Consider the following 143,339-nt stretch of genomic DNA (forward strand, 5'->3'; position numbering starts at 1 on the left):
CTTGGAAGTCGTCTAGTCCAATCCCCTGCTTAGGCAGGAAACCCTATGGCACTTCAGATAAATGATTATACAATATCTTCTTTAAAACCTCCAGTGTTGGAGCATTCACAACTTCTGGAGGCAAGTTGTTCCACTGATTAATTGTTCTAACTATCCTGAAATTTCTCCTTAGTTCTAAGTTGCTTCTCTCCTTGATTAGTTTCCACCCATTGCTTTTTGTCCTGCCTTCAGGTGCTTTGGAAAATAGCTTGACTCCCTCTTCTTTGTGGCAGCCCCTGAAACATTGGAACACTGCTATCTTGTCACTCCTAGTCCTTCTTTTAATTAAACTAGACATACCCATCCTACAACCATTCTTCACATTTTAGTCTCCAGTCCCTAATCCTCTTTGTTGCTCTTCTCTGCACTCTTTCTAGAGTTTCCACATCTTTTCTACATCGTGGCGACCAAAACTGAATGCAGTATATTCCAAATGTAGCCTTACCAAGGCATTATAAAATGGTATTAACACTTCACGTGATCTTGATTCAATGCCTCTGTTTATGTAGCCTAGAACTGTGTTGGCTTTTTTGGCAGCTGCTGCACACGGCTGGCTCATATTTAAATGGTTGTCCACTAGGACTCCAAGATCCCTCTCACAGTTAATACCATTGAGCAAGGTACTGCATATACTGTACCACATTCTATTGTAGGTAGAAACATGGCTATTATAAATCAGCCTGTCAGTCTTTTATCCTATTCCCAAAGACCTACCTTGATGAAAGCATAGCCAGCCCCGTTATCTGTGATAGTAAGTCCCAGAGCATCCTCTGTTTTGGTGACCTCCACCTCCTTCGTATCACCGCGGATGTGAGCGAAAATGAAGTCCTCCAAACCAATCTGGCCGCCCAGCAGTTTCTGCATATCTACCTTGTGGGTGTTCAACGTGCAGAACAAGATCTGGAGGGAGGTGCAAATGCATTTATATTTTATATATACTGTATAGGGAAAAGGTCTCTGTGGAAGAAGTCAAAAGGTCGGGAAATCTGAGGGAAAAGCGTTTTGGAGCCCTCTCCTTGCCTGTCGCTTTTAGTGTCAGGCCTGGAAGCCATCTTTTACATTGGGGCTTCCGGCCTGCCACATTTTCTACTGTGGGAAAATGGGAGGAGGGATTATATGGAGTATGGGAGATATATAGTGAAAATAACGTTCTTTCCTCAGAGAGTCAAGGACACCTTGCCCTGTACCTGGGAGGGCTATGACTAAGAGGCATCTCCAATTGGGCCAGTGTTTGATTGGACTATGTGACAGACATGAGGGTGCTGGGCAGGGGCTTGGACTTTCATTTGGGTGGGGAAAACCTGGAAACTTTCAGATTCTTGTTTTCCCAGATGTGCCAATATGACATCTCTAGTAAAATAGAACTTTGAGGAAACCCAAGCCTCGGAGTCTTCTTTCATTAGGGGTGTTACTTGGAATCCTGACATTTAGAAGCAGAAGTGATAAGATTAAAAACAGGGAGGAAAATATGGAGTTTATACAGGCAACTTCACACTGGATTGGAAAAGACTCCCCTTTGCATAGTGAATCTATATTTGAGATTATTCTTCCCTAGCAATGCTTGTTTCCTGTTCCTCCTATCTCCCATCCTCTCCTGCCATAGACTGTAAGCTTTGTGGGAACTGAGCTTTCCAGCTCAAATTACTCCCTAACTCCTTAGTCTTCTTTTATCCTTAGCTGAAGTTTTCATAGCCCCAAACGTTGCTAGCCCAGCTTTTAGTCTGCTTCCAGACACAGGAAGAGCTCTTCAGTTGCCCCTTCGTGCCTTCTCATTCCCAAAGCCTCTTTAGTGCTGGAACCTGATGAATTAATCCTTTGTGTTTTCCCTTCCTGTTCTGTTATCCTCATGGTCTTTTTCCCTTGGGTCACTTGTTGTTTCTTATGTGTGATGCTGGAGGTATTTTTCAGAATACCTACACAAAAATACCTCTCTCTTCTGGCAAGATGCTGAATATTTTATCTTGTTACCGTATATTCTTAATGGGACGCTTGCTGCATCAGCACAAAGTTTTGTGCTCCTTCCTCCCCCTTTCCTTCCTCCCTTCCTCCCTCCCTCCCCTTTCCTCCCTTCCTCCTCCTCTTCCTTCCTTTCCCCTTCCTTCTTCCTCTCCTTCCTTCCTCCCCCTTCCTTTCTTCCTCCTCCCCCTTCCTTCCTTCCTTCCTCCCTTTTCTTCCTTCCTCCCCTCCTTCCTCCCCCTTTCCTTCCTTCCTCCCCCTTCCTTCGTTCCTTCTTCGCCCTCTTTCCCCCTTCCTTCCTCTTCCCATTTTCTTCCCTCCCTCCCTCCCAGTAACAGAGTAATGTAGAGTACAGTACAGCCATACTGAACATCTAACTACCCATCATGGGCATTGGAGCCTGGCCTCCTTGCCTAATGCTTTGGTGCCAAAGATGAGGCCACCCACTTGGCTGAAAGGCTGAGAGCCCGGCTCTGGCTCTTAAATACATCCAACACACTGAACAGCCCCATCCTTACCTCTGTTGAGGAGATGTCGAAGACCTCTGCAATTTTGGCATAGAGCTCCTTAACATTGGTGAACCCCTCAATCTTGGCAGTGGGGCTCCCGTGGGCCAGCTGGGTGTGGAAGATGAGCCGAGGCCGTACCCGTGGTGGCGGCTGGGGTGGTCTTGGAACTGCGCCATTCTGGCCCGGAGCACCTCTTCCCCCTTCTGCAGAGGGCTGAGAGCCTCCAGTCTCCTGGGCCACACCGTTTTCCATGGGGGACCCCTTCTGCTGCTCTGTGTTGTCTTTCTTGCCCTTCTTTCCAGACTTCCGCAGCATTGAGATGCCAGGTGTTTGAACAAAGGGGACAATGGCCTCGATTAAATTATTGATGTTGCAGGTGGAACAGCAAGGCTGTAAGGCGATCCCAGCTCTGGTCTGCTACCGGGAAACCCAATCTCCCACCTTCCAGTAGACCAGACCAGTTTGGTGAGCTGCACCTGTTCCCGATGATGCCACTGCCCAACCACAGGAGACACACAAGCAGGAAACTGCAGGAGAAAATAATGCCCGATCTGACAACCTGAAGCACACGAACTTGCAAAACTATTTCTGTCTCTGGGCGTTTGCAGATGCTATCAGTTTCTCTAGGGAATACAGATGTTTTGCTGGTATACCTGGAGCATATGAGGTTCGGTTGCTCACTTCTTTTACTTATGGAAAAACAATTTGTCTGGATGGGAGCGAACAAGCTTGCACTCAATCCCGACAAGACTGAGTGGCTATTGATGCTCCCTCCCAAGGATGGTCCAGCTATTCCGTCTCTTAGCCTGGGGGGGTGAAATTATACGCCCCTCAGAGAGGGTTCGCAATTTGGGAGTCCTCCTGGATCCGCCAGCTGACGCTAGAACATCACTTGTCGGCTGTGACCAGGGGGGCCTTTGCCCAGGTTCGCCTGGTGCACCAGTTGCGACCCTATCTGGACCGGAAGGCCCTTCGGATGGTCACTCATGCCCTCGTCACCTCAAGACTGGATTACTGTAATGCGCTCTACATGGGGCTGCCCTTAAAGAGTGCTCGAAGACTGCAGTTGGTCCAGAATGCAGCCGCACGAGCGATAATGGGTGTTCCTAGATACACCCATGTTACACCTATCCTCCGCGAGCTGCACTGGTTCCCCATTGGTCTCCGGACACGCTTCAAGGTGCTGGTCATTACTTTTAAAGCCCTACATGGTTTAGGACCTGGTTACCCAAGAGACCGCCTCCTGCCATTTACCTTAGATCTAGACTCCTTTCAGTCGGGCTTCAGGCCTGGCTATAGCACGGAAACTGCTTTGGTCGCGCTGATCGATGATCTCTGGCGGGCCAGGGATAGGGGTCATCCCTCTATCCTTGTGCTCCTTGACCTCTCAGCGGCCTTCGATACCATCGACCATGGTATCCTTCTGCGACGGTTGCGAGAGGTGGGAGTGGGAGGCACCGTCCTTCGGTGGTTCTCCTCCTACCTCTCGGACAGGTCGCAGTCGGTGTTGGTTGGAGGGCAGAGATCGACCCCAAGGCCCCTCAACTATGGGGTGCTACAGGGTTCGGTCCTGTCCCCCCTCCTATTTAACATCTACATGAAGCCGCTGGGTAAGATCATACGCTGGCACGGGGTTAAGTACCACCATATGCAGACGATACGCAGTTGTATCTGTCTGCCCCGTGCCAACTCAGCGAAGCGGTAGAAGTGATGTGCCAGTGCCTGGAGGCTGTTAGGGTCTGGATGGGAGTAAACAAGTTGGCACTCAATCCAGACAAGACCGAGTGGCTTCTGATGTTCCCTCCCAAAGATTGGCCAACTATTCCATCTCTCAGGCTGGGGGGTGAAATTATACGCCCCTCAGAGAGGGTTCGCAATTTGGGAGTCCTCCTGGATCCGCAGCTGACGCTAGAACATCACTTATCGGCTGTGACCAGGGGGGCCTTTGCCCAGGTTCGCCTGGTGCACCAGTTGCGACCCTATCTGGACTGGGAGGTCCTTCAGATGGTCACTCACGCCCTCGTCACCTCAAGACTGGATTACTGTAATGCGCTCTACATGGGGCTGCCCTTAAAGAGTGCTCAAAGACTTCAGTTAGTCCAGAACGCAGCCGCGCAAGCGATTGTGGGTGCACCCAGGTACACCCACGTCACACCTATCCTCCGTGAGCTGCACTGGCTACCCATTAGTCTCTGAATCCACTTCAAGGTGCTGGTCGTTACCTATAAAGCCCTACATGGCATCGGACCTGGGTACCTGAGAGACCGCCTCCTGCCGATTACCTCCCATAGACCGATCAGATCTCACAGGTTAGGTCTCCTCCGGATTCCATCCGCCAGCCAATGTCGGCTGGCGACTCCCCGGGGGAGAGCCTTCTCTGTTGCAGCTCCAGCCCTCTGGAATGATCTGCGGGCAGGTGAGCCATCGCCCCAGCTCAGCTCCACCGCACATGTGTGGTGCCACCCGCCAGCCAACAGGTTTTCAGGTTTCTGCCACGCATACATGGGTGGAGGGGCGCATGTGGGCATCATGCGCACATGTGCAAGAGGAAGTATGTGCACATGTGTGGGGGGAGGGAGGGTTGTGCATATATGCACGGGGATAGTGCATGGGGTGGGGGTTTCATGCACATTGCATTATGGGTGCATGCATGATTTCATCATGCCACAATAAAAAGGTTAGCCATCACTGCTATAGTGATGCCAAACAACCAGACCCAAAGACAGTCCCCTCTCCCTGCTATCATTCCGCTAAACTAATTACCACCACACTGTCTATGCCCTGGGATGTCAAACCACCTAGTAGGGCTTTATTACCTATTATCCTTCTCATTTTTCCTATTACCTATTTCCTTAGCTTCCCATGACTATAGCTTTGTTGCTTGTATCTTATGATTTGTGTTGCTTTGTTGTTTTGCTAGCACCAAATTTGAAAATATTCTGAGGAAATCAACAAAGCCCCCATATTTTCTTGAAGTGGTGAGCTGGTTACTGGGCAGAAATCTAAGTAGATAATTCAAATTCACTCCATGTAGTTTCTTCGGGTAGAATCGAGGAAAGACCCTCATGGGCATGATGAGGGCATAAAGGGTTGTTGTTTTGTGTTGTACTGATTTACTGATTCATTGTCAACCTCAGGCCACTAGGACCAAGATAAACTGATCCGGGACTTTTAAGACTTCAGGAAGTCAGGTCACAGTTCCCTTCTACAGTTGTTGTGGTGGGCAACAACTTTGTTCTTTGGGAACTAATAGTCCGATGTCATGCTATTTTATCTCCTTATTTAAAATACGAAGCGTGAGTGGATGGATTTAACAAAAGCAACTCATTTGATAAAAATGGAAAGGAGCTGTCAGCTGACAGCTATGACTGTCACTGAGTGTTGCATCTTATGATTTATGATGGTTGCATTTTATGATTATAATCATGATTTATCACGTTGCTTGTATGTAGGATGAAAGCTTATGCACCGGAGATAAATTCCTTCTGTGTCCAAATCACACTTGGGCAATAAAGATTTTTTTCTGTGTAAAAAGAAAAGGCTTGGCGAATGGGTGCAAAGAAGAGAATATAAGAGAAGTGAAGTTCCTGAGAGACTAAGAGAAAATGGTTGAAAGGAGGAAAGAAGGAAAAGGATTTACTAGTAGAATAGAATGAAATGTGGTAAATATAACCAATGGTATATAGCTAATATGATGTGAGGGAAATAGATTAATACTATTAATTGTAGATAATTAACTAAGTGAAATGTTTACTATATAAAATTGGATTTGAGGATATATGATAAGAGAGTAAAAAAAGAATAATAGATTGAAATGATATGTTAAACTTGATTAACTTGGGGAGGCAATAAAGGTATTGTTTATATATTAAGAAGAAATTAAAATTAAGCTGGAAAACATGGAAAGAAAATAAGATGACTGAAATGTGAAATGAAAATATGATGTAAAATGGCATGATTTGATATACGGCTGGCATGCTTATTTGATATATGACAAGAAGGTGGATAAGACTTTCAAAAGTCATATAATAAGGAATGCTTTATTGCGTGTCTGGAAAAAATATCAACGTAAATTAAATGATAAGATACCTATGTGAGCAATTCCCAGACATGCAATAGAGAACATAAATATAGCACAAAAACAGGATGTAACCACATACAGACAGCTTCTTACTATAGAAAGAGGTGTATTGCAGCTAGAACCCTTGAATGTACTAAAAGAGGAAAAGGTAATCCAAACATGGTTTCAATATGGACAGTTACAGGCCAGATGGAAAAAAGATCAGAAAATTGGTATTACGCAAGACGTAGACAATCTACTAAAACAAATTAGGGATCAAGGTCAAATGCATATAAAAAGGTTATACAATGTATTAATAGAAATGGATTCTGAAACAGAATTAGTTAAAGACTGTATGATAAAGTGAGCACAAAATTTTGAAGAACCAATAATGCTGGACACATGGGAAAAGATATGGATAAGAAATGTAAAATTCACGCGAGCCCGAAACCTGAGAACTTCTACAAGATGTTTTACAGATGGCACTTAGATCCTAAAAAATTGGCTTGCATGTATCCAAATTTACAACCTAAATGCTGGAGATGTGATTGTGTTGATGCTACATATTACCATATATGGTGGACTTGCAAAAAGGTTAAAGCATTTTGGATAAAAATATGGTGGATTATGCAAAATATTTTTAAAAAGAGGATAAAGTTTACCCCTCACTTATTTTTGTTAGGCATAACTACTGATTGTACTGTTATCGAGACTAATTTGATTTTGAACCTAACAATGGCAGAAATAGCAATAGCAGTTAGACTTATATACCGCTTCATAGGGCTTTCAGCCCTCTCTAAGCAGTTTACAGAGTCATCATATCGCCCCCACAGTCTGGGTCCTCAGTTCACCCACCTCGGAAGGATGGAAGGCTGAGTCAATCTTGAGCCGGTGAGATTAGAACCGCTGAACTGCAAATAACAGTCAGCTGAAGTGGCCTGCAGTACTGCACCCTAACCACTGCGCCACCTCGGCAAGACTGTTGGTGGCGCAATACTGGAAGAAGGAAGATTTGCCTACTATTCAAGAATGGACATTAAAAGTAACAAACTTAGCAGAGATGGCTAAAATATCAGCATATCTTAAGGATCACTCAGACGAGAAATATAAACTGGAGTGGAGAAGATGGATTGATTATATTCAAAATAAATATGGGACTAAGAAACACCAGATAGCCTATGATTGAAGAAGCAAGGAATGACATAATTTGTTTAGAGTTAGCTTAACAAAAGAGGAGTTAAAGTACAAGTGAAGGATGATGCTAAAGTTTTTTTTAGTTTACTTTAGAGTATGATTGTTAAAGATTTATACCCTGTATTTGCTCTGGGAAGTCGGGAGGGGGGAGGTTGGGGGGGAGACGGGTTCGGGTGGGGGAGGGAAGGTAAATATTTGTAAAAGCTTTTTAAATTTTCAATTAAAAAAAAGAAAATATGATGTAAAATGAACTATGCATAACAGAAGATGTAAAGGGGGAAAACCCGGACAACACTTCGTTTATAAAAGAAGTTAAATATGTAATTAAAAAATAAAAAACCTTGTTTAAAAAAAATTTCTGTGTACATACAAACAAGGTAATAATCAGGTACATACAAACATACGCACAACATGCACATACAAGCAACAAGTATACATACAAACAACTAGGTAATAGAACCATTAAGACACCAATAGGAGAAGGGAGTAGAAAAGATGAGAAGGATAATAACAACACAGCCTCGCGAGTCCTTGATGAACACTGGCTATTTTGAAGAGCCTTTGAAGAGCTCTCATTGGCCCCGGCCTCAATTCTCAACCAACCCACGCGTTTGGAAGTCATGACGTATTTCATCGCAAGCGGGCGGGGCGGGGGAAAAGAATAAAGAATCTGGCCTATCCCGAGAGAGAGGGGAAGCCTCTCTTCTCCAATCAGCGCCTGGAGAGCCAAGCTGCTTTAGCATAGTGGTACAGCTGGGCGGGGGAAGGGGAGGAGGCGGAGGCGGCGCTTCTGCTGGTGAAAGGGACGAGAAAGAGGAAAAAAAAAAAGCAGGAGGACCAGGAAAGTTTTGGGAGTCAATATTGTGAATGGTTGCGATAAGAGGGAGCGGGGAGATCAGCCATAGCAAAGGGGAGGCGGGCGGGGGTGGGATGTGGGGCTACGCAAGGTGGGAGATTCAGGAAGAATCTATGAACTTATTTGGGGAGATCCTGGGAGGGAAAGAGGGGGGGCGGTCTAGCTTCCTCTTTTCCCATCCTCCTCGCTCTCCATTTACCCAAGAGCGTTGATGTTTGTTATAATTTAATGGTGTCTTCCCTCCACCTATTGTGATTTTCCCAGGTTCTGTGTCTAGATTAGAGCAGCTTCACCCAGCACGCTTTTCAAAAGTCCCGGATTGCAAAACCCATAAAGCTCCGGCCAGCATGGCCGTTTGGAGCTCTTCTAACAATCCTTAAGAATCCCAATGTTTTCAGGAAGTCTTCCCCACAAAAAGCCCAAGGGCAACAACTGCCCCATTAGCGATTGTACAATGCCTTTTAAAATGGAGATTCTCTTTTACCCGTGTCACCTAATGGATCCGGTGCGGGCTTTCTCCCCTACTGCTGTCCAAAAAATTTAGTTATAGTGTTGTTTCTGAAGTTGTGTATTTCAGCAGTCAGCCTTTGCCTTTTGAACAATGCATCCCAGAAAATTCTGCATAACAGGGGGCACCAACCTTTCGGGCTTCAGGGACCACTAAATTCATAATTTTAAATCCTGGGGACCACTAATATGAATTTAAAAAAAAAAGATAAATAGCATTTAGTGCAATATAAAAAAATGCAAATAATTTTTTTGCCGACCACCAACATTTTCTTACGGACCAGCAGTCGGTGATCACTGCTGTATAGTGAGTGAGGTGGGATTGAGAGGCGGCATCTGCTCCATCTATTTGATTTTGGCTCTGTAGGATTTTCTAATAATATAGAATGTCAACAATATGAATGGAGCACCAGTTAACACCTTTGTTCAAGGTGGAGATTGATTCTCCATATGCCACAATGGCCATGTTTGCGTAATACAGACTGACCACACAAATGTGTTAGGTAAATTTAAGCCATGTGGGTTAATGGTACAGTGTCTCATATAAATTCAGAAAACTGCATTGAGAAAACCGTATTTCTGTTTATTGCAAGCATATTGTATGAACAAAGCAGAGGTGTTTATTTATTCATCTTGGTGTATCTTCCAAATTTGGAATGTCCTTTCCCAGGTCACTAATTATCTTTACAGACAGAGACTGGGAACCTGTAACCCTGCAGATGTCATGTAGCCATCTGCACTAGCCACAGGATCAACTGCATTCGGAGGATCATAAATTCCCTATCATTCATCTAAGATTATTGGGGGGGGGGGCTTCTCAGTCCAAAATATTGAGCTACAGTGTTTCTCAGCCTTGGCAATTTTAAGATGTGTGGGCTTCAACTCTCAGAATTGCCCATTCAGCAAACTGACGGGAGAATTCTGGGAGTTGAAGTCCACAGATATTAAAGTTCCCAAGGTTGAAGCACACTCAAATTACTGCATGGGGACTAATCCCAATTCACTATTTGGCAGTTAGCTTACTATATAATTACATTTCTCCCCTAATTCTCATTGACCATGCCGGCTGGGAATGATGGGAGTAGCCATCCAGCAGAGCTGAAGAACTTTGAGGAAGAATGTAGCAAGAGCCATTCCATTAGTTAACCTAAGATGGCCATTATTATATTCCAGAGGAGACTTTCTCTTGTGGTTTCCCCTTCCTGTTCTATTGAATTTTTCAGGTTGGAAACTTTTGGGCATAACATAAATTGGTCTTGCAGGGACTTTACCTCTTAATCTATGCCAGAGGTCTTCAAAGTTGGCTATTTTAAGACTTGTGGACTTCAACTCCCAGAATTCTTCAGCCAGCCAGCATAGCTGACTGAAGAATTCTGGGAGTTGAAGTCCACAAGTCTTAAAGTTGCCAAGTTTGGGGACCCTTGGTCTATGCAGATGAAGTCTCTCTTACAGGGTCAGCTTACTTATGAAAAGTATGATGTTTTGTCTTCTTTGCAAGCCCTGAGGGATTCAGAAAGAGTTCAGAGATACAAAGAGCCGTTTAATCTCCTGTGTAAATTATTTCCTGCCCAAGATAATTGCAATTTACACTAATTTTCACATGTCCTTTTTTAGGTCCCTTCATTTAAGTGGAACATTTATGGTTTTTTTGAATTCAAGAAAAAGAAATGTCGCAGAGCTCCAAGCAGCAATCTACTGGACTCTTGTAAGTGACACTTTTAATTTTGGAGAGAAGGGGTTTTGGATTGTGTGAGAGACAGACAGTCTGTATGGTTGGTCTACATAGGATCTTCCTCAAAAATCTAACTTGTATCTAAAACTTTCCCTACACCTGTTTTGAATTGTCACAAATGCTGTTAAATATTTAAACACTCAAATCGTGAAATCCTGCATCTTGAGTACATGCAAAACCTCCTTTTCTTGGCCAGTTTCTAAAATCCCATTCAGACGCCTCTTTCATTTTTGAAATTTACCAGTCCTGGCTATATTTGCATGGCACTGTCCCACACATAGGTTTGTTTATCTACATATTAATATCCTATTTATATTTTCTACAACTCCAGGAGGTGTACATCTTTCTCTTACCTCCTTCCCCCCCTCACAACAATCCTGTAAGGTGGCTTAGACTGAGAGAGAAGGACCGGTCTAAAGTGACCCAGCCAGCTTTCATGTTTAAGGGAGAACTAGAACTCAGAGTCTCTTGGTTTTTATACTTGCACTTTACCAATTTCATTGTATTTATTTTGTACAATAACGTACAATAAAGGCTATATATGCCAATTACATCAAACTAGCTTATTAACCTATCACATGAACAAGCTACCGTATTTTTTGGCATATAAGACGCTCCGGAGTATAAGATGCACCATAGTTTTTGGGTAGGAAAATAATAAGAAGAAAAATTCTGCCTCTGCCTACCAGCATCCATGGTATTCAGCTGACACATGGTAACAAGGTCAGCCAATGAATAGGCATAGCAACTAAGTCAGCCAATGAGGGCTATTTGGATTCTGAAATTTGCTGTGTAAGCAACAAGGAGACAGGAGAACTGAAAGTGAAACTACTTGTGTTTTGCTTGTATTTACTGCTACCTTGGAAAACCTGCTTTTGGTAATGTACTGTATATTATTATTATTTTGAATCCTGCTGAATCAGTTATTGCGCTTTCTGAATGTGATTGCTGCTGCAAACTCTGACCAGCCAGGTCAGCTTCAGTGCTTATTGCAGCCTGATTCAGTGCAACGGATTGGCGGGTGGATGGGACTGCCAGAATACCCCCAATCAGCTGTTCCAGGCTGCAGGCATTGCCACAGACCATCGCTGCCTCCATGCCTCACGTTTTTGGCCTGTGGTGAAAGTAGGTGGGGCTATATTTGGTGTATAAGACGCACCCAAATTTTCACTCTCTTTTTGGAGGGAAAAAGGTGTTTCTTATACTCTGAAAAATACGGTACATCTTAGAGGATGCTTCCTGTTGGTTCTTCCTCTTTGCATCAACAAGGAAGCAAATTAGACATGTAACTTACACTAATGACTGAACCCAAACTTGAATTTTTTGTGTGTGTCCAGATAAGGCAGGATCATTTCTTTATTAAACAAATTTATACAGTGGCCCAACTCACACATTTGTATTTGTATTTATTATACTTGCATGCCGCCCTATTCCCAGGGGGGACTCAGGGCGGCGAACAAACACATGGGGAAGGGGGCAATACCAAAACAAACGAGACAAACAGGATACAAAGACAAATTAAAAACTACACAACAATCAACAATTCGAGTGGGGCTGGGAATTCATCAGCCCCAGGCCTGCCGGAACAGCCAGGTCTTGACGGCTTTGCGGAAAGCCTGAAGGGTGGTGAGGGTCCGAATCTCCACGGGGAGATCGTTCCAGAGGGCCGGAGCAGCCACAGAAAAGGCCCTCCCCCGGGGGGGTCGACAGTCGACATTGGCTAGCTGATGGTATCCGGAGGAGGCCTAATCTGTGGGATCTGATTGGTCGAAGGGAGGTAATTGGCGGTAATAGATGACTCCAGTACCATTTTAAACTTGCATGTGGGTTGCTTATTATCTCAGCGGTGTAGGTTGAATAAAACGTGCATTCTGTCTCTTTACTTTCTGAAGTGAATGAGTAGAGCAAATGAGTTGTGTGTATTTGCAAACTTGTTTCTATAGTGGTTTAATAGTTTTGCTACAATTCTTAACTGAAAACAAATTGGACAGGCCCAGTGAGTCATTGTATTAAAACAGTCTTTTCAACTAGGAGGACTTGTTTGTCATTTAATGCTGGGAATCATTTTATGTATTTAACTTTAAATATAATATTTTGTTTAAAGATTTCAAAACTAATCAAAAGTCTGATTATGTTTCATAGGGCTATTTTTACTAAACAAATACTCCTACACCTTATGTTTCTCTTCTGTTCTCATTGATTTATTTAACTCTTTAGCTATGTCCCTAAATCTGTTTTAGTTTTGATGGTAGATTGGAATGTTTGGAAGTTCTCCATTGCTATCGTGGAAATCTTTGTTTGTAACTTTGGATTACAGGAATGCTGCAAGTAAAACTCAACATGGGAACTTCCTAGTAGCTATTAAGCAGGAGAAAGGCGAGGCCCCTCGGTTAATTGGGGAGAAGCCCCATGGCGAAGAGGAGGTGAGCCCCCTGGTGCGTCCATATAAACATACTTTTGATTTTGATTTTTAAAAAAACCTAGCTCACCTGAGAAGGGAAATGCCCTTAGTAAATCAGAGAAAGAGAGAGACAGAGAGAGGGGGAGGGAGGGAGACAGAGAGGGAGAGATAGAGACAGATAGAGAGAGACAGACAGACATAGACTTGTTGATTTTAAGCTCCTTGGGGCTGAGAAAAATTGCTGCAAAACTGATTTTCCTGAAGTGGATCACTAGACTCCTAAACAACCTAAAGAACTATCTAGTTAAAAAAAAGTCAACCAAAAGAACAACATGCAAACAAAAACAATAAAACACCCCAGGAGCAAAACAAAGTAAAATTTAATTTCTGTGTATTGTTTAATGGACTGCTAAATTGGTCACCCACCCACCCCACCTAGTCACATGACCATCTAACCACGCCCCTCCCGGTCCGCCAACCCCACCCCAACAGTCTGAGGGACCGTGAATTGGCCCCGTTTAAAAAGTTTGAAGACCTCTGGTTTATAACATTTTGAAAATATCAAAATAGTGATGGCCAGATTTTGCTTACAAAAAGTTTAAGCCGTGAATTTGGTGATTCTTAGATCACTCAGCCCAGTGACTACTTCAGCCAGAGCTCTATTTGTACTTCATACTACTAAGAGAGGTCAGACCTCATTGTATTTGTATGAGAAGTCACCAGAAACATTGTAGCAGAAATATTGACTGAACTGGGAGTTTTAAACATCGAGAAAAAAAATTAGCAAACAGCTTCTACATTGTTGCAAAGAAAGCTACATGGACGAAATTACTAGGAGTCTAGCTCAACTTGCATAAATGACTTTAACTTTTTGATAGATTAATTATGCTTTCTTGAGTGGCATGGTAGCCTAGTGGTGAAGATGCTTGCCTTCAACTCAGAAGGTTGAGAGTTCAATCCTAGGCATGGCAGATGTTTCTTGCCTTGCAAAGAAAAAAATACCTGCTGGGAACCCCATATAGGTGTTAGGAAGGGCATCCGGCCAGTAAACGCTCAACTCCATCCAATTGCATCAGCTCTACTGCACTCCATCCTTTCAAGGATGTCTCTAGATTTCTGAGGACTAAAAACGTTCAGTTTAAGAGTGTAGCCAGAGATTCCACGTATTGTCAGGGTTCCAAATAGCATCCAAAAGTAAATCAGAGTCCAAGGCAAAGTATTGATCAAAGTTTCAATTTATTAAGAGAGCCATGTTGGCACATCTGGGAAAACCTAAATCTGAAAGCTTCCTGGTTTTCCTCACCTAGTTGAAAGTTCAAGATCTTGCCCCCACACTCACAAGTCCATCGCATGGTCCAATCTCCCACTGCCATGCTGGCAGTTCCACCCATCCAGTTCTGGTCAGGTGCAGAGGTGCAGAGACAAAGGATGACCTTGGCTTTCTAGAAAGAATGTTGTTATGGCTACATAGTCTGTGACTCCTTACAATTCCCCCTTCCCATTTTCCCACAATAGAAAATGCATAGCAGAATAATAGAAAGTGTGGCAAGCCAAAGACTCAAAAGAAAAGATGGCTGCAGGCCTGACACATATATTGAATCCCACAACCAGGATGGCAGTTCATGATTTTTTTCTTTCGCTTGTGTGGGATTGCCATAGATGCGTGGTGACAACCCTGAACCCTGGCCTCCAGAAATGCCAGGAGTGACAGAGCAGAGTGACCCAAACTTTTTTTTTTGTTTCCGCCGTGGGCAGCCGGTGAAAAAGCGGGGCTGGCCGAAAGGCAAGAAGAGGAAGAAAATCCTTCCGAATGGACCGAAGGCCCCCGTCACTGGCTACGTCCGCTTTCTGAATGAACGACGGGAGCAAATTCGCATGCAGCGTCCGGATTTGCCCTTCCCTGAGATCACAAAAATGTTGGGAGCAGAATGGAGTAAACTACCGCCCACAGAAAAGCAGGTGAGGGAACATGGAAATATCTAAGCGTTTTTTTTCCTCCCCGAAACAAAGTTTCACATTTTTTATTACATGTTTAAAATTCTTTTCTAAACAGAGTGTTGTCCAGTTTCTCCCTTTAACATTTTCACATATACATAATTCATTTTGCGTTATATTTCCAGTTCCCATTTTAGCTGTATTATTTTCTTCCCATATTTCCCAACTTTTACTTTATTTATTTATTTATTTATTTATTTATTTATATATGTATGTATGTATGTATGTATGTATGTATGTATGTATGTATTTGTGCTGATAAATAAATAAAGGGAGACTAGTATAGATCTATTTCAAGCTATTTAGCTCTCATCAGCTAGCCATACCCTTACTGGGATTTGAAAATGTAATACAACAAAATGTAACAAAAAGGCAACAGTAAAAATATTGGGTTTCTGCCTGGATGGTCTTTTATGACGAGCCAAAGGACAGAGAATGGAAGTAGTGATCTTCCTCCCATATTACCATGATTAACATTGAAAAATGTAAGGTTTTCTGAAGCCAGCAAAAATACTGCCTGTGATTGTTGGGCACAAATAAGTGTCAAATCTTACTTCCAAGTTCCCTCAGCTTATAATCGATCCCTAAGCACCCCTTCAAATTTACAATGGACAACTCCCCCCCCTCCCAAGATACAACTTGGATTCAAAGTTAGTTCCTATGTCCCCTGCCTGCCCCTTCCACCCGGACCATATGATTGCATTCTTTTTAGGTAACCAGCCTTCATTTATGAGAATTTGCAGAAGTCTTCTCTAACACCAAAGTTCAATAACATCAATACTTTCCTGTTGTACTTCTTCAAAATCTGAAGCCAGTTGCCAGTTACAGGTAGCCTTCGAATTATGCCACAATTGAGCTCAATATTTCCATTGCTAAACAAGACAGTTAGGTGAATTTTGCCCCATTTAATGTCCTTCCTTACCATAGTCATTAAGTGAATTACTGCAATTCGTAACACGGTTGTTAAGTGAATCTGGCTTCCCCATTGCTTGTCAGAAGGTCACAAAAGGGGATCACATGGACCCAGGACACTGCAACGGTCATAAATATAGGCCGGCTGCCAAGCATCTGAATTTTTATCACAGGACTCCTGGGATACTGCAACGGTTGTAAGTGCGAAAAATGTCATCATAAGTCGCTTTTCTCAGTCCTGTTGTAATTTCAAACAGTCACCAAACAATTATAACTCGAGGACTACCCACATTGGCATATTATGAGCTTCTAAGATTATAAGCATGTTTTAATAAGCATGGGATAAAAAGTCTGTAGAGATTCTCAGTCGTCGGTTCCACCACAAATCCGCGAAGCCCTTATCCGCGGAGACATAAGCGCGAAGACTAATTCGTGCCGTTCAAAGCGCTAAGGAAAAACGCGACCCTACCGCGATGACATAATCGCGGAGGGCAAATCCGCGCATTCCCAAGCACTCAGTACCCTAAACCTAACCCTAAACCTAACCCTAAAACAAACCCCTAAACCTAATCCTAACCCTTACCTTAATGGAAATCGGCTTTCTGCCGCGGCGCCATTTTAAAGTGCCATTCTGTTGCCGCACTGTTGTCGCGGCGGTGATGACGCGCAATGATGACGTCGCGGCTTTAGCAACGTGCTTATGTCTCCGCGGATAAGGGCTTCGCGGTTTTGTCGTGCCACGCAGTCGTCCAGGTCATGTTTGTCCTAAATGTGCTTTTTCAGGAAGCAGCTGGACTTTCTTGTTTTTTCTTTGAAGAGGTTTCGCTTCTCATCCAAGAAGCTTCCTCAGCTCTGACAGGATAGTGGGGAATGGAAGGATTTATATTCCTTGCAGACAGCTGGTAAAAAAAAAACCTCCAATTGCTTCAACACCCTCTAAAAGGATGCAAATGACCAGCTGTCTGCAAGGAGTATAAATCCTTCCATTCCCCACTATCCTGTCAGAGCTGAAGAAGATTCTTGGATGAGAAGGGAAACGTCTTCAAAGAAAAAAAAACAAGAGAGTCCAGTTGCCTCCTGAAAAAAGCACCTTTGAGACACATGATAAAGAGAGATGGAGTTTGTGGATTGGGTCAGTCGTAACTTTTCCTATGTTTTCAGCGCTATCTGGATGAGGCTGAACGGGAGAAGCAGCAATACATGAAGGAGCTGAGGGAGTACCAGCAATCTGAAGCTTACAAGCTCTGTGCTGAGAAGATGCAAGAGAAGAAAATTAAAAAAGGTCAGTTTTGCAATTACCGTATATACTCGAGTATAGGTCGATCCGAATATAAGCCGAGGCACCTAATTTTACCACAAAAAACTGGAAAAGTTATTGACTCGAGTATAAGCCTAGGGTGGGAAATGCAGCAGCTACCGGTAAATTTCAAAAATAAAAATAGATACCAATAATGTTTTTGAATATTTATTTCAAAGAAAAACAGTAAACTAGCTCTGTAAGTGGAAAAGAGGGTCAATAAAAACAATATGGTATCAACAATAACTTTAAAAGTACAAAAACCTTAGCTCATTCAGCAACCAAGCTAAAACACGAGTTAAAATCCTTCAAAACTCATAGGCTCATAATATACATTCTACCAGTGTCCTGCCTGTGCCCATTGAATATACAGCCTGTCCTGTGTCCATTAATTACAGCCTGCCATTGCCCATTGAATAACATATACAGCCTGCCTGTGCCCATTAAATATACAGTAGCCATTGTAAAAATTTGCTCTGGATAACAAATTATTATCACACAATACCGGTGTATTCAATGAAATACTTCACTCACCTCATCTCCATGCAGTTTAAATTCATCTCCCTGGAACACTAAGTTCTCTTTTTATTTGCTAAACTGTTGGACTCCTACAGTAGCATGCAGCTTCATTTTCAGACTTTGCTCTATTGAATGATGCCAAATAAAACTTAAAAAAGAGGAGATTTCTGCAAAGTTTGTCCAAATGTATGCATGTACAACATACCTGTGTTAAAAATTCTTCTCTGACACACACACACACACACACACACACACACACACACACACACACACACACACACACTTATTTCTTGGTTATCCCAAAGGGCCACAAAAGCATCCCATTGCCACTGTTGCTTTCAGCATGTTACATTCCACCATGGATATCTTTAAAGAAAGAATTTGAAACTAATAAAGGATGTGCTGTCCAATTTCTTAAATGAATTATATTTGGTGTAAATAAAATGAACCCTGAAACAATTACGTTGGCCATTGATGTGTTTGACCCTTCCCTTGGGCTCAGCTTGGTCATCTCCTACAGCTATCAGTCTTTTGCATACGTGGATACCAAAAGAACAGTTTACAGATAATCCTTATTTAGTGAACATAACTGGGACTAGTATCTTGGTCATTAAATGGTTGTTAAATGAAACTGTGACTGGGCTGAGGATCCTATTCAGTTTTCCTTTGCTTTACAGGTCTTTTTCACCATCATTATAGCTGCAAACAAAACAATCACTAAACAAGGCAGCAGATACAAGGGGGTAATTCAGTCCACCTCATCCCTTTGTAAAACACCCCCCACCCCCAGCCGCTCTGTGAAACACCCCCCACCCCCAGCCGCTCCTCAGCCCCACCCGTTCCCAGACACCTGATGAGTCAGCACTACTTTCCCAGATGGGGACAGCGCACCCAACGCTTAGGTAGTCCGAGAAGAAGCGGGGAAGGGCCCCACTTCTTCTTCTTTCCACCCCACCTCCGCAGAAGGAAAACTCAAAGCATCACGGCGATCCCGGGAAAAAGAGGCGAGCCGGGGAGCGGCGGCATTTCTCTCTCTCTCCCTCTCTTTGCCGCGACCTGCTGCCGGCGGGCAACAAGGACGGCCACCCACGCCGCAGATCCACGTCCAGCAGGGAGGAGGAGGAGGGAAACCCACCCACCTGTCAGCCACGGGAGAAAGGAAGTCGGCGAGCGGAGGAAAAGACGGGGGAAAAGGAAGCTCGGCGGGTGAAATGCGGTCCCCGCCAGGATCTCACCTCGCCCTCTTAGCCTCCCCACCCTTGACACACATGCACGCACACGCACCCTCCGCCTAGCCCACCAGAACATTCCCGGGTGGGAACAGCCGGGGGTGGGGGGAAGAGAGAGAGAGAGAGACGCGATCGCGTTCCCGGCAGTCCAGAGCAGGAGGCGCTTTTTTCCAAAAATAAACACCGTGGATCATCTATCTCAGTGTTTCTCCACCTTGGAGACTTGAAAGTGTGTGGACTTCAACTCCCAGAATTCTGGGAGTTGAAGTCCACATATTTTCAAGTCTTCAAGGTGGAGAAACACTGATCTATCTAATTAATATAATTAGTTATAATTAGTTGGGAGGGAAAAGCGCTTGGTGCAAAGAAGGACTTTCTTTCAACCAGCGGAACCCCCTGGCGCAATCGGGCTGCGATTGGCGGCCGTCCTTGCTACAATCCGCGCCGAGCTCTGATGAGGGGGAAATTAGATTCCGGCTGATGCGGCAGGGGCTGCGCTGGTGGGGACGGGTGGAGGGGATGGGACTTGGAGTCCTACCATCTTGGCGAGTGGGGAGTCTCATCCCACCCCGCCCCGCCCGTCCCCGCCAGCGCAGCCAGGCTGCGATCGGCGGCCATCCTTGCTACAATCCGCGCCGCCCGCCTCATCAATGGGGTAAAGTCCTTACGTCCAGCTCTGATGCGGGCGTAAGGAAAGTCCTCTCTTTCCCCCTCATCAGAACACAAGCCCGGGAAGCGAGTGGAAGTTCTCTGCGCAACTGAAACGGAAGCCACGGCAGGAGAGTGAGGCTGCTGCCGGCCATTTCACCTCGCGCAGAGAACTTCCACTGGGTCCCGAAATGGAGGAGAAAAAGGGGCGCCCCTTTTTCTCCTCCATTTGGGCAAATTTTCCCCTGACTCGAGTATAAGCCGAGGCAGCTTTTTTCAGCCCAAAAAGTGGGCTGAAAAACTCGGCCTATACTCGAGTATATACGGTACATTTGATACTTGAAAATCCAGCATAGAGGAATTGCACAAAGTTGTCTCTGAGGGATTCTCCATTATTGTATTTCTTCCTCATATTGTTGTTCTAAAGCAGGGGTGTCAAACTCAAGACCCACAGGCCAGATTTGACCCACAGGGTGCTTAGATCTCGCCAGTGGAGCCGTCCTGGAAGCACCAAAGAACCGGCTGATGGTGCCTCTGCCAGCTAAAACGGAGCCCTGGAGGGCTGTGCGCAGCGCTCCCAGGCTCTGTTTTCTGCTGCGATGGCCTCCTGCAGCTCTCTGCCAGCAAATATTGGAGGACTGCAGGATGTCGAGCTGGCCATGCTGACCCCGGCCACAACTACTCAGCCCCCAGACGTCAAACACAACCCTGATATGGCCCTCAATGAAATCAAATTTCAGACCCCTGTTCCCAAGGGAGAAGTTTTGTAATGCCCAGCCTCCCCTCTTCATTCAAGGAAGTAACGACTCTTGAAACGTAACATTTCAAAAGAAACCTTTTCTCGAAAAAGGAGTGATAGCAGGGCAAAAGCAAAGCAGGATCTGGGGTCCTTAAGGAGCGTGACCCGTCAAAACTGCGGAGGACAAAAGCGCGCTCGACGAAAGCGCGCATTTGACATCATCACAGCGCGATGAAAAAAATTAAAAATTGAAATAAAAATAAAATTAAAGCAAGCCGATTCACATAAAGGTAAGGGTTAGGGTTAGGGTAAGGGTTAGGTTAAGGGTTAGGGTTAGGTTTAGAGCGTTAGGGTTACGTTTAGCGTTAGGTTAAGGGTTAACGTTAGGTTTAGGGTTAGGTTAAGGGTTACGTTTAGGGTTAGATTTAGGGTTAGGTTAAGGGTTACGTTTAGGGTTAGATTTAGGGTTAGGTTAAGGGTTACGTTTAGGGTTAGATTTAGGGTTAGGTTTAGGATTAGGGTTAGGATTAGGGTTAGGTTTGGGGGGGTTAGGGTAAGGTTTTCACTTTATTTTTACATTTTTCGATCACAGCGCAATGTTTTTGTCGCACTGTGATGACGTCAAATGCGCGCTTTCGTCGAGCGCGATTTTGTCCTCCGCGGTTTTGTGGTGGAACCCTTAAGGAGTCCTTAATACGAGAAGAATAAAGGAAATTAGAGTCCCCTCCCAACAGTCCAATGTGGATTCAGCCAAATCGCAGCTGTGAAGATGTTATTGTAACGGATGCTCTGAGAAAGCGATAAGAAGACTTTCTCAGGGTTGTTTCCTGAGCGATGCAATCCACGTGGCCCGCCCTCCCCTCATTCCCCAATAGGTGAGAAAATGCCAGGCCTCTTAGGCAGCAGGCTAGAAGTTATAAAGTAATTAATTGCATGGTACAGGATATATAGGAAACAAGTGTAAAGGAAATATAGCCCCTCCTTCTTCCCCTGAAGAATGGCAGATTCATGGATCTGACACATTTAGCTTTTCATTCAGTAATGTATGTATGCAACATAGTAATTAATGGACTCCCAAGAAAGGCTTCTTAACTTTGCAGTACCATTTGTGGCTACATATTTTTATGTATTTAAATACATTTCTTTTCTGAAAAGAGATGTGTAGGCTTTACCAGCCTCTCGAAGATCTCTATGGCAGGGGTCCCAAAGCCCCGGTCCATGGATTGGCACCAGGCCATGATGGCATGTCAGAAACCAGGCCATGCAAAAAAGCAAAGCCCCATCCGTGGGATGCAGGCAGTGTGCAAAACCATGCCTCCTCCAGGCCACAGAAAAACCTCTCCACAGAACCAGTCCCTGGTGCCCAAAAGGTTGGGTGCCACTGGTCTATGGCACAAAAAAGATTACCCTGTTTTCCTGAAAATAAGACCTAACTGGAAAATAAGCCCTAGTATGATTTTCCAGGATGCCCGTAATCTAAGCCCTACCCCCAAAATAATCCCCAGTTAAAGTTGACAGCCAGGTGGATGCATTTACTGTATTATTCAGAGTATAAGACGCATCTTTTTCCCCCCTAAAAGAGGATGGAAATTTGGGTGTGTCTTTTACACTGAATGTAGCCCCACCCACCGGCCCCAGCCCTTTGGCCTCTGCCTCCCAGCAATTTACTCCCTTGCAGCAAACGGATATTGCATATTCCCATCCCTCCCCTCTGCTTGAAAGCCCTAGGAGGGATTTAATTCAGATCATGACTGGATTATCCGCTCTGATGAACTAATTTTTTTTCTTTTAAAAAAATATTATTTTAGAGGACGCTGGTGCTGGAACTGTGAACACATTGCTCAATGGATACAAGGTAATTTGTCCTAGTGTATGGGGTGCCCTCAGATTTTGCTTTTAGGAATTTCAAAGCTATGATTATAGCAATAGCAGTAGACTTATATACCGCTTCATAGGGCTTTCAGCCCTCTCTAAGCGGTTTACAGAGAGTCAGCATATTGCCCCCAACAATCTGGGTCCTCATTTTACCCACCTCAGAAGGATGCTGTGACTTCTCAACTATAAGAAGAATCATAGATATAAGCTTTCTTTTAACCCCTGTTAGTTTTGTCCTGAAGCGTTGATGCACATTACCATATTTTTCGGAGTATAAGACACACCTTTTTTCCCTCAAAAAAGAGGCTGTAAATCTGGGTGCATCTTATACACTGAATACAGCATTTTTTGCCTCCTGAAACTCCCCTTCACAAAAATGGCCGTGCATAGCTTTTAGAAGGCTTTCAGAGAGCTCCTGAAGGGCAGAAATGAGCGAAAAACAGACCGTTCCCCCCCCCAAGCCCCCAGCAGCACTTTATAAGCTTCCTAAAGACTATCCATGCCCATTTTTTGACAAAAAACGGGCCCGTTTTCATGAAAAACAGGCTGTTTTTTGCTCATTTTTGCCCACCTCCCCACCCCCAAGGAGCACTCTACAAGTCTCCTAAGGGCTATTCATGCCATTAAAAAAAAAAAACAGGCCCATTTTTTATGGAAAATGGGCCATTTTTGGGAGGTTTGTAGAGTGCAAAAACTTTTTTTTTAAAGATTTTCCTCTTCAAAACCTTGTTGCGTCTTATACTCCGGTGCGTCTTATACTCTGAAAAAATGGGTAATGTATAGTGTAGTAGCTCCATTGCAATACCCAACCTTTCATTGCTAATTCTGAAAAAGAAAGGGTGTGATCTTCTAAGGCTCTATGGAAATATTGTGCGTTCCCACATTTTCAGTGTTTCCATGCCAAGCCGTGACAAATATGTAATCTTTTAAAGTTATTAACACTTTTTGGCTAGCTTTCTTATCTACCTTTTCTTGCAGGTTGGAGAAAGTGGCAGCGATGGCTTCTCAACATTTGATGTCCCTATTTTTACAGAGGAATTCTTAGACCAGAACAAAGGTACAAATGAAGCAGCTGTTGAAATGTAGTCAGTATTAAGATAGGATGGTTTCCTTTATGGAAACTGGGGCATACCAAATAGCATTTCTTCCCACTGCCCCGTCTTCCAAAAGTCACAAGCAGCGTCTGGAATCCCAATCTTAGCTCTGATAGGAATGAAATTATTGGACTGAGTGAGTGTACATGTATAATAATAGCAATAGCAATAGCAGTTAGACTTATATACCGCTTCATAGGGCTTTCAGCCCTCTCTAAGCGGTTTACAGAGTCAGCATATCGCCCCCAACAACAATCCGGGTCCTCATTTCACCCACCTTGGAAGGATGGAAGGCTGAGTCAACCTTGAGCCGGTGAGATTAGAACCGCTGAACTGCAGATAACAGTCAGCTGAAGTGGCCTGCAGTACTGCACCCTAACCACTGCGCCACCTTGGCTCTCTATAAGAGGGGATGCTGCCTTTCCTATTTCTTTAGATACACCAGAGATATTTTACAAAGAGGTTTTGACAGACAGTGAAGATAGGTTTGAAACTAAAGATGCCCAAATTTTCTAGGAAAGTTGTGGTTTTAGTAAAACGTTAGTTGACTTGAGGAAGGAGAAGCAGCTCGGCTTAAAATGGCTAGAAAATCTGGATTTGAGCTTTTTTGCCTTTAGTTGCGATGGAAGAAAGATTGCATCATTAATCACTGAAAGAGTGGAAATCTTTAATACTAGAGATGGATATTGGCACAGAAGAACTATTCTAAAGCAAGGTGCTTTTTAAAGAGGCAACAAGACTTTCCAGTTTTTCTTGTAAATCCTTCAATTCCCCACCATCCAGTCAGCTGAAGAAGCTTTTTGGATGAGAAGCGAAACATCTTCAAAGAAAAAAGAAAAGAAAAACCAGACAGTCCAGCTGCCTCTTGAAAAAGCACCTTTGGGACAACCATGACCTGGATGATGGAGAATCTCCATAGATATTTATTCTAAAGGAAATGACTAGATTAACAGTCTTTATCTTCAGTTAACAACAGTTTATTAAATCACAGCTGGTTCAGTTCACAAATTGTGCTAAATCATAAAAGGAACAGTACCTTTGTTCCTAGTGCAAGCTTTTTCTGGCAATTATAAGGTAAAGGTAAAGATTTCCCTTGCACATATGTGCTAGTCGTTCCTGACTCTAGGAGGCAGTGCTCATCTCCGTTTCAAAGCCGAAGAGCCGGCGCTGTCCAAAGATGTCTCCGTGGTCATGTGACTGGCATGACTAAATGCCTAAGGCACATGGAACACTGTTACCTTTCCACCAAAGGTGGTTCCTATTTTTCTACTTGCATTTTATACCTGCTTTTGAACTGCTAGGTTGGCAGAAGCTGGGACAAGTAACGGGAGCTCACTCTGTTAGGTAGCACTAGGGGTTCGAACTATCGAACTGCTGACCTTTCTGATTGACAAGCTCAGCGTCTTAGCCATAGAGCGACCCTTCCTGGGAATTATAGAAGATAAACAGTGAACGGTTCAAATTACATAGATAAACCCAACTGGATACATTTATTCAAGTCCATTAGAATTGAGTCTACTTTTTGCTAGGACATTATGGAAGACAAATAGACTGTCCAGAAAACTGACTTCTCTCTGGGGCCCCTAAAAATCCCCAACCAACACAGTCAAAGTCTGGGAGTTCTGAGAGCTGTAACTAACACATCTGCAAAGTGTCAAATTGGAGAAGGTTATAGTAAGCAATTGCCTATTTTTATCATGGACTGAAAACAGAAGTTGAAGAATCCAGCAGTAGGATTGTGATCCGTGGTTTCCCTTTCCTTTTAAATTCCGGTCCTCCTGTTTTCCCTTTCTCTTTGCTGGAGCAGCCCGGGAAGCAGAACTGCGGAGACTGCGTAAGATGAACACGGAGTTCGAGGAACAGAACGCCATCCTGCAGAAGCACACAGAGAGCATGAGCTGTGCCAAGGAGCGCCTAGAGCAGGAGCTTGCACTGGAGGAGAGGCAGACCATGGCATTGCAGCAACAGCTCCAGACGGTGCGCCAAGCTCTGACAGCCAGTTTTGCCAGCCTTCCTATACCAGGTACGGGAGAGTTTCCGTTTGACTGCGCTTCCTGTTTCCAACTTAGGAGACGCGGAAATCTGCATGCTTTGCAATACTTGTGTGTAGCAGTCAGGTATTGGGTATGTCTAGTCTGATGAAAAGAAGGACTGGGGTGACATGATAGCAGTGTTCCAATATCTCAGGGGTTGCCACAAAGAAGAGGGAGTCAAGCGATTCTCCAAAGCACCTGAGGTCAGAACAAGAAGCAATGGGTGGAAACTAACCAAGGAGAGAAACAACCTAAAACCATATGGAACCATATGGATCAGTTGATATTTAATTACTTATTAAATCCCTAATTTCTTCACAACAATCTTAAAAGCGGAAGGTTCCAAGCAAGTTTCGACAATCCAGCTTTGTTCACACAATATCTTTCCACAGATCCAGTGGAAAGCGTGGTTGATTTTTGAACAGAATAACAGGGTTGGAAGGGACCTTAGAGGTCTTCTAGTCCAACCCCCGCTCAAGCAGGAGAACGTGTACGATTCTGGACAAATGGATGCCCAATTTCTTCCTTAAAAACTCAAGTGATTGATATCCCAAAAGTGCTTTTTCAAAGGGCAACTGGACTTTGTTTTCACCTTGAAGGCATTTTGCTTCTCATCCAGTTCTGAAGCTTCTTGGATGAGAAGGGGACTGGAGACTAAAACATATGAAGAACCGTTGCAGGAACTGGGTATGTCTAGTTTAGTAGAAAGAAGGACTAAGGGAGACATGATAGCAGTCTTCCAATATCTCAGGGGTTGCCACAAAGAAGAGGGAGTCAAACTATTTTCCAAGGCACCTGAGGGTAGAACAAGAAGCAATGGGTGGAAACTAACCAAGGAGAGAAGCAACTTAGAACTGAGGAGAAATTTCCTGACAGTTAGAACAATTAATCAGTGGAACAACTTGCCTCCAGAAATTGTAAATGTTCCAACACTGGAAGTTTTAAAGAAGATGTTGCATAACCATTTGTCTGAAGTGGTGTAGGGTTTCCTGCCTAAGCTGGGTGCTGGACTAAAAGACCCCCAAGGTCCCTTCCAACTCTGTTATTCTGTAAATCTGTTAGCAGTGCATTGATCATGACAGTGTCACAAGCAAAACACTGCCCCATTCTCAATCTCAGGTTTCACTTTGTTACAAATGCAAGAGCGTTAAGGTGCTTGTATTTACCAGAAGGCTTGGGCAAACTCTTCAGGGTCCTTCCAGGAGGTCTGTGCCTGGGTAGATAAACACTTCTATCATAGAAACGTTAACAGTTGGGAAAGACCTTTGATTTCATCTAGTCCATCCCCTTCTTCAGTAAGAGGAATTGACAAATCACCATTTTATTTTATTTTATTTTATTGCACTTATATGCCGCCCTATTCCCGGAGGGACTCAGGGCGGCTAACAAATCAAAGGGAGGGAATACAAACAAGGGGAAAAACGATAAACAAGCAACTACAAAAGAATTTAAAAACAATCAACAGCCACACAATTCGAGCGGGGACGGGGAACTCGTCAGCCCCAGGCCTGTCGGAACAGCCAGGTTTTAAGGGCTTTGCGGAAGGCCTGAAGGCTGGTGAGGGTCCGAATCTCCACGGGGGAGCTCGTTCCAAAGGGCCGGAGCAGCCACAGAGAAGGCCCTCCTCCAGGTGGTAGCCAATCGGCATTGGCCGGTAGATGGGATTCAGCCTCTGTTTGAAGACTTCCACCAAGATTATTGCTGAAAGAAAAACCACTTTAGGTTTGGATTTAGACAGGCCTATTACTTACACAGTGGTACCTCAAGACTCAACTGATTTGAAACCCATTGGGTTTGGTATTCGATGCATTTTGACATGAAAATTTTGCCCCGGGACTCATTGTTTGTTTGGCACAAGCTATAATGTGTTCGTGTTGGCTACCTTGTGACTCACTACATTATTCCTTGTGGAAAAATTTGTTTGCTACTCATCATTTTTTGCATTCATTGCACCTCCAGTACCAATTAATGATGAGTAACGAGGTACCTCAGTACTTAGGTTGTTGTTGTGGCTCGCCAGCAGAGATGGTGGAAGACTCAGACAGTGAGGAGGTTGAGGAGGATAGTCCTGGGGTCTGGGGAAGGCTCTGATGAGGGCTCTGTGTCGGAGGCAGAGAGGAGGCCAGGGCTATCAGCTGCCTTCGGAGTCAGACATCAGTGAGGCAGACGAACAACTGGAGCCTGTTCCCAGTGTGCGCATGTGCAGAGTTGCCAGACGAAGGGAACAGCTAAGGAACAAGGGTCAACTTGGGAGTAAAGCCACAGGGGGATGGTGAATGGCCCCTCCCATAGGGAATAAAAGAGGAGTGAAAGGGGAGAGGTGTTTGCAGGAGACAATTAGTTCATTCCTGCATTCTTGCCAAGTATTGCGGCATCTGAAAAGATATCAGCCTGGCCACACTCCAAGCCTGATAAAGGTCGGTTAATTGTGAACTATCTTGAAAGACTGTGGGCTGGGACTTTGCTGCAGAGGAATTCACTGTAAATTAAATAAAAGGGGTTTATCAGGACGAGGACTCAGCTTTGTGCTGCGGAGGAAGCCTAGGTCAGAACAGTTGTAGACCAAGATAAATGAATGCTATTGTGCTGCAGATGGAGAAAAAGCAGGGGTGACTTACTAGAGTAGCGGCTCCCAACTTTTAAGGCACCAGGCACAGGTTCTGTGGAGAGAGGTTTTTCCATGAATTGATTGGGGGGGGGAGCGTGGTTTTGCATGCTGCCTGCATCCCGCGGATGGGACTTCGTTTGCATGGCCTGATTGCCAGCATCCCAAGGACCAGTGCCAGTCCACAGACCAAGGGCTGGGAACCCCTGTACTCGGGTGGGTTTCTCGCTCCGTTCCAACCGGTTTGGTTGGAACGGGGCCGGCGGCATCCTCGCGCACGCATGCATACTAGCGTCTGTGAGATGCTCCAGCTGCTCCTGGAGGATTGCGCAGGCACTGTATGCGTCCTGCGCATGCGTGGAAGCGCAGAACTTGTCAAAACCGGGTAAGGAGCGCGGGCGCGCGGGTGGGCCCTTCGCCGTTCCCGGAAGTTACTTACTTCCGGGTTCGCCGACCAACCGGTTCGCAGGGACCGCCGCGAACCGGTTGAAACCCACCCCTGCCTGTACTAGAGCAACTTGCAACCTTCCCAACTGGCTTCCCAATTGCGGTTGCTTGTTGGGAAGCCTTCAGAAAAAAACTGCAAATCATAACAATGTGACCAATTGTGGAACCTCCCTGTGAGGTTACAAGCACAGGCCAGGGGCCTGAGTGCCCAGATAACAATCACATGGCTGCGACAGCTGAAACATTAATGACATGTCAGTCATATGTCTGCTTTTTCAGGGCTGCCGAACTGGAATAAATGGATGAAAGCTGAAGGCTACTGAAAAAGGGCAATAGGAAATTGGGGAGGGGAGGGAATAGATGCCAGCGGCAGATGCAAACCAGGTTTGTAGGAGGGCTACAAGCATTTCTGGGATATAAGTTTGACTGGAAAACTGTAAGGGGGGGGGCAAAGCAAATTTATGCATTGTCATCACTCTGAATCAGGTCAACGTGTTCTGTGGCCATGCAGAAGGAATACAAAATACATTATTGAGAAAACATTCCAAACAGCATGTTTTACTTTGTTAAAAATGCAAGTGTTTAACTCTTGGTTGTCTTAAAAGATACGATTTCCAGGATTCAGAGGGTGAGGTTTGGTTCTCTGCTACCTTCAGAGTAGCCAACACAATGTTAATTAAGAGGGGATGCTTATTGGTACTGTTAATGGGATGCTTTCCAACAGGCACCGGTGAGACCCCCACAATGAACACACTTGATTTCTACATGGCAAAGCTTCACAGCACCATTGAGAGCAATCCTATACAGCACGAAAGGCTGGTTGTCCGAGTCAAGGAGATTTTGTCCCGTGTTGCCAAGTAAGCATGAACACGTACTTCTGTAATAGAGGGACTCCTCGACTTATGCCCGTAATGGAACCTGCCCATTAACGGTCATAATCCTGCGACCGATCCAATTTTGCCTTTTTAGCGGGGGAGTGTTTGGTGGTAGTTAAACGAGTCACCATCATTATGAAGTCAATCCGAAGTCATTAAGCGAACACCCTGGTTGTTAATAGAATTTATTGTTCACTATGGGACATATTTGCCCAAAACTGAAAGTAAACACGAGTTTTCTGCAAAAAAAGAGTAAAGTGTGGTCACATGACCCCAGAGTATTGCGAATGGCCATAAATACAAGTCAGTTATTGAGCACCCGAAACACAGTCACATGACTGCGGGGGGGGGGGGGACATCCATCAGAACTTTGGAACTGATTTGTAAGTACATTTTTGGAGGTCTGACGTAACTTCAAAAGGTTACCATCAATTGGTTGTAAGTCAAGGACTACACGTAAGCAGGGATGGTATAGAACAGGGGTGTCGAACTCAAGGCCCGCAGGCCGGATCCAGCCCATAGGGTGCTTAAATCTAGCTATTGGAATACCAAAGGACCAGCCTGCAATGCCTGTGGCAGCCGAAACAGGGCACTTGGGGGCAGTGCGCAACACACACACACACCCCGCGCGCCCTGTTTTGGCCAGCAAAGTGCTGTAGGAGATGTAGGAGCCAAGGTGGCACAGTGGTTAAATGCAGCACTGCAGGCTACTGCTAGATCAGCAGTTCAGCGGTTCAAATCTCACCGGCTCAGGGTTGACTCAGCCTTCCATCCTTCCGAGGTAGGTAAAATGAGGACCCAGATTGTTGGGGGCAATATGCTGACTCTCTGTAAACCGCTTAGAGAGGGCTGAAAGCCCTATGAAGCGGTATATAAGTCTACTGCTATTGCTATGTCCTTTCCCCCACCTCCCCCGACTGGCCCAATGCTGATCCGGCCTTCAAAGAAATCTAGTTTGACACCCCTGGTATAGAAGCCAACTGTGAGGCTGATGCCCAGAAGTAACAATGTTTGCCAGGAAGGCCTGCCCACTTCTGATCCAAACACTACACATCTCTGCCTTGAATTATCTACACATCTCTGCCTTGAATTATCCAGGTTTTGGAAAGCACCTGGTCAGGGGTCAGCAACCTTAAACACTCAAAAGAGCCACAAAGGTCCTAACCAGAAGCCCCCTGTTCAATTCTGGAGCCAACTGGAAGTCCAGTTCCCCCACCATAGAGGGGGGGAGTGCGTCCGTTTTCCTCTGCTAACCGGAAGTCCGGTTCCCCCACCATAGAGTTTCCTCCTAGCATGGCATCCTTTTTCCTCTGTCCTAACTGAAAGCCCTATCAATTGTGGAGCCGAGTGGTGACAGGGAGCCACAGCAGAGGGATGAAAGAGCCACATGCGGCTCCAGAGCTGCGGGTTGCTGACCCCTGCCCTAGACCTTTCCTCCTGTCTCCTTAAAGGAGCCTGAGATCTTTTGTCCCCAAAGCAGGTGAGTTACACTGTCGGCTTCACTTCAGCCGTGTGCTCTTGTGTAAGAGAAAGATATAAATCGAGAATGTGTGGCGTGTTCTTTTGCACGCTTACTCGAAAGCAGTGTTTCTCAACCTTGGCAACTTGACAATGGGTGGGCTTCAACTCCCAGCATAGCTGGCTAGGGAATTCCGGGAATTGAAGTCCACCCATTGTCAAGTTGGCAAGTTTAAAAAACATTGCTCTAAAAAGTCTTTTGCTTTGCCTAAGCTGCCATTGAGCGAAGAGGAATTGTCTTTGAGTTGCCTATAAAATATATGATAGTTAATCTATATAAATAACATTTTTACAAATAGTTTTATACGATCCTACAGAGCCACATTACTAGCTGTCCTGGGCTACATGCAGTTCGTAGGTTGGACATGGCAGCTCGAAAGCAAATTTATGGAAGTTCATTTGCTAGTTTGGTGTGCGAACTGAAAAGAAACAAAGCTAGCTGCCTATTGGAACTAAAATGAGGATTGCATTGGATTTATGAGTTGTTTAGTGTTGTCATTTCCAAGGCATCAAATGTAATTGTCGTAAACAGACAATTGAGCATGTGGGTAACCTTTGTTTCTCTCCTTAGTGAGCATTTGTAAGCAACTGGGACACAACTTGAAAATATCTCAACTACAGCCTGCCAGATTGATGGAATACACTGCTGAACGCTGCTCCGGACGCAGCTGCCTTTTTATGTAGCAGATCTTCTCCAGTGCCTCCTCTCTTCAAAGAGCCTTAAGTTGCCTTTTCCGCTCCTGAAATGTGTAGGAAAACCTCTTTTCTTTCTCAGCTTTGTCCTCTCTTGGCTCCTTCTGAAGTTGCGGGCAGGACAGTAGATGGTAGAATGACAGAAAATCAGTGAGACTTGTCCACGATTGCTGGGTTCTGGAACTCTTTGTTTTCTGCTCCAGAGAACAGATTTCCAGGCTAATTTATCCACAGAAATGAGGATTGCAGCCACTGGGATATCTGGCTGACTATTGTGGCTATTAACAGGTCATACAGGAATCTCAAAAGCCGATCCAGGGAGATCAAGATTTATAAGCAGATATTGGAATGGTTACAAGATGATCAATAAGCATTTTTGACTCCCAGTTAATTAACAATAGCAGCTACACAATGCCTCCTCTAACTCTAAATTGTACTACTGAGATTACGAAAGAATAGGGTTGTGTGAGAGGCCTTTAAACTCAAATGCTGATCATTGATCCTTCTTTAATTTTCAACAAATAGCTTTCAATTGGTGGATAGAGAAAAAGCAGAATAGGCCCAAGTCTAAAAACTTCCCTTCCCTCTGATAAGAGGTACAAATAAGCAGATAATTTAATTGAATTCATTCCACTATTTTTTTTTAATCAGAGCAAAACATGCAATTTCTTACTATTAATTTAGTTTGCATTGTCATTTTAATTATCCTATTGGAGTGTTTTATTGACAAGTGTTTTGGAATGCTTTTTGGAATTGAGAAATGCATTGAAAAAATTTGAACAAGTGCAAATCCAAGAGATAGTTACCATGTTTCCCTGAAAATAAGACAGGGTCTTATTTTCTTTTGACCCCCCCCCCCAAAAAATGTTGCTTGGGCCTTATTATCGGGGGGAGGAGCTAATTAGTTTGGGGTTGCCGGGTGGCTGCTCTCTTGTGAGCGGGCACCCGAAGAGCCGGGCACAGCCTCAGGGACAAACAGCTGTGTTGCACTGTCGCAGCAGCGCAACAAAGCCGCCATAAGGTGGCCACGCTCATGAGCAGCCGCCCGGCAACCCCCCTTTCTAGCTGGGCAGTGCTCCACTCACCAACCCAGTAATATCCCAAAGGCGCTAAGCCATGTGGCGCTCTGTCCGGCTGGAAAGGGAGATTGCGCGAGCGCCTGTTCCTCCCCAGCTCATGTGCCTCCCAGCCTCACCATGCCCTGTGCCACCTCTCCCTGCAGGGCCAAGGTACCGCCGCCGCCGTGCTCCGAGCATAACCGGCTTCCAAACTCCAGAGATCTGCTGCCAAGTCTTCCGGCAGCGGCCGCTCTGGGATTACGCTCTATGGTTATGGGCTGGCTGCGGGAAGACTCTCTGTCCCACCAGAGTCTTCCAACAGCCAGCCCACAACCATAGAGCCTAGTCCCAGAGCGGCCGCTGCCGGAAGACTCGGCAACAGATCTCCGGAGTTTGGAAGTTGGTTATGCTCAGAGCATGATGGCGGCGGCAGCAGGAGGGATGGCGGCAGCAACAGGGCCACGGTGGCGGTGGCGGCCTGGCCCTGCAGGGAGAACTGGGCCAGGGCATGGTGAGGCTGGGAGGCACATGAGCTGGGGGCAGAACAAGTGCTCGCACAACATCTTTCCAGCCAGGCAGAGCACCATGCGACTTAGCGCCTTTGGGATATTACTGGGTCGGCGAGTGGCGCTCTGCCCAGCTGGAAGGGGGCATTGCTGGGTGGATGCTCGTGAGAGCAGCCGCCCAGCAACCCCCTGCTCCAGCTGGGCACACCACCCACCAACCTAGCGATTTCCCAAAGGCATCAAACAATGTGAGCGCCTTTGCCCCGCCTCCCCACTCAGCTCATGCGGCTTTGCGCCTTCGGGATATCGCTAGGTTGGTGAGTTGCACTCTGCCTGGCAGGACGGGTGGTTGTCCAGGGGGCTTATTATTGGGGGAGGGTGTATATTTTTGCCCACAGGAAAAATATGGCATGGCCTTATTATCAGGACGTATCATAATTTCGGGGAAACACGGTATATTTCAATCCAGATGTCCATTGGCAGAACATTTATCTGATTAATTCTCACCAGAAAGTGTCAATCATTGATTTATTGACTGAATTCATTTAAGAGAGCCGAGGTGGCGCAGTGGTTAAATGCAGCACTGCAGGCTACTTCAGCTGACTGCAGTTCTGCAGTTCGGCTGTTCAAATCTCACCGGCTCAGGGTTGACTCAGCCTTCCATCCTTCCGAGGTGGGTAAAATGAGGACCCGGATTGTTGTTGGGGGCAATATGCTGACTCTGTAAACTGCTTAGAGAGGGCTGAAAGCCCTATGAAGCGGTATATAAGTCTAACTGCTATTGCTATTGCTACTTAACCATGGCGTCTGGGTACCTGTCAGCACCTCTCCATTTAATAATTAGGAAAGAAGACCATGAGACTCCATTTGTAGAAAATCAAATGTACTTTTACTAATTAAAAATGGTTAAAGAGCGGTTGCATAGCAAAGTCTGGTTAATTAGGCGCGAAAGCAGTTGATATATAGAATAGCCCATTCCACTCCCCCTGGCATCATAGGCCTAGTCCAATCATAAGTCCTTCAAGTGTCAGGTGTGAGATAACTTCAAAAGACATCACGAAGATGGAATGTCGGTGCCGTTAACTCAGGCGGGAAACATCCACGCATGCGTAGTACGTCCATGCAAAGACCTCCAGAATCTTCCGCCAGCACAATAAGTAACCCCACCCAAATACTATGCCCTCCCTCCCCGTTTCAATGGCAGCTGAAGCAACAGCAAAGCAGAAGCTGACAGTACCTTTTAAAAAGCACCTTTGAGAGAACTATGATCTGGATGATTGAGAATCTCTACAGACATTTTCCTGGTGAGTTAAGAAGGATGGCAAAATATTGACAAATTGTGGTTGCATGGCAGACTTACCCATAATTACCCAACCATAGTTTATTCAATTTGTCCAATGTTCTGCATTTGCATGACCTACTTAAACATACACTAACCGTACAGATTGGGTTCACACAACACAGTAGGCTGAAACCTGGCTGGCTGCTTTAGGAATCTGCACAAACAGTCCATGTGTAATTTCAAAAACCTTCCTATCTCAAGAATGGGCAGCTTATGGCCTGCAGATCACAAGCATGTTGGTTTATGTTCCTTTTCATTTTCTGGGGCAGTTTAAGGTGAAGATAGAAATGAATTCTTTTTTGGGAGTCTTGGAACTTCCACAAAAAAAAAAAAAGTTTCATCTCAGTGCCATTTTCTCCCAGCTAGATGGTCAGTGCACATATTATTTTAAATCATGCTGAGTAATCTATTTTATACTGGAGATGCCAGGCAAGTTTTATTAGTCTACAGTAAGTTTCAAGATGTGGAACTTTTTTTAGACTTGCTGCCTTAATATCATTTTAAATACATATAATGTGACCTAAGATACAACTAATATTTTTCTAGAGAGAATACCCCCCCTCAGTGTGCATTTGTTGGCATTTGCACAGTATACAACAAAACGTTTTGTAGATGAGATACAGAAATCATTCCCTCAGAAATGTGGCGTTAAGTTTTGGGTTGTTTTTTTTTTTAAAAGAAAAAAGGTTACAGATCTTGTGTCTTAAATTGAAGATACATATATAGAGCTGATAGAATCTCTGTAACCAGGAATTTTCAAAGCCATTGTTCCTTCTCCTTAAAAATAATGGGTGCAAGATTCTATGTAGAAAAACTGCATATGTAGATTAGGTCTGCTTGATCTAAAATAATGATAGTTGCTAGAAGCAATTTAACAACGCAAAACTTGAGTTACCTTGGCATAAAATAATGGCTTTATTTATTACATAATATTACACCTCTTCCTCATGACATACATTCATGCTGATTATTATTGTGAATGAATTCTGACTTAGTTTTGTATTTTCTTAATGCATTAGGATTGTTTTTTTAACGTAATATTTGCATTTAAAATTGTATTTTTTAACCTTTTCCCATTCCTCCCCTTGCAAAAAAAAAAAAGGATTAGCAGTATGGAAAATAGTGTATGCACTGGTGAGGGCAAGTGTTCTTTTTTAAAAATAAATAAAAATACATAAATGTACAAACTTGACTAATCTTTTTATTGCAAATATTACTTGGGATGAAAATGAAGCAAATGCGTGTGAATTATCTCTCAGAAAAATTTCTGAGACATGAATGCGAGATGGGCAGCTATATAAATAAAAATCAGTTTTACTGTGCTAATTGTTGGGCAAAAACGTGCATTCAGTGCTATTCAAAGGATAAATTGTATCTAGAATGCAGGAGATTGAGAAAGGCTTTCTTAAAGTACAGTATTATATAGGCAGAATGGGATATGATTTTATTATGTGAGTGGTAGATATTAAGATGAGATTATTGTATAAAATAAATTCTTATTCATCTAAGACAGGGCTGTCACACTCCCGGCCCATAGGCCCAGATGGGTCACTTGCTGGTCCCGATATGTCAGATGCTGCTGCCATGACAACATGAGTTTGACGCCCCTGGTCTAAGTGAATCAAATTTCAAATTAGATTAATTATAAGAACAAGCCATCCATTATAACTTAATGTATTCAAACATTTATTTATACTTCACAGTAAAATTCACAGCAAAATTCAAATTCAAAATTAAAACCAGTCTCGCATAAAATTCCCACTGTACAAATAAATCTCGTCAGAAAATTTCTTCCAATAAACATAACGATTCCTCGGATTCCTTCTCCACATATACATACAGTTGATATTTATTCTACCTGCTCTATGAGTTAACCATTTAAACATACGCTATGGGCAGAAAAGTGGAATATGAGTAGCAAATACTTTGGTTTGTTGGATGTTGGCCAAGTATAATGAATTGCAAGGTAGTCTCTAAATTAGAGCTCCTAGTTTGCATTAAATAGAGTTTTAATTGTGCCATATTGATAAAAGCATGGTAAACATGACTGGTATCTCCTTGTCATTAGCAGTAAATGCTATAAGTGGCATATGTGCAAAGCTTTTAGTAAAGTGTTAGTATTTATAATTTGTTCCTTATAAGAGTGTTCTTCACAAATCTTTTTCTTTAGAGGCATTTTAGACTCCAGATTGGATTGCCCTTTTTTCCTCCGATCTTTTTACGATGTGTAATGCCCAGTGTTGTCAAAGTGTTGTCTATAGAGCTTTTAGATCTTAGCTACAAAAATCTACAGAAACTCTTTTATGCTGCCATCTTACAGTCATCTAGATTTCTGCAGCCCACATAAGACAGACCTTCTGTATGCAGGATTCCAGGTTGCTGTCTCTAAAGGCATAATGTGTAATGGTAGAAAGGAATGACTTTGGGAGACAGGAAAGAAAGCTGCACACATCTACAACCTGTCCCGCTGGGACATCTACTGGTTGTAGATGTCCCAGCCCACAGAAAGTATAGGAAATGTTTAAGAAGGGATTTTTCCTAAACTCCTGCCTCCTATTCTCCCCACAACAACTATGCTGTAAGGTAGGTTGGGCTGAGAGAAGGACTGATCCAAAGTCACTCAGCTAGTTTTTGTGCCTAAAGCAAGACTAGGATTCCTGGTTTCTAGGCCACCACCTTAAGCCCTACACAAAACTGGCTCTCTTTCTTGCTTAGAGTGATCATTGCCACTTTTAAAACTTATTTTTTTCAACAAAGGAAGTGACATTTGGAAGGTTTTTTTGCATTCCAAATTGTTAAAAGCATTGATTCCATGGAATGTCACTGTTCATAGCTAAATTGTCAAATACTTCCTTTTGTCATCTGTTATCCCATGATTAGAGAGATTGTGCTAGATTCTAGATAGGCTTTTGCATCTACAACGTCTTATAAATCACTTTTGGGCATTTTCAAAAGAATACTGAAACTAAGTGCAAGTGGCCTTAACATTTCCTGAAATTGTGGATTCTGCTCAAACCAGACTTGCTCTTCTAGATATTTCCTGAGATAACGTGCGTATAGATGACAGAGGAAAACTGGATGTAGAAAAGAGGCAAAAAGCAAATTAGTGATTTCATTATTTTGATTTCTAACCACTGCCCTCTAACCAACTACTCTGGACAAAAGCTTAAAACTAATACTAAAATTATTTTAAGAACATCATCAAATAATGGTTGTGGTGGTGATGGTGGGGGAGAATAATCTTAATTCAGTTGGAACAGATACAGGGCTGAGGCTGAACCTGGGTGAGGGGGATTCTGTTCCAAAGCACAGGAATAATGATGGAAAAGGCATGTCTCCTCAGTCCATTAAGATGTGTTATCTGAATTGCACCTGAAAGACCATTAGTATAGAGCTCACATAACAGAAGTATTTCAGGGGAATATCAAGGCCATTTATTTAACAATAGTGGCCCCAGAAAAATATATATTAATCTAACCAAATTTATAATTTACCTAGATATCTTCTCAATTTCTTCTCTGCCTCCCACCTCCCTAACTTTCTCCTCTCGTGGCATTATGTGGGCCATTTTCCAGTTCCAACTGAAACAACAAAGATGAAAAATATGTGACCAACTTCAACAAGAATAGTTTTGTCTGTAACCACTTCTAGTGGATTTATTGAGAAATAAATATTCTAGTCTTCAGTGGGATTTATTCCCAGATTAATGTTGCAATAGCTTGGTTGCAAAACAGTACAATGTACGTCCAAGAGAGTATACTAAAAAGAAATATGCAATAAGCAAATATGCCTACTTATACACGATTCAAATAAACATTCTTCCGTTGTTTACGCTGTCTCAACTCCTCCCTTCACTGTTATCTCCTTATGATTGATTGATTTTGTACAATCAAGTACAGAATGTTTTCAACTCCTAGTGACATCAATAGATTTCCTCCATGATTTCCCCCCTAGCCCACTCTTTCAGGCCTCCCAACGATGTTCCCATTACCATTGAAACTAAGCCATTCCCCAGGCTTGGGATGGCAAACCTATGGCATGCATACCACAGGTGGCAGGTGGAGCCATTACTGAGGGCACATGAGGCGTTGCCCTGTGAGCTCCAGCACGCATGCACACGCTGACCAGCCAATTTTCAGCCTTGCTTTTCGGCTGTTTTTCACCCTCTGGAAACTTCCCTAAAGCCTCCGGAGGGCAAAAAACTGCCCAACGTGCAAACTGGAAGTTCGAAAACAGACTTCTGGTTTGTGCGTTGGGCAGTTTTTCGCCCTCCGGAGGCTTCAAGAAAGCCTCCTGAAGCCTCAGGGGGGCAAAAAACCGCCCAACACACAAACCGGAAGTTCAGAAACGGACTTCTGGTTTGTGTGTTGGGCTGTTTTTCGCCCTTCGGTTGCTTCAGGGAAGTCTCCTGAAGCCTCTGGAGGGAGAAAAACAGCCCAACGGGCAACAAGGAAGCCCGTTCCCTAACCTAGAAAGCCTCTGGCGCCTGGGGAGGGCGAAAAACGGACCTACCGGGCCCACTAGAAGTTGAAAAATGGACCATTTCTGGCCTCCGGAGGGCCTCCGCAGGGAGGCCGTTTTCACCCTCCCCAGGCTCCTAGAAAGCCTCTAGAGCTGGGGAGAGTGAAAAGTGGACCTACCGGGCGCACTGGAAGTCGGAATTTCCGGACTGGGGGGGGGGATGCCGTTTTCGCTCTCCCCAGGCTCTAAGAAAGCTGTGCGTGGATGCGCAGGGCAGCAGGTGTGTGTGTGTGTGTGTGTCACTAAATTATGGGGATGGGCAAGTGAGCACGATAGCGCACCTGAGATGAAAAAGGTTCACCATGCTGTTGGTTATTCTCTTCACTTTTCTTTCCACTTTTCCCAACACTACAGCCTTTTCCAACGAGTAGAATATTTGAGCCTGGCCATTTCTGCCTCAAAATGAGATCTCTGGATTGATTTATTCAATGATCCAGCAGTTTTTCTTGGTTGTATGCAGTATGTTCAGGGTCTCCTGCGACATTAATGAACAAAAGCATCAATATTTTTTTCTATCCTGCATTTTAAAATCCAACTTTCCCTTCTAATAAAGCGTCGCAAAGAATACCATGGCTTGCAGAATTCTGATCTTTTGTAGGATTATCCTTTTCAAGACCTTCATGGCTGTTCTACCCAGGGTTAGTCTGTCTCCTTATGGCATGATATTAAATTGTATTTTTTAATGTTCTTTGCTGTTGATGAGTTTTTTTTAAATCTGTTTTTTGTATTTTGTTTGTCTTGTTTGTTTGCTTTGTATTGCCCCCCCTTTCCTATTTTAGTTTGTTAGCCGCCCTGAGTTCCCTCGGGAATAGGGCGGCATACAAGTTTAATAAACTATAACTATAACTAACTAACTTTATAGTAGTTATTGTTTTTTTATTTTATCCTTTCGGTAGGGAACTGCGCTTCATAGTTTGTAAATACCATCCACTATACAGGTCATGCCTTATTAATAAACTTGTCGATGGCTGAGCCTGCACCTATCCAGAGACTTAATGGTCAACATTAAAAATATTTTCACACCTGTCACCCCCCAATTTCCTCTTCTCAATTTTCTCCTTCCAGTTCTTGCGGTAAAATAAGACTGCGAAACAGGCAAACATCCAGGAGTTTTTAAAAGAAGGGCGATTTAAAGACCAGTTATTTACTGCAACATCAAATACCCTCCAATTTCGTTCTATTTTTAGTTGATGTTTTTTTCAGTGCAACCTACGAATGAACAGACTCCGGTAATCGACACATTTTCAGAGCCGCTTCTCCCTCCCCATTTATTTTAAAAACCATCCCACTGTTAGGAACTCCCCTCCTATCGTCCTCCATTTTTTTTAAAAAAAATTTTTTTTATTATTGTTCATCGGATTTCTATATAGGGAAAGAAGGGCAAAAGCCAGTTCCGTGGCTCAATTTGCTGCTCCTCCCGCCCGCCTTTCCTCCCGTACTTCTGCGCTTCGGTTATCTCGCGCAAAGCTGGCTCGCCCCGGGACCGGACCGTTGCTAGGGCTACGCTCCCCTCGGAGTTGTATTGATTCGAACGGGGCGAATCAGCGAGCGAGGCCGAGAAGGACGCGGCGGATTGGAGCGGGGGGGAGTGGACTTCTCTTCCCGTGACGCCTTGCGCGCCGGTGATGAGGAAGGAAGAGTGGGCGGGGAAAAGGGGAGGGCAAGAGAGTCGGATCGGCGCCATATTGGATGGCTCTCGCTGAGGGCAGGTGAGACGGGGGAGGGTTTATATTTCCTTTTACCTGCGGGTCCGTTCTTTCCTCCTTTTGCGCCCAGGTGAAAAGCGGGCGCGGGGCTTCTGGAGAAAGGCTCTGTTGCATCCCTGTGTGATGTAGGGACGGGGGGGCTGCCTGGGCTGGGATGCGGTGGGAGGGCTGCCTGTCTTGTTACGGGAGCGTTCAGGCTGACAGGCATTTAAGGCGGAGGGTGAATATGGAGGAGAGGGAGGCGGCTCGGGGGACCCCCACTCCCCTACAGGCCTCTTCTGGAGCATCCCTTGTTCTCTGTAATAAGGGCGATTTGCAGCGGGGAGGGTTCCTCACGGGAGACTGGAGGTTAATTCCCAAATGCTGGTTATCTCCATCCTTAGTCCAGTGATAGATGCTAAGCGCCGCTCCCTCCCACTCCATGTATAGCATAGATTAGTCACTGGACTAAAGGAAACCTGGGAGAGGAATTATATTTACCTGTATTTGTTTAACACTGCCCACTTGTGCATTGCATCTGGAAAAAAAAACATTTTATGTGGAAATGTCTTAATTTCATCGGACTCGGGTTTGAACCCGATTGGCTGGCTAGAGGGGATGGGGAGGCATTGGGTCAACTGAAGAAGTTGGGACTTGGGTGCTGTAAAAGAAGCTTGAGAGGCTTTAAGCTGGGGTGCGCTTGATGGATGATGATGATTAGAATTGACTGGATATATGTGTGTTTATATATTTTTTTTAATTTTGAAGCCTTAGGACGAAAATGCCCATTCTTCTTTTCTTTTTTCATCAGAAAAAAATATAGAGAAGATGCACAACATGCATTTTTTTTCACTGCTGTGAGAATGCAAAATGTATAGTTGTAATTTATTTTGGCTTTTCATATTATCATTGCCCAGAACTATTTATATCAGGTAAATATTACCTGTTAGGAATGTTAGTGCAACACCCTTTGAGGACAACAGATGTTGCTAATTTAACATGTCAGGTAAGATGATGATGATGATAATAATAATAATTACCGTGCTTGGTGGCACACTGGTGCCATACCAAAAAATCTTGACAGCGCTTACAAAATTTCTGCATTGACAACATTTCCATCTATCAATCACAAAAGGGCACTTTTTTGGATCTGCACATACACTTTGATAATATATTACATCCTAGATTCTATTTTGGGAAGAACTCTGTATGAAGGCCAATACTAGCTAAAGAACTGGCAACTATGATGTCACACTGTTATGTATATAATATTTTTTTAGATATTTTAGTCAATTCAGGATGACAAATATAGATACTCCTGCGTCCTATTTTCCCCATAACAAATCTGTGTGGTGGGTTGGTCTGAAGACAGTGGCCCAAAATCACCCAGGTGGCTTTCATGCCTAAGGCTTGGCACAAGGAATTGGCACATTTGTGGAATTTAGAGAAAGTCTTGAATAAATTTACTCAGAAGCTGGTTGATGGAGTCAATAGATAACTTCAAGCTGTGTGTCAGATTAGCCAGACAGGAGAGACAGATTGAAATGAAAAGTTCATCAAAGTTCATCAGCATACAAGATCATAGTTCATTCAGAGGAGCAAGGAAGACTTTGTGTTGCAGCTCTCTCAGGTGCAGAAATACATTTTACGTTGTACATATTTTTAATATGGAAAATAAAAAATAAGAGTCTTTTCTATGACTTTCACAAATGTCTAGTATTTTAGATGAAAAGGGAGAATACACATATTTACGGCTTTTCACATTTCAAACACGTGAAATTTATGCTTCATTTTCTTATGCCGCAAGTATTGGATTAATGTTTTAATGTTATTTAAAAACATGTTTTTAAAGTTTTTAAATAATGCTCAAACAAAATGTTGGTTATGCATTGCTCAAAGTTAAAACTGACTTTGGGTAATGTAAGGTTTCATTGGTAGATCGGTATGCACAGGCATTGAAGGATCTTGAATGTATCTGCCACTGCTTTGTAGAGAAACATTACAGAGTTTGGTAAAAACTTTGTAAGCTTTGGTTCTCAAGGTTTTTTAAGACCCAGCTTTCTAATTTGAATAGCAGTGAGGAAATTTTGAATTGTTTGTCTTTCTGTAGTACTATCATTATCTATGAAGCTTTACCACATGTAAACAGGTGAGCACTGAAGAGTTTACTGTCTATAATAAATCAGGAGAATGGAGATCTCATAGAAGAAATGTGTGATTGTTTAAATTACAAGTTGATAAGTTTAATTGTATGGAGAACAATGAATTCTTAGTCCCAGCCAATCCCCGCAACTAATAAAAGAATGGTGCCATTCTTTTGTCAGCCTGATTTTAACACATAAGACTTTGGCTACACAATGTTTTTGCTTTAAGCTGGAGAAAACATTTCTAATTTTTACATAGGATGACCCCGACTTGATCGTGTCTATAAATGACCAATTTGCCCAGTGTGTAAATCCATTGTAATTAAGTGAAAATAGGTGTCATCTAATACTAAAATAGGAATTAGAACTCACAATTATAACAGATGATGGAGTTAACATTTCAACTGCTTGGAGTTTGATGGTTCTGCCTTTTTCTTTGCAGCCTATTGGTCACTTCCTGGTCTCCATGCACAAAAAAATTGTGTGAGACTATTATAAAACGCCTTGGCTCTTTCCCTCCACTATCCTGCACCTGTCCATCATGGATCAAGATTATGAAAGGCGCCTTCTCCGTCAGATCAACATCCAGAATGAAAACATGATGCCTTCTGTAAATATTATTAAGCATTTAAAATTTCCCTGTATATGATACAAGAAATAAAATCCTTCTATTGTGGCATACGTCTCTAAAAATGATTCATGTTGTGCAAGAGATAATGAGCAAACACATGCTGTGCTGTTTATATGATTAAGTTACAAATGATTACCTAGTTTTGCATTCTTCTATTTGCAATCATAAAGTGTATCTTAGAGAGGGGTGTACTTCAAAAACAGGGAATGGTAGAAAACGGCATTTAATTTAAACTTAATTAAAATTGAAACTACCTTTCAATTTTAATTCAACCCTAACTAAAGGGATATGCTGGCTCAGTGGCTAAGACGCTGAGCTTGTTGATCAGAAGGTCGGCATTTCAGCGGTTCAAATCCCTAGCGCCCCATAACGGAGTGAGCTCCTGTTACTTGTCCCAGCTTCTGCCAATCTAGCAGTTCAAAAGCATATAAAAATGTAAGCAGAAAAATAGGAACCATCTTTGGTGGGAAGGTAACAGTGTTCCGTGGGCCTTCGGCATTTAGTCATGCCGGCCACATGACCACAGAGACTTCTTCGGACAGCGCTGGCTCTTTGGCTTTGAAACGAAATTGAGCACCGCTCCCTAGAGTCAGGAATGACTAGCACATATGTGCAAGGGGAACCTTTACCTTTAACTGTAAAGTAATAATTTGGTGACTTCTTAAGAGTTCAGAAACTTCAGGACTTCTCAGGGTTGCATCCCTATTTTGAGAGGCTATGTAAAGTTCTGGGAAAACCGAGTGTGGGTATGTGCCTAAGGAAAGTGATGAAAGAGGCAACAGAAGCAATTTGAATTCATATTAAAGAAACGTGTGTATTTTCAAATATTCAAGTTGTCAGATTCAGCGGTTTCCTGTTGCTTTGGAGAAATATAAAAGGTCTCATTAAAATCATGTAATACATATTTATATGCAGTAGCCAAATATTGGAATTGCCATTGATATTCGCAACAGAAGAGTGAAAATGAAATAAATGGGAAAGCATTCAAATTCATATATTTTTGTGGGTTTTTTCAGTAATACAGTATTATTATTATTTTGTTTTTAAAAATTTAGTGACACCAGGTGATTGAAATTCAGTGCTCATTTTTTATCTTTCTGCAATGTGATGAAAATATAAAAATGTAGATATATATTAAATATAACAAGACAATTTTGCAAGATTATGCATTGTTAGTGTGGTGCTAAGTGAAATTGCATTAAACTGCACCGAATGCCCTCACCCAAATAAACTGTTCCAATCCTTTCAGAATACTCTGTAAGTGGTTCTAAATGTCCAGAAATGATTCAATCCATGATTTACAGAACTCTCATAATCAGTTCTGGAAGTGACAGGTTGAATCCTATCTAGAATATTCAGAAGTGGCCTTCCTAAGCTGGAATGGGTGGTTATTTAAAGTCAGAACATTCTGTACTCCCCTGCTTAACACACTTATTGTACTTATTCAATAATAGATTTTGGCTCTGAAATTTTTAAAAAAGCAAAACAGCCCAAACAGATAAAAAATAAGGTTTTTGTGCCATTGAAATAGTTTTTAAATGTGAATATTTTGTTGTTCTTTACTGCAATTCTGTGGGTAGCTTGCATTATCCTCAAATGCTATAAATGAGGTAGCTTTATTTCACTCTGAGATATAGATGTGTGTGTGTGTACTGCATTTGTGCTGATAAATAAATAAAGGGAGACTAGTATGCTCCCTCCCATAACTTTAAATGGTCACTGAATGAACTGTTGTAAGTCGAGGACAACCTGGAACCTCATTTTTCTGTAATTGCTGAATTTCATTTTTAATGCAGTTGTATTCTGTTTTGTCACTAGTCTTTGTTGTGGATTTCCAATGGCTGCTTTCCTGACCTTTTCTTCCCTCCCATTCTTGTTCTTTCAAAATTCCAGGTTACAGATATGAGGAGGACCTTGACACCTTCTAATTCACCCGTCTCCTCCCCTAGTAAACATGGTGACAGATTCATTCCTTCCCGAGCCGGAGCAAATTGGAGCATCAGCTTTCATAGAATAAATGTGAGCTTTGCAGAAAAGGCCGTTTAGTTGGCTGACTGGTTGTGGGTGACTGGATGTTCCCAAATACTTGACATGATGTTTTCTTTCTTCCTGTTGGTCATTCCATTTGTGTGTTTTGTTTTGTTTTGTTTTAAATATATATTTTACAGTCATGGTTTCCCTTAAACATTTGATGATATCCAAAATAAAATAACATGTTCAGTGATTGGAGTTGTGATCTTAACCCATATGGAGAGTACCATATGTCTTAGGACTATCATGGCCAAGATTGTCAGGAATCAGGTCATCCAGCCTACCATGTCTAGTCAGGCTGGCAATCCTCTCCAAGTTTTTAGAAGGCAATCTTACAATTTGAGCTACTTACCTGGATAGGGAGGTGATGGTCAAATTTGAGGGTTTTTTAGGTATGAAGCAGGAGTTTATCCAGATGTTCAGAGTGTCAGGAGTTGTGATGCAAGGCTTTTGGGTCTTAAAAATGCTGAGGAACTTCAAGTGATTCTTGAAGATGGGTTTAGTTATTGAAAAATATCTGGTTTACACAAGTAAGATTTATTTTCTTAATAATTGATTATAAATATATAATCAAGCAAGACATACTCTAAAATCAATGGAAAACAGTACATGCAGGGATTGTTTGATAGGTGTTAAAAGACTGTAATTTGTTTAAAAAGCTGGTTTGAATGAAAAAGGGATGGGAGCCAGTTGATCACGGCTTTTAGAATAACTGAATAGTCTCCCTCCCTGATGCAGCCTTGCTTTGAATTTAAGCTTTAGAAGCAGAGAGTGGGGCTGCAGGAGAGGAGCTGCAAAGCAGGTTATAAAACTCCCAAGCTGAGTGAATGGGCAGCAATGTTTATTGAAGAGGTATTTTGAAAACTTTTGGCATTTTTAAAAAAAATATCAGAATTTCTGGGTGAAAAGATGAGCTGTAATAGAGTTCCTTGAACTCCATATTCCTCTAAAATGTCTAACCATTGAAGAGGAGAACAATTTTTAAATCTAGGGAAATAAGGGAGTATAAGTAGTGCCAAATTAAGCAGGTAGTCAAAGTAGAACCTCTGATATGTGACTCAGAATCTTCTGCAGTGAGGCTGCTTAGAAAGCTTTACAACAATTATATTGCCTTTTGAAAGCAAAAAAAAAAAGATCTACTATGAACTTTGGAAATTCTCAAAATGGGTGCATGCTAATTGTTTTATCTGCATTTTTAGGAAAATGAAAAGTCTCCAAGTCAAAATAGAAAAGCAAAAGATGCCACTTCAGACAATGGCAAAGGTTAGAGACCAAATCTTGCCTATTGCTTGCATGCCTTAGGCCCTCTGAAGAGATTGGGGTAGGCTGGTTTGTGCTAGACTGCAGTACCTTGGTTTGCTGTTTGTCTTTGCCATCTTGACCTGGATGACTGAGAATCTCCGTAGACATTGGGGGAGAAAACTACATAATAACCCTGTGGAAGATATTTAGCAGAGTCTGAAGCTTTTGCCAAAATGAATGTAAGCTTTAAGGAAGAATAAGGGATCCTTAACTAATATTAATAGGATCTCAGCATTACTTATACTCATCCTTCATGTTTGTAATTAAGTATATTAGCGCTTTGTAATAAGACAGATTTAACTAACTTTCAAATGTCGTCTCCAACCGCCTGGTCACTAATATCTTTTGGAAATAATATTTTTTTTAAAATTCTATGTCCTTTTTTCTGTAAGTTAATGAAATATAATAATAGTAGCTGTTGCCAATAAGACAGATTTGGGTAACTTTGAAATTCAGTCTCCAATCTCTTGATTACTAATTAATATCTTTGGTAAAATGTCTCTTATCAAAAAATGTTTTGAAAAACTGTTCTTGTTTTTTGTTTTTGTAAGTTGCTACTTGCTTCCAGTTAACCTTTTTTTTTTTTTAAGAAACGGCCAATCACAAGGTTTTTGTTTGTGCAGATGGCCTTGCCTACTCCGCCTTGCTAAAAAATGAACTCCTTGGAGCTGGGATTGAGAAAGTCCAAGATCCACAGACTGAGGACAGGAGGCTGCAGCCCTCCACGCCTGAGAAGAAGAGCCTTTTCACGGTATTCTCCTCCTCTGAAAGTTATATTGCCTTTTTGTAGAATAGTCAGTGGTGACCTGCAATAAAAACCAGTAGTATTACTCATTTAGGAATTAGGAATTAAATGATTCATTTAGGAATTAGTATTATTCATTTAAACTCAGTTAGGGTGTGAATCTGTTTAGCTGAACATAATGTTTTGTAAAGTGGCCCGTTTAATAGTTGAAATTTAGATTGTTTCTGGATTTGGAAGTCCCAGTTAAAACATTATAGGTAAAAAAAACCATTGATCTGTTATATTTCATTAACTATTTAAAAACAAAGAATTTATGATTGTTAGATCACATGTGGCATGGTACAGCTATTAATTTAAATGCAAATTCATTTAAAAAATCAAAGCTGCGTGTATCAGGCCAAAAGGGAATCTAATTCAGCTTCCTGTTCTCAAACTAATCTGATGGTTAATGGAATACCACTAGTGCAGTAATATTCTTCCACAGTTTTAGAAATGAGTATTCAGATATTGTGTCTTAAGTATGCAAAACATTTTAAAAAGATACATCAGGAAGCAACTTAGCCAGAGCAAAACAGCTGTCCTTGAACAGAGTTGTGATACATGTTTATAAAGCAGTTATTTTGAATTCTTTGCATAGTTCTAATATCTGACCCTTGTTAAAGTTGCTAAATCGTCTCCCACTAAAATTAAAACAGAACGTTAAAGTACAACAAAAGAAGCATTGGGATAATGGTCAAAAAAATATTGAAACAAATTGAAAAGAATTAGATCATAAAATAGTGTGAAGTTATTTATTGTCTTTCTGATATGTTGCTTGTCTGAAAGCAAGCAAAGATAAGCCACTCTGGGGAGGCTATTTCAATTTTTTTTTTAATTACAGCTGAAAAGGATGTGGTTGAGCAGACTCTTGAGTCACTCTCTGTTTCTTATCTTGTTGCCTGTTGAAGGAAAGCTGTAGACAAAGACAACTAAACAGGCTGTTTGTGAGCATTTGGCAGACGGACAGGCCAGACTGACTTCATACATATATTGCACTTAGCCAGGTTCTTATTGAAGAGTCACAATGGCTGGGGTTCAGAGAGCACGTTAAGCCAAAATTAAACAAATATGATAGCTTAATGCCATCTGTGAAGTCTGACTGGATTGTGAAATCAAGTGCTTGTTCTTTGGCAGAAAACTCAGTTTGCTAATTTTGGGGCAATTGTTTTCTCCTTGTTAATGTAGTACTCCCTCACCACAAAACGTTCCAGTCCTGATGATGGCAACGAGGTCTCTCCATACTCCCTCTCCCCTGTCAGCAACAAAAGGTTGGCTACCCTTTGAAATGGGATGGTGGTTATTTATCCATGCAGAATAATCATCCTGGAACTAATGCCACCTCGTGGTTTGGGAACTAGAAGTTGCATTGAAATTTGTTATGGTTTTTATTACTAAAAGAGCCGTAGTGGCACAGTGGTCAGAATGCAGTACTGCAGGCTAACTCACTGCTCACTCCAGGAGTTCGATTCTGAGCAGCTCAAGGTTGACTCAGCCTTCCATCCTTCCGAGTTCGGTAAAATGAGGACCCAGATTGTTGGGGGCAATAGGTTGACTCTGTAAATCGTTTAGAGAGGGCTGTAAAGCACTGTGAAGCGGTATATAAGTCTAAGTGCTATTGCTATTGTGGATGGAATACAGTGTGGGTGTGGTAGAATAAAGCTCCCGTGAGATAAGCTGCAAATCCCCTTCCCTCATGGATGAGCTTTTCTCTTGCGCTTGTTTTAGAAATGGGAAGGGGAAATTTTCTTGAATTGTGTTGGATTTGGGGTGGGTGGGAGTTTCCATATGTCTTGAAATGACACTGGAAATGGTATAGGGTTTCCTGCCTGAGCAGGGGGTTGGACTAGAAGATCTCCACGGTCCCTTCCAACTCTGTTATTCTATTCTATTCTATTGGCATCTGAACCACATAAACTGTGTGAGGTGCATTTGATAGAACGGTTTAATCTGATCTAGTCTTCTCTTTTTTTAATGTTGCTTCCTGGACCATTAATCAATGAATATATTATTTCTAGGAATTTTACAGGGTGACCCTTTACAGCTGTGTTTCTCAACCATATCAACATAAAAATGTATGGACTTCAACTCCCAGAATTCCCCAGCCAGCCAGCCAGCCATGTAACAATGTCAGTGTGTGAATAAACAGGGAGGAGATGTGTGGAATTTAGAGCATTAGGTCTCAACCATTGCTCAATACACAACTTTCAATGAAAGCATCCCCAGCATTCGAATAACCAACCCCTGCTTGATCTCTAGCTGTTTAGCATGTAGAGAAAGAATATAAAAGAAATATCTTTTTCGGAATACAAGAAGAACAGTGCTGAATTAAACAAAAATTAATATGTCTAGCACTTATTACACAAAATATGAAAAGCCCTAAATAGGGAAGAAGGGCAATGCCATCACCCAACTTGCATGCTGTTTCCAGTTCTGCCAGAAGAATGTAACTCTAATAGCCGCTGATGGTTATTTATATGGCTGTCCAGGTGACTCCAAGCATTAAAAATTCCACAACATAAAAACCCATACCTTTTCCCTGTGGTAGCAGCAACATAATCAAATCAACCATTCTCCATTCATGGTCCCCAGGCGCACTGACAAAACCACGTCTTCAGGGCCTTTAGGAAAAGCAACATAGTGGAGGGTTAATCATACATTGGAGGAATGATATTCCGTTGAGAAGATCCCACCATCACTCCCTTTTCATGGTTCCACCAAATATACATCCCTAATAGACGGGATCTGCAACATACCCTGCCTTCCCATCCTGGTGGGCTGGGTGGATATAATAGGAGGGAGGTGGTCCTTTAAATGGTCTGGAATTCCTGAAGTGACTTCAGGAAATAATAGAACAGCTAGTTACTTTGATATTTAAATATCTTATTGTTTGTGTGTATTTGTAAGAGGAGGGTAACCAAACTAGGGTATATCTGGGGAGAATGGATATTCTTTCTCTTGGATAATTTCCTCAACTTCTTTTTTCCTTCCTCCTTCCAATAGTCAAAAATTACTTCGATCACCTCGAAAGCCCACAAGGAAGATATCCAAGATTCCATTCAAAGTTTTGGATGCTCCAGAACTTCAAGATGACTTCTACTTGAACCTAGTTGATTGGTCATCCCTCAACGTCCTCAGTGTTGGTCTTGGGACATGTGTCTACCTTTGGAGTGCTTGCACTAGCCAGGTAAAGCCTGTTGTTTGATTCAAGAGTTTACATGCCTGCCCTTGGACATCTCCCCCAATAGAGAGCCAGAATATTATTTGCCCCTTGAAGAAGTCTGTAGAGATTCTCAGTCATCCAGGTAATGGTTGTGCCAAAGGTGCTTTTTCAGGAGGCAACTGAACTTTCTTGTTTTTTCTTTTAAAGACATTTCGCTTCTCATCCAAGAAGCTTCTTCCGCTCTGACAGGATAGTGGGGAACGGAAGGATTTATATTCCTTGCAGACAGCTGGTCATCTGCATCCTTTAAAAGGTCGTTGAAACCCTTGGAGGTTTATCTGTGTTCCTCAGGGTCACCTGAGTGATGCTTCTAGTTCCTGTAGTCTGCAATTTCTCTCCCCACCTCTGAAAAGCCATTCCTACTCCCACTCCATTCAAAGGGTGTTCATCCCAAATTGTATAGCTAAAAGTCTGACTGATTCTCAGTCATCCAGGTCCTGGTTGCCCCAAAGGTGTTTTTTTTATCCAGCTGCCTCCTGAAAAAACACCTTTGGGGCCCCTTGAAGAAGTCCCTCCTTTGACTAGCTATGTGGGTTTCTGCTCTGGTAGCCTGCTCTGAACATGCACCACATTTAAATTTGAAAACCAGTATCTTTCAGATACTGGGCGTTTGGAAACCCCTGGCTTGAAATTTTTGTTAAGGGCAGGATTTTCCTACTGCTTAGCTTTCTGAAGCCAAAAGTACAAGAGAGGTTTCTGAAACCCAAGTATATGATTCCCCCCCCCTCTTTTTTCCCCCAGTGCCTTTACAGAGATTTCTGATTCTTGATTTTTTTCCCCCCTAAGGTGACGCGGCTGTGTGATCTCTCTGTGGAAGGAGATTCTGTTACCTCTGTAGGATGGTCAGAACGGGTCAGTATGTGGTCACTGCAGGTCTGAGATTAAGATTGAGAGCCAGTTTGCTATAGTGGCTAAGGTGCTGGCCTAGAAATCAGGAGTGTGGGTTCTAGGTCTCCATTGATTCCAAATAATATACCCATAGCAAACTAAACTCCAAGGCAGGTAGATTCCTCAAAGAATAGTTTTATTCAATATATCATCCAATGTATCATTGGCCCAGTTCTGGTGAGAATCGACTCTGAAGGTTCCCGCAATTCCCACCTAATTAAAAGTAAAAGTTTTCCCCCTTCCCCAAACAATCAGTCACATGGTCCAATCAAGGTGCCGTCCAGTTGCCTGGTAACATCACTCCCTCTCTGTCTCTGTCTCTCCCTCCCTCTCTCTCCCTCTCCCTCTCTCTCCCTCCCTCCCTCCCTCCCTCTCTCCCTCTGCACAACCACAATTCTACACAACTTATTTTTCAAAACCATACAAAGCCCCTTTATCATTAAAAGTGCAATTCAGCGTCCTGCAGAAATTTTGTGCAAGTGACTCTGCATACAAATGCCTGTAAAATAAATAACAGCAAATGTTTAGGTGTTCAGTTGCTAACTAGAGAGAAAGAACACATTCTTCAACATTGCTGTAGAGCTGGGACCGTTTTTGGAGTAGTGTTTTCCCAGGAGAGTGATAGTTCCTGCAGCCGTATGTTTGATATCTTTTTTTCACTCCCCTGCTTAGGGCAATTTGGTGGCAGTTGGGACCCACAAAGGTTTTGTACAGATCTGGGATGCTGCAGCAGGAAAGAAACTCTCAATGTTGGAAGGTCACACGGCCAGAGTGGGTAAGGACAGCTGACTGATGTCGCCTATTGGAACATTCTATCCCATCGCAAATGTTAATTTTTCCTTGCTCAGTAATGAATTCTTCTTATACTTAGCATTGTAGATGACTCTTGGTCATTGTGAGAACATGGATGATATAGCCCCATTCTTCCATAATCCTAGGTTAAATTATCTGGGACTTGAATGCTCCATAAGCCATCTTCTACCTGTCTGTGAACCTGTCCACGTGCCGAGATCCTCTTTGGTAACCCTACTTCATGTTCTGTTGGAAAGCTAGAATATTGTAACCTGACATGGAACATCGCTGGTTGCTGCAAGTTTTGGGATGTGCTTGCCATGAGTTCTCCCATAATTTTCAGATGCTAAGTGAAAACGGTTTGTTCCAGAGAGGTTAGGATTTGAAAGGCTTTGTATTTAGCTGTTTTCTGTGGAGGGAATCATGCTTTGACTGTGGCTCTTTTTATGGTTAAGATGCTTTTTAATTTGATAAATTAAAGAACCCTATTTGATAAATAGGGTAGATGCTCTTTACTTTTTTAGGAGACATTAAAATTTCAAGGATTTAGATAAATTTTTAATCTGGATGTTGAGCATGCGGAAGATTGTTCATAATTTTGTGTTATTTTGGTTAGCCATAATTCTTTTTTAACCAAAGGAATATAATATATCTGTATGAGCAATTAGCTAATGTTGTATTAATCTAGTGGCTAGAAACAAATCTAGTAACTACTGTATTTTTCAGAGTATAAGATGCACTCTTTCGCCCCCTAAAAGAGCATGGAAATGTTGGTGTGTCTTATCAAGGTTCAAGGTTCATTTTATTTATATGCCGCCCTATTCCCAGCGGGACTCAGGGCGGCACACAAACCCAAAGGAGGGGAAGGGAAACACAAAAACTACAACAAAAAATACAGGGCATTTAAAAACAACCAACAGCCACATGATTCGAGAGGGGAAGGGAACTCATCGACCCCAGGCCTGCCGACACAGCCAGGTTTTTACGGCTTTTCGGAAGGCCTGGAGAGAGGTGAGGGTCCGAATCTCTGCGGGGAGCTCGTTCCAAAGGGCCGGAGCTGCCACAGAGAAGGCCCTCCCCCGGGTAATAGCCAGATGACATTGGATGGTAGATGGAACCCGGAGGAGGCCTAATCTGTGATCTAATGGGTCTTTGGGAGGTAATTGGCAGCAGGCAGTCTCTCAAGTACCCAGGTCCAATACCATGAAGGGCTTTATAAGTGACGACTAGCACCTTGAAGCGTATCCGGAGACCAATCGGTAACCAGTGCAGCTCGCGGAGGATAGGTGTAACGTGGGTGTACCGAGGTGTACCCACAATCGCTCGTGCAGCTGCATTCTAGACGAGCTGAAGTCTCCGAAGGCTCTTCGGAGGGCTGCCCCATGTAGAGCGCATTGCAGTAGTCCAGTCTTATACACACAGCCATTTTTGGCCGCCTGAAGCACCCATTTTTGCAAAAAAAATAGGCCGTTTTTCACAGAAATGGAGACGTTTTTGTCTGCCCCCAGTCCCCAGCAGCACTCTGCAGGCTTCAACAGTACTGAGGGAAGGCAAAAATGCCCTCATTTCTGCAAAAAACAGTAAAATAAAGGACTTTTTTGCAAAAACTGAGGCATGTTTGCCTTTCCCCAGCCCTGCTGAAGCCTGCAGAATGCTTCTGGGGGCCAGGGAGGACAAAGACTTTTATTTCTTACTTAACTCTTCGAAATCTTGGTGCATCTTATACACCGGTGCGTCTTATAGTCTGAAAAATATAGTAAGTAGAAAAGGGCTCCTCACGCAGCAATTGGGAAAAAAAACCTTCCTGAAACCTGTAGAGTTGCTGTTCCTAGTCAAAACAAGGTTTGGAATAGGTGAGCAATAGCTTTCTGGATAAAGAAGGCTCTAGTGATTGGAAGACGCTTCAGAAGAGGTGACATATGTGAAATTTAATCACTTCTTAGCTTTAAACAACCGGGATATTCAGTTTCCTTTCAAGACTGTAATTCCTTCATAGTCTCGGGGCAGTTCTGTTTTTTAGCTTTCTTTCATTATTAAAGATGAAATTATGAAATCTGGCGTCATATGCTGGATATTGCACTGGAAGAGAATTGTTTTAGGAAACCCAAACCTAGTTCTTATCTTAAAAATAGTATTAATTCCAACCATTTCTGACATTACTTTCCTCTGGCAAATGGCTGTTTTGTCTGGTGATTAGAACGGCTCTGAGCATGACATTTCACAGGCGGCAGGAGGTGCCCTAGAATTTATACACATAACTTCTCTTCAGAAAGGATTTTTCCCAACAATGATGTTTTTCGTGGTTTTCACAACACTCCTCTGTTCTAGGTGCTCTGGCATGGAATGCAGATCAGCTATCTTCTGGCAGTCGGGACCGGATGATCCTCCAGAGAGACATCCGGACGCCTCCCTTGCAGTCCGAACGGCGCCTTCAAGGCCATAGACAGGAAGTGTGTGGGCTGAAATGGTCCACAGATCACCAGCTCCTGGCATCTGGTGGGAATGACAACAAGGTGCAGTGAAGCAGCTTGGTCTAATTTTATGTTTTCCCATTCCTTTCTGAAAATAACGTGCAGTTTTTATAATGTTTATTTCTAGTTTATCGTTATTATTGGATATTTGCTTTGATGACCCTTTTGAGGGCTGCAATATAACATACACTTAACTTCAAACACTGCTGTTTGAAATTCTGAGAGACCTCCCCAGAACCATTTACAACCCATTTTCGGACATTGTGATGGACACACACACCATTTACATGATCGCATTTTGGATGCTTGGCAAGCGGCTCAAACTTATAGCTGTTTGTAGTGCCCCACGTGACCATGATTTTCAGCTTATTTTTGGCAGCTTCCGCCAAAAACCTCCCATTGGTGAAAATGGGTTTTCTTAACGACTGCTGTAAAAAAGCTTGTAAAATCAGGCACAGTCAAGACATGACACAATCAAAAGGCATTTAACGACTGTCATGCCCATAATTCCAGGCTCAATGACAATCATAACACGAGGACTACCTGTATGTGGTTTAATTTAAAAAAATAAAATAAAAACGAACAGCTGTGGAAAATGTAAAAACTTGGAAAGACAAGAATAGAAATGTTCAAATTCCAAACAAATTCTAGTAATAGCAAATTTCTCTTAGGTCTTGAGGCCTAATTCCAAATATGTCACTGTATTCTAATAGTGAGTAGAACGGTTCAATCCACAAACCAGTTAAAGCTGTTTGATTATTGATGGTATCGATTTTTCAATTTAAAAATACAGTTCTAGAACTTAGTGGACCGCCGTAATCAAAACTGGGCAATGAAAGAAAGTCCTTTTTTCCAGTTGCTATTCCTCTTCCCTTCCAGTGTGCAAAACATAGTCTTGGAACAAAGAATACCAGTGGTAACTTGTTTGAGCCCCTGCCTCAAGTGTTGGCAAGAGTCCCCCTGCTCTGCGAGCACAATCCTCATGAACCTCTGTCCTTCCTTTCCAGCTCCTTGTCTGGAACCATTCCAGCCTCAGCCCTGTCCAGCAGTATACAGAGCACCTGGCGGCAGTCAAAGCTATTGCTTGGTCCCCTCATCAGCATGGGCTCCTGGCTTCAGGAGGTGGGACTGCTGACCGCTGTATACGCTTCTGGAACACCTTAACTGGGCAGCCTTTGCAGTGCATTGACACAGGATCACAAGTGTGCAATCTTGCTTGGTCCAAGCATGCCAACGAACTGGTAAGGACCATGGGACAGTATGGGTTTGGTTGATGCATAGGAGAAGGATCCCCAGTTGTTGGTGGTTTTTTTTTAGCAGAATTCAATGTGACACGGGGAATATCATGTTGAACTTAGAAACTTTGAGAAATAATTCTCTTTGGGCTTTATGTCTACTGTGTTTCCTGCAAAATGAGACTCAATCAGAAAATAAGCTCTAGCATTATTTTTCAGGATGCTTATAATATAAGCCCTACCCCAAAAAATAAAGCCCCAGTTAAGATGGACGAACCATATTTTCCCCAAAATAAGATCTAACCCAAGGGGGTCAAATTCACTGTGCCACATTGCCGTCATGTGACGTATCACAATGTTTTTGTGCGGAGATAGGGTGCATGACATATCCAGCCGGTGGGCTGCTAGTTTGACCCTCCTGATCTAACCAGAAAATAAGCCCTAATACATCTTTTGGAGCAAAGATTACTATAACACAGTGTCTTATTTTGGGGAAAACACGGTATGAATATTTAACCATGTAGAATGACTGTAGTATTACCATATCCTTATTATTATCTTCTTTACTACCATCTTTTATTGGGATGATGATGATTCTGTTGCTTTGCGCATAAGACACTAAGAGCTTCTACATCAGAGACAAATTCCTTGTGTGTCTAATCACACTTGGCCAAATAAAGTATTGTATTCTTTTCGTCAGCTGTCACCAATGCAGAAGATACTGGATGCTAGAATAGCAATCATTCTGCTAGAGTAGGGCTATTTGTCTCTTCAAAAGCAGTCAGGGGCCCTTAGCTGCTGTTAGTGGGCTTAGGGCAGAATTTACACATTTTAAAAGAGAATGCCTGTGTTCTGCTATGTTCCTTGATAATTTGAACACTGTCCTCTCATTACAAGCTACCTTGCAGGGCTATTGTGAATGATGCATCAGTTTATGAGAGAAGTGACATAATTAGGGGGATTCTGAACTAAAGATGGAGCTGAATAAAAACGCTGTTTTTTGCTTTTATTTTGGGTCCTCCCACTTGTATAAACTTTTCCTTCATCAGCTTGTAAAGCATCTCTTGATCTCTCTCCCATCATGAAAGAGACCAAATAATTCCTTGGCTGAAACAATTGAAGGCAGAAGGAGAGGGGGATAGCATGGAATGGAGATAGATAGTGTCATTGGCATAGTGAACATGGGTTTGGGTTAGACAGTGAAGGACCGGGAGGTGGGTGGGTTGCTGGTTTACAGAGAGTGGGGCATTACTTCGCAACCAAACAACAACAACGAGTCAATTCATACTTCTTAACCACCTTAACTGATAAGGATTTCTATGGAAAACCTACTTAGAGGTTACCATCAACATCCTCAACGGTCAAATGAGAATTGGGACCCCCTTCCTCAGTCTCCGTGCTTGTCTTTTGTTTGGAACTAAGAGCTGAAGAGTGTTCTCTCTGTAGGTGAGCACCCATGGATACTCACAGAACCAGATCCTCGTTTGGAAGTACCCGTCCTTGACTCAGGTCGCAAAGCTAACTGGGCATTCCTACAGAGTCCTTTACTTGGTGAGTATGGGGGTCATGCAGTCATCCTTGCTCTTCTTGACCTTTTGATTGCCTTCAATATCATCAACCATGATATCTCCTGCTCTGGTTCCAGAAATAGGTGTTGAGAGTGTCTTGTGCTGGTGCCCCTGGGGGACAACACTGTCTTGTTTTGGTTCTCCTCCTTCCTCTAGGATCAGTTCCAGTCAGTGTTGATAAAGAGCAAGTGCCCCCCCCCCGGTCCTCAGTCCCTGCTTTGTGAGGTTCTGCAGGATTTGATATTCTCCCCAATCTCATTTAATAGCTGCACAAAACTGCTGCATGAGGTCATCTGCTGGCGATATCATCACTGTGTTTATGATACCCAATGGAGATATATCTCTATCCTTAGCAAATTAAGTAATGTTGTTGGAGTTCTTTTCTCTGAAGTCTGGAACAATAAGTCTTAATGGGAACAATAGGCTTTGGCTCAACTAACAAAACTGAGTGGCATTGGATTCCAAGAGCCTATCATCTTTGGGTCTGGATGGGGGTGACCCTGCCCCAAACAGACCTACTGTGGAATCCAAGGCTTCTCCTGGGCTCATGGTCCTGCTTGAAGAGCAGGTGACAGCTGTGGCCTACTCCTTCTTAATGTGCCAGTTGTGCCCATTCCTGGACCAGTTGGCTCTGCTCACAGTTACTCATGCCCTGGTCATTTCTGGATTGGATTACTATCATATACTCCACATGGGCTTACCCTTGAAGAGCATCCAGAAGCTGCAACTGGTAGAGAATGTAGCAGCGTGTGCAGTTATGCGCACCTCAATCAGCACAACAGTCTACTCCACTGCACTGATTCAGCTGCACTGGTTCCCCATAAACTTGTGAGTTCAATCCAGAGTGCCTGTTGCGACATACAAAGTCCTGTATAGCATAAAACCAGGTTATTTGAACACCTCTCTCCAGTTGCATCTACCCAACATTGGAAGTCTTTAAGAAGATGTTGGATAGCCATTTGTCTGAAACGGTATAGGGTTTTCTGCCTAGGCAAGGGGTTAGACTAGAAGACCTCCAAGGTCCCTTCCAACTCTGCTATTGTGTTGTATTCCATCATGAGAGGCATGTTACGGGTCCTGTCTGCAAAAGAATTTCATCTGGTGAGACCCAGAAAGAGCCTTTTCTTCCATGGCAGCCACCCTGTGGAACATCATCCCCTCTAACTTAGATTGGCCCTTGCCCTTCTGCCTTTTAGGAAGTCCCTGAAAACATGGCTCTGCCGCCATGCTGGGGGTGGGGCTGGAGGGTGGTAGAGGTGTCTACTGATAGTGGTAAGCTCTTACAGTGACTACGTTGAACTGATATTGGGTGAATTCTGCTGATCATGATTTTCTGGTTTGTTTTTTTTAAATTGATGTACTTTTTATATGTCCGTCTATTGTTTTTAACCTGTTTTTACTGAATTATTGTTGCGAGCTGCCCAAAGTCACATAAATAAGATGGGTTGCCATATGAATCTAATAAATAGTATTAATCATTTTCCTCAGACAGGCCACCGTGAACTGAGGAAAATGACACACACACACACACACACACGGTGAAAGGGGTAAACAGTGCTCTGTGGATGGGTCTATCTGGTAAGAAATTCAACTCCTTTCATTTTATAGGCAATGTCACCAGATGGAGAAGCCATTGTGACAGGAGCCGGGGATGAGACACTGAGGTTTTGGAATGTTTTCAGCAAAACCCGCTCTACCAAGGTAAAATCTTTGTGTGTGTGTGTTTTTTTTTTCATGTACTTGAGCAATCATCTTTGAAGCTAATGCTGACTTCCAGTGGTACATAATGAGATGAGGCTTACAAGCAATTAATGACTGAAGACAAAGAAAGCTTCAGTCTCAAACTCAGCTGCTGTCTGTCTTTAAAAAAATCTTTTATCTTCTGCCATGTAAGTGGCTAGATAGGTACCTCTGGAGATTTATGAATTCCATTCCAATGTAGTGCCAGTTCAGAAGTTCAGATAAGTCACTCAGCATCACTGTTGTATTTTGCACATATTTGAAGGCTGTCTTAGAAGAATGTACACATTTTGAAAAAGTAGGCTATAAAGAAATCATGCTTCTCTCCCAGGAAGAACAGTGAGTGGATTGTATTGGAGAATTTCCTCCTTAACGTCTGTTGTCTCTGTCAGAAGGGTGCTAGGGATTTCTCATAAGCCAGGGGTCAGCAACTCGCGGCTCTGGAGCCGCATGTGGCTCTTTCATCCCTCTGTTGTGTCTCCCTGTCGCTGGTCAGTGCCACAATTTTGAGAGGACCTTCTGATTGGGGGGAGGAGAAGTACGGCACGCCAGGAGGAGACTCTATGGCAAGGAGCGGGTTTTCCGTTCGGCTCTGCAATTGATAAGGCTTTTGGTTAGGACAGATAGAGGAAAAAGGACGCCACGCTAGGAGGAGACTCTATGGTGGAGGAACCACACTTGAATGGGGACTTCTGGTTAGGACCTTTGTGGCTCCCGGTGTTTTCTTTTCTGTGGGAAACTGGTCCAAATGGCTCTTTGAGTGTTTAAGGTTGCCAACCCCTGTCATCGGCATATGACTGGTTCTCAAGGACAGGTGGGAACATGGAGTGAGGTGTTCTCCATGATCCAGTCCAGCTGTTTTCCTGTTTTGATTTTAATTGGCAGCCTCTGTGGAGTTAAGACATGAGAGATGGAGCACAGCAGTCAATAACTTGTTCATTTGTTTTAAAGGTTTATGTAGCTGCCCATTTATGCAGAATTACTTCGGGTGGCTCACAAGTGACAGTAAAAACAATGATTTTTTTAAAAAAAACGTAAAATCCTGCACAGAAATTTCCAGTGCCATGAAATATTCCCACGTGTCCATAAAGAACTTCACTGGGCTCCAGCCTTACACTACCCCAGTGCTTATGGGAAAAGCCAGGCCTTAAGGCTTTTCAGAAGGCTATGAGAGTAGAGCCCTGGAAGGGGGTTCGAAAAGGGCAGGGGGCAGTGGTGGGTTTCAAAAATTTTTAGAACCTCTTCTGTAGGTGTGGCCTGCTTTGTAGGAGTGGCTTGCTGGCCATGTGACCGGGTGGGAGTAGCCTGGCAGTCTTATGACTGGATGGGCGTGGCCAACTTGTAAAATGTGGTGAAACTCACTTAACAACGCTCTTACTTAGCAACCAAAATGTTGGCTCAGGAACTCTGGCATTGAAGTGTGCAAGTCTTAAAGCTGTCAAGTTACAAGACCCTTGCACCCCTAACCCTTTAGAACACCCCCCCGGGGGGGTGTTCAAACTTGACAGCTTTAAGACTTGTGGACTTCAACTCCCAGAATTCCTCCTCTTGCTCTTCATCTTGATGATGGGCGGGGGGAGGGATCTGGAACCGGTTCTAAATAGCACTGTAGATTTGTGAAACCTCTTCTATAGAAGCTGTTAGAACTGGCAGGAACCCATCCCTGGCCATTGAGAAGGCATGCTGCCTATCTTCCACTCTAAGCAACATTTAGGGAAGGGACCTGGAACATGCCCATCCTGAGAGAGAGGATACTATTACTATTAGTCCCGATGACTAGGTGGAGGCTTCAGGTTCAAATTCAGGATTCCTCTGAATATTAAAATTTGGGACTAGTAGTAGACAAGGGCTGATTTTCTCATACTTTGTTGCCTGGCTTTTTAGAGACTTCCAGATACCAGTGCTAGAAATTCAGTACTGGGTTGTTCTGGATTAGGAGAGAGATTGTTGTTGTGTTGCAGCTCTTTGTGCCTGCATGAAAGAACCTATAATACTCAGCTGATGGGAATACAGGTAGCCCTTGCTTGATGTTGCTGATTGGGACCAGAAACTTATCATTAAGCAACCTTGTCATAAGTCAAAAAAACCACATCAACTGTGCTGCTGAACGGTAGCAGTTTCAGCAGTTCTGGTTGCCCTAATTAAGTGAGAACTGTGCAAGTCATTAAACAAGGACCTCACGTGACTGCGACTTCCGGCCAGCTTCCGCTTTGACTTTGCTTGTGGGAAGCTGGTAAAATGACTGACTACAGGGAGGTTGTGATGACTGTTAAGTTGTAACTACCACTCATTCAACAGCATTGTGAGTTTGGTCACTGAACAAATGGCCATTGCACAAGGGCCACCTATAGTAGAAATGTTCCTACGAATTTATATGGATATTTTTGTATGGGAGTGTGCGTATATATATGTGTGTGATATGTCCGAGTTTATATATTATTTATATATATATTTCATTGTATTTGTGCTGATAAATAAATAAAGGGAGACTAGTATAGATCTATTTCAAGCTATTTAGCTCTCATCAGCTAGCCATACCCTTACTGGGAATCGAACCTGTGCTGTATTGCATCTTAGGTAGATGTGTTAACCACTGAGCCACAGAGCTCAACTCCTTATCAGCCAAGCCAGGGTGAAAGGTATCTATTTAGATTTACAACCCCCGGTATGCCCAAATATGGGAGGAAGATCACTACTTCCATTCTCTGTCCTTCGGCTCGTCACAAGAGACCATCCAGACAGAAACCCAATATTTTTTACTGTTGCCTTTTTGTTACTCTTTTTTACTGTTGCCTTTATTTATTTATCAGCACAAATATAACATACATACATACATACATACATACATACATGTTCTCTATTTCATTTTATTTTATTTTACTGTTTTTTCTCAGTGTTAGAATATGTTTACATTTCCAGGTGATATTACATCCCATTTGGAGATCTTCTGTTAAAACACTTCTAAGAAATGCAATGCTAACGGTTCCTTTTCTGTCTCTTCAATCCTAGGAGTCTGTTTCAGTTCTTAACCTCTTCACCAGGATACGGTAAAAATCAACCCACGGACTGTATTTTTGGGTCAAGACCACTAACCGGTGTGCATGGAGCCAGAAGCCTGGATTTGGGAGACGGGGTGGGTGGGAACCAGGGGGCAAGGTGTCAATCTGTTTAGAGGGGACTCAGAGATGCTTATTAAATACCTGAGTATCAATGCTATTGAGCATTATTTAGGGGGGGTGGGGGGGGTGGGAAGGGAAGCTGGCAAAAAAAAAAAAGAAGAAATATTTTCTTGTCCTCCAGGACAGGAGACAAATGGGGAAGGGCTTCAGAGAGAGGAGAATCTTCAAGTGTGTGTCTGTGTGTAGTGTATGTGAGTGAATGAGTGAAAGAGAGTAAGTGCCCAAGTGTGCCTGCCTGTTGCACGAATTTTTTTAAAAAAGGAAAAGGAGCAGGGGTCCTGGCCATGAAGATGAATAAAAGAAAATGAATTCTGTGTATCGATAGAAAGTAAACCAGCTCTGATGGAAGTATCACCAATGTGGCCAAGGAGGAAAAAGACAACTTTGCAGGATTCATTTCCCAAGACATACAGAGTTTGTTGATGTCAGTTCAGCAGCATTTGGATGGACCCCTGAGCACGTGGTGGATTGGTTTGTGGGAGCGGTACTGAAAAGGGGAAGAGAAGAGTACTTTTATTTAAGCCTTAATCCTTCTGCTCTCCAGTTGTGCTGAATGCACACCTGTTGTCATTCTCAGCACGGCTAGGGCCTGAAGAACAGGCTGCAGGGATGAGTGTAATTCTTCGGGCGTATTCAGCTTAAGGAAGGCTAATACAGACCTGCAAGGCAGTATTTTGCACGCCATATATAGCCCCTGCATCCTTTTTCATTGCCCTCAGAACACCTCTGCAGTGGGCAAGGCCAAATTTTCAGCCCTTTATTTGTGCTTTTTTAAAAAAAATAATCGGAGAAACAAAAGTTGAATAATTAAGGAACAAAATAAAGTGGGAGAAATTTTTCCATCTTGCTTCCTAAAGGGCTGTTTTTTTCCCTTCTGCTGATGGGAAAACAAGGCTTTGTAAGAGCTATCCGATGCCTCAAATCCTCCTCCTCCTCCTCTTCCTCCCCTTTTCCAGGAAGAAAAAAGGGGCTAAGCTTGTTGAGTTCATCTTCTTAGCGATGATGGCATTTCACCAGCCATAACCCTGCAATCCCTGGGCCAAGCGTATCTTTTAGAAGAAAGAAAGAGTCCTTGGCGGGGGGGGGAGTTACTCATCCCTGCTTAAGGTACACCGATATAAAGTGACTTGTCCCCAAACAGCACAGCAATATGTTTATGCTGAACCATTTCATAGGTTTCAGAATGAAGCCCTGTTGATTTTGAAGAGTTTCCAATAAGCAAATAAGCACAAATTGCTGGGCGAGAGCTGAGAGAAGGGTTGGCTTTTAAGCTTGACTTGGGGGCAAATGTAAAGAGATGCCAGAGATTTGAAAGCCGAGGCTGGGTGGCTTGTGTTTTGATGTGTTGGCGGGGGAGGGGGGGAGAAATGTTGCTTTCCAAAAGGAAGAAAGCATACAAGTTGAGTTCATACTGTATTTAAGACAATTCGCAATTTCGGCTCTTAGGGTTGAATGTTAGAGTGATGCACTTCCTTCTCTGTGTCCTAATATTAAAAATTGGACTCCTTGCGGCTTGTCCAGAATGAGAAATAAGAGACCAAATTGAGAATGCAAGGAGAGAATCGAAAGTTTAGGTCTAATAAGTCTCGATTCACTCTGAAGGAGCTATATAGGTTTGAGGGATTTATGTTTAGTGTTAGAAAGAAGTCAATAAACGGAACATTTTTGGTTATATGAAGTCCTGTATTTCAGTCCAAAGTGAATTTTTTTTATTTTTTAATTTGGTTGAATAGGACAGAACGATGTTGTTTATTTGAAGCCCAGTTAGAAATGCCAGGAAGGTCTGAGATACGAAGACTACAGCACTTGAGTTCTACGTGTTGCTTTTAAAATCAGTGTATTTTGTATTTTAGCAGCCCTTATTCCTCTTTGTGAAGAACTACCCCAGCTGTACAATCTGTTGCTTGTTTGCGGTGTCTTTGCACTTAATAGAATATTTGCAGAAGTCCAGTTCTCTTTGTGAGCATGTAAGGAATCGACATGTGGCCCTTCATGCATGGTGTGTATCTTCTGGTCTTCCTCCAGCTTTGGGTTCTGTTGATGTGGGAACTCCAGTTGCTATCATCCTTGAGCCCTTTTGACCGAGGGTGGTTTAAGATTACACTGATTGTAGTCACATAGCACCAGACTGGGGGAAATAACTGGTGTTGAGGCAAAATTTTCTGCTTCTTAGACTATGCAAGAAGTGCTATGTACAAATACCACATAACCAACTAGAGTATTCTTGAAAGGAAGTTCTGAATAGAGCGCCGGTTTCCATACAGAAGGATGAGCGTTCTCCTGGATGGCTAGAATGTGAAGTACTTTCTCAGAAAGATTATTTCCGTTCCATCCAAGGCCCTGTCAGCTTTTTGATGTCCACCTGGTCTACACAGTGCTTTTGTTTTGGTGTTCGAACAACCGGCTTTGCCTCAGTGTAGTATCTAACATGACAAACCCAGCAGTTATTTTTTTTTTAAAAAAAGAAAAAAATGGCCCATGGACTGCCAGCATCTGAAGGAGGATCCCTCTTGTTTACTTCCATTCACAACGTGCCATCTTGAGATCATGTTCATAAGAAGAGAATAATTTGAATCCCCAACTCTTAACTTTCCATCTGGAGCAGATGCTACAAATGGGGAGTTTGTGGTGGGTTTAGCTGCCTCCAAATAAGTAGTGTGTGTGTGTGTGTGTGTGTGTGTGTGTGTGTGTGTTGTCTCAATTCTCATATGGGTTGCAAGAGTTGATTGTACTGACGCATGTTGACCAGTTATGTGTAAGAAAAACAAAAATCCACGTAAGAGGATTAAAAAAAAATACAAGTTCCACGAATTGTATTTCTTTATGTATTATCTTTTGGCCAGAAGTATCTGAAAAATTCTTTTTGGAATGAGGTGTTTCTGTTTTGTGTGAATGTGTGGCATTCTTATGTATGCAGTGCGTCACATAAGGGGCCACAGGATGTGTGGGGTATGGTGCAAAAAAAAGTGTATAGCTTCATGTGTAAAGTTAATGTATCTGGCATTAAAGACTTGTGAATAGAACAATTTATTTGTCAAGTGTCTGATATTTTTCAAAACAGGGTTACATTCTAAAATGCCGTGTCTGTCAGGGTTCCAAGTAACAGACCTTATGAAATCAAAGCTCTGAGGCCTGGAGTTTCCTCAAAGTAAAATTTTATTAGGAATGCCATCTTGGCACAACTGGTGAAAACCCGACTCTGAAGGACCCAAAGTTTTCCCCATCCAAATCAAAACCCAAAGTTCATGCCCTCCAGGTCACACATCCATCACATTGTCTAATCAGGTCTCAGGTCCTTCTTTGGCTGCCTTTGGTCCATGCCTTCCAAGCACCTGGTGGGGACGTCCTTGGCTTCCATGGGAAAGATTGTTATTTTGGCTACACTTCCCCCCCCCAAACTATCTCTATCTCCCCCTTCACGTTCCCACAGCTGCAACCGGCCTTGCTGTGATACCCCTGAAGATCTTCAAAACAGTTTCAGGGCTGACACTGTCCTTCATTGGGTCACACATTTATATTAATAATAAGTAAAAAGGCATAAAAGAGGGAAAGTTTTTAAATTCTTCAGAATTGTTCGGGCAGATGATACCAACAGTCAGGCATGCTAAAATCCAAGGGCAACTGAGCAGCAGTCTCTTCCAAGAGGAATGAACTATGACAAATGCTGAAAATTTTGAAAAAGCACTGTGGGGACAACCTTGTCCTACCTGGACGATGACAATAGACATTTCTAAATGGAAGAGTTGCTGCACAATTAAAAAAAAAACAAGGTGGAAAGAAGATGGCTGGTATTTTATTCCATCCATATCCTAAGATTTGCCTGCTTGTCATTGCTTAGAAAAGAATCATGTTTCTCCCTTTGTCATGGTGGACAGTGTACAACGAGTGTAGCGTTTCTCAACCTTGGCCCTTGGGAAGATGGCGAATGGCAATCACATAACCCCAGGATACTGTAACCATCATAAATATATATATGCCGGTTGTCAAGTACCTGAATTTTGATCCTGTGAATGTGGGGGTGCAATAGTTGTAGGTATGGGGACCCATCATAAGTCACATTTTTCAGTGCTGTTGTAACTTCGAATGGCCACTAAATGAATGGTTGTAAGTCAAGGGCTACCTAAATTACAATTTCATTTTCCATTTCACTTTCACTGCTTACTAGATCTGTTTATCACAGATACAATTCAGGACTGCTGGAATGTCTCTAGGCTTAGCTTCAGCTGATTAATGAATATGGGACATGGAAGTGTTTTCATTGAATGTTTCCCCCCACTTCTGTTCAGGGAACTGGAGGCTAAAACATATGAGGAATGGTTGCAGGAACTGCGTATGTCTAGTCTGATGAAAAGAAGGTCCTGGGATGACATGATAGCAGTGTTTCAATATAGCAATAGCAGTTAGACTTATATACCGCTTCATAGGGCTTTCAGTCCTCTCTAAGCGGTTTACAGAGTCAGCATATTGCCCCCAACAACAATCCGGGTCCTCATTTTACCCACCTCGGAAGGATGGAAGGCTGAGTCAATCCTGAGCCGGTGAGATTTGAACAGCAGAACTGCAGAACTGCAGTCAGCTGAAGTAGCCTGCGGTGCTGCATTTAACCACTGCACCACCTCGGCTCAGGGGCTGCCCCAAAGAAAAGGGGGGGGGGTGTCAATCTATTGTCCAAAGAACCTGAGGGTAGAACAAGAAGCAATGGATGGAAACTAATAAAGGAGAGACCCAACCTAGAACTAAGGAGAAATTTCCTGAAGGTTAGAACAATAAATCAGTGGAACAACTTGCCTCCAGAAGTTGCGGGTTGCTCCATCACTGGAGGTTTCTAAGAAGAGATTGGACAACCATTTGTCTGGAGTGGTATAAGGTCTCCTGCTTGAACAGGGGGTTGGACTAGAAGACCTCCAAGGTTCCTTCCAACTCTGCTATTTTATTCTGACCTTGGTGCTGAGGAGTATAATCCCAAAGTATTTCCTTGTTTTAGACACTGTTCAGTTTTAGATAGGTCGGGCTTTCTGATCTTTAGTTATGGTGCCTCTGTTTACACAAAACATGGTTCAGCCCAAACCAAGCTGGGTTACATCCTCGTACAATATCTGTGGCTTTCATTGGTAGTTTACAATCCATAGTTTAAGGCTTACTGTGTATTGTGAGTGTTCAGCCATTGAGACTTAGCAAATTGTAGGTTTTTAAAAAAAATGATTTAAAAAATTGGCAAAACACTAGATGAAATAAGGGATGAAATAAAGTTGATTCTATTAAACTTAACGTGGAAAATGAAAAGTTCATTTGTTGCAATCATCTCAAAATGTTAAATGTGCAGCGGATTGCTTTTCGTTGCTATAGAAACCATTTCAAGCTTCTATTAATAGAAGCAAGCAATCTGTCATCGAATCTTTGAGTACCCTCATAGACACTGATTTCACACATTGCATTCTTGCCATAATATCATCTGTTTGCTGTTGTTTTTCATGCTGTGTTTGACCTTAGCCATTGTAGTTGTTTAATCATAGTTAATGTCAACTCATAAAGCATTGGCATGTTTGTATAAGTTGCCATGGTGAGGAAAGGGGGAGGACCACATTCCAAGCACACCTGACAGTTAACTCATTTAGCCCAATGTGTTAACCAGGTTGGATAGCAAAGCATCCACAAAATGCTTAAACCGTAAGTTGTTGAACAAACCTTAAAACATCTGGGTTTCTCCGACAATAAATCATAAACCATAGCACACGTGCAGCGTTGACCAGGCTCATAACATATTATGCCAAACATGTAGATTTATTACTTAGGTTCCCCTGCACATGCGTGCTAGTCATTCATGACTCTAGGTGGCAGTGCTCATCTCTGTTTCAAAGCCAAAGCGCCAGCACAGTCTGAAGATGTCTCCGTGGTCATGTGGCCAGCATGATGAAACGCCGAAGGTGCACAGAACGCTGTTACCTTCCCACCAAAGGTGGTTCCTATTTTCTACTTGCATTTTTATGTGCTTTCGGACTGCTAGGTTGGCAGAAGCTGAGACAAGTAACCGGAGCTCACTCTGTTACGCGGCGCTAGGGATTCAAACCGCTGAATTGCCAACCTTCTGACTGACAAGCTCAGTCTCTTAGCCACTGAGCCACCGTGTCCCTGGTTTTATTACTTATCTACCATCAATTGCTGGTTTTCAGCAATCACATAAGATAGATTTCCTCCTGAAAAATCTGTCTCCAACCAATGCTTCAATCTTCCAATGATGTATCCATTGCTACTGTTAACTATCTCAAAACCAAAACTGTCTTAGAATTTAGGATGATCTGTGTACTAAATTCAGGTATGCACCTCAATGCTACTCCGTGCTCAAACTTCTCTTTCCGTGCTCCGTGTTGCCTGCAGCAAAAGTGCTTAAATCTTTCTTGGTTTGTTTTTCATGCCTTTGAATCAGTATTGATTCCGGGAACCAGGGGTGGGTTCCGGCTTTTTTTACTCCTGGTTTACTCAGGGACGTGCTTTGCGTGCGCGCACGATTGATGCGCGCTACACATGTATGCACAGTAGTGAAGAAATTGCTTCTGCACATGCACAGAAGCATAAAACAAAATGGCGGCATCTATGGCGCTGCCGATAGAACCAGTTTGGGGGTGTGGCCAGCCAAGTTACTACCTACTCGGCCGAACTGGTCCGAACCGGTAGGAACTCACCTCTGCTGGGAGCTGCCTGGACTAATCCCTGCAGTTTTCTTGGTAGGATTTTGGATATGATTTGCCATTGCCTCTTCCTAAGTCTAAGAGAGGGTGACTGGCTCAAGTTCACCGGGATTAGAATCTTTGTCTCTCAGTTTGTAGCCCAGTGCCTTAACCATCAATCAAAACTGGCCCTTTTAAAGCTTTTCTCTTAGATCCAGTTTGGAGATTTATTTAAGGTGTCATGAAAAGTGTTGTTGACTAGAGTTCAATCACACTTCAAATGAAACTAACTCAATTTTTATTTCATTGCTATTTCCATTACATACACCACACTATAAAAAAGATGAGGAGAGTCTAGAACAGAGGTCTTCAAACTTGGCAACTTTAAGAGTTGGCTGGAGAATTCTGGGAGTTGAAGTCCACAAGTCTTAAAGTTGCCAAGTTTGGGGACCCCTTACTCTAGAAAGAGTGCAGAGAAGAGCAACGAAGCAGGTTAGGGGATTGGAGGCTAAAATATATGCTGAACAGTTGCAGGAACTGGGCTAGAGAAGGACCAGAGGCGACATTATAGTAGTCTTCCAATATTTGAGGGGCTGCCACAAAGACAGGGTCAAGCTATTTTCCAAGCACTCAAAGTCCATGCAAGGAATAATGGATGAAAACTGACCAAGGAGAGATTCAACCTGGAAAGAAGGAGAAATTTTCTAACAGTGGGAACAATCAACCCATGGAACAGAAGTTGCCTTCAGAAGTTATGGGAGCTTCATCACTGGAAGCTTTCCAGAAGAGATTGGACTGCCAGCTGTCAGAAATGGTGTACGATTGTGATGGTGAACCTATGGCATGGATGCTAGAGAGGTGGCAGGCAGAGCCTTTCTCGGCATGAATGCTGTCACCAGTTGCTCTTCTGGTTTCTAGTGCGCAGATGCATGCCAGCCAGGTGGTTTTTGTGGACACCGGAAAACGGCCCCAAAACCAGACAAAAAAACAGGCCGTTTTCCAGGCCATTTTTGGGCTGGTTTTGGCCCGAACAATGGCCCGAAAACTGCCCTAAAACAGCCTGAAAATGGCTCCAAAACAACCAAAAACGGCCAAAAACCAGGCATGCACACCAACTGGTCTTTGGCGCTCCAGCACACATATGCGCATATGCACGCACATTCTGGTTTGGGCACTCGGTGCCAAAAAGTTTTGCCATCACTGATCTATGCTGATCTGATTTACTGCTGGAGAGGTGCTGAAGTCTTCCATTTAATTTAATAATTTAATTTTCAGCAATATTTGCTTCATTGGCAGGGAATGTTATCAGAAAGGGAACCTCTCTCCATCTCAACCCCTTGACCACTGGCCATTCCCTGGCTAGGGAATTCTGGGAGTTGAAGTCCTTGTATCTTAAAGTTGCCAAAGTTTTTTTAAAAAACCACTCTTGTAAGAAGAATTTCCGACCCATATTGATAGGTTGTTAATTGAGCAGAATCTTTTAGAATGATTCCGTGTTTCTTGGTGCCTATGCTCTCTTCCCTTCCTTTCCCAGCTTCCACCATTTCTCATAATATCATTCCAAGACCTCCCCCCCACAAATGTATGAATACAGCCAACACTATTGAAAACAACACCCGGAAGGAGAAAGGGAAGAAGGACTCTGTCCCTTCTTCTCTTCTGTACAAATTGGGGGCTTTTCCTGATCTTTTACTATTACCTTTCCTCCCCCTTCCGGTCCTGTGGACCTAACATACTCCATCGTTCATTGTCTCCCCTGTTGCTGCACCGGTTGCTAAGGGGATGGTTGCCAGGAGGTGTGTAAGTCAAACAATGACGTGACTCATCTTTCTCTTGCCTCCAGCCAAAGGGAAACTCTCTTAAGCTGGCCTGGGCTGCAGGAGGGGACATCACAGGCTTGCAATGGATTTCCATGACTTGTCGCACCGGGATTTGGTATTAAATCGTCCATATGTCCCTCTTAACACCTTAGAAACTAACTTCCCCACTCCGCTCTACAGGTAAGTGTCTTCACAATGGTGCAAACTACTATCACACCCTGGGCTTTATTTGACAGGGAAAAATGGCTTCCTAACATCATCTATGCCTATGGCCATGTTTTTCAACTCTGGCAACTTAAAGATATGTGGACTTCAACTCCCACAATCCATCCTTCCTTCCTTCCTTCCTTCCTTCCTTCCTTCCTTCCTTCCTTCCTTCCTTCCTTCCTTCCTCTTCTAGATTACTGCAGGAAAAGCTTACCAGGAGATCACCAAAGGTCAAAAAAATCAAAATGGTGGCTGCAAAAGTGATCAAAACTCCACCTCTTTGTTATCTGCATCCAGCAAAGATTCAATTCAGCTGTGGCAGCCACCATTTCTGACTTCAATCTTTAAAGATGCTCCCGATTCCTAGTTTGGTCTTTGGATCTTGCAAATTTTCCAAACAATCCACCCTGCCTTTGCCCTCTGCTCAATGCTTTCCCTCCGGTGTTCAAAAGGATGGTTTCCTTTCTGCAGCTTCCTACAGACATATTTTAGGGCCGGGGTATCGAACTCAAGGCCCGTGGGCCAGATCCAGCCCACGGGGTGCTTAGATCTGGGCCATGGGGTTGCCCTGGAAACAGCAAAAGACCAGACTGCAGTGCAGTGGTGGGATCCTGCCAGGACAGGCAAGCGGGTCCACCTGATCGTTGGAGTGAACTGGTTCACTCTCAGCTGATCATCGGAGCTATCAGTTCGCCCAAACTGGTCCGAACCAGCTGAATCCCACCCCTGTTGCCTCTGCCAGGGAAAACAGAGAGACTCCATTTTCCCTGGCAGAGGATTGCAGGAGGCCGTTGCAGCTGGAAACGGAGCTCGGGAGCCCATTTTCATTGGCAGAGAGCTTGGGCCATCGCAGGCATCCCTGACACAAGTGATGTCAAGCTGGCTATGCCCCCTGCCATACCCATCCCAGCCCCCAAAGTCAAACACAACCCTGATGCGGCCCTCAAGGAAATCGAATTTGACACCCGTGTTTTAGGGGCTCGGATAGTGTGTCAGCTCATTAAAGTCATGTGCCAATCTCTCTTTCCAGAGGCAGAACAACATTTTAATTCCAAATAGTGGATTAAAATGAGTCATGTCCCCTTCCGAAGTCTCATCCTTTGAAATGAACCTTTCTATAAAATGCGGGGCCTGGAGACTTGCAGGAGGTGAATGGGGAATCTATAAATTTATTTCATATTGTCGCAATTATTGCCTGGAACTGTTGATTTGGTTGTAAAAGCTTTTGAAAGGCCAGATGAATCATTTTTTTTCAAAGAATAAATAACAGGTGGAACAAGAATGGCTCATTCACTTTTCATCAGAACTTTTTTTTTTACTCTTTATGGAACTCTTTAGGGGGTTCTGGATTATAAGCCAGTCACTCCTGTTTGTGACGGAAGCACCTATTATGCTTCCAGGTTGAAAGGCTTAGCTGGTGACATCACCACTGCCCCGGGGGGACCTCCGGTTGAGGGCTCTTCCATGTCCCTGTTAATGTACCCACCAAAGTGGTACCTATTTATCTACTTGTGATTGCTCCCTTATGCTACTAGCTTGGCAGGAGCAAATGATGGGAACTCACTCTTCCACACAGAAGCACTCGAGTCTCGAACGCGGGCTTGCTAATCAACCCAGTGTCCTCACCTTGTGAGCTCACCGCGCTCCCATTATAAGCCATTAAATTACTCCCACAACAAACTTGAGATAGATTTTGAAGAGAAGCCCTTCTGATCAGAGCAGCCCAGAAGACCAAGGGTGGGGTTCTAGCTCCGACAATCAGCTGGATCCACCCACCTCTCCCTGCTCTATCCTGTCCTTTATTTCCTGCTTTCTAGCTCATCTCAATCGTGCAGCACAGCTGATTCCTCCCTGCCCCCAGCTGCTCTACTTACCATTGCTGACTTGGAAGGTAAGCAGCTGAGCTTCTAAATGCTCCATTTTCACCGCTGCACGCGTGCGCAAAACACGCATGCACACAAAGTGCGCACTCACCGAACCGGTTGTTAAACCGGGAGCATCCCACCACTGCTTTTAGCCCTATCCTTGGTGTCCCAGAGTGGCCAATTAGATGCCTTTGGGATGCTCACAGGAGATGGAAACATCTCCCTCTCCTAACATTGTTGTCCTTCAGAGGCTGCTGCCCCGCGACCCAGAAGGAAGATTAACCCTCAGTAGAACCTGTCATTTGTGGATTCATAAATCACTTTAGCTTTTGGCCCTCTCAGCATCCTGTGGTGTTGAATTCGTAGATTTCATCATGGGAAAGGTTTTCTTTTTGTCTGTTTTTACCTCTTGCGGTCACATTCCGGGACTGAGTCCTGGTTTTAAGAGAGTGAGGAAAACTTCCTATTCAGAGGGTTGGGGGAAGTCAAAAAAGGCAAGATAGGCAACCCCCCAACCATGTGACCAAAGTAGGGGTGGGTTTCTCGCCCCGTTCCAACCGGTTCGGGGCCGGCGGCGTCCTCGTGCACGTACGCAGTGCACGCATGCGTACTAGAGTCTGCGCAATGCTCCAGCTGCTCTTGGACGATCGTGCAGGCGCTGTATGCGTCCTGCGCATGCGTGGAAGCGCAGAACTCGTCAAAACCGGGTAAGGACCGCGGGCGGGCGGGCGCACCCTTCACTGTTCCCGGAGGTTACTTACTTCCGGGTTCGGCGACCAACTGGTTCGCAGGGACCGCCGCGAACCGGTTGAAACCCACCCCTGGACCAAAGTCATAAAAAGAGGTTGGGCTTCAATTGCATGGTTCTGGAATCCACCTTGATCTTTGTGGACCTGTTTCATATGGATCATTCTGTTCCAACCTCTTTTCTCTATGGCCGTGATGGCTAACCTTTTTATCCTTGCGTGCCGAAAGTGCGCATGCGCGTGCCCACACCCATAATGCATTGCATGGGTGACACTCCCCCCCGCAACCCCCACATGCACACATGACCCCACACACACACACTCCTCCCACGCATGCACATGCGACCCTCCCTGTTTTGGGCCTAGTAGGCATCCCTGAAGCCTTCTGGGACCGAAAATGGGGCGCAGCGAGGCGCGCCACACCACCCCATGCTCCCCCCCACCCCCATGCATGCACACGTGACACACCTCTCTCCCTGCGCGTGCACGGCAGAGACCCGAAAATCAGCTGTGCTTGCATACGCGGTGGAGCTGAGCCAGGGCGAGAGCTCACATGCCCACAGAGAGGTGGCACCCATGCCATGGGTTCTCCATCATGGCTCTATGGCATAAATGATTGTGTGTGTCTTAATTATGAAGCTTTTTCCCAGGCTAAAGCACATTCAGTGAAAGGAAGCCACTGAAGTGCAGTGATCTTGTTAATTCATGTTGATTTAATTGATTACTTATGTACTTTTCCTGTTTTTTTGTTTGTTTGTCTGTTTATTTCACACTTCAGGTGGATCCAGGGTAGGGCTGAAGACTATGCCCAGTTCTTGGCGGACAAAGTTGCTCGGTTTCGGTCGGATCTGGACTCCACCCTTGCAGATCCAGCCGAGGCACGAGTGGACGACTTGGTAGACCAGCGCTGGGTTGAGTTTCAGGACGTTACCCCCGGGGACGTGGACAAGGCCATGAGGGCTGTGAGTGCCTCCACCTGTGTACTGGACCCGTGTCCCTCCTGGCTGGTAGCTAACAGCAGGGAGGTGACACGGAGCTGGATCCAAGCGGTTATTACCGCCTCGCTTCGGGAGGGGCACTTCCCCGCCGCACTTAAAATGGCGGTGGTGAGACCCCTCCTGAAGAAACCATCTCTGGATCCAGCTGTACTTAACAACTATCGTCCAGTCTCCAACTTCCCCTTTATCGGGAAGGTTGTTGAGAAGGTGGTGGCCTACCAGCTTCAGCGGTCCTTGGAGGAAGCCGATTACCTGGACCCCTTCCAGTCCGGCTTCAGACCTGGTTACAGCACAGAAACCGCTTTGGTCGCATTGACCGATGATCTCTGGAGAGCCAGGGATGGAGGTCATCCCTCCATCTTGGTTCTTCTTGACCTCTCAGCGGCTTTCAATACCATCGACCATGGTATCCTTCTGCGACGACTGCGGGAGGTGGGGGTGGGAGGCACTGTTCTGCAGTGGTTCTCCTCCTACCTCTCGGACAGGTCGCAGTCGGTGTTGGTCGGGGGACAGAGATCGATCATGAGGCCCCTAACATATGGGGTGCCGCAGGGGTCGGTCCTGTCCCCCGTACTATTTAACATCTACATGAAACCGCTGGGCGAGATCATTCGGAGGCACGGGATAAGATACCATCAATATGCGGACGATACACAGCTGTATCTGTCCGCCCCGTGCCAACTCAATGAAGCGGTGGACGTGATGAACCAGGGTCTTGAGGCCGTTAGAGACTGGATGCGGGCTAACAAGCTTGTACTCAACCCAGAAAAGACCGAGTGGCTGTTGTGTTTCCCTCCCAACAATTTGGCTAGCATTCCATCACTCAGGCTGGGGGGCCAAATTTTACACCCCTCAGACAGGGTCCGCAACTTGGGAGTCCTCCTGGATCCACAGCTGACTTTTGATCATCACCTGTCGGCTGTGACCAGGGGGGCATTCGCCCAGGTTCGCCTGGTGCGCCAGTTGCGACCCTACCTGAATCGGGAGGCACTCACAACAGTCACTCGCGCCCTCGTGACCTCTAGGCTGGAATACTGCAACGTGCTCTACATGGGGCTGCCCTTGAAGAGCATCCGGCGACTTCAGCTAGTCCAGAATGCGGCCGCGCAAGTGATTGTGGGTGCACCTCGGTTCACCCACATAACACCTATCCTCCGCGAGCTGCACTGGCTACCTGTTGATCTCCGTGTGCGCTTCAAGGTGCTTCTTACCACCTATAAAGCCCTCCATGGTAGTGGATCTGGGTACTTGGGAGACCGCCTCCTGCCGATTACCTCCTCAAGACCGATTAGATCTCATAGATTAGGCCTCCTCCGAGTGCCATCTGCCAGCCAGTGCCGGCTGGCTACTACGCGGAGGAGAGCCTTTTCAGTGGCAGCTCCGACCCTCTGGAACGAGCTCCCCGTGGGGATCCGTACCCTCACCACCCTTCAGACCTTCCGCGCAGCCCTCAAGAACTGGCTATCCTGCCAGGCCTGGGGGTAGAGATTGATCTGCCCCCACCCGAATGTTGGATGAATGTTGTTTACTTTTTAATTATATGTAATGTTATATGTTATTGTCTGTATCCCCTTCCCTATGAGTTGTTAGCCGCCCTGAGTCCCCTCAGGGAAAAGGGCGGCCTATAAATAAACCTATTCATAAATAAATAAATAAACCTATTCACTTGTGTCCTGCCCATCTGATTGAAACTGACTCTAGGCGGCTTACATCCTTTTTCTAAATGTTTTGATCAGAACAGTTTGCAGTATATCCCTGATATGAACATTGTATAGTATAGATTTTTCTAGGTAAGCAGTGTGGTGGCCCACAGGTGGAGCTCTCACATCACAATCACATCACAAGGCTGTGAGTTCAATCCTGGGTAGGGCAGGTATTTCTCTCTCTGGGCGTAATGAGTAATTGTATGCTGCGAACTTTGCATAGGCATCAGGAAGGGCATCCGGCCAGTAAACTTAAGCTCTGTTCAGTCACCCTGATTCCACCTCCATGTAAGGGATTATTAGGTTGTTAAAAGAAAGAAAGAAAAGATTTAGATCTAGGTGGATTACTGGGCTGGCAATTCCATTTTCAGTCTTTCCTTAGGATTCCCTAGCCTTTTCAATTCAACAGATCCACTCTGTTCTCCACTAGATCTGAATATTTCCTGTTTAATTATGTATTGATAGCTCTGACCCCATCAGCATGTATGGAAAGTCAAGATCTCTTCACATTTACTTCATCTGAATCAGAGTGTGGTTCAACCACTGCTCCAATTTGATTGGCACTTAATGCAGTAGTAATAATTTAATAGAGATCCTTCCTTCTGAGAGAGCATTTAATGTAAGCTTAAACTGAATTGAACTTGATTTCAATTTACTCCTGGGCATTCTGGTCACTCCAAAATCCATATCCCTCTCTGTGTTTTCTTGGCCAGCCATGATGCATCTGGGTAATTGAAGTAATAGATATTTTATTTTGTCCCTTTGACAGTGATCAATACCTTTCTCTGAGAGGGCCCCGGAACGCCCCTGTTATAAAAGAGGCCGTCCGCTGGAAATTCACCCCTATGGGGTGGGATGCCATCCCTCAAACCTGGTATACCGGTCTGACAAACAGCCGCAACCGCGATGCCTGGTACGCCATCACTGAGCCCCTGGGCCGAGAGACCCACCACCGCTGGCAGAGGTCCGGTGCCAAACAGGAGAAGGCTCTGCCACCTGGTAAGTGTTTAAGGCAGTGGGAAACAGGCAACGATGGCAATTTTAGGAGCTGTGGACCAATTCCCAGAATTCCTGAGTCAGCAACAGCTCAGCCGCGTCTGATTGGCTAAAGCGCGGTTGGTTGAGCGCGGGCTATCTAAGCATTTCTATTGGTCGCCCTGCTTGACAACTCAGCTGCCTCACGCCTCTTCAATTAACCACGAATCCAACACGCATGACGCTCAAGGCAACCCTAGTGCTCGTATGACGCTTGCGGCAACACTAGTGCGCACCGCATGCACACTAGCCAGCCACTCACGCAGCCAGGGGCCATCAAGCCACGGTCTATAGTGGCCCACAGGTTGGGGACCCCAGGTGTAGGGCCTCCCGCTTGAGCACCAGAACAACCTTCCCAACATTTCTGGGTTGGCGACTGAGATGGGGGGAGGGGAGCTTTTATATGTGCATGTGCGCACATGAATGGGCGTGTGTGCATGTGCCCCACACACACACACGAGGCTACACACGCAAATGGGGCTGTGAGCATCTATACGACGCTCACGGTAACACTAGTGACTGTGTGTTGCTTGTGGCGATGCTAGCGTGAGTAGGGGTCACAGTTTGGGTCCCGTGCTGTAAAGGGCTATGAAGTTGTCTAAGTGCTATTATATTGCTATTTAAGAGTAGTGCAATATCTATTTTTGCCCATAACAACCCCGCTGGGCTGGGCTGGGGACAGTGGTGGGTTTCAAATTTTTTTAGAACCTCTTCTGTAGGTGTGGCCTGCTTTGTGGGAGTGGCTTGCCAATCATGTGACCAGGTGGGAGTGGCTTACCAGCCATGTGACCGAGTGGGAGTGGCTTGGCAGTCATGTGACTGGGTGGGCGTGACCAACTTGTAAAATGTGGTGAAACTCACTTAACAACGCTCTTGCTTAGCAACCAAAATGTTGACTCAGAAACTCTGGCATTTGAAGCACGCAAGTCTTAAAGCTATCAAGTTACAAGACCCTTGAAACCCTAGCCCTTTAGAAAAAAAAACCCCAGGGGTGTTCAAACTTGACAGCTTTAAGACTTGTGGACTTCAACTCCCAGAGTTCCTCCTCCAGTCATGTTGGCTCAGGAACTCTGGCATTGAAGTGTGCAAGTCTTAAAGCTGTCAAGTTACAAGACCCTTGCACCCCTAACCCTTTAGCAAAAAAAAGGGACGTTAAAACAACTATAGTCATATGAAGGATGAGGTATGATGATAGCATGATATATAAATATATGTGATGTAAAATAGATAATTGGATATGAATCAGAGGTGATGACTGTGGAAGGGATGCACGAAAGCTCTTTGTAACCAATTGACACACTTTCTACAATTTGTAGTGGAGGATGATTTTGTTTGTCTTTATTCAAAAAATAAATAAATAAATAAATATAAAAATAAAATATTCCTAAAGAAAAAATAGTTCATTCTGGAAAAGGGTAAGTGGGATGACATGTATATAGATTTTGAATTAAATGTTAACTTGCTCTATTGGGTTTATAAGAATAAACACTGCTATCAATAAAAACAAACAAACTCCTAGGTAGCTTTTGTTGCTGAAGGATTAGAATCAGGGTCTCTCTATCCAGAGAACTCCTGTGGTCAATGAGGGACCAGAAGCTGCACCTTCTTCTCCTCCTCCTCCAGCACCTTCACCCTTACACCAAAGTGTCTTTCATCCAGACCATACAAGTCATTTTGGGCCAACTACTAACATTTGTCCCAACTGAGTTCATTTGACAACTGCAGTATTTGCTTAATGACCACCGCAGAAAAAGTTCTGGAATTGAGAATGGTCACATAGTGATTAACGTTATGGCAAATCATGTTCTAAGACTAAATTGCGGGGTCAGTTTCAGTTGTATATTAAGGACTACCTGTATTTGCTACTGGCCAGTAGAGGGGACTATATAACTAGTTCTTCCATATATTGGAGTTTTCTGGCATAAAATAGCCTCCATACATTGAAATGAATGTTGTTTGTTGCAAAGTCGGCTCAGACCCATCGCGACCCCATGGACAACGTTCCTCCAGGCCTTCCTGTCCTCTAAAGTCCATTTAAGCTCACGCCGACTGCTTCGGTGACTCCATCCAGCCACCTTATTCTCTGTCGTCTCCTTCTTTTGCCCTCAATCTTTCCCGCATTAGGCTCTTCTCCGATGAGTTTTTCCTTCTCATTAGGTGGTCAAAATCTTTGAGTTTCCTCTCCAGGATCTGGCCTCCTAAAGAGCAGTCAGGGTTGATGATCTCTAGGACTGACCGGTTTGATCGCCTTGCAGTCCAAGGGACTCACAGGAGTCTTCTCCAGCACCACAGTTGAAAGGCCTCCATTCTTTGGCTCTCGGTCTTTCTTATGGTCCAACTTTCACAGCCATACATTGCAACTGGGAAAACCACAGCCTTGACTATACACACTTTTGTGGGCAAGGTGATGTCTCTGCTTTTATGTTTGTTCAAAACAAGGGTCTTTTCTTAGCTTTAAGTGCACCCTATCCTAAGAAAGGAATCAATTTTAAATAATAATACTCTGACTTCTGATCAATAAGGAAGGTAAAAAGGTTTGAACGCCATTAAGCGAGGACCTAAACAATCTGACGTAGCCAATTAAAGTAAGGATGGCCCTTTTTTGACTTGTGGACTTCAACTCCCAGAATTCCTGAGCCGGCCATGCTGGGAGTTGTAGTCCACAAGTCATAAAAGGGGTGTGTTTCCCCACCCCTGAAATAAAATATTGGCCTTTTCAGCTGTAGCAACACAAGGCTTTTTTTATCCTCAGGTTATGCCCAGCATTTGCGAGACAGCAGCTGCTACGATCCAATCATCCCTCCTCAGTATTCGGATCCTAACACACGATGGGGTGCTTTTCTATGGAAGGATAATAGTATTCCTGGCAAAGAATATGGTAAGAAGCAGGATTTGGGGGGGGGGAGAATGAAGGAATGTGGAGGGAAACTCAAGCAGGTGTGGTTTATCAGAGACTTGCAATATGGTTCTTGAGAGTACAAGGGGGGACCTCAATCCCCAATCCCTACCTGCCTTTTTCCCAATTCTAGAAAAATGGATCCTCCAGTGAAATTCATCTGGATTTTTAAAAAAAAGTATTTCTCACACCAGATAGACCTTGATGTACGACCAGTGGTGGGTTCCTACTGGTTTGGACCAGTTCGGCCGAACCAGTAGTGGTTTGGTGGCCTGGGTCTCTGGAACTGGCAGCGGCCTAGGCCAGCCACACCACTGAACCGGTTCTCTGGATGGCACCGTAGGTACTGCCATCCTGTTTTTTGCTTCTGCGCATGCACAGAACAATTCTTGTTGCACCGCGCATGGGTGCGCAGCATGCATCAAGTGAACCAGCCGTAGTGCTTGCCAGAACCCGACCACAATTGAGTCCAACATTTCCAGAAGTTGAGGACCACCGATACCTTTGCCAGTTAAGAATGGCCCCTTTTCTTATCACCTGCCATCTTGATGGTTTTTCTTTGAATTGCTGATCTTGCCTGCAATAGGTGGGCGCCTTCTTTGACTCCCCTCGAGACGTTTCCAGATGCTTTGAGACAACAGCTCCCCCAAGTCCCAGGCCTTGAAGAGATATATGCAGAATGTAGGACAACAGAGTTGGAAGGGACATTGGAGGTCTGCTAGCCCAATCCCCTGCTTGAGCAGGAGACCATATACCAGTGATGGCTAACCGTTTCCGGACTGAGTGGCCAAAGTGCGCATGCCCATGCGTGAATGCGAGTGCCTGCGCCCAAACCCCCAAAATGCAGCGCATGCGTGTCCCCCTGCATGCGCCGCCCCACATGCACATGTGGCCTCCCTGCACGGTCTTTAGCTCCTGCATATGAGACCCAAAGACCAGTTGGCCAACGGGAGGTGTGCGCATATGAGCAGTGGAGCTGAATTGGGGCGAAGGCTAACATGCCATCAGAGGGCGCTGCATACCACCTCTGGCACGCATGCCATTGATTCGCCATCAAGGCCATATACCAGTGGTTCCCAAACTTGGCAACTTTAAGACTTGTGGACTTCAACTCCCAGAATTCTCCAGCCAGCAGAGCAACTTTAAGACTTGTGGACTTCAACTCCCAGAATTCTCCAGCCAGCAGAGCAACTTTAAGACTTGTGGACTTCAACTCCCAGAATTCTTCAGCCAGCAGAGCAACTTTAAGACTTGTGGACTTCAACTCCCAGAATTCTCCAGCCAGCAGAGCAACTTTAAGACTTGTGGACTTCAACTCCCAGAATTCTCCAGCCAGCAGAGCAACTTTAAGACTTGTGGACTTCAACTCCCAGAATTCTCCAGCCAGCAGAGCAACTTTAAGACTTGTGGACTTCAACTCCCAGAATTCTCCAGCCAGCAGAGCAACTTTAAGACTTGTGGACTTCAACTCCCAGAATTCTCCAGCCAGCTCTGCTGGCTGGAGAATTCTGGGAGTTGAAGTCCACAAGTCTTAAAGTTGCCAAGTTTGGGAACCATTGCCATGTACCATTCCGAACAAATGGCTGTCCAACCTCTTCTGAAAAACCTCCAATGCTCCACATGAAAACAAGGAAATCGGCCTTCAATTTTCCTGGGCCTCTTTTTGATCACAACCTTCCTTATTCTTTTTTTTTTCCCCCAGTCGTCAACCGCAATCGTTCTGCTGAGGAGCTGAAGGGAAAACCAGGGTACGTACCCCACCTTTCTCTCCACACCCCGGTCTTCACAGCAAAGGACTACCGCACCTGGAGGATGTTCGGCCACCAGCCTTCGACCAACAACCAGTAAAGCACCTTCAGCTGCTTGACGCGATGTGATAATCCTCCTTCGTGGTGCCAGGTGGGGATAGCATCTCCCCTTTGTGCACAGGGCCCATATGTCCTAGGCCCAGAGCCTTGGAGTGATGTGGCATGGCGGCGTACCCCCCCCCCCCCCCCCCGCAGCCTGGTACACATGGACACGTGGGCAATTTGTTGTGAACGGTGCTGTAAAAGGAGGGAGCCGAGAACACTTCGCCCTTTTACCTGTGTGTTTGTTTTCTAATGAAATTGTTGGGCAGACAATTCTTCATGTACTTCTTCATACAATGCAGAAATAATCGGCGGGACTCCCTGCCATGGAATAGCAATAGCGGTAGCGCTTAGATTTAATATACAGCTTCACAGTGCTTTACAGCAGCCTCTTAAGCGACTTACAGAGTCGACACATTGCCCCCCCCCCCCAACAACCTGGGTCCTCATTTTACCGACCTCGGAAGGATGGAAGGCCGAGTCAACCTTGAGTCTGGTGAGAATCAAACTCCTGGCAGTCGGCAGAATTAACCTGCAATACTGCATTCTAACCACTGTGCCACCATGGCCCTTTAGGATGACCCCCTACTTCAATGATGCTGATTTTTAAAAAAAAAAAAAAAAAACCAGAGACAAACTAAGGAAAGATAGAAGAGACGAAGGCAAATGACATCTGAGGTAATATATATATTTTTGGAGTATAAGACGCACCTTCCCCCACCCCTCCAAAAGGGTGAAAATCTGGGTGTGTCTTATACACTGAATACAGCATTTCTGGCCTCCTGGAACCCTTTGCAAAAATGAACGTACAGAGTTTGAGAGGCCTGCAAAGTGCTCCTGGGGGCTGGGGAGGGCAAAAATGAGTGAAAAACGGGCCCTTTTTAGCTCGTTTTTGCCCGCCCCAGCCCCTGGGAGCCCTTTGCAGGCCTCTCAAACTCTTTGCATGCCCCATTTTTGACAAATAAGAAGGCATGCAGAGGGTTTGGGAGGCCTGCAGAGTGCAAAACCTTTTTTTTTTTAGTTTAGCTCTTCAAAATCTTGGTGCCTTTTATACTCCGGTGCACCTCATACACCCAAAAAAAATTGATAACTGGTTGAAAAATGCCAAATGGAATGCCTTTACAACTCCTCTTTGAGTAAATCATGGGAAGTAGGCCTGTGCATAAAATGAATGCAGGTTGGGATAATTAAGACACTTTCAATAACTCACCTTAACTGGTAGTGTTCTAATGACAGCCTGGAAGCCATCTGTTGGGGAAGCGTTAATTAAGATTCTTGTGCTGAGCGTGGGTTGGCAGTTGGACTTTCTAGGACGTCAATTCTATGATTCAGTGACTCTTGGCTACATTCCCTTACCTTTTAGGTCAGAGCTCAACATACTGTACAATGCCAAGAGAGATAATTATGTATCTTCCCCCACACTAATATACATGTAAAATAGCTGAAATCTCGGTCAACACTCATAACATTTCTATTGAGATCCCCAGAGAATACTGAACTCTGTGTCTGGTGATAGCTTAAAATCTAGTAATAGTTTGGTATTAGTAATTGGTATGAAAATAATGCACTCTTGAGATAATTGCAGGAAAGTTGGTGACCCATTTTAAGGCTAGTTTGGTGTTTTGAATGGATTGAGATAGGTTTTATCAACATTTCAGTCTATTGTGGTTCTTTTAAGCATTTTAATCTACCCATTTACCAATCCTAATCTTCCCAATGGGACTGATTTTTTCCACTTTTGGCAGTTTTTAGGAGGAAAATAATTTAAGACATCGTTTAGATGTTTGTGGTTGTTAGGGTTCCTTTCAACTTCTACCGTTAAAACGACGCTATAGGGCACTGCACACCAGAACAACTAGACACAAGGACAGTTTTTCCTGGAATGCTATCACTCTGCTTAACAACTAATTCCCACAACACTGTCAAACTATTTATTAAGACTGCATTACTATTATTCTTCTCATCCTTCCTAGTATCTCTCTCTCTCTCCGCTTATGACTATAACCATGTTGCTTATATCTTTCAATTTATATAGTTTTTATTTGTCTCCTAGTATGATTTGATAGCTTATTAGTAACTTTGACTATCACTAAGTGTTGTATCTTTTTATTCTTGATGAATGTATTTTATTCTCCTTATGTACACTGAGAACATCTGCACCAAAGACAAATTCCGTGTGTCCAATCACACTTGGCTAATAAAGAATTCTATTCTATTTTATTCTATTCTATTATTCTATTCTATTCTGTCCTGTCCTATATCCTATCCTATATTTCTATTCTATTCTATTCTATTCCATTCCATTCAAACTTAACCAAGAATCATGAGGGCTGAAAATCACTAACAAGAATTATGATTTTTTGCAGTTTGCAGTAGATTCACAAAGGAAACCGTGGTCTGCTCTAAACCTTTGAATGCTCACTAATTAATATTACCCATTTTACACATGTGACTCACTTGACTTTCTTCAGCAAGAGTTTTTCAGATCAAGGATTGCAATCCTGATTAAACTGTACCAAGAGCTATTCTTTGTTAAGTGACTGGAACCAGACAAAAAAAGAACATAATAAGAAATGGATAATTATTTCCAATAAGCAACACTAAAAGGATCACTCCTCTTTTGTCATGGTCCTTACTACAAGGTTATAGGCACACTTCCACTTGATCTCTAACAGGGTTTTTCAAATTTGGTAATTTAAGATGTGCTGGGGAATTCTGGAAGTTGAAGTCCACATACCTTAAATTTACAAAAGTTTTTAAAATACTGATCCACTCGTATGTCATATTTATTATTTTATATGTTAAAACGATTGGCACTTTATCTCTCTGCCTGAAATTGTATGTGTTTTAAGAGTAATTCTAAACCACACTGAGATTTAAAGGAGAAAAAAGAAAGAAATATGCCAATAATGACTTCAGCTGCACAATGTAGACATTGATGTAAAATGAGAGAAATAACATGCGTTAAGGGTGTCCATCTCATTTGTTTAACATAATGCTATTCACACAATGTATTCCAGCAAGTTTAATAAAAGAGAAATGCTACTTTGCGTTATAAATAACTGGATTTAATTTATGCCCAAACGGATGATATTTTAAAAATAAGATATCTGTTCCTGAGTCAAAATCCAATTTGTCCCTGAAAATGCTGGTCTGGGTGTGGGGGAAGGGAAGGGAAAGGGAGAGGGGAAAAACCTTGGAGTTTTAAAACAATCTTTAATAGATTTTCAACTGAACGTAGAACTCAGAGGTCCACATCCATTCTTCTCCATCTGAAATGCCAGCAGGTTACCTCAAGCAGGATTTGAAGGGCCAGCCCTTTCCCTGCTCAGCTCTTAACAGTTTCTACCTGGTGGTAGATCACATTTGAACATGGAGGCTCCACAGTTATTTTGTTTAAAAATTAATAACACCCCAATATTCTGAACTTTGTAGGTAGCGTCAACAGTAAAGCTGTGTGAAAGCATAATCCTCTTAAACTACTCCCTTATGCTAATTACAAAAATATTATGTGGGCACAAGACAGAGCTGGGTTTCACATAATTTTACCACCGGTTCATTGCGCACCAAAACTGTGCATATGCACCCCCTGCGCATGCGCTTTGCTCACGCGCATGGTTTGCACACATGCGTGCGGCTTAGAAAACTTGGCTAACTAGGATGGCATAGAGCCGGGCCTGCCCACCTTCAGATCGTCACTACCAGTTCACCCAAACCAATCCGAATCGGCTGAAGACCACCGCTGGTGCAAGAAGACAAAACATACCTTCATTGGCCTTTAAAAAAAAAAGAGGAAGGGGGAAAGGTGTTTTCCCCCCCCCCCCACACACACAAACTAAAAGAGAGGTGTTTCACTTTTCCCATCTTCTTTTACCCAGAAATGTTAGGAGTAAAAAAGTTACTAAATGTTGGCTTTTCAAGGCACACGATAGATCCATAGCGGGCCAGTCTCCAAATCTTGCATGGTGCACAGGAACCCTTTAAAAGTCATTCTCTACTTCTTGGGGGAAACCCCCCTCTATTTCCAGAGAAGTTGGTGGGGGGAATAACCTTCAAACAGAATCGATGTTGTGGGTCTTGCGTAGTTGAGCTTGACAACTGAAGGCCTAAGGAAAGTTCTGTGCCCAATTTAAATTGTGATCAGCAAGAACAGCCGTCACAGAAATGTCAGTTTCCGCATCACCTTGCACAGATGCCTGGAACACGGTGGTTTCTCAGCTTGCCTTATATCTAAATGGAAGAAAAAATAAAAAATGTAAGAAGAATAGATAGTAAAGACCATGGGCACCTTTTCCAGCTCAAGAGGGGTGATGAAATCTTTTATTAGACTAAGGGTAACATATTGCGTCAAGTGACTTTTTAAAAATACTTATTTTTGTACGACAGACATCCAGGATAAGACAGTGATACCAAATATATGCATGGAAAAATATTACATGGGTGTAAGATGATACTTTGGCCACCTGATGAGAAGGAAGGACTCACTGGAGAAGAGCCTAATGTTGGGAAAGATGGAGGGCAAAAGAAGAAGGGGACGACAGAGAACGAGATGGTTGGATGGAGTCACCAAAGCAGTCTCTGTGAGCTTAAATGGACTCCAGAGGATGATAGAGGACAGGAAGGCCTGGAGGAACGTTGTCCATGGGGTTGCGGTGGGTAGGACATGACTTTGCAACTAACAACAGCAAAGATGATAAATCATACCTTCTCTAGCCTTTTAAAAAAAAGTCAGAGGAAGAGGAAAAGGTAGGGAGTTTTTCACACCCAATCCCCTTAAAAGACAGGTGTTTCACCTTTATCATCTTCTTTGACAGGGAAATGTTGGGAGCCAAAATGGATGGAAAAAAGAAAGAGCTCATTTTTGGCCTACGTTTTTTAAAAAAAATTGTTTAAAACATTTCAGAGATTTAGCATCTTTTTGTGTGGCTGCATTTCAGGATGGGATTCAAGGGTCAGGCAGTCACTCTACATCCGTGTGTAGAGTGTAGCACAGAGAATTACCGTGTGTACAGGTAATTCTCAACTTACAACAGTTCATTTAATGACTGTTCAACGTTACAACAGCACTGAAAAATATAACTTACGACCGTTTTGCAGAGTTACGACTTTTGCAGCGTCCCCATGATCACATGTGATCATAATTCAGATGGTTGGCAACTGGTTCAATCTTATGACGGTTGTGATGTCACGGGGTCATGTGATCCCCTTTTGTGATCTTCTGACAAGCAAAGTCAACGGGGAAGCCAGATTCACTTAATTACTATTAAGTTAATTACTAACTTGTCAACTGCAGTGATACACTTAACAACTGTGGCAAGAAAAGCTGTAAAATGGGGCAAAGCTCACTTAACAAATATTTCACTTAACAGAAATTTGGGGCCCAATTGTCATCGTAAGCTGAGGCCCACCTGTATATCTGTACATTTGAAAATTGTGTTTGCTGAGTTCAAATAGCTTAGGCTCAGATGTTTGGGCCCAAACGAAGCTATCTCGGACGAGTTGCCAAGGTTAATTCACTGGATTAGTAGATTTGTGCAATGCAATAACTGCATTGATTCATTTAAATATATTGTGTAAATAATTTCAGGTCGGTTCTAACACAGATGAGCACAGAACAAAATGGACTGTCAGTCATTAAATGCACAACGCAAGACATTTTTCCCACTGTCCACAACCAGATTCAAGTTACTATCAGGGTTCCAAGTAACACCCCAACAAAAGAGTGGCTTGAAGTTCCTCAAAGTTCCATTTTATTAGAGATGTCATATTGGCACATCTGGGAAAACCCGGATCTGAAAGCTCCCAGGTTTCCCCCACCCAAAGGAAAGTCCCAAGTCCCTGCCCAGCACCCACATGTCCGTCACATGACCCAATCAGGCACCGTCCCAACTGGAGACTCCTCCCAGTCACACCACTCAAGATGCAGGGCAAAATGTCCTTGACACTCTGAGAAAGGAATGTTGTTATGACTATATGACTATACTTGAGAGACCGCCTCCTGCCAATTACCTCCTCACGACCCATTAGATCGCATAGATTGGGCCTCCTCCGAGTTCCATCTGCCAGTCAGTGTCGACTGGCAACTACGCGGAGGAGAGCCTTTTCAGTAGCAGCTCCGACCCTTTGGAACGATCTCCCCGTGGAGATTCGTACTCTCACCACCCTCCAGACCTTCCGCACAGCCCTTAAGACCTGGCTATCCCGTCAGGCCTGGGGTTAAAGATTATATTCCATCCCCGCCCGAATGTTGAATGAATGTTGCTTTACTCTTTTAATTATGTATTGTCCTATATGTCTTTGTATGTTTCCCCTTCCTATATAAGTTGTAAGCCGCCCTGAGTCCCCTCAGGGAAAAGGGCGGCCTATAAATAAACTTAACCTACCTACAACCTATATATCTCCCATACGCCATATAATCCCCCCCCCCTCTCATTTTCCCACAGCATTGAATGTGGCAGCCCGGAAGGCCCAATGTAACTGTTACGCTTTTAGCCATCCATGGCAGTAAATGAATCGTTACACTTTGTTGTTGTTTTATTTTGGGGGGGTTATGTGATTAGGGAGGAAAAGTAGCAGCCGCATCCTTTGAATGTTGCAACTATTGCCCCAAGGAACCAGAAGAGCGTGTCTAGACAGAAAAGAAGAAAGACAGCTACTGAGTCACTGAGAGAAATTGAGACAGCAGCTGGCATTATCCAACTTGCAGTAAGAGCAGCAGCATTAAAACAACCAGAAGCAACGGGATTTTGTAAGCTGTTTTTTAACAACCCAAATATAAATATTTTTTCCCCCTTCTAAGCCACTATGTGAAATCAACTTCCCCAAGGAGTGGGAAGGCATTGCTCCATAGAAAGATTCTTTCTTGTGGAGCAACTCAAAAGTCACAGTTGGAAGTATTTTTCTATATATTTTTCTATATTTTCTATATTCTGTTGGTCCTTTCTCTCTCTGAAGATTTCATCAACTCCATCCAGCCACAACTTACTTGATGTTCTCCTTTCTCCCTTACCCGTGTAGTTCCTTTCCTTCATGTAATTGGTTTGCAACTTAACAATCATTATCTGTAGGTGACCCAACCCTCACAATATATTTCTTTAACGCTGGTCACTCCCTTTGATATATATATATATATATGTAGTCTATATTAATTGAGCAGCCATTTATTCTTATCTCTTGTTTTTATTTCACATGCAATTAAGCACTTTATTGCCACAGCATTCAACTTCCTCCCTGCCACCCAAATACAAACACTGGTCAAAAAGTGAATTATGGAGTCCTGAAATCTCTATGGAGATTCTCAGTCATCCAGGTCATGTTTCTCCCAAAAGTGCTTAGTGTTGTGGCCCGCCAGTGGAGCTGGCAGCAGACTCGGACAGTGAGGAGGTTGGGGAGGAACATGGCCCAGTCCTGGGGTCTGGGGAAGATTCAGATGAGGGCTCTGCATTGGAGGCAGAGATGGGGCCAAGGCCTTCTGGCAGTTCTCAGGTGCCTTCGGAGCTAGACAGCAGTGAGGCAGAGGAACAGCTGGAGCCTGTTCCCAGTGGGCGCATGCACAGAGCTGCCAGAAGAAAAGAACAGCTCAGAAATCAGGGTCAACTTGGGAGTCAAGCCACAGGTGGATGGTAGATGGACCCTCCCATAGGAAACAAAAGAGGAGTGAAAGTAGAGTGGGCTTTTGCAGGAAACAATTCGTTTGTTCATTCATTCATTCATTTCAGGAGTGTGAAGATCTGTCTGTGAATCCCAGAGACTCTCTGCCAACTCTTTCCTTGCACTGCACTGCATTTGGGAAATATTTACCTGGAAATCTTCCAAGCTAGATAAGGTCTGTGGTCATAACTTCACCTTTGAAAGGCTGTTTACCAGGCCTTTGCTGAATGTGAATGTGAGGAATTCACATTCGCTTCATAAAAAGGGTTTTCCTGGGACCAGGAATCTGCTTCATGCTTTTTGGGGAAACCTAGGTCAGAACACTTTTCAAGAGGCAACTGGACTTTCTGGTTGTTCTTTGAAGATGTTTTACTTCTCATCCAAGAAGCTTCTTCAGGCGCGTGGACATCTACCAACATTTAACCACTCGCTAAAAGAATGCAAATGTCCAGCGGTCTACAGGGAGTATAAACCCTTCCATTCCCCACCATCCAGTCAGAGCTTGAGTAGGTAACTTGATCAATGCCCTTGTAAGCAAAACAGCCAAACTCAAAGAACATCAAGAACTCTATGGTTCAACCCTGAGCTACAAATATTGCCTGCTAAAATGAACTTCAGGTACTCCTTGACTTACAACCATTTTTTAAGTGACTATTCAAAGGTACAACGCATTGAAAAAAGTCACTCGTGACTGCTTTTCACACTTTGCAACATCCCCGTGGTCAAGTGATCAAAATTCGGGCCTTTGGCAACTGTATGTATTTACGACGGTGACATGTATTTACGACGATTTACCTGGGGTCGCTTGATCACTTTTTGCAACCACCTGACAAGTAAAGTCAACGGGGAAGGCAGATTCACTTAACAACCGTGTTACTAACTTAACAACTGCAGGGATACACTTAGCAAATATGGAAAGAAACTCACTTAACAACTGTCTTATTAAGCAATGGAAATTTTGAGTTTCAATTGAGACTTTTGTTTCAAATTGAGACTTTGGAAAATGTGCAGAGCAACTAAGACGATTAAAGGCCTGGAGACTAAAACATATGAAAAAAGAATGCAGGATTTGATTTTGGCTAGTGAAGAAAAAAAGGATTAGTGGGGGACATGACATGATAGCAGTATTCCAGTATTTGAACAGCTGCCACAAAGAAGAGGGGGTAGACTTAGTTTCCAAAGCACCAGAAGGCAGGACAAGAAATGATGGATGGAAACTAATCAAGAAGAGAAGCAATCTGGAATTAAGGAGACACTTCCTAACAGTCAGGACAATCAACCGGTGGAAGAGCTTGACTTCATACATTGTTAGGTGCTCCACCACTGGAGGTTTTTAAGAAGAGACTGGACCGTCACTTGTTTGAAATGGTGTAGGACTGTGATGGCGAACCTATGGCATGTGTGCCACAGGTGGCATGCAAAGCCATATTGGTGGGCACACAAGGTCAGCTCCGGCGGGCCTTCTGGGACCACTAGAAGTTGGGAAACAGGCTGTTTTCAGCCTGTGGTTTTCGCCCTCCCCAGGCTCCTAGAAAGGCTCCGGTGTCTGGGAAGAACAAAAAACGGGCCTTCCAGTCTGACCGGAAGTCGGTAAGTGGGATGTTATTGGCCTCCAGGGCATTGGGGAAGGTCTTTTTTGCCCTCCCCAGGTTCCTAGAAAGGATCTGGAGCCTTGGGAGGGCGAAAAAACGGTCCACCGTGCCATCGCGTGCCAAAAGCAGGGGGAGCGTGGGGGGGCGCACACATACGCAGGGGGAAGGCGCATGGAATTATGAGTGTGGGCATGCACGTGCATGACCCCCCCCCCGTGCTCCCCCTCCTTTTGGCACGTGATGGCAAAAAGATTTGCCATCACTGGTATAGGATCTCCTACTTGAGCAGGGGAGGGGGGGGGCTGGATTAGATGACCTTCAAGGTCCCTTCCAGCTCTATTCTGATTCTGATTTTGAATTGTGGTCATAAGCCAAGGACTACCTGTATATATAACTGTTCTCCCTTCTCAGTCACAGTACCCATCCCACCCTGCCCCTAGCCCCTAGTATTTTGTTATTTCTGCAAGAAAGACTGCAGTAGAAAAGGGAGGCTCTTCTACATTCAGGAGAGAAGCTGCTACAAGGCCAGGTAAGTTCAATTCCCAAGAAGGGTGGATTGGCTACAGATTTTGCCAAGCATCTCTGGTGCAATCTATTATCGTTTTAATCTTTCCACTATCTACTTGCTAACGCTTGTAAAACTGTAGACAGGGCCCCAGGGCGCGTGACCTGCAAACATAGGCACCCAAGAGTCTTCAATGGATTTTGAACCTTCCTATTTAAGCCAAGCCCAATTTAAAGAACTGAGACGCTTCAGCAAGCTAGGTGAAGTAGAATGAAACTCAGGATCCTTTCCTGAAACAGCCAAACTGCTGCAGGTTGAGATGGTGGCTTGGATGTTGCATATCCCAGGTAACTAGCGCAGCTGCCAAGTGGAACAAGGTGAAATGAATTCGAGCAAAACCAGCAAGTGGTACAGGTGCCAACAGATACTTTTGCACAAAAGTCAGATTGCATAAGGACCAGCCTTTGCATTTCCCCACATTCTGGTGCAATTCTGCCTTCAAGTAGTTGGGGGAAGATGGTAACCTAAGCCTTTGATGCTCCAGTTTTCTCTTAGTTTCTATGTTTGTCCCGCAGGTTGAAGAAAGCTGACTTCTAAAACCCCTTTTCAAACCCCGTTCCAAAAAAAGCTACAATACAGTGGTGGCTGTTGGCATTTATTCTGGAATTGTAGGGCAGTATTTCTCAGCTTTAATGGCTTTTGAGATTTCTAGACTTCCCAAAATTAAAAACTAGAGAAGAACCAGGAAAGAAAGGTTACATTTCTTAACGGCTTACTTCTGCTCAGTTGACATAGGGCAGTGATGGCTAAACTTTTTGTCCTCATGTGCTAAAAGCACAAGTGCACATGCGCAACAGCACGCATACACGTGCCCACATCCATAATGCAATGTACGCATGACCCACCCTCGGTACCCTGCCCCCTCATGCATGCACGTGTAACCCTACCAGGGGTGGGTTTCTCGCCCCGTTCCAACCGGTTCGGTTGGAACGAGGCCGGCGGCGTCATCGCGCACGCGCGCGGCATGCGCATGCACGTGCGCGGCGCGCGCATGCATACTAGCGTCTGTGCGATGCTCCAGCTGCTCCTGGAGGATCGCGCAGGCGCTGTATGCGTCCTGCGCATGCGTGGAAGCGCAGAATTCGGCAAAACCGGGTAAGGAGCGGGTGCGGGCGCGCGCGGGCGCGGGGGGGGGGGAATCTTCGCCGTTCCCGGAAGTTACTTACTTCCGGGTTCGGCGACCAACCAGATCGCAGGGACCGCCGCGAACCGGTTGAAACCCACCCCTGAACCCTACCCATGCCCTGTTTTGAGCCCAGCAGGCCTCCTTAGCAATAGCAATAGCAGTTAGACTTATATACCGCTTCATAGGGCTTTCAGCCCTCTCTAAGCGGTTTACAGAGTCAGCATATTGCCCCCAACAACAATCCGGGTCCTCATTTTACCCACCTCGGAAGGATGGAAGGCTGAGTCAATCCTGAACCGGTGAGATTTGAACAGCCGAACTGCAGAACTGCAGTCAGCTGAAGTAGCCTGCAGTGCTGCATTTAACCACTGCGCTACCTCGGCCCTCCTTGAAGCTTCCCGAGACCAAAAATGGGGCATGGAGGGAGCGCCACATCCCCGTGGCCTGTTTTGGGTCCAGCAGACCTCCCCGAAGCCTGCTGGGACCAAAAACAGGGTGGGGGGGACACTCCCCGCACATGTGTGTGCGACCCCCGCATGCGTGTGTGACCCCCCCACCCCCTACGTATATACACACATCTCCCACATAAGCGGTGGAGGCCAGAAAATCAGCTGGTTGGCGGGTGGCACACATTCATGCGCAGTGGAGCTGAGCTGGGGCGATGGCTCGCGTGCCCGCAGAGAGGGCTCCATGTGCCACCTGCGGCATCCGTGCTATAGGCTCGCCACCACAGACATAAGGTTTCAAATTGGATGAGAAGTATTTTGTCTCCTCCGCGCGGCCCGTTTTTGGCTGGCAGAGTGCTGCTGGAGGCTGGGGGGGGCTGAAAACAAAGAGCTGTGCCCCCCCCCGCCCCGTTTTTGACGGCAAAATGCTGCAGGAGGCGTCCGTCTCATCTCCTACCTGCTCCCTGCCCCCTCCCATCCCCCAGCCTGTGGAGGAGAACTACAATGCTGATCCGGCCCTCGATGAAATCCAATTTGACACCTTTGGCCTAGACAAAAGGGGCCTAAGGCCTTTTATAATGTTCAGAAGCAGCTCAGACAAACAACACCCTAATTCACTGAACTATAAGAGGAACGGATACAGCATCATCAGACTTTCAAGATGCTGTTATTATTATAGCGCTATTCAATAAAGGTAGGTTTATCCATCCTGTGGAATTGATTTCATGGCTTGGTTTATCTAGGGAGGCCGGCCGATAAATATTCTCCTAAACATTTGCTGTCATTTGGGAATAAACTCCTTAAATCAGTTGCAAAAACTGCAGCCACATAATCCTGCCACACACATACACGACACCCCCGAACTGCTCTCAAAGTTTAGGCTGATTTAAAGCACAGAAACGTTATTAAATCCATGGGAAGTGGATTTCCCACTAATTAATTCATCAATTAATGTCACTTCATTTAAGAAACACTTAAATGTACGTGACATTTTTTGTAGTCTGGTCCCTGATTGCATTGATTGATTAATTGTATACTTCGCAGGCATCCAAGAGGGAGGAGGATAAAAAAAGTCAAGATTGCCACCACAACTACACAATCAAAGCCCCCTTCCTTTTTCCATAGATCACACAAAAGGAGGGGGCATCAGTCAGACACTCACAGCTGCCATTTTGACTTTTTTGAACCTCACCCACTCCCTTATGGACACATCTGATGCACTTTTTTTGACAGAATTAACTTTATAATATATTGACTCTCTGCTTCTGCTAGAATAGCGTTGCTAATAGTAGTGGGATTCAAAATTTTTTACTACCGGTTCTGTGGGCATGGCTTGGTGGGCGTGGCAGGGAAAGGTTACAGCAAAATCCCCATTTCCTCCCAATCAACTGGGACTCGGGAGGCAGAGAATAAATGGGGGCGGGCCCAGTCAGAGGTGGTATTTACTGCTTCTCCGAACTGCTCAAAATTTCCACTACCGGTTCTCCAGAACTGGTCAGAACCTGCTGAATACCACTTGTGGTTGCTAAGTATTGGAGTGCAGACCCATCTCTATGCAGCCCTCTAGATGTTGTTAAAAACCAGTTTCCAAGAAGTTAAACTGGCATCTTCAATGCTGAGGAATGTCAAGAGTTGAAGTTTAGGATTACAACTACGTTCAGCACTGGGAAAAAGTTGTGGGCTTCAATGGGACTTATTTCTGTGTATACAGGTAATCCTCGACTTACCACCGGAATAGGACAATTTGCTGCGGCCAACGTGCTGTGGCCAACTCACCATGGGGCGATTCAACAAATGCAAAAGCTAAGTTACATTTTGACGGAACCATAGCCATCAATGTCAATCCAGAAATAAAAGTTACACTAATTTTGATGAAAATGTCGCCAATAATAAAAGTACTTGAATGAAACTATTAATACAGCATTGAATTGTCCCATGGTGAGTTGTTCTGTGGCATCTTGGCCACGGTGAGTTGGTCTGTGGCCAGTTGGGTAGGGCCAGTTGTCTTAGGCCCCTTACGACCGCAATTGAGATAGGAGTTTCCATTGCTAAGCAAGGAGGTTGTTAAGTGAGTCACTCCTGATTTTCTAGCCTTTTTGGTTCATGGTTGTTCATTGAATAACTGCAACTGCTAAGTGAATCTATCAGGCCTGGAAGCCATCTTTTGCATTGGGCCTGCAGGCCTGCCAGATTTACTGCTGTGGGGAAATGGGAGAGGATCATATGGAGTATGGGAGATTGTTCTGACCCCCCCCTTCTCTGTTCAGGAACAAAAGCCAACTCAGAGGTACGAAAGAATGTTTTAATCAGTTCTTGTTGGCTGCAAGCCCAAAATAAACAGAGATAAGCATTCTGGCAGCAAGTTAGGCAGCAAATGCAAAAACAAACTCTCACAGCAAACCACTTCTCCAAGTTGGTTTCTCTGAATCATGAACGTGAACGAGAACATTGACTCCTGCAACCAGGGTGTGGCACAAACAGTCCCTTTTATAATCAGGAGAGGATCTTAATCAGCATCAGCTGCTCGTAATCACCTCCTATAGTTACTCTGATGTTCTTTCCATCGAGTAGCCCTTTGCCTGCATGCATCCTGAAACGGTTCTACCACAAAACCGCGGACGACAAAATCGCGGTCGACGAAAGCGCGTATGTGACGTCATCACAGAGCGACAAAAAAGATCGAAAAAGATCGAAAAATGTAAAAATAAAGCGAAAACCTTACCCTAACCCCCCGAACCTAACCCTAACCCTAAACCTAACCCTTAACCTAACCCTAAACCTAACCCTAAACCTAACCCTTAACGTAACGAAAAACCTAACACTAACCCTTAACCTAACGCTAAATGTAACGCTAACGCTCTAACCCTAACCCTAACCCTAACCCTTAACCTAACCCTAACCCTAACCCTAAACCTAACCCTTACCTTTATGTGAATCGGCGTGCTTTAATTTTATTTTTATTTCAATTTTTCGATCTTTTTCGTCGCGTTGTGATGACGTCACATACGCGATTTCGTCGACCGCGCTTTTGTGGAACGCGCTTTTGACGGGTCACGTCCTGAAACAACACCCAAATGTTTTCCTGAACATTCCCTTTGATCCAATGCTCTGCCGCCACCTGGTGGCCAACCAGTCTCTCCTCGCCCTGCTCGGAGTCGACACCTTGTCCAGGGTCCTCCACCTCCTCCAAGGCCGACTCATAAGACCCCTTGCTGTTGGAGTCTGGCGGCAGCTCCAACGGCTCCTGCCGGGCCACAACAGGAGATATATAGTCAAAATAGCGTTCCTTTCTCAGAGAGTCAAGGACGTCCTGCCCTGCACCTGGAGTGGTATGACTGAGGCATCTCCAGTTGGGACGGTGTTTGATTGGACCATGTGATAGACAAGAGGGTGCTGGGGCAGGGGCTCAGACTTTCGTTTGGGTGGGGAAACCCTGGAAGCTTTCAGATTTGGGTTTTCCCAGATGTGCCAATGTGACATCTCTAATAAAATGGAACTTTGAGGAACTTCAAGCCTCAGAGTCCTCTTTCGTTGGGGGAGTTACTTGGAACCCAGACAGAATCTGGCTATCGATAACCAAATCTGTAAAATTCCTCCACTGACTTTGCTTGTTAGAAGCCAGCTGGAGGGTCACCAATGGTGACTGGATGACCCCAGGATGCTGCCAGCTGTTCTAAATGCAGGCTGGTTGCCAAGTGTCTGAAATTATATTCTGGTTTCTCTTCAGATCGTACAAATCTTTCGCCTGAAATTTAATCACACGATCCTGGGGATGCTGCCATGGTCATAAGTGCAAGGACCGGTCATAACTAATTTTTCTTTCAGTGTAAAAAAAGTTGTAACTTTGAATGGTTGCTAAACAAATGATTTTAAATTGGGGATTGCCTGTAATTGCCTCAAATTTGAAGGAGGAATTGGAGAAGGAACCCCCTGGAGAAGAAACTTTAGCTATAGGGATGGCTTAAGGATAAAGATTGTACTTAGGGGACAGATGGAGATGGCTAGAGAGAGGCACATTTCGAAACGAGAGAGGATGGTTTTGCTCTCCTGTGCCAAGTTTATGCAATATGGAGCCTGTCTTCATTCCTGGCTATCTTAAGCTCTCCTTGTCACACAAATCAGAGAAGATGCCTCTCTGCCAATAGTTATATAACGAGAGCTAGCTGAAGGTGATGGAAACTATGTTGAAGGTGGCTAAGAGAAGGTGTTACCGCCCACAAAACTCATGGTCATCTGATTTCTTTAAAGCAGTGGTTCCCAAACTTGGCAACTTTAAGACTTGTGGACTTCAACTCCCAGAATTCTCCAGCCAGCTCTGCTTTAAAGGAAGAATTAATTAATTTCTTCCTTCAAGGAAATAAGAACATTTTCCTTGAGGAAACCATTCAACAATTAAAGGAATGGAGAGCAAGCAGTAGCAGCGTCTTTCTCTTAACACAAAGAGCTATTTCAGAACAGCGTCTGGGATCATAGACAATACAGGTAATCCTCGAATTACAACCATTGGTTTAAGGGGAAGGTTCCCCTCGCACATGTGTGCTAGTCGTCCCCGACTCTAGGCGGCTGGCTCAAAGCTGGAGAGCCAGCGCTGTCCGAAAATGTCTCCCTGGTCATATGGCTGGCATGACTAAATATCGAAGGTGCACGGAACGCTGTTACCTTCCCACCAAAGGTGGTCCCTATTTTTTCTACTTACATTTTTACATGCTTTTGAACTGTTAGGTTGGCAGAAGCTGGGGCAAGTAATGAGGGGTCACGGTTTTATGTGGAACTAGGGATTCGAACCACTGAACCGCCGACCTTTCTGATCGACAAGCTCAATTTTTAGTCACTGAGCCACCGACTGTTTGAAATTACAAGTTTTACAAAAGGACTCAGGATTGTTTTTTACACTTAGAACTCTTGTAGCATCTCCTGTGGTCATGTGATTAAAATTCAAATACTTGGCAACTGGCATTTTTTTTATGATGGTTGCAGCGTCCCTGGTCACGTGATTACCTTTTGCGATCTTCTGACGAACGAAGTCAATGGGGAAGGTAGAGTCACCATGTTACTAACTTAACTGCAGGGATTCACTGAACATCTGTGGCAAAAATGCACAAGTTCAGAAACTCAGAATCATCCAGTATATAAACAAACATTATCTAGGCAGGTGTTCTGGCCCCCCTCCGTCCGGTAATGAACGCAGACACAGGCTTAACTGTTTGCCACTCTTTATTCACAGCAATTATAATCCTATTGGCTGAAAGCCAAAACACGACTCACTGGTGGGAAGGTGGCATCAACCCAGACTCCAACAGACACGGGAACACAAGGCAGACCAGACAAGGAGTTCTCCAGATTACTATGAATGGTTGTGTCCTGCAAAAGGACTCCTCCCAAAGTCTCTTCTTATATACTCTCTTAGGAGGGGCCAAGCCACAACCACCTGGGCTTGATTATCTCTTATGAGTCTGTCTCCGTGACTGCTGCCTCCGTTTCTCCGCCCTACGTTGCCTGGCATCAGGGACAAACTCCCTTTGATCTTCCCCACTGCTCTATGCCTCAGGCGCCTCCTGGTGGCCAACCAGCCTCTCTGGTCCCTGCTCTGAGTCGGAACCCTGCCCAGGGTCCTCCACATCTTCCTTAGCCGACTCATAGGTTTCCTCACTATTGGAGACTATCGGCAGCTCCAACGGCTCCTGCTGGGCCACAACAGGCGGGTACTGAAGGATCTGTGTGATGACCCGGGATAAGACACAAAGGCCACGCAGCCAGCGGAGAGTTCTAACTCCCCTTTAATGCTCCAACTTTCCCCCAAATGCTCCCATGTTCATGGCAAGTCCCAGAGCAACGCACACTCACACCCACACACAGCAACCTCTGGCTGCGAGCAGTCCAGCAAAGCAAAGGAACAGGGAAATGAATCCACAAAGCGAGGAACAAGGTACAGAGTCCAAGAAGCAATGAGTCCACGAAGTGAGGAAGCAGGCAAGCAACCCTGAAAACGCCAGACGTCTGCAACGGCATGCAAAACTCCACTAATTCAGCGTTGTTCCCGATAAACGCCCCTCCCCACAGCATCTCCTTAAATCTCAGTCCCCAGGTGTGCCTTGTGAAGAGGAGTGGGGTGGTCTCCTACCAAGTCGTTGGGTCGGCCTGTGCTGTTCCTGCATTCTCTCCACTCTCCGTGCTGGGGAATCAGGAAGGAGCGGTCCTTGCTCATCACCTAAGCTCCGTTGCTCCGCATTTCCACTGCTTGCCCTCTCTCAGTCATCCTCCCTGCTAACAAGCCGCCCCAATCCTGAGGGCCCCTAGGCTGCCTTGTCCTGCTCCTCCCCATATTCCTCCGACGCCGCCCCTCTGCCGATTCAGTCTCCAAGGGGGGCAGGGAGGGGGGCATGACAATCTGTTGAAGGTAATCACTGATCTGCCAGCTGTAAATTCTGATAAATCTACTGGAGGAGCACAAATGTTATTCCTGGCTTCAAACTAGAGACGATTTGGGAAATTATAAACCAGTAGATTGGACATCTACACTAGATGAGTGTATTTGTGAACATTTGTAAAGGAGCTCAGCAATTAACAAGGTTTGTCACAAACAAGTTATGCCAGATTAATCTTAACTCCCATTTTGAAATAGTATTAGCTTAATAGGGAGAATGCTATGGGCACAGTATACTTTGATTTCAGCAAAGCATTTCACCAAGTGTCTCATGATGCTTTGATGAATAAAATGGTAAAATGTAGGCTAGAGGCTGCTACTGATTCATAACTGGCTAATGACCACACCCAGAGAGTCAGTACAAATGCTTCCACATCAGATTGGAAACCAGTCAAGAAAGATGCCACAGGAGTCTGTCTTAACTTCCAACATATTTGCTAATGATCTGAATAATGGGACTAAGAGGATGATTATTTAGAGATGACACAAAACCAGGAGTGGATGCCATTTTAGAAGGTTCAGAAGCATCTCAGCGGGATTGAACCGTGGGACAAAACAAACAGGGTGAAATTTCATTGGGAGAAATGTTGGAAAGTTGCGTCTTACGATTTATGATGGATGTATTTATGAGCGTGGCCATGATTTGTAACTAATTGCTTGTATGTACAGTGAGAACTTATGCACCAGAGACAAACCCCTGGTGTGTCCAATCACATTTGACCAATAAAGAATTCTATTCTATTTTATTCTGAAAGGAAAAAGTCAAGTAATATAATCAAAAGGTCAAGTAAACTAATCAAGGAGAGAAGCAACCTAGATCTAAGGAGACATTTCCTAATCAAGGAGAGAAGCAACCTAGATCTAAGAAGATCAAAGGAGAACAGCGAGAACTATTAACCAGTGGAACAACTTGCCTCCAGAAGTTGTGGGAGCTCCATCGCTGGAGTTTTTAAAGAGATTGGTCAGCCTTATGTCTGAAATGGTACAGGGTCTCCTGCTTGAGCAGGGGGTTGGATTAGAAGACCTCCAAGGTCCCTTCCCACTCTGTTATTCTGTTCAACTATCCAATAGCAGAGACCTGATCATACAAAATATACATGAAAAGGATCTTGGTGTTCCAACAGATCACAAACTTGTGACCTGTTAGAGCCAAGGTGGCGCAGTGGTTAAATGCAGCACTGCAGGCTACTGCTAGATCAGCAGGTCAGCGGTTCAAATCTCACCGGCTCAGGGTTGACTCAGCCTTCCATCCTTCCGAGGTGGGTAAAATGAGGACCCAGATTGTTGGGGGCAATATGCTGACTCTCTGTAAACCGCTTAGAGAGGCCTGAAAGGCCTATGAAGCGGTATATAAGTCTACTGCTATTGCTATATTACCTGGGGGGGCAAGAACTTGCGGTTTTGATTTGGGTGGGGAAAACTCCGGGTCCTTCAGAGTTGGGGTTTCACCAGCTGTGCCAATATCACATTCTTAATAAATTCATACTTTGAGGAAACCCTGGCCTCAGAGTTTGGATTGCTTTGGGTCTGTTACTTGGAACCCTGACACTGAATAGAAGCCTTCAGCGTGATGCAGCTGCTAAAAGGGCAAGTGCTATTTTGGGAGCAATGAATCCAGATCATTTGTTGTTAGTTGCAAAGTCGTGTCTGACCCATCGCGATCCCATGGATAACGTTCCTCCAGGCCTTCCTGTCCTCTACCTTCCTCTGGAGTCCTTTTAAGCTCACGCCTGCTGCTTCAGTGAGTCCATCCAGCCACCTCATTCTCTGTCGTCCCCTTCTTCTTTTGCCCTCCATCTTTCCTAGCATTAGGCTCTTCTCCAGTGAGTCTTTCCTCCTCATTAGGTGGCCAAAGAATTTGAGTTTCCTCTTCAGGATCTGGCCTTCTAAAGAGCATCCAGGGTTGATCTCCTCTAGGACTGATCGGTTTGAATCCCTTGCAGTCCAAGGGACTCGCAGGAGTCTTCTCCAGCACCATAGTTCAAAGGCCTCAATTCTTTGGCGTTCAACCTTTCTTATAGTCCAACCTTCACAACCATACATTGCAACTGGGAAAACCATAGCCTTGACTATAAACACTTTTGTTGGCAGGGTGATGTCTCTGCTTTTTAGTATGCTGTCTAGATTTGGCATAGCTAGGAACAATCCCACTCTATTGTGCCTTGGTCAGGTCATACTTCTTGGACTATTCCCAGTTCTGGATGGCACACTTCCAAAGGAGCAATTACAAATTGGGGATGGGCGGGGGGGGAGGACAAGAAATAATGGATAGAAACTAATCAAGGAGAGAAACAACTCCACAGCTGACCTTCGAACATCATTTGTCAGGTGTGACCAGGGGGGCATTTGCCCAGGTTCGCCTGGTGCACCAGTTGCGTCCCTACCTGAACCGGGAGGCCCTCACAACAGTAGATTTGTAGATTTGTAGATTTTATTAATATTTGTAGGCCGCCCTTTTCCCTGAGGGGACTCAGGGCGGCTCACATAAAATCGGGGAAGGGGAATACAGACATTAAGATAAGACATATAATAAAATAGTAAGCAACATACATTCATCATTCGGGAGGGGAACTATCCTTGTCCCCAGGCCTGACGGGCGAGCCAGTTCTTCAAGGCTGTGCGGAAGGCCTGGACGGTGGCGAGGGTGCGAATCTCTACGGGGAGCTCGTTCCAAAGGGTCGGGGCTACTACTGAGAAGGCCCTCCTCCTTGTAGTTGCCAGCCGACACTGGCTGGCCGATGGTATACGGAGGAGGCCTAATCTATGTGATCTTATTGGTCGCAGGGATGTAATTGGCAGAAGGCGGTCTCTCAAGTATCCAGATCCACTCGTGCCCTTGTGACCTCTAGGCTGGAATACTGCAATGTGCTCTACATGGGGCTGCCCTTGAAGAGCATTCGGCGACTTCAGCTAGTCCAGAATGCGGCCGCGCAAGCGATTGTGGGTGCACCTCGCTTCACCCACGTTACACCTATCCTCTGCGAGCTGCACTGGCTGCCTGTCGATCTCCGGGTGCGCTTCAAGGTGCTACTTATCACCTATAAAGGCCTTCATGGTAGTGGGCCTGGGTATTTGAGAGACCGCCTACTGCCAATTACCTCCACTAGACCGATCCGATCGCATCGATTAGGCCTCCTCCGAATTCCATCTTCCAGCCAGTGCAAACTGGCAACTACCCGGAGGAGAGCCTTCTCGGTGGCTGCTCCGACCCTCTGGAACGAACTCCCCTTGGAGATTCGGACCCTCACCACCCTCCAATCCTTCCGCGCCGCTTTGAAGATCTGGCTATCCCGGCTGGCCTGGGGTTTAGATTCCAACCCCACCCAAATTGTGTGACTGTTGTGCTCTCTTTTAATATGTTGTATTGTTTCCATATTGGAATACTGTTTGTCTTTCCCCCCCTCCCTTTTTGAATTGTGAGCCGCCCTGAGTCCCCCCAGGGAAAAGGGCGGCATACAAATAAAGGAAATAATAATAATAAATAACTTGGAATTGAGGAGAAACTTCCCAACATGAGGACAATTAACCAATGGAACAGCTTGTCTTCAGATATTGTGGGACTGGTCTAGAAGATCTCCAAGATCCCTTCCAGCTCTATTCTGATTCTGTCGCCATCACTTAGGCTGCCGGTCCGTGGAGCCAGAAGTTGGGGAACTGCTGCTGTGTATAACATTGTCTAACTTTGTACAAATTAAGAAACAAAACACTCACTGATGCTGAAGGTCCAATTCAGGCCAAGCCCCCATGGAAATCAACTGTTCTTCCAGTTGGATGATACGCAGACCAATGTAGCCCGAAGAACAAAGTAGGAGAACGACCCTACGGGAAATGCAGATAAAGCTTGTTTAAAAGTCAGCACTGGGAAAAGAAGTAACATCTGAGATTATTCCTAACTCAGTCTTGAAAGCTGTAGTGTAGTACTAAAAGACATACAAGATCCAGACTCTAAAATAGCTTGAATAATAGTGACGAGAGCAAATTGGTTTTTAGTCTTCTACTAGCCGATAACTCGGTGATCCCCAGATATTTATTTATAGGGGGGAAATCTCCGGACCAAATGTAATTTCTAATGTTGGATTTTCCCCTTACCAGAGGGAGCCCCCTTGTGAAGCCGTTTACAGCAGTACAGTAGAAGCCATTTTAAGGCACAACAGGTTATATCTTAACAGAACACCACTCTGCCCGAGGGGTGTTAGGAGTGTCTTACCCCCCACAGTGTTTTTTTCCACAGAGTGTACCAAGTTTCCATGTGTGTACCAAGTTTGGTTGAAATTGCTTGAGATATTCCAGTTATGCTGGAAACAGATTCCAGCTAAATATTACAAAGTGCTTCCTAGTTGAATAACAGTTCAACAGTTCAACCAATTAAGCCGTAAGGCGGGGAGCTTTTCTTTGCTGGATGTTCACAAAGAGGTTAGGCAGTTTTCTATCTGAACATTTAGATTTCTGCACCAAGAAGATGGTTGGGCTAGATGGCCTCGACCGCTCCCTCAAGCAACAGGGTTTGAAAGTTCACTCACAAAAAAAGGTAGATGATTATAATTGTGTTGAAACGGCACAGTGGAGTCCTCTGGGTGGCTACCGACTTCGGCGTCTGCTCTGCCTCTGCCAAAGGAAAGTTCATCACAGTTCATTGCAAGATGGTGACAAAGATAACCAGATCCTTCTTTGCTATGCAATAAGATGATTAGGAGGATTGGGAAATTTCACTTAGTTTTGGAAGACAACAACACCCAGAAAATGGGTTGCAAACTGCGTCTCAAGGAACAGAGCTAAATACTGCAAGATGAATTAATTTATCAAGGCATACAGGTAGTCCTCAACGAATAATCATTTTTTTACCCTTGTTCAAAGTTACAACGGCTCTGAAAAAAGGGACATATGACCAGTCCTTGCATTTACAACCACGGCCATGTTCCCATGGTGGTGTGATCAAAATTTGTGTGTTTACCTGGATTGACCATCCAAGAAGTAGACATAGACAGAGATAAAGATTTAAGAGAGGAATTTGGAAGGCAAGTAAAAAAAAAATCATGGCAACTCAAGTATTGAAGCGGGCAAGAGATGATGGATAGATTTTTTTTCTTTTCCTGTTGTTTTGATTTGCTTCTCCCTTTCCCTCTCTTTCTCTTAAAGCATAGCAATTAAAAGTATTGGAGTGGGCAAGAGACGATGGATGAATTCCCCTTTTTTGTTATTCTGATTTGCTTCTCCTTTCTCTCTTTGCTTATCGCTTTTTTTTAAGGCAGGTGACATGATTAGAAGTTAGATAGGAAGCAAAGGGAAAGTCTTTTAATAAAGGGGGGGCATGATTTAAAGCTGGAATAAGTGATAGAAATAAGAGAAGGGGGAATTTTAGTGTATACATTTTTGTGTAATAAAATGGAAGTAATAATAAGAGAAAATGTGATACAACTGAACAATGATAGACTGCAACCTAATATAAACATGTATTATTATTAGAAATACATAGGTTGATTGAATGTAATACTTAAACTTTTTTTAAAAATTTGCGTGCTTGGCAACCAGCATGTATTTACAAGGGTTGCAGCCTCCTGGGCCCTGTGATCATTACTATTAACCCTAACCTTCCCAGCCAGCTCTGACAAACAATGTCAACAAGAGAAGCCAGATCCCCTTAGTGATCTCATGATTCAGTTAACAATTGCACTGATTCGCTTAACTGTATCAAAAAGGTTGTAAAATCAAGCGTGGATCATTTAACCACCACCTTGCTTAGCAACAGAAATTCTGGGCTCAATTCTGGTCATAAGTCAAGTATCAGGAATCCGAGGAATGCCCTAATTAAATCATGAGCCTCGAGCCAAGCTTCAAAAGAAATCCAGTCATTTATTAGGAGCTTCATGTCGGCATGTACCCAAGTGAAGCCAGCTCTGACCCCACGTAATTTACGGCCCCAATCATGACCCTGTTTCCCCACTCCCACCCACGGGTGTGTCATCAATCACATTCACCAAGAGGACAATTTCTTGGGTTGTAGAGACCACTCCCCTCCCACCGCTGTAAGTAACCCTGGGATACAGCCTTGAGACAGATACTGTACATCTGGAATGTGGATCTGTCTGTTGTTGCCATGCCATTTCATTGGTTTCCCATCCCCCCCTTTCCTATGGCAACTCACGAGCAGGCCAGGGATGCTTTGCGAGTTGATATCAAGGATTACCTGTATCTACAGAATTAGTCTAATTTGCAGATCTTCTGCTATTACTACGGTGATCTAAAAGCAGTCGGTATTTTTCTACCCTTGGTTGTTATTGTTCAATTGGGAGAAACTTGTTCACTTGATGGCAGCCGAGATCCATCTTTTATAGCACTGCATCTCCCAAGCATATGTAGCTGAAATTCTATAGCAAACCCACTGAATTTTCGGTGGGCCAATGTTTTTGTTTTAAAATACAATCTAAAATTGGCATCTTCCATCTTTATTAGTTCCATGCAACCTGATTTACTAGAATTTCTTCTAGTAAATTTCTTTGGCCTTTGCCCCCAATTTAGTCCACCCCTATCATTTAGCCATGACTATACCCTGTGCAGCTCTTGAAGGCAGATTTTTCTTTTAAAGGAACATTCTCCCTCCTTCTCAAATATTGTCCACCGTACTGAGAAATCCAGACCAGTTTTGCCAAACTCACAAATCTCAAAACTGAAAGGATCGGTTACTTACTTTGCTGTTTTGTCACCGGCTGTTGCTGCTCGCAAGATGCTTCATAAGGTATCTGGATCCTGTCTGCCACGTCTATTAAATAAGAAACAAGCCCATGTCCCAGTTAGCACACAGCCTGAGAATTGGCAATGAAAGCGGTGGGCAGTTTGTGTTTTTTAGAATCCCTGATCAGCGGTTAAGGAACCAACGCTCAAGAAATTTGCCGCAGACTAGATTTGATAGTGTAGTCATGAAGGGCTTGGAAAAGTCTTCATGGACAACCAGCTAAATATGGGCCAATAGTGTGCTGCAGCAGCCAAAAAAGCCAATGCAATTCTAAATTGCATTAACAGAAGGATACAATCAAGATCAATTGAAGTACTAATACCACTCTATATAGCCTTAGTAAGACCACACCTAGAGTACTGCATCCAGTTTTGGTCAACACACTATTTAAAAGATGTTGAGACTCTGGAAAAAGTGCAGAGAAGAGCAACCAGGATGATTAGGGGACTGGAGGCTAAATCATATGAAGAACAGTTGCAGGAACTGTGCATGGCTAGTCTAGGGAAGAGAAGGACCAGGGTAGACATGATAGCAGTTTTCCAGTATTTGAGGGGCTGCCACAGAGAGGAAGGGGGTCAAGCTATTTTCCAAAGCACCTGAAGGCCAGACAAGGAATAATGGATGGAAGCTGAACAAGGAGAGATTCAACCTAGAAAGAAGGAGATATTTTCTGACAGTGAGAACAATCAACCCATGGAACAGAAGTTGCCTTCGGAAGTTGTGGGGGCGTCATCACTTGAGACTTTCAAGGAGAGATCGGATTGTCATTTGTCAGAAATGGTGTAGGGTCTCCTGCTTGAGTGGGGGGGGGGGGTTTGGACTAGATGACCTATAGGGTCCCTTCCAACTCTGTTAATCTATTAAAACCATTCAAACGCTATGATATGTCTACAAAGATCAGAATTATGCAGTTTTCCCTGTGGTAATCTAGGGAAGCAAAACTTGGACTCTGAAGGAGCAGACTAGAAACAGCATTGAACTTCAGTGTCTATGGCGATTCTCAGTCATCCAGGTCATGGTTATCCCAAAGGTGCTTTTTCAAAAGGCAGCTGGACTTTCCTTGAAGGTGTTTTGCTTCTCATCCAAGAAGCTTCTTCAGTTCTGCCTGAAGGGTGACGGATGAAAGGATTTATATTCCTTGCAGCCATCTGGTCGTTAGCATTCTTTCTGAGAATCACTGAGGCCACTTGGAGGTTTATCTGTGACCTCAGCGTCACCTGAGTAGTGCAAATGAGTGTGGAACCTTCTTGGAAGTGCTGAAAGGACTGAACTTTAGTATTGAAGAAGGCTCCTGAGCATACTGTGGATAACAGGGCTGGGCGGCACGACGACGAACAGACGGACAATGACGTATAGAGCAGAGAAAATCAATCCAGAGTTCTTGTCCGAGGGACACAGGACCAAATTCAAATATCATATTTTGGACACATTACGCTAAGACCTACTGTAGATCTTTTAGCATAATATGAACTCCCAGGAGGCGATAATGGGGGGAAAGGTGGAAAGAAAAAGAATTAGAGGACCACCAGTAGTAAAGTGGACGGACTTAGTTGCAGCGGAGATGGGATGACCTGTTGAGTGAGCTACTCAGATGAGCTTTGAAAGGTGACCTGGCCTTTAGATGGAAGCATTTTGCTATTCCTTTCCATATATTTATTCGTTCTCAAAACATGGCAAAAAATAAAAACTCCAATCTCACCTGTTTTTTCTGGAAAGTTATCATTTGCATCTGATTCCTTAGAGTTCTACAAAGAAAGAAGAATGAGGATTGGTTGGGGCAAGACTTTTTTTAGTGTGTTCAGAATAATTCAGCAGCTTTTCACTTAAAGATTGGGCTGTACTAGCGTGACCCGACAAATGCGCGCATGACAAAAGCGTGGCGATGAAACCGCGTCAAGAAAACCGCAACATCATCAACGCGCCGACAACAGCGCGATTTAAGTTAAGGTAAGGCTTAGGTTCAGGGTTAGGTTTAGAACTCGCGGTTATTACTTGTTCGCTGAAGGCGCGCTTTTGTCGGCACGCTGTTGTTGGCGCGCTGTTGTTGGCGCGCTTCTGCGCTCATTCGTCAGCGTGATTTAGAACTCGCGGTTTTCTCGCCGTGGTTTCATCGGCGCGCTTTTGTCGAGCGCGCATTTGTCGGTGAACCCTGTACTTGGAATATATCTAATCCTCAGTTTACGATGGGCCACTTAGAAACCATTCAAGGTTACAATGAACTTCCTTGGGGGTTTCCCAAAGGTGCTTTTTCAAGAGGCAGCTGGACTTTCTGGTTTTTCTTTGAAAACGTTTTGCTTCCCAAGCCAAGAAGCTTCTTCAGCTTCTTAGGGGTATTTATAACCTAATAAAGTTAGCGGAGATGGTCAAATTGACTGCTTTGATTTAAAGAAAAGAACACAACAAAATTTCTTTCTACTTGGAAACCATTTTTGGACTTTGTGCTTGTGGTGGGGAAAAAATGAAACTTTTGACTTTGGGTTTTCTTGATTAGAATAGCTTTGATGGTATAGAAACTGCTAGTTTACATTATTATAAAAAAGTAAAAAGTTGAGATCTTGTTACTAACATATTCTTTACCTTATTTAAGCATTTATTTAAGGACTGCCACAAACAAGGTCATAAAATCAAGTCAGTCACATTTTACGACCATCACGATTTATAGCCTTAATGGGCAGGCTCCATTACAGTGGTAAACCTGTACTATAAATGAGCCAGTTTGATTGCGGGGTTATATCAAATATGGGCTGCAAGAACTGAGACAACTAGAGGGAAGCAGGAGATGTAGAGAAAATATCTCTGAACACTTTGCTGTCACCCCATGGCCACCTAGATTTTTGCAGCCCAGGAAGGCTTTTCAAAATAAGTTGGGAGCAATATGTCGCTTGAAAGAACAATGATTCTCCAGATCCCTGATTTACACAAAGTATAATGAGTCTAACCTTCCCTCCCAATAATTTGGCTAATACACCAACGCTTAGGCTGGGGGGTCAAATTTTATACCCCTCAGATAGGGTCCGCAACTTAGGAGTCCTCCTGGACCCACAGCTGACTTTTGACCACCAGCTGTCAGCTGTGACCAGGGGGGCATTTGCCCAGGTTCGCCTGGTCCGCCAGTTGCGGCCCTACCTAGACCGGGAGGCTCTCACAACAGTCACTCGAGCCCTTGTGATCTCTAGGCTGGAATACTGCAATGGGCTCTACATGGGGTTGCCCTTGAAGTGCATCCGGCGGCTACAGCTAGTCCAGAATGCAGCCGCGCGAGTGATAGTGGGCGCACCGCGGTTCTCCCACGTCACACCCGTCCTCCGCGAGCTGCACTGGCTACCTGTTGGTCTCCGGGTGCGCTTCAGGGTACTGATGACCATCTTTAAAGCACTCCATGGTAGTGGATCTGGGTACTTGAGAGACCGCCTTCTGCCGATTACCTCCCTAAATCGACCAATTAGATCGCACAGACTGGGCCTCCTCCGAATTCCATCTGCCAGTCAATGCCGACTGGCAACCACACGGAGGAGAGCCTTTTCTGTTGCAGCTCCGACCCTGTGGAACGACCTCCCCGTTGAGATCCGTACCCTCACCACTATCCAGACCTTCCGCGCAGCCCTCAAGATCTGGCTCTCCCAGCAGGCCTGGGGATAGGTTCCCAATTTACCCGCCCGAGTGTTTGATTGCTGAATGAAAGTTGTGTTTTTACTATTTTTTCTTTGTTCACATACTGTTCTGTTTTTGACACTGCACCCCCCTCCCTTGTGGTTGTAAGCCGCCCTGAGTCCCCTCAGGGAAAAGGGCGGCATATAAATCCCAATAAAACTCTAATAAAAAAAAACTCTAAACCATTTATTTCCTAATAATGTCAATGTGTGAAAGAGGATGTTTATATTATTTGTGACTTGAGCATACAAACCAAGGTTATCTTCGGGAGGTGGTCTGAGTTGATGGAAGGTGCAGTTGGACTGTTACTCTGACTACTGTCCTGGAAGCAGCACAAAGAGAAAGAGGATTATTTCCTGACAGTTAGAACAATTAATCAGCAGAACAACTTGCCTTCAGAAGTTGTGAATGCTCCAACATTGGGAGTTTTAAAGAAGATGTTGGATAACCATTTGTCTGAAGTGATATAGGGTTTCCTGCCTGAGCAGGGTATTGGACTAGAAGACCTCCAAGGTCCCTTCCAACTCATTGTATTTGTATTATTTGTATTGTATTGTATTGTATTGTATTGTATTGTATTGTATTGTATTGTATTATTGTATTGTATTGTATTGTATTGCATTGCATTGCATTGCATTGCATTGCATTGTATTTTAACATATGAAGAACGGTTGCAGGAACTTGGTATGTCTAGCTTAATGAAAAGAAGGACTAGGGGAGACATGATAACAGTGTTCAAATATCTCAGGGGTTGCCACAAAGAAGAGGGAATCAAACTATTCTCCAAGGCACCTGAGGGCAGGACAAGAAGCAATGGGTGGAAACTAATCCAGGAGAGAAGCAATTTAGAACTAAGAAATTTCCTGACAGAACAATTAGTGGAACAACTTGCCTCCAGAAGTTGTGGATAGTCCAACACTTGGAAGTTTTTTAAAAGATGTTGGATTTGACTGAAATGATATAGGGTTTCCTGCCTGAGCAGGGGGTTGGACTAGAAGACCTCCAAGGTTCCTTCCAACACTGATAACAGAATACCTCTGTTATTCTATATTCTATTGTATTCTATTGTAATTCTGATTTTGATTCTAACATCTTGTGATATGCAGGAAGTCAATTAAGCCACACTTGACAGCCCCAGGCCTATTGAGATTAGATGGGTGGGGATGGATGGGGGAGGATTACAAAAATAATCTGGGACAGCTAAGAAGCAACATTTCCAGTCTGGAGCTTTTAATTACCTCGAGATGTTTACAAACAGAGCGCAGGAGCTGGTAGGCACTCTCCCGTGACCGGATGGAGCTGAACAGAAACTGCAATAGAGAGTAGAGGACAAACAGGACATTTCAGCACAAAGCAAATTCAGTCAGAGAGAACACACTTAGCTTAGGGAAGGACCATCTGTTTTATGCAGCAGACCCTGATGAAAATAGTCAGTGGAAATAGTCCGAACTGGGATAAAACCATTTCCAGGGTCTCAACAACTTTTAGTCCAAGACTCGACAACACTAAATTTTCTCTTCCAAAGAAGGCCTGACCCACAACTGTTGCTTAGTTTGTCTGATCTTTAGCGTTACCATTCAGAGTCTCCTACTGTTCTCACCGAGGCTTCCCAAGAGCATGAAGCAAAGTCTTGGTCCCCACAAAAACCTCTTTTATTAATTGACTGTGACTTCTGCTCATTCACATCCAGCAAAGTCTTTCAAGGGAGGATTTACAGTCACAGACCTTATCTGGTTTGGAGAGCTGCCCGGCCGATATCTGCAAAACCTGGCAAGGAGTCTCGGAGAGTCATGAATCAATTAAGGGAACTAATTGTCTCCTGCAAACTCCACTCCCCTTTCTCTCCTCTTTTATTTCCTCTGGGAGGGGCCATTCATCATCCACCTGTGGCCTTACTCCCAAGTTGACCCCTGTTCTTTAGCTGTTCCCTTCCTCTGGCAACTCTGCGCATGCGCACACTGGGAACAGGCTCCAGCTGTTCGTCTGCCTCACTGATGTCTGACTCTGAAGGCAGCTGATAACTGTCATACGGCTCTGGCCCCCTCTCTGCCTCTGACACAGAGCCCTCATCAGAGCCTTCCCCAGACTCCAGGACTGGCCCAGGTTCCTCCCCAACCTCCTCACTGTCTGAATCTGCTGCCAGCTCCCCTGGCCACTAGTATATAGCAATAGCAATAGCAGTAGACTTATATACCGCTTCATAGGCCTTTCAGGCCTCTCTAAGCGGTTTACAGAGAGTCAGCATATTGCCCCCAACAATCTGGGTCCTCATTTTACCCACCTCGGAAGGATGGAAGGCTGAGTCAACCCTGAGCCGGTGAGATTTGAACCGCTGACCTGCTGATCTAGCAGTAGCCTGCAGTGCTGCATTTAACCACTGCGCCACCTTGGCTCTAACACCTACCTTCTCTCCTTCAGTCGTACGGATGCAAATGGCGTTGGGTACCAACAAGGCTGTGTTGGCCTTCTTTAGGACACTGATATTTAGCACGGAAATGGTAACCTGCCCGGAGAAAATGGTGGGAAAGAGAGAGTCAGAGGCATAGATCAGCTTTTCATTGTTCCTGAGGAGACATTGGGGGAAATGACTATGAATGGGTTTACAGGCAGTCCTCGACTTATGTTCATTCGTATAGTGACCGTTACAACAGTTATGGAAAAAAACGGACTGTAAAGTTTTTCACACTTACAACCTTTACAGCATCCCCGTGGTCATGTGATCAAAATTCAGAACTCACTTAACAACGCTCTTGCTTAGCAACCAAAATGTTGGCTCAGAAACTCTGGCATTTGAAGCACACAAGTCTTAAAGCTGTCAAGTTACAAGACCCTCGCGCCCCTAACCCTTTAGAAGAAAACCCCCAGGGGTGTTCAAACTTGATAGCTTTAAGACTTTAAGGTATAGATAGGATTCTTAGAGGCAGGCAGGGCAATTGGTGAGCCAGCCAATCAGTGAGTGGTGGGCAGAGCAAGCGTGGTGTGGACGGGCGGGGGGAGGGAGCTGGAACTAGTTCTAAACAGCCCTGTAGACTTGTGGAACCTCTTCTATAGAAGAGGTTAGAACTGGCAGGAACCCACCCCTGGGTTGTTTTGATGGTTGTAAGGCTGAGGTTGTTGTGGTCCACTGGCAGCCTGCAGAGCAGGCAGCAGAGTCGGACAGTGAGGAGGTTGGGGAGGAACATGGGCCAGTCCTGGAGTCTGGGGAAGGCTCTGATGAGGGCTCTGCGTCGGAGGCAGAGAGGGGGCCAAGGCCATCTGGTAGTGATGTGCTGCCTCCAGAGCCTCCAGAGCGAGGCAGAGGGGGAGCCTGTAAGCAGTGCGTCCATGCACAGAGCTTCCAGATGGCAAGAACAGTTAAGACAAAAGGAGCAACTCGGGAGGAAGGCTTGGAGATGATTGGCCCCTCCCATAAGACATAAAAGAGACCAAACGGACGGGAGCCTTTGCAGGAAGCAATTAGTTCATTCGGGTCAGTTCAAACTCTGAGAAGCTCCGTTTGACTGTGCTATGCTTGGCCTTGCAAAACTAATTGGCCATTAGAACGCTGACAGCGTTTCAAGGGAGATAAAGTTGGGCGCTTATCAACATTGCCCTGAAAGACTTTGGCAACTCCAGCAGACATCTGTCGTACTCTTCACAGACTGTTTGTGAATCATTACGGGCTGTGAATGACCATAATTCACAGCCGTTTAAATAAAAGAGGGTTGGGGGGATTAAGAGTGTGATTTACGCTTTCTCAGGAAACCTAGGTCACAACAGAGGTCTGGTTGCAAGCCACTTTTTTCAGTGCCGTTATAAATTCGAATCAAAGACTACTTAAAATTTTGAATCAGTACCACTGTTGTTAATCTGCTAAAGCCCCCAAAGTCCTACCTTAACTTCCCGTCGAAGCACGCTACAGTAGAAGCAGATATGATTGCTAATGACGTAGAGGCGGCCATAATAAGGCATCTCTCGTTGCCAGGAACATGAAAATGCTGTGAAACAAGATGAGGAATTCGGGATTAATGAGGATCGTGGGCAATTCAGGAACATAAGAAGCTGCCCTGGCCTGAGGAGGGATCTAACAGGACATTATATTCCATCAGTGTGATGACTACTCCACTCATAAAATCCATGGCACAGGCCCCATCCGGTACTCCTAACTCAAATTTCCATTCGCTTCCCTAGCTGCTTTCTTAAAATGAATTGTGTCTTCCATCTGCTGTAATGTACAACATGTTTTACTTTTGGGACACAAACAATAAGCCAACAGAAGGAAAGGCACTATTTCCTCTAATGGATTGGTAGGTAAGATTTAAATAAAAAGATTAATTTTAAAAATCCCACATCAGGAGCAAAAGAACAATGAGACACCTTCCATTGTTCTTGTCAGGAATATAATTCTAATGGTTGGGTTGGCAATATATAAATCATGTAACAATGCTATACCTGTTTCTTTAAATCATACTGTAAAATGTGATTGGTTGCTGTTTTCCTCAATCGGCCATAAGAGGGAGCCAGAGCGACTGTTAGCTCTCTGTTCGTTAGATGCTGGGCTGATCTGAGTGCTGTGAGCTATTGTAAGTTTTGCAACTGCTAGCAAACTTTGAGTACTGAACTGATTATGAGATACTGGACTATGTTATTTGGAGTATCCCTTAACTGAAAGACGTTGATGTCTTATCCGTGATGACTTGGACTCTTTGATGGACTCTGATACCTCTATTTCCATGAAAGTCAAAGCCTATTTAAACTGCAGTGTCTCTGTATGCTGGTTTGTGTGTTCTCCAACACAATTCTCACAATGCTTCGCTGAAGGTACTCGCTCTCCCAACGGGGAGCTTACCTAATACTTCTGATGTGGGAAGCCTATGAGAACTATTACGAGAGAATTGGCAGTGGGATACACCTGGCACATCACTACATTCGATCCATTTATTTGCAAAGGCAAATATAGCAATAGCATTTAGCCATGCCACTGAGACTAATATACCTCCCCATAGTGTTTATAGCATTCTCTCAGCGGTTTACAGAGTCAGCCTATCGCCCCCAGCAATCTGGGTCCTCATTTTACCGACCTCGGAAGGAAGCTTGAGCCAGTCAAGATCGAACTCCTGGGAGTGGGCAGAGTTAGTCTGCAATACTTCATTCTAACCACTGTGCCACCATGGCTCTTTTTTAAACTTTTTTAAATTTATAAAAGTTTTTTTAAAAGGCTGAAAACTTATGAGAGAGATGGGTTCTAAAATGAGATATCAAGCGATGCTTTTAAAAAAAAAACCCAATTTTTTTTAGCGCCTACAAAACAGTATCCACTACCTTGTTGCAGAGAAAGATTTAATCTGGATTAATGTAAAAATAAAAGAGACCCACAGTGTTAGGAATATAATCTAACAGTTGGGTTGGCAATATATAAATCATGTGTTGTACCTGTTTCTTTAAATCATACTGTAAAATGTGATTGGTTACTGTTTTCCTCAATCGGCCATAAGAGGGAGCCAGAATGACTGTTAGCTCTCTGTTTTGTTAGACGCTGGGCTGATCTGATCTGAGTGTTTTGGAAGCTGGCTGTTAGAAAGTGCCGTCAGCTATTGTAACTTTTGCAACTGCTAGCAAACTTTGTGTAGTGGACAGTTTGTATGATACTAATAATAAACAGTGTAATAAAAAATTGCAAATGCAGACTTGACAAAATAAAACAAATCCCTCCCATGTCTTCTTTTTAACAGATTCTATGATAGTGATGGCTAACCTTTTTGTTGTTTGGTGCCAAAAGAGCATGCACCCGTGCACACGCACCCATAATGCAATGCTTGCACGACACCCCCCCATATGCCCCCCATTTGCATGGACATGCAATCCCTCTGCGCATGCGTGCTCCCCTCACCCCATTTTGGGCATAGTGGGCCTTCCTACAGCCTCCTGGGACCAAAAACTGGCCATGTGCATGTGTGCATGCCCCACGCCCACTCGTGCATGCCCACGCGTCTCACACATGCACCCCACCCCACATGCATGCACGGCAGAGAGCCAAAAATCAGGTGGCCGGCAGGAGGTGCAGGCACCTGCGCAGTGGAGCTGAGATGGGGCGACGGCTTGCTTGCCCGCAGAGTGGGCTCTGCAGGCCACTTTTGGCATGTTTGCCATAGTTTCTCCATCACGGTTTTATGAAGATCCCTGAAGAGTGGATGAAACAGTTCTCAGAGAAATCAGTCCATCATAAGTTACAGGTAGTCCTTGACTTAGTTTAGTGACCATTCAAAGTGACAATGGCACTGAGAAAAGTGATTTGTACTGTTGTACTTATAGCAGTCATAGCATCCCCACAGTCACATGACCAAAATTTGGGCACTTGGCAACCAGAATTTATTGCAACATCCAGGGATCGTGTGATCACCATTGCAAGCTTCTCAGTCAGCATCTGACAAGCAAAGTCAATGAAGGAATTGCACAAAACTTCCCTCGCTTAATGGCCATGTGATTCGTTTAATAAGCATGGCAAAAAATGGTCGTAAAACCAGACGGGATTCCCTTAACAACTCCCTGGCTTAGCATTGGGAATCCTGGTCCCAATTGTAGCCGTACGTCGAGGACTACCCGATTGGCATGTTTCTGAGACTTAAGAAGCAGAGAGATGGGCTGGCATCCTGCAGGAATCACTTACTTCCCAGGAGGTCCCCCTCTTCAGAGAGATCTTTGAAGACACGGTGGAAATTCACGGCATGTTTCACCAGCTTGAGAGGGGAAAAACAATGTAATTTTCAGCGCTTAACTTTTTTAAAAAAACCCACAACAAAACAAATGCCATCTGCTAAGGCATTTGTCAACTTTGCAAAATTCAACAATAGCAAAGGAAGGTTTGGATAAAGCATCAATGTTCTTGCTGATATTTTGGATTCAGCAAATCACCTAATCAATATTGCTAACCAACTTCTGAGTCCCTTCCATTCATTTCAACAACCTCCACACTGCAGAATTCACAAACCTTGCCAATTATTCAATTATTCCTAAACTGAAGCAGCGCTAAAGGCTGAAAATGGGTGAAAATAATCCCACGGGGCACGTTATCAATTCTGTCATTCCTGAACTGGGCTATTTTTAAAGCTAAATGCTTCAATCTTCCAATGATGTATCCATTGCTACTGTTAACTATCTCAAAACCAAAAGCGTCTTAGAATTTAGGATGATCTGTGTACTAAATTCAGGTATGCACCTCAATGCTACTCCGTGCTCAAACTTATCTTTCACCGATTTTGGTTTTCTGCGGCAAAAGTGCTTAAATCCTTCTTGGTTTGTTTTTCATGCCTTTGAATCAGTATTGATTCCGGGAACCAGGGGTGGGTTCCGGCTTCTTTTACTGCTGGTTTTCTCAGGGACGGGCTTTGCGCGCACACGCGCTTGATGCGCACTACACATGCATGCACAGTAATGAAGAAATTGCTTCTGCACATGCGCAGAAGCAAAAAACAAGACGGCGGCATCTGTGGCACCGCTGATAGAACCAGTTTGGGTATGTGCCCCCCCCACATGCGCACCACCCCCACACATGCATGCATGACCCTCCCACACACGCCATCCCTCTGTGCATGGTGCAGCAGAGACCTGAAGACTAGCTGGCTGGCGGGAGGTGCCCGGGCATCTTTGACTGGTGAATGGAATATACCTGTGCTGGCAGTGAAATCTGGATGAGGCTCAGGATAGACATACTCTAAGATGCTGTGTCTTAAGAACGAGGAAGATCAGTGAGACTTAGATGATTCTAGAAAACATGAGCAATGACCAAAGAGGCGTCCCCAGACAAGATGACCAGAACATTAAAGAAAGTGTCCTGAAACTGGCTTGTGGAAGGTGGTTTGGTGTTGCACAGAAATCCTACAGTGTTATAGAATTCCCATATCAGAGAAATTCATGTGAGAATGCTGTACTTAACTTCAGCCTAGATAGAGAGCAGCGATAGGCATCTTTCTTGCAGATGGGGCTAAAATGTTCTTGCAAAATTTTGGGGCGAGGGGAAAAGGTCTGAAGACCTCATGGTATCTCCATAGTGGCACAAGTATTTTAGCTTACTCCTTGAGAACGGGAACTCTGCTAGTATTAATCAACCCAACCATTTTGCTTGACAAAGAAAAAAATCAAAACAACGGAAAAATAGCCTAATTTGAAGAGATGTTGGCATCTTAAATCTTTGAATTTGGGCACCTTCAGCCTCTGAATTAAGGGGCAGCTGTTTCCCCTTCAAAGACCCTCCTCAATGTTTCCCCAAATGGCCAACATTTTGGCCTCTACCCACTTCACGGAGTTGTGATATTTTCAGCCTGTGGGCTTCCTAAGATATAAACCTAATATTTCAGAAACATTCCATTGACATTTTAAGAAATCTGAATTTGCTCCAAACCTTCCTACTATTCAAATGTGAGATATATTGATTATGTGCCAGCAAGTTGGTGTCCACTCTTAGTGACCACATAGAACAGAGTTCCCCAATGTTTCCGACTTTGCAAACCAGTGGTGGAGGGGATGGTTACACACAAGCTGCCAGCAAGAACGTGCCTGCAGCTCCATTTGTACAAGTAAGCATGCATGCACGCCTGCTCGCCTACTGCTCGCTCAAGTGAAAATGCACATGTGTGCACATTCGCTGGCCATTTCCACCGCCTGGTTGCAAACCCTTCACGGTCCGCAGGTTGGGGACCCTGACATAGATGTTTCTTCTGTAAGATGGTATTCTCATAATTACATATAAAGGTAAAGGTTCCCCTCGCACATAGGTGCTAGACGTTCCCGACTCTAGGGGGCGGTGCTCATCTCCATTTCAAAGCCGAAGACCCAGCGCTGTCCGAAGACGTCTCCGTGGTCATGTGGCCGGCATGACTCAACGCTGAAAGCGCATGGAACATTGTTCCTTCCCACCAAAGGTGGTCTCTATTTTTCTACTTGCATTTTTATGTACTTTCGAACTGTTGGGTTGGCAGAAGCTGGGACAAGTAACGGGAGCTCACACCGTTACGCGGCGCTAGGGATTCGAACCTCCAAACTGCCGACCTTTCTGAGCAACAAACACAGAAAAGGACACTCTTTTGAGGACCCTCATGTTCACATTTTGGTCAGGGAAGATAGATGGTTTGAGAGAGGAGTGAAGGAATCCATTTATACTAATGTGGAGGCCTCCGAACACAACCTGTCCCCCTACTTTTTTTAGGATGCTCCTGCATCTGTCCCCAGAAAGGTCCAGATTATTTCACAGGTTCACCAGGGAGATCATATTTAACAACCCAGCTAAGAGCAGGATTTAGGAGCAACCAGGCTTAATGACTGTCTGCCTACTTACTTAACAAGCCTTGTTCAGATTAGATGATAAGACATGTGTAGGGTCCCCCTACTGAAGAAGCTATTTGGATAAACACCAAAAGCTATTCGGAAAATCAGTGGTTTCAAACCAAAAAAGAAAACTTCCAGACATCTCTACCTGGATCACTGGAAATCTTCATCGACCTATTATCATTAACAATTTAAGATTAAGATTAAGATTAAGATTTAACTTATTTGTATGCCGCCCTTCTCCGGGAGGGACTCAGGGCGGCGAACAACTCAAAAGGGGAAAAGGGGAACATAAAACACAATACAAGTAATTAAAATAGCCAAGAATCACACAACCACACAGGCCTGCCGGCAAAGCCAGGTTTTGACGGCTTTTCGGAAGGCCTGGAGAGAGGTGAGGGTCCGAATCTCTGCGGGGAGTTCGTTCCAGAGGGCCGGAGCTGCCACAGAGAAGGCCCTCCCCCGGGTAGTAGCCAGGTGGCATTGGCTGGTGGACGGCACCCGGAGGAGGCCAACCCTGTGTGATCTAATGGGTCTTTGGGAGGTAATTGGCAGCAGGCGGTCTCTCAAGTACGCGAATTTAAAGTTTCTTATTAAGGCTGTGTCTGCTTCAAATTTTCTGTGGAAACTCAACCCTGGCCTTAATCAACTTTTCATACACCAGCATAGAAAACAATGACCAAGAATTACTTGGCAAGCTCTTTCATTCTACTAATCCATGCTCTTAAAAATATTTTTATGGATATTCTGTTTCCTCGATGACTCTAATTTACAATAGTCCTATTCCTTTAAAGGCAGAATGTGTCTGTCTGGGAAAAATGTATGAGCGAAACCAACGTATTTTTTTTATTCTTTAAATTTGGTCTTTGAGCATGTACTAATGGAAGTATGATTTGAGAATTGTGCATATCGTGGATCACTCGGCCCCAATCAGTTTTCCTCCCTCCAGATTTAGGATTTAGGATTTTACTTTATTTGTATGCCGCCCTTTTCCCTGAGGGGACTCAGGGCAGCTCACAATTCAGGGGGAGGGAAGGACAAAACAAGTTACATACATGAAAACAATACATCGTTAAAAAGCGCAACAGTCATACTATTCGGGTGGGGTTGAAGTCTTTAGCCCCAGGCCTGTCGGGATAGCCAGCCAGATGTAATTGGGATTACAATACAATACAACAGCAGAGTTGGAAGGGACCTTGGAGGTCTTCTAGTCCAACCCCCTGCCTAGGCAGGAAACCTTATACCATTTCAGACAAATGGCTATCCAACATCTTCCTTAAGACTTCCAGTGTTGGGGCATTCACAACTTCTGGAGGCAAGTTGTCCCACTGATTAATTGTTCTAACTGTCAGGAAATTTCTCCTCAGTTCTAGGTTGCTTCTCTCCTTGATTAGATTCCATCCACGGCTTCTTGTCCTGCCTTCAGGACACAGTAATCAAATAATTTTGGTTAAAAGACAGGTTCAATGTTGGGTTTTCACTCTATGGGTTAAGGGCAGAGGTGGTATTTAGCAGGTTCTTACCAGTTCTGGAGGACCGGTAACAGAAATTTTGAGTACTGTATATACTCGAGTATAAGCCTAGTTTTTCAGCCCACTTTTTGGGCTGAAAAAAGCCGCCTCGGCTTATACTCGAGTCAGTGAAAAATTTGCCCGAAATGGAGGAGAAAAAGGGGCGGGGCCATGCCGCTGGGTGACACTCGTGAATGGCCCAGTGCCCCTGTGAGTTTCCCCTCCCTCTGTGTCAGTTTGCCGCGCAGCGCGCACCGCACCATCCCCCCTCCTCACGTTCTAATGTAATGCAGGGCTGTCTTACAATTCCCCTTCCTCCCCCTCCTGCCGCTCTGCAACGATGTCCCACCTCCTCCTTGTTATGGCAAGCAGCCACATAGCGATGTCCCACCTCCTCTGGTACAGTGATCCAATGATAGGAATCACTGTGCCGTGTGTCATAGGAGGCGGGACATCGCTCCCGCGGCTGCACGGGACATCAGCATCACAGCGGGACATCAGCATCATGAGGTGAGTGAAGTATTTCATTGAATACACCGCTAGTTTACTGTTTTTCTTTGAAATAAATATTCAAAAACATTATTGGTATCTATTTTTATTTTTGAAATTTACCGGTAGCTGCTGCATTTCCCACCCTAGGCTTATACTCAAGTCAATAACTTTTCCAGTTTTTTTGTGGTAAAATTAGGTGCCTCGGCTTATATTCGGGTCGGCCTATACTCGAGTATATACGGTAGTTTGGAGAACCGGTAAATACCACCTCTCACTGGCCCTGCCCCCAGCTATTCTCTGCCTCCTGAGTCCCAGCTGATCGGGAGGAAATGAGGATTTTGCAGTATCCTTCCCCTGCCACGCCCACCACGCCACGCCCACCAAGCCATGCCCACAGAACCAGTAGTAAAAAATGTGAATCCCACCACTGGTGAAGGGTTGTCAAAGATTTCCAAACTGTGGACCCTCTACGTTTACACAGAACGCTGGAAGTCCAGCAATGACTCACTTTATGACACTTGTAAAACTGAATCATGTCACACAGTGACCCACTTAATGACTGCAATGGCTTACAACCAAAATTCCAGATTCAGTTGTGGTTATTAAGTGAGGACTATCTAAAGGCAAACCAGAAATAATTCAATAGTGAGCCAGGGCTGCCCCCAAATGGCAATAGATAATTGATGCAAAAGTTGAAGTCGCCAAGATTTAAATCTGCAGCATCTTCAATGCTGCCAACCGCAGAGTCACCTGAAAAAGCTGCTAGGGAGATAGGACACCTGCCCCTCCAAATCCAGCCTCAATTCTCCATTCCAGATGTGCAAAACTGCCCCTTGTGGATTGGAAAATCTAGGCAGGGAAATCAACACCTCTAAGCCAAGATAGGGTCACATAGATCAATGGCTAAGACGCTGAGCTTGTTGATCAGAAAGGTCGGCAGTTTGGCAGTTCGAATCCGTAGCGCTACGTAACAGAGTGAGCTCCCGTTACTTGTCCCAGCTTCTGCCAACCTAGCAGTTCGAAAGCAGGTAAAAAAAGGAAGTAGAAAAATAGGAACCACTTTTGGTGGGAAGGTAACAGCGTTCCATGCGCCTTCGGCATTTAGTCATGCCAGCCACATGACCACGGAGACGTCTTCGGACAGCGCTGGCTCTTCAGCTTTGAAACAGAGATGAGCACCGCCCCCTGGAGTTGGGAACGACTGGAACATGTGTGCGAGGGAAACCTTTACCTTTACGCAAAGGTAGAATCAGGACAGTTACATCATCATTGGGGCCGGCCCTCGGAAACTTCACCTACCCCAAACTTACATCAGAGACAGAAGTCCTTCTCTGGAGAGAAACTGTTTCCTTCTCAACCTCTTTGGAGACAGACGCATCGTATGTTTTGGATCTAAATGCAGAGGTAGAAACCATATGGATCAATTGATATTTATTTACTTATTAAATCCCTAATTTCTTTACAACAATCTTAAAAGCGGAAGGTTCCAAACAAGTTTCGACAATCCAGCTTTGTTCACACAATATCTTTCCACAGACCAGTGGTTACACTCACACAACATACTAAGCGTGATTGATTTTTTAACAGAATAACAGAGTTGGAAGGGACCTTAGAGGTCTTCTAGTCCAACCCCTGCTCAAGGAGGGGAACGTGTACGATTCTGGATAAACGGATGCCCAATCTCTTCCTTAAAAACTCAAGTGATTGATATCCCAAAAGTGCTTTTTCAAAGGGCAACTGGACTTTGTTTTTACCTTGAAGGCATTTTGCTTCTCATCCAGTTCTGAAGCTTCTTGGATGAGAAGGGGATTGGAGACTAAAACATAGGAAGAACAGTTGCAGGAACTGGGTATGTCTAGTTTAGTAGAAAGAAGGACTAGGGGAGTGTATAACAGTGTTCCAATATCTCAGGGGTTGCCACAAAGAAGAGGCAGTCAAACTATTCTCCAAGGCACCTGAAGATAGAACAAGAAGCAATGGGTGAAAACTAATCAAGGAGAGAAGCAACTTAGAACTAAGGAGAAATTTCCTGATAGTTAGAACAATTAATAAGTGGAACAGCTTGCCTCCAGAAGCTGCGAATGCCCCAACACTGGAAGTCTTTAAGAAGATGTTGGATAGGCATTTGTCTGAAAAGGTATAGGGTTTCCTGCCTAGGCAGGGGGTTGGACTAGAAGACCTCCAAGGTCCCTTTCAACTCTGCTATTGTATTGTATTGAGAAGTGAAACATCTTCAAGGAAAAACAAACTCCAGTTGGCTTTTGAAAAGCCAACATTTGGGACAACCATGACCTGGATGACTGAGAACCTCCATAGAGCTCCAGTGATGAAGCACCCACAATGTTTCCCCTTTTGCATTTGAGCATGCAAGAAGGGACAGGAAGAAAGGAAGGAAGGAAGAATGGAAGGAAGGAAGGAAGGAAGGATGGATGGATGGATGGATGGATGAATGGATGGATGGAAGGAAGGAAGGAAGGATGGAAGGAAGGAAAGAAGGATGGAAGGAAGGATGGATGGATGGAAGGATGAAAGGATGGAAGGAAGGAAGGATGGATGGAAGGAAGGAAGGAAGGAAGGAAGGAAGGAAGGAAGGAAGGAAGGAAGGAAGGATGGATGGAAGGAAGGATGGATGGATGGATGGAAGGATGGATGGATGGAAGGAAGGATGGAAGGAAGGAAGGAAGGAAGGATGGAAGGAAGGAAGGAAGGAAGGATGGAAGGAAAGAAGGATGGAAGGAAGGAAGGATGCAAGGAAGGATGCAAGGAAGGATGGAGGGAAGACTATGGGAGTGAGGGAGGGTCTGATGGAAATCCTGCCTTAGCACTTGGCCATCACAGGTGCCCCTGACATGAATGACATTGAGCTGTCCATGCCCCCCCCCCCCCGGCCCCTTGTGGTCAAACCCAACCCTGACGCAGCCCTCAATGAAATCGACTGTGACACCCCTGTCCTAGAGAATAACTATTCCGATCATCTCCAGCTGCCATAGCTGACCACCTGCAGCAAAATGGCTCTTGATGGGAGTTCAAGTCCAGCTTGTCCAGAGCCGGATTTAAATCAGCCTCAACCCATCCTGGCCATCTTGGTTTAGCTGTGTTTTTCCATCACAGGATCAAAATAAGCAGGAAGAGGTGGATCCTTCCATTAATGACAGCACCCAAAGTCGGTAACTCAAATATAAATAATGCACCTACTTCCTTTCCCCTGAATTCAGGAAGGAAGGAAGGCTGTAATGAGGGAGGGAGGGTCTCAGGGAAGTCCTGCCTTAGCACTTGGCCACCACAAGTGCCCCCGCCACAAGTCCCATATCCTGCCCACCCCCCGTCTCACCCATGCACCCCCTCCGGCCCTCCGAGGTCAAACACAACCCTGATGCGGCCCTCAATGAAATCGAGTTCGATACCCCTGGACTAGAGAAGGTCATCCACCCTTCTTCTCATCCTATCTTTCCTCCCCACAGTGCAGTAACCCACTGCTGGACTACAATGCCCAGCCAGAATGGAGAAGCTGGCATTAATGGGTTTTGTCGTCTGATTCAATTGGCAGGGATCTTCCTGGAAGGGCTACGCAGACTCACCGAGTCAAAAGCGTGTTGTGTTCATTTCGGAAGCCCTCGGGAACAAACTCTTCCAGGCTGTAGGATTTTTTCTGCTCCGACATCTTCCTTTTGCTCTTTCGTTTTTTCCCGGACATGTCAGGGTTGCAGCTGGGAGGAGGAGGAGAAGAAGAAGATTCGGTCAGTTGTGTCATTGGGTCCTCCCTCACCTCCAGCCACAGGTGGATACCGGCATTCCTCATCCGGAGTCATCCGGAGTGAGTAACTGCCTGTCGCCATCATCCCAAAGAGAGCCGCTTCCACTGCGCCCATTACACAGATGATTCCCCCTAAGGCTCCGGTGTTATTGCAAACAAGAACCTTCAAGAAAGGCAGGAAGGGCCATAGAAATAGGATAAAACAAGTTCCATAAGGAGAGAGCAGAATGCCTAACCGAGACTTAAAAGGCCGTCACCTGGATTGTTATAAACAACAAACAAACCGCGAATTGAACGGTGCTGCCGAAGAAGCGAAGCCAAAAGTTTTACAGCAGTGAAAAAGAATAGCGACTCCTTTCTGCCCTCGTTCGGTTTTTGTTTCGCTTGGCTTTTGATCGTCTGCGTTTCCCATCGCCTGTCATTAACCCAAAACAATTATCTTGCCATCAATCAGCTATGCGTTCATAAGTTGCCCTGCCCCGATACAAAACCCTGAGCAGATGACGTGAAACTACTGGCCGGGTGCAACTTGGCATGGCTTTTAACTCTCAGGTGAAGTATAAAACAGCAATTAGCTTAGGGAACTTCCATGCTCCGGAATAGTCTACCTTGGAAGACCAGTTGTTTGGGATTAAACACAGAAGGAATGATCCTTCCCTTTGGTCTTGCTTTTAATCAGGTTTAAATGAATTTTTCATCTGGCCTATTGAACACAGGATATGACTGAACAGGGGAAACCTATACCTTTATTAAATTGCATATTCTTATGAAGGCCAAATCTGCTGATTTAAAGCCAAAGTCAATAGACCAGTGTTTCTCAACCTTGGCAACTTGAAGAGGTCTGGACTTCAACTCCCAGAATTCCCCAGCCAGCATTCGCTGGCTGGGGAATTCTGGGACTTGAAGTCCAGACCTCTTCAAGTTGCCAAGGTTGAGAAACACTGCAATAGACCATATGAAGCAAAAATGTTATTGTTGTTGTTGATCTGTCTTAGCTAAATAGCCATAGTAGCCAACTGGAATCTCTATGCTTGGAGCGGTCCACCTTGCAAGCAACAAAGAAGGACTAGAAGGGGAAATTCTGTTCTGCGGGTACAATGTTCACTATAGGTAGTCCTCGGCTTACAACCACAATTGGGACTAGAATATGCACTGATAAGCAAGTGGCTGTTAAGTGAATTGCGTTCAATTTCACAACCTTTTTTTTGCCACATCTGTTAAGTGAATCACTGCACTTGTCTACCGTATTTTTCGGAGTATAAGACGCACCTTTTTTCCTCAAAAGAGAGGCTGAAAATCTGGGTGCAGAACTTTTTGCCGCTCAAAGCCCTGCCCCCTTCACCAAAATGGGTCGTGCATATCCTTAAGGAGGCTTTCAGAGAGCTCCTGGGGGCTGGGGAGGGCAGAAATGAGCAAACAACGGGCCATTTTTCGCCCCTCCCAGCCCCCAGCAGCCCCTCCCAGCCCCCTATTAGCCTCCATAAGGCTATGCATGCGTTTTTTTTAATAAAAAGGGCCCATTTTCGCGAACAATTGGCCATTTTTTGCTCGTTTTTGCCCCCTGAGCATTCTGCAAGCCCCCCCCCCAAGGCTATATTCATGCCTTTTTTTAAAAAACGGGCCTGTTTTCACAAAAAAACAGGCCGTTTTGGGGAGGTTTGCAGACTGCAAAAACTTTTTTTTTTCCTTTTGGAAAGCTCTTTAACTGATCAATGAGAATTACAGTGATCAAGTGCTGTGCCAGCAGAAACAAAGTCTTAGGTGCTGCAGATTGTCAGCGATTTTCTTCTCCAGCACATGGATAAATACACCTGGAAAAATCTACCTACGTACCTACCTACCTACCTACTCTCTGTACCTACCTACCTACTGTATTTCTCTCTCTCTCCCTCTCTCTCCCTCTATCTACCTACCTACTTTTTTTAAAAAAAAATTGCCTCTTCAAAACCTTGGTGCGTCTTATACTCTGGTGCATCTTATACTCTGAAAAATACGGTAAGCGAATCACATACTTGTTAAATAAATCCGGCTTCCTCCATTGACTTTGCTTGTCAGAAGCCACTGGGAAAATCACAAATGACAATCAGATGACCCCAGGATGGTGCAACCCTTGTAAATAGATATGGGTTGACAAAAGCACAAATTTTGATGAAGTGACTGTGGGGATGTTCTGGTAGTCATAAGTGCACGGTCTGGTTAACAGAATAACAGAGTTGGAAGGGACCTTGGAGGTCTTCTAGTCCAACCCACTGCCCAGGCAGGAACCCTATAAGCCATTTGTAAGTCAATTTTTCAGTGCGGTTCTAACTTTCAGCGGTCGCTAAAGCAGTGTTTCTCAACCTTGGCGACTTTAAGTCCTGTGGACTTCAACTCCCAGAATCCCCCAGCCAGCTGGCTGGGGGATTCTGGGAGTTGAAGTCCACAGGACTTAAAGTCGCCAAGGTTGAGAAACACTGCGCTAAAGGAATGGCTGTCAAGGACAACCTGTGCAGAAACTTCCCAATTAGATATTCATGGTGCAAAAATACAACTTAAGAAAGAGCAATATGAAATATTAAAAAGTTGTCTTTCAAAAAAAACCAAAAAGTCGGCGTCATGCTTACAGGCATAAATATATCAACAATGCCAGACAAATAAAGGGGATAAAAGAAATCCGGCCACTGAATAATTTGGAATGATGGAATACTTATTAACTGGAAATGGTAAGTGTCGGATGAGTGCTTGAGATGCTTTGCAAAACAGGATCTGAAACACAAATCCACCCAGTTGGATGGCTTCCACATTCCTGAGATTCTACGGCAAGCCCCAAGGGATCTGGTTCCCGAAGGAAGTTTGGCTGCGGTGTGGATGCAGAGTTTCATTTGCAGAACTGCCATGTTCCGCCAACTGGCTTGCTTAGCAATTAAAGAGCACTCTAGTATCCTCCTCGAGCAGTCATGCTGGCTGGGGAATTCTGGGAGTTGAAGTCCACCCATCTACATGGGGCAGCCTTTGAAGAATATTTGGAGACTTCAACTCGTCCAGAATGCAGCCGCGCGAGCGATTGTGGGTGCACCTCGGTACACCCACGTTACACCTATCCTCCGCGAGCTGCACTGGCTACCTGTTGATCTCCGGATACGCTTCAAAGTGCTAGTCGTAACTTATAAAGCCCTTCATGGTATTGGACCTGGGTACTTGAGAGACCGCCTGCTGCCAATTACCTCCCATAGACCCGTTAGATCGCACAGGGTCGGCCTCCTCCGGGTTCCGTCTACCAGCCAATGCCATCTGGCTACCACCCGGGGGAGGGCCTTCTCTGTAGCAGCTCTGGCTCTTTGGAATGAACTCCCCGCGGAGATTCGGACCTCACCTCTCTCCAGGCCTTCCGGAAAGCCGTCAAAACCTGACTGTGCCGGCAGGCCTGGGGTTGATGAGTTCCCCCTCCCCTCTCGACTTGTATGGCTGTATGATTCTTGTGTATTTTAATTACGTGTATTGTGTCTGTGTCCCCTTTTCCCCTTCTGAGTTGTTCGCCGCCCTGAGTCCCTCCCGGAGAAGGGCGGCATACAAATAAACTAAATCTGAAATCTGAAATCTGTATCTTAAAGTCCCCAAGGTTGAGAAACTTTGTCCTAGAGCAGGGGTATCAAACTCAAGGTCTGCCGGCCATAGCTGGTCCGCAGGGTGCTTAGATCTGGCCTGTAGGGAAACAACGAAGGACCAGCCCACGGTGCCTCTGCCAGCAAAAATGGAGCTTGAGAGGGCTGCGCGCTGTTTTCGGCCGCAACGGCCTCCTGCAGCCCTCTGCCAGCAAAAATTGCCCTGAGCTCCGTTTTCACTGGCAGAGGCTGCAGCAGGCTGTCGCAGCTGAAAATGGGGCCAGGGGAGGCCGTACACGCCTCCCGCCCCCAACCTCCATTTGCGCTGACAGAGGGCTAGCAAAACAAACTGAAAACAAAGCAAAAGGAGAAGGGTTTCCCCTTTTTTCATTTGAGCGTGCAAGAAGGGACAGGAAAGGAGAAAGGGAAAGAGGAAAGAAAAAGAAAAAGAGAAGATGGGAAGAGAGCAAGGAAGGAAAAATAAGGAAAATAAGGAAGAGAGAGGAAGGAAGCAGAAAGGAGAATGAAGAGGGAAGGAAAAAGAAGGAAGGAAGGAAGGAAGGAAGAGCATTCGGCGACTCCAGCTTGTCCAGAATGCAGCCGCGCGAGCGATCGTGGGTGCACCTCGGTTCACCCACGTAACACCTATCCTCCGCGAGCTGCACTGGCTGCCTATTGGTCTCCGGATACGCTTCAAGGCGCTAGTCGTCACTTATAAAGCCCTTCATGGTATTGGACCTGGGTACTTGAGAGACCGCCTGCTGCCAATTACCTCCCATAGACCCATTAGATCCCACAGATTAGGCCTCCTCCGAATTCCATCCGCCGGCCAGTGTCGACTGGCGACTACCCGGAGGAGAGCCTTCTCTGTGGCTGCTCCGACCCTCTGGAACGAACTCCCCGTGGAGATTCGAACCCTCACCACCCTCCAGGCCTTCCGCAAAGCCCTTAAAACCTGGCTGTTCCGACAGGCCTGCGGCTAAGGAACCGTTGCCCCCGTCTCGAATGGTATGACTGCTGTGTGTTTTAAACCATGTATTGTTTTGTGTCGTTTTTAATTTTGTCTGTATCCCCCCTTCCCTGGTTTGAGTTGTGAGCCGCCCTGAGTCCCCTTCGGGGGGAAAAGGGCGGCATATAAATAAAATCAACATTCAACATTCAACATTCAACGAAGGAAGGAAGGAAGGAAGGAAGGAAGGAAGGAAGATTATGAGAGGGAGGGATGGTCTGATGGAAGTCCCGCCTTAGCGCTTGGCCACAGGTGCCCCCAACACAAGTGACATTAAGCTCTCCACGCCCATTGAGTTTGACACCCCTGTCCTAGATGTAACCATTCCAACCATCTCCAGCTGCCATAGCTGACCATCTCCAGCCAAATGGCTCCTGTTGGGAGTTAATTTGGGGCTCAATAGAGGGCATAAATCGAGGACTATCTGTATTTTAAAGCATGTTAAACAAGCTGCTTCTTTTTGTCAACATGGCATTTCTTTACTGATAGAATTCTGTAAGCTGAATTTCCTGCAGAGCAATTGTGCTGAAGGAATAATAACTCTTTGAATAAAAAGTACTGAAACAACAGAGCTGTGAGTAATTTTCTTTAGTGAAAGCTGAAACCTCTGGGAGTTGGGAATTCCACACTTCCCATGATTTTTTCCTGTCTGGGGTTGTGTGGGGTGAGGCAGGCTCTGACTTGTCAGGACTCCTCCATTTTTTTTTTGCAAGCTCCAAGCATCCCACGCTGGGGAACCAATAAAAAGTCAGATTTTATATGCCGATGCGTATTGCCTCCAGGTATCTCCACAAGCTTGCATGTAAAATCGTAAAACGATTGTCAAATACAATTAAACCACGCATAGCAAGAAGTGGTTTGTGGCTGAATGGGTTGAAACCTTAACGCAATGTCTCTCAATTTTAAGACACTTGGTCTTCAATTCCCAGAAATCTCCAGCAAGCTTGGAAGAATTCTGGGAGTTGAAGTCCATCTATTTTCAAGTTGCAAAGACAGAGAAACACTGCTTCTAATGGCTTAAACCAGTGTTTGTTAATCTTTTCGGCACTAAGTGCTGGAAACCGTAAAAGCAGATGATCTTCTGGTTTCTAGGATGCGCGCCAGCCACCCAGTCTTCTGGTTTCTAGCATGCCTGCATGCGCAAAGACCACCTGTCCAGTGTGCATGTGCCAGCTCCACCTGGTCTTTCAGAGGTCCTTGCGCCTCCCTGCCCACCCCCCTGGTCCCCATCAGAGTGGTGGGATATCCCCACCAACGATCCGGTTCCGCAATCCTGGACAGGGAGAGAAAGTTGGGAGGGGAATGCTGCCTCCCTCCCCTGGAAAGCCGGAACCCCTTCCTGGTCTCGGAGGGAAGGGGCATCAGCATTCCGGGGACTTGGGTTGGAGGGCCAGCAAGCGGGAAAGCTTCGCCCAAACTCTGGCTGGGATGAAGCGCCCCCTCCAGCCTGCCACCGAGAACAAGCCACCGCAGCCCCCACCACCACCACTTCTGCCAAGGGAGTGTGACGCCTTCCTGACCTGCGCTCCTCTTACCCCGTCTGTTGGACAGACGTTCCTCCCACGCGGACTCAGCTGGTCTTTGCATGCGCATGCACGCCTGAAACCGGAAGACCAGGTGGCTGGCACATGCATGCGCACTGGGCGGCTGTTATTCTGGTTTCTGGTGCTCCCAGACGCGTGAAAGCCAGCGTGCCCCGGAAGAACAACGGGTGACAGCTCACGTGCCCAGAGAGATGGCTGTGTGTGCCATTTCCAGCACACGTGCCATAGGTTCACCATCATGGACTTAAACTAAAGGATGAACTAATCCAGTGTGTGTGAATGTAGTGGGCTAAAAGCAGAGGGAGTGGCTTGGGTTCGAGTCTCCCCTCAGCTACAGAAGCATCCTGGGTGACTTTGGGCCAGCCCATTCCTCTCAGCCCCACAGGCAAGGTGGTCCAGGGATGACGCTATTGGACAAAGAACAGGGAGGCCCATTTGAATTCTCCTTCAACCAGAGAAGCTTCCTGGATGACTCAGGGGCTAGTCCCTTTCATGTCATCCAACCTAGCTCGCAGATTTTATTGTGCGGAGGGAGTGCTATATAGGTTGCAGTCTCTACAGCAGGCGGGATATAATTAAAATAAATCAATCACCCCATTTCTAAATGTTGACAACAACATGGCTTCCAGAAGCCCACAAGGAATGAATTAGCAGCCTTCTCCTGCTCTATATCTCTCAAACAGCATTTCTTAATCTTGGCAACGTTAAGATGTCTGGATTCCAAGCTGGCTGTAGAATTCTGGGAGTTGAAATCCAACTATGTTAAAGTTGTTAAAGTTGACAAACATTGCTCTACAACAGTGGCTCCCAACCTTTTCTTCACCTCCTTTAAATTCCTTTTGTGGTCACGGACCCCCAAGACTTAATTCAAGATTTAAAGCATATTGGACCCCACCCCCACCGCCCGGAGCTCCATGGACCACAGATTGAAAACCATTGTTCTAGAATGTGAGATTCAGAGGAAGGTTGCCTCTGCACCAAGAGGGTCTATTTAGGTTCCAGATTTCTAGGGTCAGGTTCTGCCTTGTCCACATCATCCGGGGTCTCCCAGCAGGATTGGGCCTGCAATTCTTAGGATTTCCAATCAGAGCAACCAAAGATCTTGTGACCAAGAGGGTTGACCTAACTCCAATACATTAAAATATTATGTGCTATCCTTGAAATGTTGAACAAAATAAGTACAACACATAGATACATACATACATACATACATACATACATACATACATACATACATACACACACACACATATGCTCTTTATCTATCTATCTATCTATCTATCTATCTATCATCGTGTGTCTGTCTGTCTATCTATCTATCCATCCATCTTCCCTATCTATCTATCTATCTATCTATCTATCTATCTATCTATCTATCATCGTCTGTCTGTCTATCTATCTATCTATCTATCTATCTATCCATCCATCTTCCCTATCTATCTATCTATCTATCTATCTATCTATCTATCTATCCATCCATCTATCCATCCATCCATCCATCCATCATCTTCTGTCTGTCTGCCTGTCTTCTATCTATCTATCTATCTATCTATCTATCTATCTATCTATCTATCATCGTCTGTCTGTCTATCTATCTATCTATCCATCCATCTTCCCTATCTATCTATCTATCTATCTATCTATCTATCCATCCATCCATCCATCCATCCATCCATCCATCCATCCATCCATCCATCATCTTCTGTCTGTCTGCCTGTCTTCTATCTATCTATCTATCTATCTATCTATCTATCTATCTATCTATCTATCTATCTATCTATCTATCTATCCATCTATCTTCCCTATTTATCTATCTTCCTTCTGTATCTATCTATCTATCTATCTATCTATCTATCTATCTATCTATCATCGTCTATCTATCTATCCATCCACCCATCTATCTTCCTTCTGTATCTCTATCTATCTATCTATCTATCTATCTATCTATCTATCTATCTATCTATCTATCTATCTATCTATCTATCTATCATCTTCTGTCTGTCTTCTATCTATCTATCTATCTATCTATCATCTATCTATCTATCTATCTATCTATCTATCTATCTATCTATCTATCTATCCATCCATCTTCTCTATCTATCTATCTTCCTTCTCTCTCTCTCTCTCTATCTATCTATCTATCATCGTCTGTCTGTCTGTCTGTCTATCTATCCATCCATCCATCTATCTTCTCTATCTATCTATCTATCTATCTATCTATCTATCTATCTATCTATCTATCTCTCAACTCTCTCTATATCTATCTATCTATCTATCTATCTATCTATCTATCTATCCATCCATCCATCCATCTATCTTCCCTATCTATCTATCTTCCTTATCTATCTATCTATCTATCTATCTATCTATCTATCTATCTATCTATCGTCTGTCTGTCTATCTATCCATCCATCCATCTATCTTCTGTATCTATCTATCTATCTATCTATCTATCTATCTATCTATCTATCTATCTATCTATCTATCTATCTATCTATCTATCTATCTATCTATCTATCTATCTATCTATCTCTATCTCTCAACTCTCTCTATATCTATCTATCTATCTATCTATCTATCTATCTATCTATCCATCCATCCATCCATCTATCTTCCCTATCTATCTATCTTCCTTATCTATCTATCTATCTATCTATCTATCTATCTATCTATCTATCTATCTATCTATCTATCTATCGTCTGTCTGTCTATCTATCCATCCATCCATCTATCTTCTGTATCTATCTATCTATCTATCTATCTATCTATCTATCTATCTATCATCTATCTATCTATCTATCTATCTATCTATCTATCTATCTATCTATCTATCTATCTATCTATCTATCTCTATCTCTCAACTCTCTCTATATCTATCTATCTATCTATCTATCTATCTATCTATCTATCTATCCATCCATCCATCCATCCATCCATCCATCCATCCATCCACACTCAATATATATATAAAAGAAACAGGCATACAAACAGAGATACCTGCCAAATTTGTTAACATTGTATAAAGACAGGTATCTCTTTAATGGCTTTTATAATCTGTCGATATTAGCAGTGGCTAACGAAAGCTAAGTGAACAATATATTTTAAAGTTCCGGAGATCGCAATGCCTGTTTCTTTTATAACTACACCTGGAACTCACATTTTTAAGGACTCAACACACACACACACACACACACACACACACACACACAAACACACATATATAAATAGTGATGGATTCAACTTGTGAATGGAATAAATTCTTTCATTTTGTTCGCCTTTTCCCTCAGACCATGAGGCCAACCAAGAAACACAATGTAGAAATTATTCTTTTAAAACGGAGGAGATATGATGTTTGGTCTAATGGTTAAGGCAACAGGCTAGAAACCAGGTGACTGTGAGTTCTAGTTCTCCCTTAGGCATGAAAACCAGCTGGGTGACTTTGGACTAGTCACTCTCTCTCTCTCAGCCCAACCCACCTCACAGGGTTGTTGCTGCGGTTGTGGGGAAAATAGGAGGAGAAAGGTGTGTTGGATATGTTTACTACCTCAAGTTATTTGTAAAAATAATAAATGCAGGATACAAACAAACAAACAAATAACTAACTAAGAACTTCAAAATTCCACCCAGTTTTCTTTTTATTCTCCCATCTCTATTCTTTTTTTTTGTTGGTTGTTATTTGTATTGTCTTTTTAATGTTTTAAATCATTTGTACACCACCTAAAGTCTTTGGAAGTCAGGAGACCTATACATTTAATAATTATTAATTATCTCACTTACTTTGGTTACACCATATGTGGAAAGTTCACTGGAGTTAATTCCCATAATTGGGAATTCCAATTATGTTTTTAAGAGTTAGCGGTAAAGGGGAATCACGCCATCAAAAACCATGGTGGCTAGACACTATCAAAGCTGACATCAGACAGAGCATAGAAAAACTCAAAGAAATAGTGCAAGATCGGAAGATGGGAAGAGACCTGACCCATAGAATCGCCAAGAACCAGACTTGACTGAATGCATTACATCAGTGGTCTCCAACGTTGGCAACTTTAAGACCTGTGGACTTCAACTCCCAGAGTTCTTCAGCTTTGGGAGTTGAAGTCCACAAGTCTTAAAAGTTGCCAAGGTTGGAGACCACTGCATTACACCATCAATAATTATAAAATAAAGATTGAGGATAATCATAATACTGTAATAACTGAAGGGGCAGCACAACACAAAACATTGCCAAATTAGGCTTAGCTAATACCTGGATGGAGTATCAGGAAATCCCAGTCTAGGAAATTTAAAAAAAAAAAGAAAAAAATCCAGAAGATGGCAATTGCAAACATCAACAGTAACGGAGTTGGAAGGGACCTTGAAGATCGTCTAGTCCAACCCCCTGTTCACGCAGGAGACCTGTATTAGGGATTCTTTCTACCCCTTTTGTTTCTTGTTGTTTCTATTGTCTTGTTTTTTATATTTTATGTCATTTATAAACCAACCACAGTCGCTGAGAGTCAGGAGGCATATATACATTTTATTTATAAATCCAGAAGGCAGCAATTACGGTACACAATTTTCAAGAGAGCTACACCACGTAGGCTTCAATCTCCACTAGAAGGAGCTAAATCAGACTTACTCCTGAAAGTCAGATTAAAAAATATACAGAACAGAAAATGAAACCATCACTTAGCAAAGTAAAGAGAAGAAGCTAATTTGCAACCTCAAAATGTCCTTCCCCTCCTCCCCCCCCAAAAAAACATGCTGGGGGGAAAATGCAGTACTCTTAAACTGTTTTTTTTTAAAAGAAATATTGTAATTGTGAGACCATTTATAACAAGCAGCGTCTCCTTGTGGACTCTATGTCTGAATGCCAAAAAAACGTACGAATGGAATAAATTTGCCAGGATGAGTGGATCGGACCCCAGGGGTTCATCTGGAAGTAGAAACCGCCTTTCTTTAATTGGGGTGGGGGAGTTTAAATTGGAGGAGGGCGTCTATAGCCAAAGGGTCACAAAAAAAAAACCCACAAGAGATCCTATGTAGATTGAAACCACAGGGGCGCAAAAGAAACCTGGTTAGTTTGCTGGGGGCAGGAGGAGGTCAGGAAATTGGCTTAATGTCTCAGGGTTGGGTTAGCATAACATTGGGGATTGATCCTTAGCCAGGGCAGCCACGCGGTCTCCGGGGAAGACTGGAAACGGGACGGAGCGAGCGCTGGCTCGCCTCTAAGGCGCAGAACCGGGACGCGGCGGGTACCTGATTTCGGGTAAGGTGAGGCTGTTGCTGCGCCGGGCCATCCCCAGCTTTGCCATCCTGGATGTTTGCCCAAGCACCCGCGACTAACGCGAGGAAGCGGTCCCCGGGAGACGGGCAGATCGGATAGGCAGCCTCTGGCTTTGCTCCGGACCGTCCGATCTTCTCCTCCCCTTTTCCGGACCGTCCGATCGTCTTCTCTCCCCCCCTTTGCCTTCCTCCGCGGCTGATGCGGCGCCTCCTCCGCCGCCGTGGGAAAACTTTTCGAAGTCCGCCAAAATCCAGAGGAGGATCTTGCGCCCCTCGCAACTCGGAGGAGGACGGATTCCTTCGCTCGGCTGCGTCTCTCGTCCGAAAAAAAATCGAGATTAACCTTCGGGAAGTCGGACAGCGATTCGGAATTTCTAAAACTCAGCGGAGTGACTCCGGATTGGCCGAAAGGGAAAGGTGACTGCTAAAGGCAATGGCGCCCCCTGGTGGTTTAAAAGAAGTTTAAAGGAGGGCTAGCTTAAAGGAGGGCTAGCTTATAAGAGCCAAGGTGGCGCAGTGGTTAAATGCAGCACTGCAGGCTACTGCTAGATCAGCAGGTCAGCGGTTCAAATCTCACCGGCTCAGGGTTGACTCAGCCTTCCATCCTTCCAAGGTGGGTAAAATGAGGACCCAGATTGTTGGGGGCAATATGCTGACTCTCTGTAAACCGCTTAGAGAGGCCTGAAAGGCCTATGAAGCGGTATATAAGTCTACTGCTATATTGCTATAGCTTCGTCCTCAACGCGGATCCAAGTCGGGCATCTGATTTATTTCTTGCTTAGATTTATAGCATATGTCATATATTTCTTTTGAATAGAACAGAATAGAATTCTTTACTGGCCACGTGTGATTGGACACACAAGGGATTTGTCTTTGGTGCATAAGCTCTCAGTGTACATAAAAGAAAAGATACATTTGTCACGAATCACAAGGTGCAACACTTAATGATAGTCATAGGATACAAATAAGGAATCAAATCATACTAGGAAACAGACAATATAAATCGTAAGGATAAAAGCAACAAAGTTACAGTCATTCAGTCATAAGTGGGAGGAGATGGGTGATAGGAACAACGAGCAGATTAATAGTAATAGTAATGCAGACTTAGTAAATAGTTTGACAGTGTTGAGGGAATTAATTGTTTAGCAGAATGATGGCTTTCGGGGGGAAAAATTGTCCTTGTCTCTAGTTGTTCTGGTGTGCAGTGCCCTATAGCGTCGTTTTGAGGGTAGGAGTTGAAACAATTTGTGTCCAGTATGTGAGGGGTGTGTAGATATTTTCACGGCCCTCTTTTTGACTCGTGCAGTATACAGATGCTCAATGGAAGGCAGATTGGTAGTAGTTGTTTTTTCCGGCATTTCTAATTATCCTTTGAAGTCTGTATCTGTCTTGTTGGGTTGCAGAACCAAACCAGACAGTTATAGAGGTGCAGATGACAAACTCAATAATTTTGATAATAAATTTTAATAATAAATTTTGGAGGCCCACTGTGCTTCCTCTTCCCATTCCTCCTCCCCCCAAATTAGAACGACAATCCTGCAGGGTAGGGTAGGTGGAATGAGTGTGACTACCAGCTTCATTAAAGGTGAAGAAGAAGCGGACTATTCCCCCCCAAAAAATAAGGAATCTGGCATTTGGTGAAGAGCTTTGCTTCAATAGATCCTGGAAATCAGTTGAGAAAATTATTTTAGGTAGAGAGCAGGACTTTAGCAGCTGGAGTGGGTTCACGTGATGGGTTTTCTATTGAGCTGTGAAATGTTGGTACTGTGAATAGCAATAGCAATAGCAGTTAGACTTATATACTGCTTCATAGGGCTTTCAGCCCTCTCTAAGCGGTTTACAGAGTCAGCATATCGCCCCCACAGTCTGGGTCCTCATTTCACCCACCTCGGAAGGATGGAAGGCTGAGTCAACCCTGAGCCGGTGAGATTTGAACCGCTGAACTGCAGCTTAGCAGTCAGCTGAAGTGGCTGCAGTACTGCACTCTAACCACTGCGCCACCTCGGCTCTAAAATGAAAATGAAAAGATGAAGGATTCTAATTTTTATATTTATTATTTATTCATTTTATTTAATTTCTATAGCCAGCCATCTTAGGCAAGGGACTGGGCAGGGTAAAATTATTAAAATGTTTTAAAATAATTATAGCATAGTAGAAAAATAAATATATATACAACTGCCAAGGAAAAGTATCTTTATAGGTGTCAATACAACTAGTGCTTCTTAATGTTTTTTCTTTTACAACTCTTTCCCACTTTTATATTTATCAATATTTACTGAATAATTCAAATGAACACATTTGCTGCTACCACATCTTACAATTCTTTGATGGGATTTTAATATTGTTTATTATTTTTCAACATAGGCTGGCAAATACATTTGATTTCATGGACCCCTGAGAGCACCTTGGGAGGTTCGAAGGATCCTGACCACATTTTAAAAAACTGTTGTCTGGAGCAGTGTTTCTCAATCTTGGCAACTTTAAGACGTTATGGACTTCAACTCTCAGAATTTCCACAATTCCACAACCAGCTGTGTGTCATTTTAAAATTGCCACAGGTGAGAAACTCTGGCCTAGAACAATGTTTCTCAACCTTCCCAATTTAAGGATGGCTCGCTGGCTGAGGAATTCTGGGGATTGAAGTCCGCATATTTTAAAGTTGCCAAGGCCGATAAACACTGGACTACAGCAAGTAACAGAGTAAAGAGCTGAGCTTGCTGTATGTTAATATAGCCCTGTAGGAAGTTACCACCACCACCCCCTCTCCTAGAAAAATGAAATATACTGGGAAATATTAAGAAGGCAGAATATTATATTTCCCTTGATTAGAAATGGAGAATCATGTTTGTAGGCAGGAAACAGACTCACTCTTAATAGCCCCCACTTTCCTTAATGGGCCATTAAAAAGCCTGGGGCAGTCTATTCTACATAACAAAGACCCCTCCCCTTCAGCTCCAGGGTGATGGGATTAAGGCATGATAGCATTAGCCCTTTACCCATCTCCCCACAGGGCACCTTGGAAGAAGCAACACTCAACCAAACTTGGACTCAAGAAAGCCTACAGAGTTGCCACTGCCTGTCCCCATGGGAGTCTGTCCACAAGTCTTAAAGTTGTCCAGGTTGGAGACTCCTGAGCTATACAACAACATCCAACAAACTATGGATAACCATACAACTTCATCAAAGAGCACTTGACCACTCAACCCACAGCACAACCGACACAATAATTTTGCCTTGATCTCTGGACCGTTGGAGCTCAGGATTTCCTTCCAACTGTTATAAAACAGCAATTATAGCTCAGAAGAACCTTGATTCTTGAGACAAAGTGTTAGATGATAACACCTGTCCCAAAGGCAACCTGCAAATTCTTTGAGTGAACAGAGAGTGGAAATAATTTATTAGCACTACTTCATTTAGCTATCCTCTTGCTATTACATTTATTCTGGTGTATGGCATCTCTGGTAGCAGCTTAAGACTCTTACCATCCTTGATTGAAGGATTGTGTATGTGCATACATAAACAGAAGAATGGTACCCTCAGCACACCTTTTTGTCTGATTCAGCAAGTTGTTCTTACAGCAGATACCAAGAAAATAGATTCTATCTACCTACTGAGATGCTTGCTCCTGGGAAGAAAAGCTATGGCAAATCTAGACAGCATACTAAAAAGCAGAGACATCACTCTGCCAACAAAAGTACATATAGTCAAGGCTATGGTTTTCCCAATTGCAATGGATGGCTGTGAAAGTTGGACCATAAGAAAGACCGAGAGCCAAAGAATTGAGGCCTTTGAACTCTGGTGCTGGAGAAGATTCCTGTGAGTCCCTTGGACTGCAAGGCAATCAAACTGGTCAGTCCTAGAGGAGATCAACCCTGACTGCTTTTTAGAAGGCCAGATCCTGAAGAGGAAATTCAAATTCTTTGGCTACCTAACGAGAAGGAAGGACTCACTGGGGAAGAGCCTAATGCTGGGAAAGATTGAGGGCAAAAGAAGAAAGGGACGACAGAGAATGATGTGGCTGGATGGAGTCACCAGAGCAGTAGGCATGAGCTTAAATGGACTCCGGGGGATGGTAGAGGACAGGAAGGCCTGGAGGAACATTGTCCATGGGGTTGCGATGGGTCAGACACGACTCCGCAACCAACAGCAACACCTCCAAAGCATCCTAAGCCAACCAAAAGACCCAACAACCCCAGAAGAAAGAAAAGTAATCTACAAGCCAGAGTGTAAAGGCTCTAATATAGGACAAACAGGCAGAAGGCAGTCAGGGCATCCATGAACACGGTCAGAGGACCCAATTAAAACTTCTGAGTTGCAAAATACCTGGAAAGACTTCTTTGGGCTTCTTCCTCAATTCTTTGGCTCTCAGCCTTTCTTTTTTCTTCTTCTTTTTTTGATATTTTTAATTGTTTTTGCATTTAAAATAGTGCAGCACAGTGAAGCCGATATGGCCATACAATCCCAGTATATTTTACTGAAAGTTAGAACAATTAATCAGTGGAACAGCTTGCCTCCAGAAGTTGTGAATGCCCCAACACTGGAAGTCTTTAAGAAGATGTTGGGAAGGAAGACCTGCCTACAACTCAAGAATGGACATTGAAAGTTACAAACTTAGCCGAGATGGCTAAAATATCGGCATATCTTAAAGATCACTCAAATGAGAGATATAAACGAGACTGGAAAAAATGGATTGACTATATACAAAATAAATATGGGACCAAGAAATTCCAGTTAGCCTATGCTTAAGATCAGAAATGATTTAAATTGTTTAAAGTTAGCTCAGCAAGAAGAAGCTAAGATCAATGTAGAATGTCATTAATTTCTTTATTTCTTTTTTCTCAATAGATTTTAGACTGTGTTTGTTAAAAATCCATACCATGTACGGGTTCTGGGAAGTCGGGGGGGTCTGGAGGGAGGGAGGGGTATACATTAGGCTAGACAAGAATTTGGTGGTAAACTAGAACTATTTTGACACACAAAAAATTGTACTCCGATGTCTTACTGATTGAGGAATGATGAAATGTTTGTTTTAAAAGAAATAAAACTTTTGAACAAAAAATAAAAAATAAAAAAAATACAAGGATAAAGAAGATGTTGGATAGCCATTTGTCTGAAATAGAGGACCTCCAAGGTCCCTTCCAACTCTGCTATTGTATTGTATTGTATTGTATTGTATTGTATTGTATTGTATTGTATTGTATATACACATAATCTCGTCCATTAGCTGTCAGCCTACTTAGTACATTATCTATCCTTCTATCCAATCACATGATTTACAATTTGTTCCAGTCTTGTCACCCTGTCTTATACCAATAATAAAATCTGTTCCAAACTGCATAATATTCCAACTGACCTTTATTTTTTAATTCTAGAGTGAGCCTATCTAAGGAGCCAAGGTGGCGCAGTGGTTAAAAGCAGCACTGCAGGCTACTGCTAGATCAGCAGGTCAGCGGTTCAAATCTCACCGGCTCAGGGTTGACTCAGCCTTCCATCCTTCCGAGGTGGGTAAAATGAGGACCCGGATTGTTGTTGGGGGCAATATGCTGACTCTCTGTAAACCGCTTAGAGAGGCCTGAAAGGCCTATGAAGCGGTATATAAGTCTACTGCTATTGCTATTGCTATTGCTTCCGCACAGACCCATGGACAATTTTCCTAATTATGTCTAACTCTAATGGGATACTTTCTTTTTTTCCAATACTGCGCATAGGTTATTCGCGCCACAGTCAATACATGGATAACTAGATAGAGCACATCTTTCTTATACCCCCCCCCCCTGGTATTATGCCTAGGAGGAAAATTTATGGTTTGAACAGAATTTGACCTCCCACCATTTGTTCCAGCCATAATTATATCATTCTCTCAGCCTTTTCTTTGGCCAACTTTCACAGCCATACATTGGAACTGGGAAAACCATAGCCTTGATTAGGTGCACTTTTTTTTGGCAGGGTGATAATCTCTGGACATAATTCCGTCATAGACATAATAATGCCTTCTCGCCTGAAATACAAGTTGCAATCCAGGCTACAGAAGTGTGGCTTGGCTAATCTATTTTTAAGCGTGCAGCCTCACACCTCCTCTTTGCT

The 143,339-nt window shown here is 44.3% G+C and overlaps 5 protein-coding genes across 8 annotated transcripts in view; 3 read left to right on the top strand and 2 right to left on the bottom strand.

The window, feature by feature from the left end:
• GIPC3 (GIPC PDZ domain containing family member 3) overlaps positions 1 to 2,819 on the bottom strand; it is a 12,668-nt gene extending 9,849 nt beyond the window's left edge. Inside the window, exons 1-2 of the mRNA XM_032214173.1 lie at positions 2,514 to 2,819; positions 754 to 939 (exon numbers count right to left, since the gene is read on the bottom strand). Coding sequence (XP_032070064.1) covers positions 754 to 939; positions 2,514 to 2,819 — 492 coding nt within the window. The remainder of the gene's footprint in view (positions 1 to 753; positions 940 to 2,513) is intronic.
• Positions 2,820 to 8,534: 5,715 nt separating this feature from the next.
• Positions 8,535 to 32,281, top strand: HMG20B (high mobility group 20B). Of its 2 annotated transcripts, none has more exons than XM_032211457.1 (10): positions 8,535 to 8,599; positions 10,736 to 10,826; positions 13,171 to 13,288; positions 15,010 to 15,213; positions 17,323 to 17,443; positions 22,402 to 22,448; positions 23,447 to 23,525; positions 25,370 to 25,585; positions 29,372 to 29,504; positions 31,612 to 32,281. In XM_032211457.1, exons 2-10 carry the CDS (start codon positions 10,789 to 10,791, stop codon positions 31,622 to 31,624), a joined length of 969 nt encoding a protein of 322 aa, XP_032067348.1. In that variant the 5' UTR covers positions 8,535 to 8,599; positions 10,736 to 10,788; the 3' UTR covers positions 31,625 to 32,281. The 2 variants fall into 2 exon arrangements, with proteins under 2 accessions (XP_032067348.1, XP_032068125.1); XM_032212234.1 differs by having other exon boundaries at positions 13,171 to 13,276.
• Positions 32,282 to 40,792: 8,511 nt separating this feature from the next.
• FZR1 (fizzy and cell division cycle 20 related 1) lies at positions 40,793 to 65,613 on the top strand. Of its 3 annotated transcripts, none has more exons than XM_032213296.1 (14): positions 40,793 to 40,869; positions 43,432 to 43,599; positions 45,514 to 45,639; positions 46,851 to 46,914; positions 47,577 to 47,704; positions 48,923 to 49,005; positions 50,738 to 50,921; positions 51,744 to 51,809; positions 52,518 to 52,620; positions 54,966 to 55,150; positions 56,116 to 56,349; positions 57,790 to 57,894; positions 59,520 to 59,612; positions 62,661 to 65,613. In XM_032213296.1, exons 2-14 carry the CDS (start codon positions 43,531 to 43,533, stop codon positions 62,700 to 62,702), a joined length of 1,482 nt encoding a protein of 493 aa, XP_032069187.1. In that variant the 5' UTR covers positions 40,793 to 40,869; positions 43,432 to 43,530; the 3' UTR covers positions 62,703 to 65,613. The 3 variants fall into 3 exon arrangements, with proteins under 3 accessions (XP_032069187.1, XP_032070742.1, XP_032069987.1); XM_032214851.1 differs by lacking the exon at positions 40,793 to 40,869 and adding an exon at positions 40,914 to 40,936; XM_032214096.1 differs by lacking the exon at positions 40,793 to 40,869 and adding an exon at positions 41,671 to 41,851.
• Positions 65,614 to 71,397: 5,784 nt separating this feature from the next.
• On the top strand, positions 71,398 to 82,613 carry C1H19orf71 (chromosome 1 C19orf71 homolog). Its single transcript, XM_032214186.1, has 4 exons — positions 71,398 to 71,495; positions 77,604 to 77,833; positions 80,622 to 80,747; positions 82,468 to 82,613. The coding sequence occupies exons 1-4, from the start codon at positions 71,398 to 71,400 to the stop codon at positions 82,611 to 82,613; spliced, it is 600 nt and encodes a 199-aa protein (XP_032070077.1).
• A 2,882-nt stretch (positions 82,614 to 85,495) lies between these two features.
• LOC116513838 (GRAM domain-containing protein 2B-like) lies at positions 85,496 to 137,618 on the bottom strand. Its single transcript, XM_032225092.1, has 13 exons — positions 137,229 to 137,618; positions 125,681 to 125,809; positions 123,413 to 123,494; positions 117,446 to 117,515; positions 114,673 to 114,776; positions 113,204 to 113,302; positions 112,038 to 112,109; positions 111,053 to 111,121; positions 108,848 to 108,893; positions 107,104 to 107,175; positions 104,939 to 105,023; positions 104,130 to 104,237; positions 85,496 to 86,845 (listed from the first exon to the last, which is right to left on the bottom strand). The coding sequence occupies exons 1-13, from the start codon at positions 137,282 to 137,284 to the stop codon at positions 86,830 to 86,832; spliced, it is 1,008 nt and encodes a 335-aa protein (XP_032080983.1). The 5' UTR covers positions 137,285 to 137,618; the 3' UTR covers positions 85,496 to 86,829.
• Positions 137,619 to 143,339: the final 5,721 nt, after the last annotated feature.

Source organism: Thamnophis elegans, chromosome 1 (genome assembly GCF_009769535.1).
Source record: "Thamnophis elegans isolate rThaEle1 chromosome 1, rThaEle1.pri, whole genome shotgun sequence".
Lineage (NCBI taxonomy): Eukaryota > Metazoa > Chordata > Lepidosauria > Squamata > Colubridae > Thamnophis > Thamnophis elegans.

Coding starts and splice junctions, on each gene's coding strand:
- HMG20B (XM_032211457.1), top strand. CDS start 10,789: ATGTCGCAGAGCTCCAAGCAGCAATCTACTGGACTCTT. Junction 13,289..15,009: donor AAGAGGAGGTGAGCCCCCTG/GTGCGTCCATAT, acceptor CGCCGTGGGCAG/CCGGTGAAAAAGCGGGGCTG. Junction 25,586..29,371: donor TGCCAGCCTTCCTATACCAG/GTACGGGAGAGT, acceptor GCTTTCCAACAG/GCACCGGTGAGACCCCCACA.
- FZR1 (XM_032213296.1), top strand. CDS start 43,531: ATGGATCAAGATTATGAAAGGCGCCTTCTCCGTCAGATCAACATCCAG. Junction 46,915..47,576: donor CACTTCAGACAATGGCAAAG/GTTAGAGACCAA, acceptor TTGTTTGTGCAG/ATGGCCTTGCCTACTCCGCC. Junction 59,613..62,660: donor GCAAAACCCGCTCTACCAAG/GTAAAATCTTTG, acceptor CTTCAATCCTAG/GAGTCTGTTTCAGTTCTTAA.
- C1H19orf71 (XM_032214186.1), top strand. CDS start 71,398: ATGGATTTCCATGACTTGTCGCACCGGGATTTGGTATTAAATCGTCCA. Junction 71,496..77,603: donor TTCCCCACTCCGCTCTACAG/GTAAGTGTCTTC, acceptor TCCCTTTGACAG/TGATCAATACCTTTCTCTGA. Junction 77,834..80,621: donor GGAGAAGGCTCTGCCACCTG/GTAAGTGTTTAA, acceptor TTTTATCCTCAG/GTTATGCCCAGCATTTGCGA.
- LOC116513838 (XM_032225092.1), bottom strand. CDS start 137,284: ATGGCAAAGCTGGGGATGGCCCGGCGCAGCAACAGCCTCACCTTACCC. Junction 112,110..113,203: donor GTACGACTGAAGGAGAGAAG/GTAGGTGTTAGA, acceptor TCTCTATTGCAG/TTTCTGTTCAGCTCCATCCG. Junction 111,122..112,037: donor CTGTTTGTAAACATCTCGAG/GTAATTAAAAGC, acceptor TGCTGCTTCCAG/GACAGTAGTCAGAGTAACAG.